A 144,179-nucleotide genomic window follows, 5' to 3' on the forward strand; every position below is an offset into this window, starting at 1 on the left:
TACATGGAACCCAAATGGGTTCTACCTGGAACCAAAAAAGTGTTCTCCTATGGGGACCTCCGAAGAACCCTTTTGGAACAATTTTTTCTAAGAGTGTAGTGGATTTAACGTTAAAAGGGCAGGCAGCTAGTGAGACCACAAACACTTACTAAGTTATGACACTGAAGGTTACATCTATGTTGGAAATGCATGAAACAAAATAAAGGTTGATTGACATCCATAGTGGATTTTACCGAAGAAAATACAGACGGATTGAACATTTACAGAAGTAATTCAATCGAATAATAGCCAAAACCAGTCAACTGTAACTACCAACACTGAAAAGGAGGACAAATGAACTCAAAATTGACTTAGAATGTGGCCATGGCAGCTAGTATCTCTACAGTACACTACAAATTGCTACAGTGCTAAGGGGATGGTGCTATCCTGTGCTGAAAAAGGCATTTAGTAGCAAGGACCCTGAATTGTGAGTTGATTGCCTTTTGGAGGCTCCAGCTTGGCAAATAGAGCTACAGTGAGAGACGATGCTATTTATCAGATTGAGAAAATCATTCTCATTGACTGTGTCCTGCAACACAACAATGTAAATCCCTGATAATATTGTGTGTGTGTGTGTGTGTGTGTGTGTGTGTGTGTGTGTGTGTGTGTGTGTGTGTGTGTGTGTGTGTGTGCGTGCATGGGTATGTGTTTGCATACCTGCCTGTGTTTGTAGATGCAAACCTTTGTGTGTGATGTCGTATATATATTTCTAAATACTTTTTCAAGTGGATGAAATGCTGATGATCAATTTTAATGATCTGCTTTGAGCCCTCATCATGATGAGGATATTGTAGTTTTCCATATCTCTTGATATCAATCTCCAGACACTACAATACAATGTATTTTTTAAATGTACAATTCATTCCATTTCATACAGGAAATTGTGGAAATCATGTCAAGCACAACATATCTGGAAAAGGATACAAGTGTGCATCCTTTAGCCCCACGATGTCACCTTCTTTCTTTGCCATAACACCTTTAGCCCTGACCATTTCGACACATCTGACGGAAAGTCCAAAAGGCTATTTTGATGTAAACCCTGGTGGCAGTTTCTCCGCCCTGTTGGTGTACTCTTTCCCTTCATGCTGTAATGACTGTCTGCCCTCTGTGTCAACCCACCAAAGGCTGATCAACCATGAAAATAACTGACAAGAGCAGCCATCCTCTCACACACTCGCAAACACACACATATAGACACAAGCACGTCGCACCCACACACAGACATGCACGCACACACACAAACAAACAAACATACATGCCAGGTGTGTAATTTTGACCCATAAAACGAGGAAAATAATATATGTTAGCGTAGTTACTTTTAATTTTTTTTAGTATATTCATTTTATAACACACTAACACATTAATATTTTTCTCAATAAGCAATTGATCCCCCTGCTCAATGAATGCTGTCAGTGTCAAGCAACTACTGCGCTTTTCCTGTTGATATCCAACACTGTAAATCTCTCCAAAGAGCTTTCTACTGAAGCTCCACAGGAGGTGATGCTAGTGCTAGAGGCAGGAGTGCTCTTTGCTCCGTTGTTAGACATGCTATAGGGTGGAAACAGAATTCTAACCATCACCTACTCCCAGGCAAAATGCTAATGTGGCCTGTTTACCATTGCCTACAGGCAGGGGTTCGAACCCTAATTATTTTCAATCGTTCCCTTCCGAGAAGAACCCCTATTCTTTTCGTTCTGTTCCAGTCTTCCTACCAGAAAATAAAGTTCTGAACCGGTTCGAACCCCAAAAAAGTAACGGTTCATCTAGTTCCTTATCGTACATTTGTTATCGTTAGAACCTTCGTAGGAGCATCGTTATCCCAGAGCCATTTCCCAAAACCATGGTTATTAACGTTGCACTTGAAAATGCTCGTAATCTAACATCTGCCTCAGACCAGTGTGTTGTTAGATGCATTTTTGACCTAACACGTCACTTTACACCGAAGATCTTTATCTGTCTCTCTGTGACCGCCGATAACTTCAGACCAAAGTTGACTACAAATACAAAGTTGCCAATGTCTTTGCAATTGATACAAACAAGCAACGTATCATTTTTTTTGTTCAATTGAAAACCGAGATGGCAGCGTTAGAATATAAATACAGTAGGCTATAGGCCTATTTAAATCATACAGTAATTTGTCTCAATATACAGTGTCTTCGGAAAGTATTCAGACCCCCTACACACAATACCCCATAATGACAAAGCAAAAACAGGTTTTTAGAAATGTTTGCAAATTTATAAACAATCAAAAACTGAAATATTACATTTACATAAGTATTCTTGGGTATGACGCTACAAGCTTGGCACACCTGTATTTGGGGAGTTTCTCCCATTCTTCTCTGCAGATCCTCTCAAGCTCTGTCAGGTTGGATGGGGAGCGTTGCTGCACAGTTATTTTTAGGTCTCTCCAGAGATGTTCGATCGGGTTCAAGTCCGGGCTCTGGCTGGGCCACTCAAGGACATTCAGAGACATGTCCCGAAGCCACTCCTGCGTTGTCTTGGCTGTGTGCTTAGGGTCGTTGTCCTGTTGGAAGGTGAACCTTCGCCCCAGTCTGTGGTCCTGAGCACTCTGGAGCAGGATTTCATCAAGGATCTCTCTGTACTTTGTTCGGTTCAGCTTTGCCTACATCCCGACTAGTCTCCCAGTCCCTGCCGCTGAAAAATATCCCCACAACATGATGCTGCCACCACCATGCTTCACCGTAGGGATGGTGCCAGGTTTCCTTCAGATGTGACGCTTTGGCATTCAGGCCAAAGAGTTCAATTTTGGTTTCATCAGACCAGAGAATCTTGTTTCTCATGGTCTGAGAGTCTTTAGGTGGGCTGTCATGTGCCTTTTACTGAGGAGTGGCTTCCGTCTGGCCACTCTACCATAAAGGCCTGATTGGTTGAGTTCTGCAGAGATGGTTGTCCTTCTGGAAGGTTCTCCCATCTCCACAGAGGAACTCTAGAACTCTGTCAGAGTGAGCAATGGGTTCTTGGTCACCTCCCTGACCAAGGCCCTTCTCCCCCGATTTCTCAGTTTAGCCAGGCAGCCAGCTCTATGAAGAGTCTTGGTGGTTCCAAACTTCTTCCATTTAAAAATGATGGAGGCCACTGTGTTCTTGGGGACCTTCAATGCTGCAGACATATTTTGGTACCCTTCCCCATATCTGTGCCTCGACACAATCCTGTCTCGGAGCTCTACGGACAATTCCTTCGATCTCATGGCTTGGTTTTTGCTCTGACATTCACTGTCAACTGTGGGACCTTATATAGACAGGTGTGTGCCTTTCCAAATTCATGTCCAATCAATTGAATTTACCACAGGTGGACTCCAATCAAGTTGTAGAAACATCTCAAGGATTATCAATGGAAACAGGATGCACCTGAGCTCAATTTTGAGTCTCATAGCAAAGGGTCTGAATACTTACGTAAATAAGGTATCTCTGTTTTTTATTTTAATAAATTACTAAACATTTCTAAAAACCTGTTTTTATTTAATCAATTTTAGAATAAGGGTGTAACGTAACAAAATGTGGAAAAAGTCGAGGGGTCTGAATACTTTCTGAAGGCACTGTATTTCATGAGGTGTAGCCTAACATGTGTGCAATGATGTGCCAAATCTGTGATTTTGTGAATTTTTATTGGGTAAGCATTAGAATCAGCTGCCTCAATATTTGCAGCCGTAGGTGGTAATATCTCTCTAAGAGCTGATCCGTCGTCAACATTGTGAAATAATTATAATGTTAAGGGAAGATTTAAATGGAGAAAGCCGCGCTGCCTTTATTTTGATCCAATCAGTATCGACATTGCTCCAATGACGCACTTAGCGACCGTTCTCTCTGTGTGGTGTTTTGTGAAACGCATGTTACGTCTTTGACCGTTGTAGGAACGATCCATCATTAAAACACGCATAAGTCTAAATTCCATCTCTATCGAGAACTTGGGCCCTGTTCTGGAATACTAGAGATCACATTTCTTCCCGGTTCCGTTTCCATTCCTCCAAACATGTTATTTTTCGGTTTTCTGTTCTGTTCCCTGAACCGGTTCCAACCCCTGCCTGCAGGGGAGTGGGGTATTGACCGTGCCCATGGTTGGGCTCCAGAGACTGGAGTAGCTGGAGTAGTATTGTGGGCTATTGACTCAGGATGCTAACATGGCTCCTATGGCCTGCAGGCTCATGTCGAAGACAGGCAGTGAGCGTAATTGGTGTTGTTGTCAGGGCTGGTCCCCCAGTTTACTGCTCAGCACTCTTTAGCCAAAGATGTGGCAATATAGGTAGTACATGTGTGTACATTACTAGAGCCTTTGTTTGTGTGGGGAAGGGGTGCAATGCTTGAGCACAATGGTGTTTTAAAGTAGGCTACGCTAAATAAACAATGATGACAGTAACATTTGCATAATGTCACATAAATTAGTTTACCTGCAAGTACCCGTCTGCATAAATAGTATACTGACAATGTAACGTGCCTCCAAATGTGTTGGAGGCACGTTACAAACAATGGCAAAGAGAGCCCCTGGGGCGAGATGCTCAGTGGCGTCTCTGAAACATGTCACCGCTAGATAAAGCAGAAAGTTCTACTGCAGCTGGTCCCCCTAGGCCACATTAAGATGGTTCAGTGACTCTCCTGTCTGGCATTGATTTAGCTGTGGAACGCTCAACTCTGTTCTCTTATATCAAGGTGGAGTTGAGTTTTGATAAGTGGTTGTACGATTTGCTAGCAACAACATTGAGTCACCATCAGTTGATACTATACTTGTAAAAATGTCAATTCTGAAAACGCTTACCTGTACCTATGTTCATCCTGTACAACCACAGTCCTTCCGCGGGGTGCTGAAATTCATACTTTTAATAAAAACTTGTATCAAAAACAACCACCTACTTTTTCCTAATTTGTGTTGCTCAGTTTACTTAGTACGTCAAGGCTGCCACGTCTCCAGTTGAGCAACACAACCTGGGTTGTTTATATTTTACTGGCTAGCAGATCATGAAATGAATTACATTCATGATAAAGAAGACAAGCTATGTGCAAATGTTACGAAAATATTAGCTCTGTGATGAGTCTGTGCTGTTGCTGTCAGCGTGCGGTCATGTGCTTGTATACATTTGGAGTTATTTGATTTACATGTCACTGTGGATATAGGAGCATCTGCTTTAATGTATGTAAACGTTTGTTTATTCCTAGTTTCACTTTATAATAACGTTCATGAATAAGTCATTATAAATTCTGGTCCCGCTTTATTTGAAGTGCATCTTATGAATGCATTCAGATAGGCTTCCTAAGCACTACATCAATTCTCATAAATGTTTATAAATACGTATACTTATAAATGTCACGGTTTCGGCCGAGGCTGCCTCTCTTCCTTGCTCGGGCAGGCTTCGGCGGTCGTCGTCTCCGGAGTACTAGCTGCCACCGTTGTATGTTTCGATGTTCGTTTGGTTTTGTCTTGATGTTGTACACCTGTTATCGTTTAGCGTTCATTATTGTCCTATAAGTTCTCGTTGTGTTTGTCAGGTGTTGTGTGTGATTGCGCTACTGTTGGTTGTCTGTGCTTCGTTGTTTCCTCCTCTGTTTGGAGAGGGTTCTCGCACATGTTAGTGCGCATTTTGTTTTACGCCTGTGTGCGTATTTACTCGCCTCCGGGCTTTTTGGCTCGTGTTCTAAGTGATTGTTCACTAAAGTCTTTTGGACTAAGTTTCTGCGTCCTGCGCCTGATTCCTGCACCACACCCACCTACAGCACCCACTGACAATAAATGATTACGCATGTTGTAAATGCTTTGGCAAAGGTAATCATCTAGTCAAACCCACTTATTTGCTGCCATCCAGAAGAGCGATGGAGGTCAATTGCCCTGCGGTGTCTTTACAGATCCTATAAAGCGTAAATATTCTAGGAGGCTCAGCAGTAACTAGCTTAAAGCAGCTATCACATGCAGCGAAGGTTTTTTTATCAGTCTTCATATGACATTCACCTGCGTATGTATTGACACAGGCCGCCAGACAGACTGGAGGCTTTACGATAAGGAGACTGTAAATGTAACAGTCCCAAAAACAATCACTGCATCTCTTCTCTCTCTCTCTCTCTCTCTCTCTCTCTCTCTCTCTCTCTCTCTCTCTCTCTCTCTCTCTCTCTCTCTCTCTCGCTTTGCTCTCTCTATTTCCTTTTCACACAAACAAACACTCATACATGAGCATGTGCGCACACACACCACACACACACACACACACTGACGCACACAACCGACAACATTTCCTCTCTAAAGCATGACAAACACAACTCCACTCTTTTTATTAGTTGCTCATGGGAGTAATTGTTTTCAACAGATATTGCAGTACTTACTGTATTGGCATTGAGAATTGACACAATACACAGGGAATGTACAGAGGCCTTGTCATGGCCACCACAGAAATCATTGTGAATGCAATACATTTTGTGTGGATGCTTCCATGGATACGGTACTGTAGAACTCCCTAAAGTGCGTCAAGGCTTTATTGATCTTTTCTCATTCTGTGAGTGCTTTTTTCAACCTCACACCACTTAGTTATGGCAAACACTGAGGAAAGTATGATACACCACGACCATGGCCTATTTTTCACTATGAAAATTGATTTACAGTAATAAGTCTCAAGTTCCGGTGTCCCTGCCTTAAATCAAAAGCATTGTAATTTGATTTGGTGCAGTATTTCACAATTAATTGATATCTCAAATATTGATTATTCTTGCAGAATGCGGTAACAGCACAAACATGGTAAATATGATATAATGGAGGTTTACAGATGCATTACAAATTATAACAGGGAAAAGAGCCTAAGGGGGAGACATTTGCAACGTTTCAACATTCATTTTTCATTTGCCTCCCGTTGTAGCGCTAACAGACAGAGATGCTCATCTCAGCATTTATCCGTGAGTAATTAGCTTGGATCCCATCACTTTTTGGGTAGCGAGAGAAAGTAGTCCCCAGGTGGAGGGATTCCACACTTGCTGAGTATATGGAGGTTCAGCGTTCAGCAGGGCCTCTGCATTAGATAATGACCACACAGGGGGAGGAATCTGAGCCAATGGTGGTCCTAATTTGAGCACAGGCTTCACTCAGTCACAGATGTGAGTGCGTGGGTTGCTGGTTTCCCTGAGTAGGGTATTCTGAGGTATACAGAGTAAGCAGTAAGTGCAGACTGTAGAGCTGACTTATCTTGAAGCTCCACCATATTCTTCATACTAGTTGCTGGCAGTCTTTTCATTTTTTCCTATCATTTCTTATTTTTGATGTACACAATACATACATACTGCATTGATTTTGATTTGTTGTTGTTGTTGATGCTGAAGATTGAAGATAATGTTGCCAGGAAAACCATGTTATGTACTCCTATATATGTCAAATATGTCTCGTACTGTTCCTCAAATAAGAGTGAATGTTATCATATTCTCATACATTTGCATTGTCTGTCCTGTACCAATAATATGGTTGCACCTATTTTATGTTCTGATGGTCTGTTGTATGGAGATTAATCACTTCCTTGTAGGAAGTGTGCTTAAAAAAAGGATCCATTCCAAAGCTTGATCATTCCCATTATGAACTCCATTTCATAAAGAGAGTAATAGTAAATGCATATTATAAGAGAAGAACAGTACCATTACACCTACCCACAAGTAATACCTTCTCACCCACAGCTCCGGGCATGTGAGGTCGCCCATTAAACTTAAATTAATATATATTGATTTACTCCGAAACCAAACACTAATGAACACCATTTGTCTGATGTTTAAGACACCGTTTTTGCTTTTTAGAGTGAAAGTATTGATGGGTTCTGAATTACAAAGTCGAAACATATTTATTCATGTCGCTGAGGGAGAGAGGGGAATATAGAACATTTACATTCTGTGAGGATATGTTATTGTTAGCCATCAGGGATCCTATGGGAGGAGAAGAGCCACAGTCTGGTACAAGCCAACATGACAGCCATGAGTTGGGTAGGAATTAGGAATTCGGGCAGAGGTCAGTTTAGATGAAGTGAGGAAGAACAGATATCACTAATTTTCTGGATAGCAACAGAGGTGTATTGGCTGTTCAGATGTGTAAGGAGGAACTCAACATAGGAGAAAGGGTTAAATATCAGTGCTTGTGTGAATATGTTCTCTGTCTTATTCAGCTGTGTGACCCAATGGGTGAATAAACTTGAGCTTTAACGATCGTCTGTGAGTCTTACTATGTTTGTTTAGAACAGTATTGATTTGGGAGTGTAAGATGAAAGAACCTTTCTAACTATACCATACATAGCAGAGTAGCCACATTTCATTCAGACGCGTCTCCCTGAGAAAAATTGGTAACACTTTACTTGACACCCAGCGTCATAACACGTTATGACACAGTCATAACAGGTTATGACACGGTCATGTCATAATATGTCATAACAGCTGACATAACTTGTCATAACCTGTCATAATATGGTCATAACTCTGTCATGACCCATATATTTACATCTGTTGTGACATATATTGCGTTTTTTTATGGATGGTTATGACACCTACATTTGAGTGTCAAAACCTAAATGTATTTAAATGTGTTTTTCCCTGCCAAGAAGTTTCCTTTCATTATGACCATCATAATCATATAAGCCAGATAGGCCTATCACGTACATGTCAGTCTTCAGTCAAACAGAGGGTGTCTTGTCCTGCTTCTGAAATCTGCTCCTGCATTCATCCCAGTCATCAGCAACAGAGCATTGGGGTAGGTACATGTCTGACATCTATTTGTGTGCAATTACAATGATAATATAAAATGGGCAATTTCAGAAAATGTTATATAACATAAACATACTGCTGAAGTAGGCTATGGTGTAATCACATTTTTTGCCTTGTGTGGTAGGTTTTGTGGGTTTTGTAGGTGTCATAACCAGCCATAAAATAATACAATATATGTCTCAACAGGTCTAAATATATGTGTCATGACAGTATTATGACCATATTATGACAGGTTATGACAAGTTATGTCAGCTGTTACGACATATTATGACATGGTTATGACCGTGTCATAACATGTTATAACGCTGGGAGTTTATTAACTCAGGACATTATTGGCACTACATCAACACACTGTTTTGTTAGTAAAGTGTGTAAGGGTGTGAAAAGAATTGGAACCACCAAGTTCTATTTAACAGAAAAACTACCATAAATTGTAAATGAGCAATTGAAAACGATTGGACAAGGACATTCTCCCCAAAAAGAGTTCAGTTTCCACATTCCCAACAAATACTATTTTCCCCCTTAGGGCCACCACAGCTCCATCATATTCAAAAATATGAACAGCAGTGTTTATAATTTCTTTGACCTCTATCATTGACAAACAATGTCAATTCAACCCTGAAGATAAGCTAACAATTCATCATAATTGCTATCTCGATATTCTTCTGACGAGAATGTATTCGTTTTACGATGGTGAAGAGAAAACATCCCGAGGAAAATTATCAGACTTTGGGGATGTCAGGTTTGTGTTGTTGATGATCATCTCCTCCCCTCAACTCCCCGTCAAAGGAATGTGAAGATTACACATGGGACCATGAGGAAGACATTGGCTGAGGTTCAAACCAAAGTCAGACTATTGGGTGTGGCAGGAAAGGCCAAGACCGAGGCAGCAGACATTAGAACAGGGGCAGTCGGTGGCCCAGGGTGGTCTAGCAGTCTAGGCTGCTGCCTCTGAATTACACTATACTGCTACAGCATGGGTTCGAATTTGTCTATCTTCCTCCTTTATCTTTCCTCTGTCCTATCCGATAAACAAAAAATACTTTAGCAGTGGGACCGGCCCCCTCCAAAAAAAAAACATGGGCAGTCGAATAGTTTTTCCTTGCCACTGGTTCTGCTTGCTCTTTGGGGTGGGTCTATATTGGTCGGGTTACTATAAAGCACAGCACTTTGTACCATAATGTTAATTCATAAATTTGGTTGAATTTGAAGAGGAATAACACAGCTGGAATGATCCAGAAACACTGTAAATGGATGCATTTTTTTCATTTATATGGAGGATGCATAAACATTAGCCTATTTTGCAGCAGGATATCGAAGATAATCAAGTGACAACTCCCCCAAATATTGGATTTCGTAGACCCTTGAGATATTCCATTTGGCAATAATAAATTAACCTCTACGGGATCAGTGTTCCTTATATGGGACGGTTGTTGCTCAATATGCGATATGTGACTAGAATGGTGTTGTAAACAACAGCCAACTTTCCGGGACATAGACATATCTTATACGGGCAGAAAGCTTAAATTCTTGTTAATCTAACTGCAGTGTCCAATTTACAGTAGCTATTACAGCTAGAAAATACCATGCTATTGTTTGAGGATAGTGCACAACAACAAAACACTTTTATCACGGCAAATGGTTTGGTACATTCACCTCTGAAGGTAAATAATGTACTTACATTCAGTAATCTTGCTCTGATTTGTCATCCTAAGGGTCCCAGAGATAAAATGTAGTGTAGTTTTGTTTGAAAAATCTATTTTTATATTCAAATGTAGGAACTGGGTTCTACAGTTTGACCTCTGACTCCACACCCACCCCACCTGGCCATCTAGATGTGTGAAGGTTAGTGTATTTTCTGTAGGGAAGCTAATTATCCATCATTTATGACATTCCTGGGAGTGTGCAAACTTAAATGTTGTATTACCATAGCATTTTTGTATGTTCTCTATAGTTATGTACTTGAAAACCAATTTGGCACATTTGGGAAAACTCCTGGCAGACTTGATACAAGAAATTGTGTAGTGATGTAATTCTTCACTGGTTCAGTCTGAATCTTTGCACACACACAGCTGCCATCTGGTGGACAACATCTAAATTACATCTAGAATCCTACATCACTGTCTGGCCTTTCTCTTGCATTTCAAAGATGATGCAACAAAAATAATAGAAAACGCATGTTTTTTTGTTTGTATTATCTTTTACCAGATCTAATGTGTTATATTCTCCTACATTAATTTCACATTTCCACAAACTTCAAAGTGTTTCCTTTCAAATGATATCAAGAATATGCATATCCTTGCTTCAGGTCCTGAGCTACAGGCAGTTAGATGTGGGTATGTCATTTTAGGTGAAAATTGAAGAAAAGGGTCCGATGCTTATTAATCCAAACAAACTTAAATTCGCTGACGTCTTTCATTTCCTTTCTTTTTTCACAGACTTGGATGGATAATGAGCGAGTTTGTTCTGTGTTGAATGCATGTAGCAGAATAATGTTGTTATTCATTTTCCTTTGGGCTCCTTCTTCCATTTAGGAATTGCTTTTGTTATGTACAGAAACAGCAACAATATACATTTGGGTTAAAGATAGTGCTATTGCAGCATTAATGCAGCATCATTTCAGCTAACAACAATAGCACAAAGGGCATTTCTGCTTTATTCTGAAACCGCTTTCATCTTCAAATGGCAACAACAACCTAAGTACTAACAAATGGATGCCGCAATTTGAATGAGTAATTTGGTCCAAATTGGGTTATCTTGTATAAGTTCAGACATTCTTAGAGGTCAGACACCGAGAACTCTGACTGCCGATAGGTACGTAGCACAGTAGGAGACAGTTCCTTCTCTTGCTAGAACAAAATGCGTACCTGCTGTGTACTGACCTGGTACTGACGAACCTGACATTTTTACTTGTAGAATCGTAATGCTCAGCAGTGGCCGACAACTTGACTTTGAGCCAATCAGATAGCATGAACTTCCACGTGGAGGAGCTGACATAAGTGACAAGAAAAAGGGAAAAAGAGGGCACTTTTCTCGGTGGAGGAGCGATACGATTTGGAAGATGGCGGAAGCTGAGATGGAGCTTGAATCTGATGGCAGTGGAAATAAGGATGAATAGACTTTTGTGGAAAAGAATGGAAAAATAAGCTAAATTAATGTGGGAAAGGATCTTGTATCTGGTAGGAGTATGTTTTCTGGGAGTATTGGTGCCTGACTCGGTGAATCCATTGAAAATATACAAAATTGTTAAGAAAGCTTTGGGTAAAGTGCGATCGGTGAAGATCATGAGGAGTGCTCTTGTATTGATTTCTTGTGTTTCTGCTGATCAGAAGGAATGTGTGTTGGGCCTCAATCGAGTCGATGCTTATCCTGTGTCGTGATTTGAGCTACGGAGCAGGGCACCTGTCAAAGGAGCAATTTCTGGAGTGTCAGAAAAAGTTGACATTGAAATAGTTTGTCTGTTCTTGTGTTTTTCGATGTGGAATTCCACCTGACCCGAGTGCAGCTGGGATATGTGTACTACCCTGTCAGAACTTTCGTATCCACGCCATTGAAATGTATGCAATCAATTTGATAGAGATTGTTTAACAGAAGAGAGTGGCCAAGGTCAAGGGGCAAAGTGTTGTATCTGTGCTGGAGAACATGAGGCAACAACAGCCTTGGAATGCCCAATTAGGGTGAAAGAGATGGTAGTGTGATGGTAGCGAATATTGGTAGAATTCAGGTGTGCTCCAGCTGTCCTTGTCATGCGCGCTCCTTGTGTGTTCATAGAATAAACGTTGTTATTCTCTTCACAAACGGCAAACTCATCATGCTTATCACATTTCCATGGCTTGACACAAGGTAATTGATCCCCAGAATCATAAAGATATATATTTTTAACCACTAACCTGTCGATTAAAGCTTGATGAGCTGATCCATCAAGTAAATTCATAATTCTAATTGATGTCATATATAATTTTCAAACATTGTCACTTGTTGATATTTTGCTAACATTATAAAAGCAATATGAACCAGAGGAGACAATGAGTACGGTTGCATGCACACAATAATGCGATAATTGTGGATATTCAGATTATTATAATAGTTCATAAAACTTTTACATGCGTTTGCAAGAATAACTATTTCCCTAATAATCATTTTTACATGGACACATCTGAAATCAGGCTACCTGATGGCACTCTGATAAATGCAGAAAATCACTGATCAAAATAAACTTTCTACCACAGCGACCATGTTATTTTGATTCTGAGTTCGGACATATAAAGTTTGCATGTGAATACTTCTAAGACACGCTCGGCTGGTGTTAGCATATGCGCAGATCAAATACAGTACACCTCAAATACACCGCTGGAATGCCGATGAAGGTTTACATGTCTTAAGGGCCTCATTTATCCATATTGCGTAGAAACTATTCTAAAATACTACTTATGAACGAAATGTAAAATGTTTGTATGCATTGAAAAATCCTACTAGCGTCATATGCACACCGGTAGAAGATTACCATTGATAAATGCCAATTGTTCTCAGCCTCAGTGCTCGTGCACCCCTAATTTAAAAAACGCCCCTAATTAACCATATATGGTCAAAATCATCCCTTTAAAGCCTGTTGGGAATATGCAACGCCATACCATGAAATACAATGGCGCAACCAAAGAAAGCGAAGAAAATAAAACTTTCCGAGACTGAAGTAGAGGTGCTAGTGTCAGAGATTGAGTACAACCAAAGGGTTTTATTTGACTCGCTCAGTTGTGGCTTGACCTGTAAAAATTAAAAACATAGGACAATTCAAGTTGCTTTAGCAATGGCAAATATACTTCAAATGAGAAGGCAACACTCACCAATAAGCCATCCATCCTCAGCAGCTCTTTAAGCCATCCATATCACCAGCACATTAAGAATGGAAAGCCTTTCGGTTCACATAGTTGAAGTCGTTTTGGGATGGTTATTTTATGGCGATGTGGGTGCCGTCTATTGCTCCATTTGTATTTGGGAAACCATTGATAGCATCATGGCAAAGAAACCCCTCTTGACTTCAACCTTTTGTGCGATGTTTGTATGGAAATTGTATGTATTACTGTTTGTTTTGCTAACATCTTCCAACAGTGCAGTAGCGATTTTAGCATGTAAATCTTGGTGGTGCAAACTCCACATTTTTGGGGGGGATTCATGCCACCTGTGGTAAATTCAATTGATTGGACATGATATGGAAAAGCACACACCTATCTATATAAGGTCCCACAGTTGACTGTGCATGTCAGAGCAAAAACCAAGCCATGAGGTCGACGGAATTGTCCGTAGAGCTTCGAGACAGGATTGTGTCGAGGCATAGATCTGGGGAAGGGTCCCAAACACCAAGACTCTTCCAAGAGCTGGTCGCCCGGCCAAACTGAGCAATCGGGGGAAAAGGGCCTTGGTCAGGGAGATGACCAAGAAGCTGATGGTCACTCTGACAGAGCTCCAGAGGTTCTCTGTGGAGATGGGAGAACCTTCCAGAAGGACAACCATCTCTGCAGCACTCCACCAATCAAGCCTTTATGGTCAAGTGGCCAGACGGAAGCCACTCCTCAGTAAAAGGCACATGACAGCCCGCTTGGAGTTTGCCAAAAGGCACCTAAAGGAATCTTAGACCATGAGAAGCAAGATTCTCTGGTCTGATGAAACCAAGATTGAACTATTTGGCCTAAATGCCAAGTGTCACATCTGGAGGAAACCAGGCACCGCTCATCACCTGGCCAATACCATCCCTATGGTGAAGCATGGTGGTGGCAGCATCATGCTGTGGGGATGTTTTTCAGCGGCAGGGACTGGGAGACTAGTCAGGATCGGAGCAAAGTACAGAGTGATCCTTGATGAAAACCTGTTCCAGAGGGCTCGGGACCTCAGACTGGGGGGAAGGTTCACCTTCCAACGGGACAACGACCCTAAGCACACAGCCAAGACAACACAGGATTGGCTTCGGGAAAAGTCTCTGAATGTCCTTGAGTGGCCCAGCCAGAACCCGGACTTGAACCCGATCAAACATCTCTGGAGAGACCTGAAAATAGCTGTGCAGTGACGCTCCCTATCCATCCTGACAGAGCTTGAGAGGATCTGCAGAGAAGAATGGGTGAAATTCCACAAATACAAGTGTGCCAAGCTTGTAGCGTCATACCCAAGAAGACTCAAGGCTGTAATCGCTGCCAAAGGTGCTTCAACAAAGTACTGAGTAAAGGGTCTGAATAGTTATGTAAATGTCATATTTCAGTTTTTCTATTTTTTATAAATGTGCAAAAATTAGATTTTTGAAGAGAAAAAATACTATTTAATCCATTTTAGAATAAGGCTGTAACGTAACAAAATGGGGAAAAGTGAAGGGGTCTGAATACTTTCTGAATGCACTGTATTACATCATTTATGCAGCATGACATTAATGCAGCAAGACATTTTTTGACTTGTTGTGCTGTGCTCACTTGAACAGGAAGGTGGCGGGCGGTCAATCTTGTGGGCAAATTTTGTCATCTAACTTTGTCATCAAAATCTGGAATTCTCTGGATTTATGGTGCTTTCAAGACAACTGGGAACTCAAAAGAAAACAAGGTCAAATCATGACATCAGTGATCTTCATGTCGGAGCTCTAGAAAGAGGCTGAGTTCCCGACTTAGAATTCCGAGTTGGATGACCGTTCAAAACGTATTTTCCCAGTTGGAGCTGGGTTTTTTCTGCGTTCCCAGTTGTCTTGAACTCACTGAAGTCTGACATTTTCCAGTTTGGAGTTTCCAGTTCTTTTGAACGTGGCAGAAGTCATGCTGGATTGACCGCATGGCCAATGTGTTCAACCTTTTCTGGCACATGGCATGTGAATTTTATCAATTTAAGGTTGGAAATGAGACCCTTAAACCCAGACTTGGACCACACACCCACTCTGCTGAATAGCAGGCTAGTGATTGCTTTGCAACGCTTGCAGTTAGCCACTGATTCCTTCCAAACCACCCATTATTGAATTTGCGATTTCCAACTTGTTGTGTAATTTTTATGTCCAATGGCCGATGAGCACCGATACGTTTTATCTATATTTTCTCTTCATATGACAAGGATTGAAAAGGATTTGCCAGTAGATGGTCGACTTGATTCATGATGATGACTGTTTGTCTAGCATGCTAGCTAAGATTTTTAAAGTATGATGTTGACATGATCAGTCCAATCAAAGCTACAGTAGATATAACGTCATTTTATCTGTGGCCAATGACCTTGAGCCTTCTTGGATGGGCACTTCTAATGTAAATCTATGGCAGCACCCAAGGGGCTTGAATTTTCAAGCACTCCCCGTAGATTTTGCGGTGACGTAGTGTCCCCATGAGTGACAGAACATTGAGCCAATCACGGCGCAACTAGAGAACATTACCAACCCCTACGCTGCATATTTTCTGCTGGCTGCCCCACCACCTCATAAAGCACTGAGCTAGGCTGAAACTCCTGCATTTTGGAGCTGCCTTACTCAAGAAAGCAAAAAAGAGACCATGTTTGTATGTGGCTTTCTTAATTCAATGACATTTTTTTGTACATTGTTTGCAAAATAACATGCAAAACAGGCAACATCAACAACAACAACAATATATATATATATATATATATATATATATATATATATATATATATACAGCTCTGGAAAACATTAAGAGACCACTGCAAAATGTTCTTAAATCAGCATCTACATTTATGATAGCTATTCCATTCCAGTGTCTGTTGAATTCCAACACAGGCACACCTCATTCTACTGAATTAGGTACTGATTAGGTGATCACCTGAAACAAATGTTATTTAATGAGGAAAAGTATAAAAAACACTGCTGTGGTCATCACTATCCTCTTGCAATAGGACCAGCTGGATGGCAAAAACAGTGCTAATAGTACCACAAAAGTAATATTAATCAAAAAATAACTATTGACCATGCCAAAAAAGATGAAAAGGAACGTTTTGAGTGAGGAAAAGAAGGGTTAAATTCTGGCTTTACTAGCAGAGGGATACAGTGAGCGTCAGGTTGCTTCCATCCTTATATTTCAATGACGGCGGTTCATAAGAACAAGTTCAAGCAGCAGACATTGGGGACAAAAAAGCTACAGACCGGCAGAGGGCGAAAAGGACTCTCTACTGACCGGGATGACCGCCAACTCATTCGAATGTCACTCAACAACCATAGGATGACATCAAGTGACCTACAAAAAAAATGGCAAACGGCAGCTGGGGTGAAGTACACGGCGAGGACGGTTCGAAACAGGCTCCTAGGGGCAGGGCTGAAGTCGTGCAAAGCTAGAAAAAAGCCCTTCATCAATGAGAAGCAAAGAAGAGCCAGGCTGAGGTTTGCAAAAGACCGTAAGGATTAGACCGTAGAGGACTGGAGTAAGGTCATCTTCTCTGATGAGTCCAATTTTCAGCTTTGCCCAACACCTGGTTGTCTAATGGTTAGACTGAGACCTGGAGAGGCCTACAAGCCACAGTGTCTCGCACCCACTGTGAAACTTGGTGGAGGATCGGTGATGATCTGGGGGTGCTTCAGCAAGGCTGGAATCGGGCAGATTTGTCTTTGTGAAGGACGCATGAATCAAGCCATGTACAAGGTTGTCCTGGAAGAAAACCTGCTTCCTTTTGCTCTGACATTGTTCCCCAACTCTGAGGATTGGTTTTTCCAGCAGGACAATGTGCCATGCCACACAGCCAGGTCAATCAAGGTGTGGATGGAGGACCACCAGATCAAGACCCTGTCATGGCCAGCCCAATCTCCAGACCTGAACCCCATTGAAAACTTCTGGAATGTGATCAAGAGGAAGATGGATGGTCACAAGCCATCAAACAAAGCCGAGCTGCTTGAATTTTGTGCCAGGAGTGGCATAAAGTCACCCAACATCAATGTGAAAGACTGGTGGAGAGCATGCCAAGACGCATGAAAGCTGTGATTGAAAATCAGGGTTATTCCACCAAATATTGATTTCTGAACTCTTCCTAAATTAAAACATTAGTATTGTGTTGTTTAAAAATGAACATGAACTTATTTTCTTTGCATTATTCGAGGTCTGACAACACTGCATCTTTTTTGTTATTTTGATCAGTTGTCATTTTCTGCAAATAAATGCTCTAAATGACAATATTTTTATTTGGAATTTGGGAGAAATGTTGTCAGTAGTTTATAGAATAAAACAAAAATGTTAATTTCACCCAAACACATACCTATAAATAGTAAAACCAGAGAAACTTATATTTTTGCAGTGGTCTCTTAATTTTTTCCAGAGCTGTATATACTGTAGAGTTGAAGTCGGAAGTTTACATACACCTTAGCCAAATACATTTAAACTCTGTTTTTCACAATTCTTGACATTTAATCCTAGTAAAAATTCCCTGTCTTAGGTCAGTTAGGATCACCACTTTATTTTAAGAATGTGAAATGTCAGAATAATAGTAGAGGGAATTATTTATTTAAGCTTTTATTTCTTTCATCACATTCCCAGTGGGTCAGAAGTTTACATACACTCAATTAGTATTTGGTAGCATTGCCTTTAAATTGTTTAACTTGGGTCAAACGTTTTGGGTAGCCTTCCACAAGCTTCCCACAATAAGTTGGGTGAATTTTGGCCCATTCCTCCTGACAGAGCTGGTGTAACTGAATCAGGTTTGTAGGCCTCCTTCTCGTACACGCTTTTTCAGTTCTGCCCACAAATATTCTATAGAATTGAGGTCAGGGCTTTGGGATGGCCACTCCAATACCTTGACTTTGTTGTCCTTAAGCCATTTTGCCACAACTTTGGAAGTATGCTTGGGGTCATTGTCCATCTGGAAGAACCATTTGCGACCAAGCTTTAACTTCCTGACTGATGTCTTGAGAGGTTGCTTCAATATATCCACATAATTTTCCTTCCTCATGATGCCATCTATTTTGTGAAGTGCACCAGTCCCTCCTGCAGCAAAGCACCCCCACAGCATGACGCTGCCACCCCCGTGCTTCACGGTTGGGATGGTGTTCTTCGGCTTGCAATCATTCCCCTTTTACCTCCAAACATAACGATGGTCATTATGGCCAAACAGTTCTATTTTTGTTTCATCAGACCAGAGGACATTTCTCCAAAAAGTATGATCTTTGTCCCCATGTGCAGTTGCAAACCGTAGTCTGGCTTTTTTATGGCCGTTTTGGAGCAGTGGCTTCTTCTTTGCTGAGCAGCCTTTCAGGTTATGTCGATATAGGGCTAAATTGTTACAAAGTAACAATATGTGGGCCCAATTTCATAGTGAAAAGATACATTTATCGGTGTCAACTCAATTCATTATTTAAAAAAGCTATATCTGAGCTCTCTCATTAAAGGTCCAATGCAGCCGTTTTTGTCTCAATATCTTTAAATAGCTTCATCGCAAAGGACTGAGTGGGGAGGGGGAAACTGAAACTCGCTTTCTCATTGGTCTATTACCTAATTTACCGCATGGTGATGTCACCATGGAAACCAAAACTCCATCCCACCAAAACAGGCTGAAATTTCAGGCAGTCTTTTCAAAGAGCTCTAACACTAAAAGGGCATTATCATCATTTTCACAATTTCACAGGATTATTCCAACTTCATAGTGTGGAAATATACACTGAGTATACAAAACATTTAGAACACCTGCTCTTTCCATGACATAGGTGAATCCAGGTGAAAGCTATAATCCCTTATAGATGTCACTTGGTAAAGCCACTTCAATCAGTGTAGATGAAGGAGACGAGACAGGTTAAAGAAGGATTTTTAAGCCTTGAGACATGTATTGTGTATATGTGCCATTCAGAGGCTGAATGGGGAAGACAAAATATTTAAGTGCCTTTGAACGGGGTAGGTGCCAGGCATACCGGTTTGTGTCAAGAACTGCGACGCTGCTGTGTTTTTCACACTCAACAGTTTCCTGTGTGTATCAAGAATGGTCCACCACCCAAACGACATCCAGCTAATTCGACACAATGGTGAGAAGCATTGAAGTCAACATGGGACAGCATTCCTGTGGAACGATTTCGACTCCTTGTAGAGTCCATGCCCCAACGAATTGAAGCTGTTCTGAGGGGGGGTGCAATTCAATATTAGGAAGGGGTTCCTAATGTTTGGTATACTCTGTGTATATAAAACACAGGAAAATCACGTTTTTGACTGCACTGGGCCTTTAATGTTTTGTTTCAATCATTCACTATCAACACAGCACACATTTAGCAAACACCTGTTTGATTTGTACCATGAAGTGGCGAGTGGTGACTTATTGCTAGTACACTATCTGTGGGGAAATGCAGACACTCTATCAAACATCAAACGTGAAAATAAATCTGTGAAATAATGATAGATACTGTCAGTCAGTAAAAATATAATTAACTAAAAATAGCCCTCTCTTCACAGACATTTCACAGTCAATTAGTAACAGTGGCTCTGGAAGAAATCACAGTATCTACCCCTTCATTACTGTCACCATCAACATCTCAATGTCTACCTCTCTCTGTACACATATCTATGGCAACGAGATAGAGCAGTGCTTTTAATAGCCTTTTTGACAAGAGGTAACGGATGTGTGATATATTGTAGTTATCATATCCAGTGCACAACTGAGTGCATCTGAGTACACATCTCCCATCTTTATGTCACTACAAAGACATTTTACTCAACCAAAAGCAATGAAGAAGGCAGAGGTTTTAAATAGATATCCAATTAAAATCTGTCAGAATACAACTCCTCTGAGCAATTATAGGATGGCAAAGAGGAAAGTAAAGGTTAGATGCCCCATGGTGCCCTCCAAAGGCCAAACGGTAACACCTAGAAGTGGTAAAGTCCAAACTAAGTGGAACCTTGAGCTAACACATATGACTCATGTAATAAGCAAACGTTTTAAAACTCCCATCTCCAGATAGACAAAAGATCGGCAGGAGTGGCGTTCTCTCATGGATGCCCTATGACCTATGATCCACATAGGAATGTAGAGTATCTCAGATTCAGTATTCAGGAAACTAGTAACCCATTGGGGTAAGAAGTAAGACGGATAACCAACTTTGATTGGTATTTGTCTGTTGTCAACAGACCTGAATTGGAATAAATCAACCCTTGAAACCCTGCTGTTGATATTTCTATCAAATATATTTTTTTCAATACATTGATATGTATGTTCAAATAACAACGAACAATGTTAATTGAAGCTTTCTGGTTCAACAACAAAATAAACTCAATTGTGGTGAAACAGTTCTCCTTTGGAAACTAAACTACTTTAATACTCTGAGTTCTCTCAGGTGTTAATGCAAGAGAACAGTTCAAAACACCTTTTAATGGCACTAAAGCTGCACACTGTTGAGAGTTGCATTGATTTCTTCGTATCGTACCAAGATGTACAAGCTGATACATGATATGGTTCTTGGGTACAGATGCTGTGGGCAAAAAGGCTTTAATTTCAAGGTCTGTACGGTACTCCACACTTCAAATATTTTTTTTTATTCACTCGGAGCAACAGTTCCAGACTCACATCAAAATCTGCAGTGCGTTCCAAATAGCACCCTATTCCCTATATAGTGCACTACTTTTGTCCAGAGTCCTATGGCCTATATAGGGAATAGGGTGCCATTTGGGGCACAGTCTTGACACTCAGACCCTGGTGGGAGTTGACATTGACCAATGGAATCTGCTCTCTGTATTGTTCAGCAAAGATAAATCTTCTTGGTTACTCGAAGAAAATCTATATTTTGAGGACTCCTGCAATTCCTTGCAGTGAAATGACAGCAAGATGCTCTAACCTCAACTGATGCATTTTCCTGCGATACATCAAATCACAATGCAAAGTGTTTGATTGATCTCTGCTTTCATGTGATCTTACTTTTTTTTTTTATCTTCCATCACTTGATCTGACATCAACATTTCTAAGAAACATACTTTCCTACTTTTATCTGAAGGCTTGTTGTGAAGATGCATACAGTAGCTGACAGGAAACATAAGGTTTTCAGAATCAAGATAAAAAAAATAATCCTCTTTAAAATCTCTAAAAGTCTAAGCCGTGGGGGGAGGATCATTTAGCTATTTGATTTTGAATTGTATGACCCCTTTAGATATCTTTTATTTTTTTATTTTTACATTTTTTTATAAAATATTGAATTCATCCTTTACTACTATAGCCCATAGAAACACATTGAATAAGACACTCATAAATGGCAAAAAAGACAGTCAAAAAATAACTCATGAGGAATAAGGTTTTGAAGTGTCTGTCCTATATCTAGGAGATATGAGAAAGCTCAGGAATTGTTTAGTTTTTTGTATTTTTGACACATATTTAACCCCTTATTCTTTTGGGCACAAAACTACCTCCATACTTCCATTAGTTTGTATGGGTTACCTTCAGACAAGTCCCGTGACACTTGGGTTGGAGGGGGGGGGGGGAGTAGAGCAAACCGGTCATTATAGTTTGTAGGCCAAACCGTTCGGACTCTACAGACGTTTTCGTGAGAAGACCGATTTTTGGGATGTCTCATGAAATGACAAACACTGTTGTAGCTTGGCCACCGCAGATGCAGGAGGCCAACATAGGCGGATGGGGTGGATTGAGACGCAGCCAATGCTGATATCTCAGGCTTAAACTTTTCAAAAGCCTGCTGCCTCCTTCCTCTGCCCGGTCTCCCCACGGCCCTGCAGACGGCAGAGGCCCTGTTTACTCACATCTTCCGGCACTACGTGGTGCCAGAGGACATAGTGTCTGACCGGGGTCCCCAGTTCACATCCAGGGTCTGGAAGGCGTTCATGGAACGTCTGGGGGTCTCGGTCAGCCTGATCTCTGGGTTTCACCCCGAGTCTAATGGGAAGGTGGAACGGGTGAATCAAGATGTGGGTAGGTTCCTGTGGTCCTACTGCCAGGACCTACTTTCATTTATCTGCCTCTACAGTCCACTTATGAGCCTCACTTATGGAAGTGTTACACCTTTTATTTTTATTTTCAGGTCAACCAGTACAAGAAACGTTTTAATAAAAAGTTGCCTTCATTGCTCCATTTTACATATGTTCTGGTCTTGTTAAGATATGACAATCTTTTGGGACTGTATTATTTGTGTCGAAATTCAAATGTCATGACCTCTCCGTTTATGTCTGCTGGGAAACATGAGTATGGGCCAACCAACATTAGCCCACTGGTTTACTGAACAGTCCAGTGACATTCCCTTAAGCACATTCCCTCAGGCACATAGCCTATGGTCAATACAATGTGATGGACTACTGGAAGAAGTGAACAGAAAACCCCCAAATGGATTACTGTTTTTGTACATAATTTCATTTTTGTATTTTTCCTGCCCAGTTCATTAAAAAGTAACAAATTGAATACTTGAAATTTTCTTTGATACACTGCTGGTAAAATAAAAGGTAGAGAATACAAGTTGGAATACCTGTTAAGTACTAGAATATACTGTTAAGTGATTGTTCAGTGTGAAAAAAAAGTAATCCCCAAATGGATCACTTTTTAGTTAATTGTTAGAATTGTGGAGCAAAGTTTGGTTAAGTGTTTCATAAGATTACTTTTTTGGGTCATTAAAGATGTTGGTTCATTAAAGATTTGAGCACAAGTTAAAATACACTGTTGAAATGTAATGCTTTGTAACACCAACACTAGTGGCAACTGAACTGCCACCAACGTGAAGGAGACGAAACTTTAACTTTGCTGGAGTATTGAAACACATCATTCCGAGATGTTTTAAAACATTACATGGTGTGTTGTAACACCACGTATCCTGAAGTTAATGACAAAAGTGCCCTCTTTGGCCTCATGGGTGGAATGTTATTCATATTTTTCATAATTCCATCATTAATAAAAAAAAAAAAAAAATAAACTGGTCAAAATCCGGTGTTTCTATGTCAAACAGTTTGGGTATATTTCAGTTTTCTGTGATGTATATAAAGTGTAATATTGGGATGCAAACTCAAAATGGAATACATTTCAACTCTATAGCTGACATGGTACAGGTGTATTTTTTTAAAAGCCCATAACCATGTGTGAGGTGTATACGTTTGTTTCAAAGTAGATCTGTTTAAGACTACGAAGAATCACTCTGTGTGACCCTGATTTAGCCCACTGCAGTAAAAGGTTAATCAGGTGTTGTGCAACACCTTACCAGCAGTGTTGCCAATTTAGCGACTTTGTCGCTATATTTAGCGAGTATTCAGACCCCTCTAGCGACACATTTTCAAAGAATCGACTAGCTACAAATCTAGCTACTTTTTCTGGTGTTATTGGAGGTTTTGGAGACTCTGACGTGAAAGCACGTATCGTTCTTATTCTTCTCAACGAGCAGCGGGTGCTGCCATGGGCCCCACCCCCGTCCCAAAGCACTCACAGGCGGCCCAGTCCTCACGCAGCAGTCCCTCCCAGCTGCAGTCAGAGCAGGAGACGTTCACCCCTCCGCGTCCAGACTGCAAATTAATTGCGCATGCGGGAAGCTGCCGCTGGCTGATCCCGCCCTGGCTTACATTCAGGGCGGGATGTAAATGTAAAATGTTCTTTGTCTAAAATAAATCATTGCACAAAAATAAATCACTGCATTTGACTCACACAGCCTCAGTCACTTACTCACCTCGTCCACTGTGTGTGTGCCTAAAGATATTGTGGGGGCTGTTTTGTTAGACTTCAGTGTGGCCTTTGACATTATTGATCATAGTCTGCTGCTGGAAAAACGTATGTGTTATGGCTTTAAAACCCCTGCTATATTGTGGATAAAGAGTTACCTGTCTAACAGAACACAGAGGGTGTTCTTTAATGGAAGCCTCTCCAACATAATCCAGGTAGAATCAGGAATTCGGGGCAGTTGTCTAGGCCCATTACTTTTTTAAATCTTTACTAATGATATGCCACTGGCTTTGAGTATAGCCAGAGTGTCTATGTATGCGGATAATATAATAATAATATGCCATTTAGCAGACACTTTTATCCAAAGCGACTTACAGTCATGCGTGCATACATTTTTTTTTGTGTATGGGTGGTCCCGGGGATCGAACCCACTACCTTGGCGTTACAAGCGCCGTGCTCTACCAGCTGAGCTACAGAGGACCACAACACTATACATGTCAGCTACTACAGCGGATGACTCAACACTATACATGTCAGCTACTACAGCGACTGAAATGACTGCAACACTTAACAAAGCGTTGCAGTTAGTTTCAGAGAGGGTGGCAAGGAATAAGTTAGTCCTAAATATGTCTAAAACTAAAAGCATTGTATTTGGGACAAATCATTCACTAAACCCTAAACCTCAACTAAATCTTGTAATAAATAATGTGGAAAGCTCAGACACCCATGCATACCCCACAAGACATGCCACAAGAGGTTTCTTCATAGTCCCCAAATCCAGAACAGACTATGGGAGGCGCACAGTACTACATAGAACCATGACTACATGGAACTCTATTCCACATCAAGTAACTGATGCGAGCAGTAAAATTAGATTTAAAAAACAGATACAAATACAGCTTATGGAACAGCAGGGACTGTGAAGCAACACAAACATAGGCACAGACACATGCATACACACACACACACACACACACGTACACATGGATTTTGTACTGTAGATATGTGGTAGTGGTGGAGTAGGGGCCTGAGGGCACACAGTGTGTTGTGAAATCTGTGAATGTATTGTAATATTTAAAAAAATGTATGAACTGCCTTAATTACAATACAAATATCTTATAAAGCTGGAGGTCTTGGACCACCTCATACGAAAATGTATTACTGGGCCGCACAACTGCGTTCACTTAAACAATGGACAGCATAAATGTAATACCCTATGATTTATATATATATTCACTACTTTGGGTTCAAGGCTAAAAGACAAAAACAGACAAATTCATGAAATCGAAGAAACCCATATCGCCAGGCACCACTATTTACCCTCAGAACAGCCTCAATTCGTCGGGGCATGGACTAGAGTCCACAAGGTGTCGAAAGCGGTCCACAGGGATGCTGGCCCATGTTGACTTCAATGCTTTCCACAGTTGTGTCAAGTTGGCTGGATGTCCTTTGGGTGTTGGACCATTCTTGAAACACTACTACTATACCCAAAGGCACTCAAAGGCACTTAAATATTTTGTCTTGCCTATTCACCCTCTGAATGGCTCACATATACAATCCATGCCTCAATTGTCTCAAAGCTTAAAAATACTTATTTAACCTGTCTCCTCCCCTTCATTTACACTGATTAAAGTGGATTTAACAAGTGACATCAATAAGGGATCATAGCTTTCACCTGGTCAGACTATTACATTTGAGTCATTTAGCAGACGCTCTTTTCCAGAGCGACTTATAGTTAGTGAGTGCATGCATTTTTCATACTGGCCCCCCGTGGGAAACGAACCCGCAACCCTGGCATTGCAAGCGCCATGCTCTACCAACTGAGCTACACTATGTCATGGAAAGAGCAGGTGTCCTTAATGTTTTGTACGCTCAGTGTATATGTGTATTGAAAGGGGAGCTACTGTGTGTTTTTGTACATTCACGGACAGGTGTGGGCATGTTGTGGTGTGTATCGGGTGTGGTGGTTGTGATGTTTCTGTTTGTTTGTGTTTATAAATAAAACAAATATAAAATAAAATACAAATATAAAAATGGAAATGTGGGAATGGGTTGTTTCATCATTGAGAGTCATTTTGCCTGACGGTTTTGATATCCGTTCATCATGATCCATTAGGCCTACACAACAAGCTGCTTAATACTAATATAGATTATACTTTTCTTTCTTCAAACATGCATACAACATTATGTAAAATAATTAAAATTTAAAAAAATTGCATTTCCCACAATGCTCTGAAAACAGAGCCAAGTGGAAAGATAAGAAATACAAGGAGATTAAAACCAGACTTCCATTAAATTAAATCACTCAATTTTCTCTATCTTTGGTTATCCTCATAAAATATGCTTACATTTCTAGTAACATATTAAGTTGGATTTTTTCTGATTTTTGGGGGGTAAAATGAAATTAACAAATCATTGAAACGACTTGCATTCATTTTTATTAAGGATATGTTGGTCGTAGTTCTTTTGTCAATTTCAATTCACCACATATTTAAAAATTTTTACAGTGTGGCTGTGTGGTTGAGTGTATACAATTCCAAAGAAAGTCCAATTAAATGTACCATCTTAGTGCCCCAGAAATCGGGGGTTCAATTCCCTCTTCCGCCTTTCCCACTTTCACTCCTTCTCTGTCTCCTCCTGTTTCTAATCTGTCTAAATAAAGCATTGAAAAATTGTGGAATTCAACAAAAAATATTCTACATATGCCCTTATCATCAATCAATATGTAGACTATAAACTATTTGCATTTCTTAACCATTTGATTGTATGAGAGACAAAGTCTGCAGAAATGTTTGTATTTTTTGGTTTTTAATGCTGCCTTTTAATGCTGCCTGAAACCCCAAAAAGTGTTTTCACAACACTCTCTTAAAAACACCAATATTCAGGTTGAAGAACCACTTTGGGTGTTTCAGTGTACTTCTATATACAATCCTGAATGCTGATGGTTAATACCGCATTCCAGCCAGTATCTATTCCATAAGTTAACACCGGCTAAATCTATGATGTTAAAATGCCTATTTACTCTGTTCAATCTGACTGCGCAATCTACTGTCTCATCAGCCCAGCCAGGCTATTTATAAACTTGATCTTCACTATAAAAAGCATCTAGACATTATCTGACATTTATTTTAGACTAACATTTAAATTTCAGCAGTGGAGATTTGTATAAACCTTGCTGTCTGTCTCTCCGACATTTGCAACATTGTTTCAATATTGAAATTCGATCCCATAGTAATGCAAGTGTCGGGAGTCGGGACAAGACAGACAGGCAGGCAGCTTTTCTCAGCCAGTCGAAATCATGAATCTGTATGTCAATCATTATTTGAATATGTTGGTAACCCGTTGTATAAAAGTGATAATGCCCTCGAAGCTGGTGTTTGGAGGATATATTGGCATGGTTTGCCAGCCCTCCACTTCGTCTCGGGCCTAACAACACCCGTGCCAATGTATCCTCCAAACACCGGCTTCTCGGGCACTATCACTTAAATAATGCACGCTCTAGAATGCCCTTCAAGCCAATCAGAAACAAGTATTCAAGAATGCCATGGTATAATATATTATAAATGCAAAAGTTATCACATTATTAGCAGCTATTACATTATTGGCAATTATTACATTATCAGTTGCTACACACCTCCTTTCCCCAAGCTAAAGGATTGCAACACTGGCATGGCCAATAACATGAAGGAGCCACAGCTCTGAGACTACACTTGGACCTCTATTAGCATACAGTAGATTTGTATTCAGTGCTTGTATTCTAATCATTTGTTCTACTCAAAGTTTGAAGATATCGGCTTGTCATATCAGTTAATGTTGATGGATGATATGAGTGTGGCCTTTGACACCACGGATTGTGAGGGAGATGTTGCTAGTCATGTGATAACTAATCATAGAAATCCACCCTGACCACCTAACGACAACAACAGGAATGATGTCTTGACATTTATCATGAAATGCTCCATAACAGGATTTTACTCATACATTTGGATGTATAACCAGATGTACCACTCTGGACCTACAACATTATTACTACAACGCGAATCCCCCGAGGCAATGTCCCCTATGCGTGCAATAACAAACATGTCATAGAATTTCATTAACTGTCCCTACATCTCAGTGATGTTCCTATTCTTGCAAAAAGTATGCGTGCATGCCATTTCTTGTATTTGTAATACATTTCAAATCCCATCTTAAACTACCTGCAGTGACACAACAGGGGACTGCTGCATGTTTACTTCAGTGTGGTCTGACCAGGGACGGACTGGGACCATTTCTAACACACCGACCCATTTTATTCTCTCAAGGCACCCACACCGGCCCATTTTCTCCCCCTTTTGGGACCCACATTATTAGACAAATTATGATCATTCTGCCCAAAAACCTCAATTAAGACTGTCCCACTGGGCTAAAGATGGACCAGCCCATCTGGCATTTGCCCAAACTGCCCTAATGCCAGTCCATTTCTGTGTCTGGCTCATTTCATGGGAGGAAAGACCCCCAAAAGGCTGACCGTTAGTACTGGAACAGGTGTTATTTCATTGTATATTAACATTACAGGTGTTGTTTAGGGAGATGTGGAAGCGAATACCATTAAACAGCATCCCTAATCAAATGAGCAATGAAACAAGTGTAGAATAATCAAACGTGAACTCAATTCAACCTCGAACAGGAGGGGGGAAAAAATTGGAAATATTTCATAATCCGCACAACCTGCACAATTTATTTTACTATCAATTTTATTTCAGATTATTAGGAAAAAGGTAGGTTTAAATGGTTATTGACACAATGTCACTAACCAAGATGTATTTTACAGGCCAAGGCTGAGGATCCAACTTTTGTGGATCCCTCTTCACGACAGCTAAATGTCCCGAAGCTACAGCGCATGTGCAGGATTCTCTACGCACTTTATTGCTCTACTCGTAGAGAACAGGCTACTCGGATCATAAAGTTAGCTCAAAGCTGAATCAATGTCTGCAAGATCACATAATGATAGTATTTTACATAACAGAACCAAATATAATAGCAGCAGAGTGAGTGCATTGCAACCAAAGGGCAGAATGTAGAGCTGTGCTACACATTACCGCTGGATTTTTAAAAATGCTACTACTAAGGGGAGATTACATGCACCTGCGTGTTTAAGCTAATTTGCTTGCAACCAAAAGCCCACAAGAATAAACTTGCAGATCAGTTGAGCTCTCAGTGGGCGAGTTCGTTTTGCATGGCCTGGTGCCATGGGTGGGTGGAGATTTCACTGAAGGACCAATGGAATGGTCTAAAATGTGCAAACTCTACCAACCCGGGGCACCGGGCCATGCAAAACGAACTTGCCCCATGTTACCGTGTCAAGTGATTATGATACCAGACGGCTGCGTCTAGGTTCTCTACTCCCGCCCCAAATGAAATATCAACCTATCAGGAGCATTGGGTGATGAATGTAAAAAATACTGTTGATTATAAGAATATAGAAGTTGTAGGCCAACATTTAATTCAAACGTTTCACCTTAAATGGCAAAATAATATAATACATGCCATTTTAAATAACTTTATTAGCCTAAATTTTTATTTGATATACATAAATATATCAAAGCTGTTCGCTGCTCTGGCACCCCAATGGTGGAACAAGCTCCCTCATGACGCCAGGACAGCGGAGTCACTCACCACCTTCCGGAGACATTTGAAACCCCACCTCTTTAAGGAACACCTGGGATAGGATAAAGTAATCCTTCTACCCCCCCAAAAAAAAAAAAAAAAAAGTATAATTGTAAAGTGGTTATCCCACTGGCTATAGGGTGAATGCACCAATTTGTAGTCGCTCTGGATAAGAGCGTCTGCTAAATGACGTAAATGTGCCCTTGAGCAAGGCACTTAACCCTAATTGCTCCTGTAAGTCGCTCTGGATAAGAGCGTCTGCTAAATGACTAAAATGTAAATGTAAATGTAATAAATTTAGATTCTATAACTCAATCATGATTGACTTGATTTAGTTACACATTTCAAATATGAACAGTCCAGGGATATTTTACCCCCGATCTTGATTAGAAATTACCATACCAGACCATTTTATTTTAAAGACAGTTGTATTTAATGGATTATATACTGTAAATTGGAAACAAATAAAATAACAAGAGTAGGCTACACCAACTTTAGTTTTCCATTCATACAACGTGTCGGGTAAATTTCCACAGTAGATTTGCTGTGGTAAACGAGGAAATACTTTAGTTCAGTTGTGCGGAATGATTATCAAATAGATAAATCACCCTTAGTCTGCTCAAAAAGTAGGACTAAGTTGTTTCCGATGAAAATACCCACCAGAGAGCGAACATATCTTGAAAGACTTTGGTAGCAAGCAAGACTAAGGTAATGCCGACATCAGCTTTTATGGAGCGGTAATGATGTGACCAATAATAGCTGCAATTGAGATCAGCTTTGCGTATTGATTATTTAAATAGAGATCAACTGGCGATAATCTGGTAGCCATCGTCCCATCGATGTTTGCAATAGGCCCAGTATAATGTTTGGCATACTCAGTCTCTTTTCATCTTTCATAATGGCCCTGTCGGGAAATTGTTCTCTTCCTTGCTATTTCAAAGCAACAACACTATCAAGTACAGCTACCAGCATTTGTTGTCAACTTCACACAAACACACTTGGGAAAGCTGTACTTATGACTAGATTGTCATTCATAATAATCATGCTTTTCAATTCTTTTCTCAGGAACATTGTGCAGTTCAGGGCAACCACTTCAAGGAGTTAGATTTCGCTGCTAATCAGCTAACATTAAACAAATAAATGAATGTTTTTTTAATAGATTTTTTAAAATCAATTTTGTCTTCTTTGATTTCTAATCATAACAAATAAGTTTCCATCCATTAACCAAATTGAATGTCTTTTCCATTTTTAACCTGTATAATAGCAAGCCTTTCTAGGGGAAGAAACATCTCTGCTCTTTTTATCAACTCCATTATCTTCACTAACATGAACAGGAGAAGGGGGAAATGTCTGAATTCGTAACCCTTCCTTTTAGAAAGGAGCAAATAATGTTGTACACCTGAGCTCACCCAGCGGGCAAAACTGGTTGCGTCCTTTTGTGGCGTTATGGTCATATTGTATGGTTGTAAAAATATGTTTTATAAACTCTTTTTAAGTAATGTGTTTATCTGTTTGTAATCCAACCACATAACAACCAGAATATGACATCTTTCCCACAATGTTTTGATATCGTCATGAAATAAATGCCTATACCTGGTTGTAGCAGAGACCAGTTGGTTGAAATCTGGTTGCATAATTTATTCTCAATCAGAAACCAGCCTGAAAGTCATTATTATGTCACATGCCAAATTTTGTCCAGCAGGCAATGTTTGGATCTGGTATTTTGTGGGCTTTTTAAACTGCAAAGCGATATTTGGAAATACATTTTTCCATCAATGAGCAAGGGCACCCATGCAGTGCTCGCAACCAGGAGACAGCTGCGTAGGTAGATGGAGCAGAATCACATTGACCCAGACAGCAACAGCCGTCTGCTTACTGGATATAACCAACCAGGCTCCACACTGATTCAACCTCACTGGAATGATGAAAGAACTTAGTCATTTTACTGGGCCAAACTGCCAACCAATGGCACTCCAGTCCTCACTGAAGCCTCACACAAAGCATCAGAAGGAACCACGCCTGAAACACTCAACCTACTCCTGCCAATAGAAACTTGTGACTTCCCCTTCGCCACATGCTGTCTGCCATGTTGAGTCCATCATCAATTATTTAAGGATGTCGTGGGAAGAGTAGTTTAATACTTCCTTTAGCGAGGATTCTATAAAGGTTATAAATATGAATTGCTTATTTAAGGTATTAGTTGACCTTGCACTATAGTCCTTATAGATATCATATTGATCATCCCGTGGATTTTATTTTAAATCTATATGTTGTTTTATTGTGTTGGTTTATTAATGAGCTGTGCCCTTTAAAATTACCTGTCTCTTACGGATCCGTGCCAGGTAATTATCTTCTCCTGCAGACTGGAATGAATCCCAAAAGGCAATCTATTCCCTAAATAGGGCTTTATGGGCTCTGGTCAAAAGTAGTGTACAGGAAAGGGAATAGGGTGCCATCTTGGACACAGCCTGGCATGGCTGCGGGAAGATGTTTATGGGTGGGGGTGTTTATCTTCGAGAACAGTTAGGGGGTGCTGAGATAAATTGCACTGCCCAGACATCCTGCATTATTGACCATGTGAGAATTGGCCGCTTGTCAAAGCAATTTCGTTGACGGTGCTATATTATGATGGTAACATTCAATTCAACAAATCCTCAAGCTTCTTTCCAGTGTAAAAGTGATCAACTGTAGCCTGCCACAGGGTTGGACTGGGACCAGATATAGGCCTGGGAATTTCAAGTGAACCAGCTCCCGAGACGCAGCAGGATGATGGCATGGCGTTGTGTGCTGCTGTACTCCCTTAGTGTAGACTGTATGTCTGTCAATAGCAGGCCTAATAATAAGACAGTACATTGAATTCTAATCACAGGTAGGCTCAGTTCTGTCCTATTTGTCAATTTCAGAAACCATTCACTCAATTGAGTCCGCGTTGAGTCATATCTCAAAATAGAGTCAGCATTTTCATCCAAAATCAAACCATAGAAGACTGTCTTACCTTATATGGTCAGCAGGCGGTGTAGCAGTGCAATGTTCTCTGCAAACCTGTCCACAACCCCCATCACTGTCAAGGGCCAGCAGTTTCTCTTTCTCTGTAGCCATCAACATGAATCCCTTCAATTGGTCTTGGGACATAGTGCTTCTCAGTCTGTTCTTTACAAACTTCAAAGTAGAGAAACTCCTTTCACATGCCACTTCAGTGACAGACAGAGTGAGGAGGAATATTTAAGTGTGATATTTTTATCCTGTGTATGCTGCTGCACATGTTCTCCCTGGCCCTGTTGTACTCGACCCTGCCAAAGACACATCATCTTCGGGTTGACTGATTTGGGAACAAGAAGCTTCTCCCTAGCTATACCTATTGGCAGAGCCAGCCTACGGAACATGTCTGCCTCGAGAGACCGTTGCCGTTTCTCTCTTAATATCTCCGCACCGCCTTTTATTTTCCTCTCCATTATGACAACACAAGGCTACTCAGAATAGTTATTTGGAAAACATGAGGAAGACACGGAAGATGGAACGCATACAAAAAGTTGAGGAGCGCCTGCCCACGCAGGTCCGATGAGACCAGCCTACAGGGAATAGTCCATCTCTTCCGGATGGCCAGTCCGCCTCAGGCCTACCATATTGTTTCTCACTATCCAGTCTGTGGACAGGCGCTGCTCCATGGGATGTTGCTGGCTGGTTCCTGTTACAAATGCACAGAGGCATGTTGTGCAATTAAACTGAACGTCTTTACTTCAGATCAACATGTTAACAACTCGTACGAAACTCAATCATCCAGTCCTCACACCTCCGTTCACGCACAACGTGCCTGATACATTCTTAAAGAAACAGTATTCAATACTCAACTGAGCTACGACACCATATTACTGAACACAGTTCTGCACAGCATATTCTCCAGTGTTAAATGAACACTGACAGTGTTAAATTTAACACTAGTCCAATGTTTTCAGTGCCAAATTAACACACTACTTAGTGTAAAGCCTTATTTGCATTGCCTTTCGAGTGAACTGTAGAGTTACCACCCATGACTGTATTTGTTAGTGACAGACATGGTTGTTGCATTCATCCATTTTCAGTCCTGTGGCCTTCATCTTTGCCCCTGCAAAGATAATGGTGCCAGAGGGGATGGCTGCCGTTTTAAGGGCTCCTAACCAACTGTGCTATTTTGTTTGTTTTTCCGCATTGTTTGTAACTTACTTTGTACATAATGTTGCTGCTACTGTCTCTTATGACCGAAAAGAGCTTCTGGACATCAGAACAGTGATACTGCTTTCTCGAGACCAGGCCCAAATCCCCGTCATTCTCGTGAAGAAAAGACGGAGAAAAAGGGGGCGGAGGTCGGGCTGCCTTGTGATAATTCGTAAGCGAGTGAGTAAACCTCCACTACCATCCGTTCTATTGGCCAACGTGCAATCACTGGAAAATAAACAGGATGATCTACGATTAAGACTATCCTACCAACAGGACATTAAAAACGGAATATCTTATGTTTCACCGAGTCGTGGCTGAACGACGACACGGATAATATAGAGCTGGCTGGGTTTTCCGTGCATCGGCAGGACAGAGCAGCTACATCTGGTCAGACGAGGGGCGGGGGTGTGTGTCTATTAGTCAATAACAGCTGGTGCGCGATGTCTAATATTAAAGAAGTCTTGAGGTATTGCTCCCCTGAGGTAGAGTACCTCATGATAAGCTGTAGACCACACTATCTACCAAGAGAGTTCTTATCTATATTATTCGTAGCCGTCTATTTACCACCACAAACCGATGCACTGCACTGAACGAGCTGTATAAGACCATAAGCAAAAATGAAAATGCTCATCCAGAAGCGGCACTCCTAGTGGCCAGGGACTTTAATGCAGGCAAACTTAAATCCGTTTTTACCTCATTTCTACCAGCATGTCACGTGCAACCAGAGGGAAAAAACTCTAGACCACCTTTACTCCACACACAGGGACCAAGTCTAGGACCAAAAGGCTCCTTAACAGCTTCTACCCCCAAGCCATAAGACTGCTAAACAATTAATAAAATGGCCACCCAGACTATTTATATTACACTGCTGCTACTCGCTGTTTATTATCGATGCATAGTCACTTTAGCCCTACCTACAGTACATGTACAAATTACCTCGACTAACCTGTACATCCGCACATTGACTCGGTACCGGTACACCCTGTATATAGCCTCGTTATTGTTATTTTATTGTTACTTATTTTATTTATTTTAATTTTTAGTTAAGTTTATTTAGTAAATATTTTCTTAACTCTATTTCTTGAACTGCATTGTTGGTTAAGGGCTTGTAAGTAAGCATTTCACAGTAAGGTTGTATTCGGCGCATATGACAAATTACATTTGATTTGATTTGATCAACTGAGATCCAAAGCGAATATGTTATAACTAAATTAAACGCCTCTACCAAATATTACCCAAACGCCTACGTTGAAAGGACGTGTTGTGCCCAGTGGGTGGTTATTGACACCAACACTGGGGTTCTTTTACACCAATGAGTGTTAATTTAACACCTAAATCAACACTAGAAATGTTACACCAAAAAATCAACACTAGGTACACTCTTAGAAAAATGGGTTCCAAAAGGGTTCTGTGGCTGTCCCCATAGGACAACCCTTTTTGGTTCCAGGCAGAACCCTTTTGGGTTCCATGTAGAACCCTCTGTAGAATGGGCTCAAACGGGTTCTACCTGGAACCAAAAGGGTTCTACATGGAACCCAAAAAAAATATTCAAATGGTTCTCCTATGTGTACAGCCGAAGAACCCTTTTAGGTTCTAGATAGCACCTTTTTTCTAAGAGTGTAACACTGGCCAATTTGCTGTGTGAGATCATTAGCACAGTAATTTAGAAATGTCTACAATGATAGTTTTAATGTAAGCTGTCCCCAAGGACAAAACATCATAACTTGTCAGTCCCTGACACAAGAGCAGAATGAACAGAATAAGGCTACGTCATTAACTCAATTTTGGAAAAAAATGCAGATTGAACCTTATAGTCCCAAGCTCTCTGTCACGGATCCCCCCGGGACTGCTGCTCATTCCGTTCACCAGTTCCAGATGTCTACGTCACCGGCTTTCTAGGCGTCACTGACATGGATCATTACCACCAACCCCGGACTGTCTTGTCTCATTACGCACACCTGGTTCCCATTCCCCCTGATTAGTATGTGTATATATGTGCCCTCTGTTCCCTATTGTCCCATGTCCGTAGGTCTTGTGAGTACCATGTATTGTGTAGAAGTTACACCTCGCTCTTTGTTTGGGTTACATCCCTTTGGTATATACAGTGGGGGAAAAAAGTATTTAGTCAGCCACCAATTGTGCAAGTTCTCCCACTTAAAAAGATGAGAGAGGCCTGTAATTTTCATCATAGGTACACGTCAACTATGACAGACAAATTAAGAAATAAAATCCAGAAAATCACATTGTAGGATTTTTTATGAATTTATTTGCAAATTATGGTGGAAAATAAGTATTTGGTCACCTACAAACAAACAAGATTTCTGGCTCTCACAGACCTGTAACTTCTTCTTTAAGAGGCTCCTCTGTCCTCCACTCGTTACCTGTATTAATGGCACCTGTTTGAACTTGTTATCAGTATAAAAGACACCTGTCCACAACCTCAAACAGTCACACTCCAAACTCCACTATGGCCAAGACCAAAGAGCTGTCAAAGGACACCAGAAACAAAATTGTAGACCTGCACCAGGCTGGGAAGACTGAATCTGCAATAGGTAAGCAGCTTGGTTTGAAGAAATCAACTGTGGGAGCAATTATTAGGAAATGGAAGACATACAAGACCACTGATAATCTCCCTCGATCTGGGGCTCCACGCAAGATCTCACCCCGTGGGGTCAAAATGATCACAAGAATGGTGAGCAAAAATCCCAGAACTACACGGGGGGACCTAGTGAATGACCTGCAGAGAGCTGGGACCAAAGTAACAAAGCCTACCATCAGTAACACACTACGCCGCCAGGGACTCAAATCCTGCAGTGCAAGACGTGTCCCCCTGCTTAAGCCAGTACATGTCCAGGCCCGTCTGAAGTTTGCTAGAGTGCATTTGGATGATCCAGAAGAGGATTGGGAGAATGTCAAATGGTCAGATGAAACCAAAATAGAACTTTTTGGTAAAAACTCAACTCATGGGGGTGGAAACATCATGCTTTGGGGCTGTTTTTCTGCAAAGGGACCAGGACGACTGATCTGTGTAAAGGAAAGAATGAATGAGGCCATGTATCGTGAGATTTTGAGTGAAAACCTCCTTCCATCAGCAAGGGCATTGAAGATGAAACGTGGCTGGGTCTTTCAGCATGACAATGATCCCAAACACACCGCCCGGGCAACGAAGGAGTGGCTTCGTAAGAAGCATTTCAAGGTCCTGGAGTGGCCTAGCCAGTCTCCAGATCTCAACCCCATAGAAAATCTTTGGAGGGAGTTGAAAGTCTGTGTTGCCCAGCGACAGCCCCAAAACATCACTGCTCTAGAGGAGATCTGCATGGAGGAATGGTCCAAAATACCAGCAACAGTGTGTGAAAACCTTGTGAAGACTTACAGAAAACGTTTGACCTGTGTCATTGCCAACAAAGGGTATATAACAACGTATTGAGAAACTTGTTATTGACCAAATACTTATTTTCCACCATAATTTGCAAATAAATTCATAAAAAATCCTACAATGTGATTTTCTGGAATTTTTGACATGTACCTATGATGAAAATTACAGGCCTCTCTCATCTTTTTAAGTGGGAGAACTTGCACAATTGGTGGCTGACTAAATACTTTTTTTCCCCACTGTATATATATACAGTTTTGTGTTGGGTGGAGTAAATAAAACCCCTAATACGTATTCCTGTGCCTGTCTGCTATCATTATACAACATGACAGAATAATTGACCCATAAAAATGGAGACAGCGGGAAAGGCCGAGCTGACGACCATCGTAGAGACAGTCCAGCATCACAAGGACTGTCTCTCCAGACTCGGCAGCGCCATGGACAGCGTGCTGGCAACCATCCTGCAGTTGGAGGGGAAAGTGCAGTCCCTCCAGTCTCCAGTACCGGTTCTGGTTCCGGCACCAGCCCCAACATGACCACTACCTACCTCTGTCTCATCTGTGCCGGTCCGCGGAATACCCCTGTCCCTACCGGAGCGCTTTGACGGCGCGCCAGCGAGATGCAAGGGATTCCTTCTGCAATGCGACCTGTATCTCACTCGCCACTCCGAGGCTGTCTCTGGGAGAGACAGGGTTGCCACAGTCATTTCGCACTGACCGGAAGGGCCCTGGACTGGGGTGCCGCGGTCTGGGAAATGGGCGGACCCGAGGTCGAGTCCTACGAGATCTTCAACCTCCTCTTCCGCTCGGTGTTTGATCATCCTGTGGAGGGCCGAGAGGAGGGTGAGCCCTAGAGTTCCGGACCATCGCGGCCTCCACCGGATGGAATGAGTCTGCTCTGGTCACCGTTTTTCACAGAGGACTGCAGGAGGAGGTACAGGTGGCGTTAACCTGTCGTGATGACAACCTGTCACTTGACCAGCTTATCAGCATGGCGATCCTGTTGGACAACCTCCTGCGGTCCCGACGAAGACCTGCGTGGAACCCGGAGCCCATGGCTACACCTGCTCCATGGCCAGAGCCGATGGAGGTGGGCTCTGCACGTTTGCCCGAGGAGTCTGGGTTGGTCGCAGGAGTGTCAGGGGAGGTGTCTCGCGGAGTCCCCCAGACTACACCCTACGTCACCAGCCTTCTCAAGCTTCTTTTTTGTTAAGAAGAAAAATGGGGGACTACACCCCTGCATTGATTATCGAACACTGAACAACGCCACCATTAAGTTCAGCTATCCTTTACCCCTCATCAAACAACCATCATCGAACAAATGCACAGGGCGCAGTACTTCACGAAACTGGACTTGAGAAGCGCCTACAATCTGGTGCGCATACGTGCAGGCGACGAATGGAAAACTGCCTTTTCCACAACCACGGGCATTACGAGTATCTTTTTTCCGGGCCTTCCTTTCACACCGCCTGATATAGAGGTCCTGGATGGCAGAGTGCTTGGCCCCAGTCATGTACTGGGCTGTCCGCACCACCCTCTGTAGTGCCATGTGATCAAGGGTGGTGAAGTTGCCATGCCAAGCAGTGATGCAGTCAGTCAAGATGCTTTCAATGGTGCAGCTGTAGAACTTTTTGAGGATTTGAGGGCCCATGCCAAACCTTTTCAACCTCCTGAGATTGTATCTGATCTATACCAGACATCACATCCAGCACAGGCTACAAGTATAGTCTCCTGAACATGCAAAATTGGTAAAGGCCAATGTAGCCTATACTCACTTCTTTGATGAAACCTATTTTTCTATGTGAATTAATTAATTCATGAAGTGTCATTGCATGAAATTAGGCTACATTGTACGCGGGGACTCAGAATTTGCCTGACAAAGTGCAAGTGATCAAACAAAGCCCCTCTGACAGCTTGCACACACTCTTATCCATATATTCAGGGTCCTGATAGCATGCCTATCATCAGTATTAAACCATTAAACAGACTACACTAAGACTTGTTATGGTAAAGAAAATCAGCTCGCTACATCGAGGTTGATGTCTAAATTATCTGATCACAAAACAGTTTGTCGTTATCTTATTAACCATCATTGTATATCTCGAGGTATGGCTGCCCTTTCTTTCATTTGTGTCGATCGGTTTATCTGTAAACTGCAGAGCCAACAATGACGACCACAGCACACAGAGAGGTAAATGCTGAGTGCCTTTTAGAGTTTTTGAAGGGCAGGAATCTTAGCAAGACACTGCATAGCACCTAGGTCAGCCTGCAGAGACTCTCAACTAATCATGTTCCTGCTGCACAGTGACATTCCCTCCATCCCAAATGGCACCATATTCCCTATAAAGTGCACTACTTTTGATCAGAGTGGGGCACCATTTGGGATGCACTGAGTTCACTTCTGTTCCTTTCCAGGGGGAATAGAACACATAAATTAGAAAAAATTAGGTACAAAATGGAAGAGTAATGCCTATGACCAAAAAGTAATGTCTAAGGCAGGTATTTTTTTCTTACTCTCATGCCGTCCTGGAAATTATAGATGCACACTTTGATATTGTGCAAAAAATTCATACAGCTGGCACTAGTATGGTAGCTTGAGAGATTTGAACAGATTAAGGCAATCTCAAACATGATATTCCGGGTAAATTTACACTACCAGTCAAAAGTTTGGACACACCTACTCATTCAAGGGTTTTTCTTTATGTTTACATTTTCTACATTGTAGAATAATAGTGAAGACATCAAAACTGTCAAATAACACATATGGAATCATGTAGTAACCAAAGAAGTGTTAAACAAATCAAAATATATGTAATATTTGAGATTCTTCAAATAGCCACCCCTTGCCTTGATGACAGCTTTGCACACTCTTGGCATTCTCTCAACCAGCTCCATGAGGTAGTCACCTGAAATGCATTTCAATTAACAGGTGTGCCTTCTTAAGTTAATTTGTGGAATTTCTTTCCTTCTTGATGCGTTTGAGCCAATCAGTTGTGTTGTGACAAGGTAGGGGGGTGGTATACAGAAGATAGCCCTATTTGGTAAAATACCAAGTCCATATTATGGCAAGAACAGCTGAAATAAGCAAAGATAAACGACAATCCATCATTACTTTAAGAAATGAAGGTCAGTCAATTCGTAAAATGTCAAGAAGTTTTAAAGTTTCTTCAAGTGCAGTCGAAAAACCATCAAGCGCTATGATGAAACTGGCTCTCATGAGGACCACCACAGGAATGGAAGACCCAGAGTTACCTCTGCTGCAGAGGATAAGTTCATTAGAGTTACCAGCCTCAGAAATTGTAGCCCAAATCAATGCTTCACAGAGTTCAAGTAACACACACATCTCAACTTCAACTGTTCAGAGGGGACTGTGTGAATCAGGCCTTCATGGTCGAATTGCTGCAAAGAAACCACTACTAAAGGACACCAATAAGAAAAAGAGACCTGCTTGGGCCAAGAAACACAAGCAATGGACATTAGACCGGTGGAAATCTGTCCTTTGGTCTGGAGTCCAAATTTGAGATTTTTGGTTCCAACCGCCGTGTCTTTGTGAGACGCGGTGTGGGTGAACGGATGATCTCCACATGTGTATTTCCCACTGTAAAGCATGGAGGAGGAGGTGTTAAAAAAATAAATGTAATCACTCACTAACTGTAAGTCGCTCTGGATAAGAGCATCTGCTAAATGACTAAAATGTAAAATGTTATGGTTTGGCAGTGCTTTGCTGGTGACTCTGTCTGTGATTTATGTAGAATTCAAGGCACACTTAACCAGCATGGCTACCACAGCATTCTGCAGCGATACGCCATCCCATCTGGTTTGGGCTTAGTGGGACTATCATTTGTTTTTCAACAGGACAATGACCCAACACACCTCCAGGCTGTGCAAGGGCTATTTTTTACCAAGAAGGAGAGTGATGGAGTGCTCCATCAGATGACCTGGCCTCCACAATCCCCCGACCTCAACCCAATTGGGATGGTTTGGGATGAGTCGGACGGCAGAGTGAAGGAAAAGCAGCCAACAAGTGCTCAGCATATGTGGGAACTCCTTCAAGACTGTTGGAAAAGCATTCGAGGTGAAGCTGGTTGAGAGAATGCCAAATGTGTGCAAAGCTGTCATCAAGGCAAAGGGTGGCTATTTGAAGAATCTCAAATATAAAATATATTCTGATTTGTTTAACACTTTTTTGGTTACTACATGATTCCATATGTGTTATTTCATAGTTTTGATGTCTTCACTATTATTCTACAATGTAGAAAATAGTAAAAATACAGCAAAACCCTTGAATGAGTAGGTGTGTCCAAACTTTTGACTGGTACTGTATTTATTTTGATTTAATCATCAGTTGGTTTCAGTCTGTCCATGGTAGTATATATTCATACAATATGCCAAACTGGGGCCTAGTAGCCATATGAAACAATCCCTAATTTGCTAGTGCCAATAAACATGATCTCATTATGATCGATCGGATCCTATAGCCTAGTGTTGGTCGTAGCCATCATGCTGGGATGGGCCCATTCCCATGGGAACACTTTCAATTTTCTGTGGGCTTACTGTATGTTGCATGTGTACTGGGTTGCTCAGTCGGCTCTGAGATTCAGTGGTAGGAGTAGGCACACTTGATGGAGATGTAACAATGTTCATTCCTCCAAGGAATTAGACAGGATTTCTACCTGCATTGAAATTGAATAGCCCTTCGATAAACATGTTACACCGGCAATATCTTTTCTTTTCTTTTTTTTACTGCAAGAAATGTACTTCCCCCACCCCATCATAACTCTACATATCAGAATGGATTTTTAATTGATTATTACAGCTCAATAACGCATAACCCTCTATACTACTTCACTTGAGATAAAGAGATAAGTGCCAAAGTAGCAAAAGTGAACTTATTAAGTTATGTAATTAAACAATTCCTCTTTCACTGTTCTCGGCGAAGAGAAATAGAAAATATCAAAATATGGATAAATTAAGGAACATGTAGTCTTGCGTGTTCTCCACGAGGCTAAGGAACACGTAACATAATGTATGATATAGAGCCTGTTAAGGAGAGTGCGATGTTCCAGAATGTTCACATGGAAATGTATTGTGCAGAATGTATATGATTACCTGATTAGGATATCTGCCATGATAGAATTGGTATTGTTGTCAGATCTATTGATTACATTTCTATCTGCAACATTGTGAACCTTTCACCTCATCGAATAGGCCTACATGGAACTAATGCCATGGGTGTCCACTAGTGGATTCATTTTTATTAATACAGAATATGAACATTGTAAGAGTTCCATATAACATGAGCATTGATTTTTGTTTCACCCCTCCTTCATATAGTACATGCAGTGACAATCTGCAACTTTTAATGCATTACATGTGATCTATGAATTTTAATTTGGATTTTTTTAAAGTGAGAGAGCAAGTAGCAAAACATTCACACGTGAATACACAACCAGAGGAAAGTGCAATAGGCCTGAAATGTAAGGTGGTATAAAAGACAAATGTATCACCAACGTTTAGTACGATCAAACATATTTCAATATTCTTTATCAATTTCTTTATCAATCACATTTCACAACTTCCCAATGATAATTACACCTCATGGACCTGTCTTGATCCACATATCTGGGGTTAGCCTGCCATCTACAGGCATAACCAGATGATGTAATTGTGTCCTCCAACAGTTGTAATGGCAAACCATTCAACAATTGCATCCAAAGAACAAAGGAACTGTCTGCTCAGAGCTTTCTGGAGAGCTTTTAGAAGGACGAATAGGAAACCTGTAACACTCATAATATCCTACTCTGTTTTGTATTTCTTATCCATTTATTATATAGAGTAGCTGGAATATCCAGCTTTTATGGATGTTTTCAAAAATGGTTTACCTTTCTTGTTTAAGGGCTCGCCAAGTGGTGACTACAAAGAGGACATAATAATAATAATAATAATAATAATAATAATAATAATAATAATAATAATAATAATAATAATAATAATAATAATAACAATAATAATATAATATGCCATTTAGCAGACGCTTTTATCCAAAGCGACTTAGTCATGTGTGCATAAATTTTTACGTATGGGTGGTCCCGGGGATCGAACCCACTACCCTGGCGTTACAAGCGCCATGCTCTACCAATTGAGCTACAATAAAGAGGACTCCAGTGCATCGATAGCCTCACCTCATACTTCACTGAAAGAAGTAGCTCTTGTGAACAGTGGAAGCCTCTTATGGTTGTGCTCTGCTTCCCTTCTTCTCCTTCTCCTCCGTTTCCACCTTCCTCTACACACCATCTGTAAATGTATCATTAAAAAATAAATGGAACCGAAACACAAATATAGCGGTTGCATGTTTTCTTTAGACCGTTCAATGCATTCCTGATATAGGTGCTATTGGAACTAACATGCCTCTGACTGATGAAACATTCTGTTTGTTCTTTGTGAGCTCTCGTACATTTGCACAAGAAAATACAATATGTCATAAGTATAGCTTGTATTTTCCTCCTATTTAAAAAACTACACTATGAAGTGCATTCGGAAAAAAATCAGACCCCTTGACTTTTTCCACATTTTGTTACGTTACAGTCTTATTCTAAAATGGATTAAATTGTTTTTTTCCCCTCATCAATCTACACAAAATACCCCATAATGACAAAGCAAAAACATAAATTTTTACAAATGTATAATCCCCCCACCCCGCAAATATCACATTTACATAAGTATTCAGACCCTTTACTCAGTACTTTGTTGAAGCACCTTCGGCAGCGATTACAGCCTCAATGCTTCTTGGGTATGACGCTACAAGCTAGGCACACCTGTATTTGGGGAGTTTCTCTCATTCTTCCTTGCAGATCCTCTCAAGCTCTGTCAGGTTGGATGGGGAGCGTTGCTGCACAGCTATTTTCAGGTCTCTCCAGAGATGTTTGATCGGGTTCAAGTCCGGGCTCTGGTTGGGCCACTCAAGGACATTCAGAGACTTGTCCCGAAGCCACTCCTGCGTTTTCTTGGCTGTGTGCTTAAGGTCGTTGTCCTGTTGGAAGTTGAACCTTTGCCCCAGTCTGAGGTCCTCAGCGCTCTGGAGCAGGTTTTCATCAAGAATCTCTCTGTACTTTGCTCTGTTCGTCTTTCCTTAGATCCTGACTGGTCTCCCAGTCCCTGCCGCTGAAAAACATCCCCACAGCATGATGCTGCCACCACCGTGCTTCACTGTATGGATGGTTCCAGGTTTCCTCCAGACGTGACGCTTGGCATTCAGGCCAAAGAGTTCAATCTCGGTTTCATCAGACCAGAGAATCTTGTTTCTAATGGTCTGAGAGTCCTTTAGGTGTCTTTTAGCAAGCTCCAAGAGGGTTGTCATGTGACTTTTACTGAGGAGTGGCTTCCGTCTGGCCACTCTACCATAAAGGCCTGATTGGTTGAGTTCTGCAGAGATGGTTGTCCTTCTGGAAGGTTCTCCCATCTCCACAGAGGAACTCTAGAGCTCTGTCAGAGTGACCATCGGGTTCTTGGTCACCTACCTGACCAAGGCCCTTCACCCCCGATTGCTCTGTTTGGCCGGACGGCCAGCTCTAGGAAGAGTCTTGGTGGTTCCAATCTTCTTCCATTTAAGAATGATGGAGGCCACTTTGTTCTTGGGGACCTTTAATGCTGCAGAAATGTTTTGGTACCCTTCCCCAGATCTGTGCCTCTCGACACAATCCTGTCTCGGAGATCTACGGACAGTTCCTTCGATCTCATGGCTTGGTTTTTGCCCTGACATGCATTGACAACTGTGGGACCTTATATAGACAGGTGTGTGCCTTTCCAAATCATGTCAAATCAATTGAATTTACCACAGGTGGACTCTGATCAAGTTGTAGAAACATCTCAAGGATGATCAATGGAAACAGGATGCACCTGAGCTCAATTTCGAGTCTCATAGCAAAGGGTCTGAATACTTATGTAAATACATTTCAGTTTTTTATTTTTAATACATTAGCAAAAATTCTAAAAACCTGTTTTTGCTTTGTCATTATGGGGTATTGTGTGTAGATTGATGAAGAAAAAAAAGTATTTAATCCATTTTAGAATAAGGCTGTAACGTAACAAAATGTGGAAAAAGGGAAGGGGTCTGAATACCTTCAAAAGTATGTGGTCGGTTGAAAACACTCACTACCGAGTTCCAAACTACCTCTGGAAGCAATGTCAGCATGTTCATCGGGAGCTTCTTGAAATGGATTTCCATGGCCGAGCAGCCGCACACAAGCCTAAGATCACCATTCGCAGTTTCAAGCATCGGCTGGAGTGGTATAACACTTGCTGCCATTGGTCTCTGGAGCACTGGAAATGCATTCTCTGGAGTGATGAATCATGCTTCACCATCTGGCAGTCCGACGGACAAATGCATAGTGCCAACTGTAAAGTCTGGTGGAGGAGGAATAATGATCTGGTTCGGGCTAGGCCCCTTAGTTCCAGTGAAGGGACATCTTAACGCTAAAGCATACAATGACATTCTAGACGATTCTGTGCTTCCAACTTTGTGGCAACAGTTTGAGGAAGGCCCTTTCCTGTTTCAGCATGACAATGCCCCCATGCACAAAGCGAGGTCCATACAGAAATGGTTTGTCGAGATCGGTGTGGTAGAACTTGACTGGCCTGCACAGAGCCATGACCTGAACCCCATCGAACACCTTTGGGATGAATTGGAATGCCGTCTGCGAGCAAGGCCTAATCGCCCAACATCAGTGCCGACCTCACTAATGCTCTTGTGGCTGAATGGAAGTCCCCACAGCAATGTTCCAACATCTAGTGGAAAGCCTTCCCAGAAGAGTGGAGGCTGTTATAGCAGCCAAGGGGGGACCAACTCCACATTAATGCCCATGATTTTGGAATGAGAAGTTCGACAAGCAGTAGTCAAAAAATATAATTGGATGATAATGTCATCAAAAGTAAAACATTGATTTGCAAAGTCTACGATGTTCACGTTGATACAGAGGGCAGGGAAATGCCCTCACCCTGACTGGAAAGATTGTTGCACATTTTGAAAATCACTGTTTTTACTTTTGATGACATCATCAAGTGGGACCTTTTCTAATTATCTTTTTGACTACAGAATCAAAAGTTTGGACACACCTACTCATTCAAGGGTTTTTCATTCAAGGTATTTTTTTTTAAATAATAGTGAAGACATCAAAACTATGAAATAATACATATGAAATCATGTAGTAACCAAATAGGTTATCTTCTGTATACCACCCCTACCTTGTCACAACACAACTGATTGGCTCAAACGCATTAAGAAAGAAAGAAATTCCACAAATTAACGTTTAATGGTCACTGAAATGCATTCCAGGTGAAGCTGGTTGAGAGAATGCCAAATGTGTGCAAAGCTGTCATCAAGGGAAAGGGTGGCTATTTGAAGAATCTTAAATATAACATATATTTTGATTTGTTTAACACTTTTTTGGTTACTACATGATTCCATATGTGTTATTTCATAGTTTGGATGTCTTCACTATTATTCTACAATGTAGAAAATAGTAAAAATAAAGAAAATCCCTTGAATGAGTAGGTGTGACCAAACTTTTGACTGGTACTGTATTTATTTTTGATTTAATCATCAGTTGGTTTCAGTCTGTCCATGGTAGTATATATTCATACAATATGCCTAACCGGGGCCTAGTAGCCATATGAAACAATCCCTAATTTGCTAGTGCCAATAAACATGATCTCATTATGATCGATCGGATCCTATAGCCCGGTGTTGGTCATAGTCATCATGCTGGGATGTCTTCACTATTATTCTACAATGTAGAAAATAGTAAAAAATAAAGAAAATCCCTTGAATGTGTCCAAACTTTTGACTGGTACTGTATGTAGAGTTATATTACCTATAACATGTTGTGTGTTCTTTGCCCCTTCCATACAGATATGGAGAGTGGATGTAGTTTTCAGCAGACAATATGTTGACACCCACCTGAAATTGGTTAGAGAACATATATACATTTTTGTGGATCAATTTAAAAACCTTTCTTGTAGCAGACACTGGATGGGAAGACGGGTGTCCCAATATCTACAGTACCTATAGTTTTCAATTACTTTACTCAGCATGCTCTTTGGGTATTCATCATTTCACATGCATAACAATTGTGATATGTTGTCTCACCTAGCTATCTTAAAATGAATCAAATCAAATCAAAATGTATTGGTCACGGATACAGTTTTACAGATGTTATCGCAGGTGCAGCGAAATGCTTATGTTTCTAGATCCAACAATGCAGAAATATCTAGCAATATAATAAATTAAGACATAACTAATTGTACTACTGTAAATCGTTGTGGATAAGAGTGTCTGCTAGTGCTGAGAGATTAGTTATTTTCTAGTTTGATTCGATTTTGGAAAAAATTATCAAGGCTTTGGATTTTGTTAGGATTTAATTGTATTTTTTAATTTATGCATTATGAAATAATGACATAAAAATAACTGTTTTGCTTTTTAATGGAAATTCCAAAGCCAAAAATAGTGAACATTAAATTGCCAAAACATTTTTAAAAAATCCATTGTCTCTGTCAGGTCCACATTGGGTAGACATCAATGGAAAAACACGAAATGACTATGAAATAATAAAACATTTCAGTTGTGTATATTACTTAGTTTTTATTTGATGACTTTATTTTTCATTTCGTTCCTTAAAGTCCTCATCTCATCTCTGCTCAGGCAGTAGCAGCCAAACAGCCAGACAATGTTATCTCTGTGCTCCCCATACTGTTCCTATTTAGCTAGGCTAGCTTCAGATCTGTCTGACAAAATGATTTTACTAGTTCTTCAAAGAAGATAAGGCATACTTTCACAAACTGTCCCTCTCTCTCGTCGTTATATTGTATACATTCCTCTCTGTGTATCTAACCTAACATAGCAGGCGTAAAAGTGTATCCACATGCCTGAGACGAAAAAACGGACACAATGGATTATAGTCGTAGTTAAGAGGCCGTCTGCTCTCTTTTAAGGTACTTACCACTGAATAGTGTCTGTTCCAGGTGCGTAGGAGTCAAAATAAGAATACTGGAAGAGATGGGGACCCTCACACTGTCGAAAAAAGGAATACATACAAAACTGAGGCTTGAATGCAAAATAAATATGTTTATTAAAACATCATGGTGCCCAAAAAATCATAGTGCATAAATGAAAGGTGAAAATAATATACAAACATTTCGGCCTCAGGTCATCATCAGTGTTGAATCGTTGGCACACACACCTGGCTTCTATTTCTAGGATAATTGTATATCTCACATGATCAAGCAAGAAAACACATCAGAAAATCTATGAATCAGTACCTAGTACAATAGAATAGTAGGGTCCTTGTCCACACATGCCTCTAGTGCGCATCCCACATTTCTGAAGAAGGGATTATCGTACACACAATTTCTGAGACTGAAGCACATTTGTACTGGTAAAACAGACTTTGAAAATTAGGCTTTGAAAATGTATAGACAGTTTGAGGCCCGCTTATATCGTAAAGAATGGCTTGATGATGCTTTCAGTAGAGTACGTACCATTGATGAGACCTCAACCAGAAGGGATAAACGTTTTTAACCCTAGGATGCATATGCGGGATTAAAATGACCCGGCCTAATGTTTTTTTTGCTGTATTGATCCCCCCCCCAAAAAAAATATACTAATCTAATATTCCAGGAATTCCTTAAATAATGTGTCTTTAATGTTCAAACATCCTAGTTTTGTTTTTTAATTTCTTATTTGTTAAGTAAAAAATAGTTTTTGCATCACTACCCCAAGTTTTCATATGTGGGTCAAATATGACCCGTATGTATTTCCTATGGAATTCACTGCTATGCACTAATCAAACTGAACTTTATTTTTGCTACAACAATAAAATAAATGTAATTAATAAAGTATTTATTAAATATCTTGTTTTTAATGTTCATTAATCACCGTTTTCATTTAGCCTTTTTAACTCATTGTGTAAAAGATATTCAACCAAAATGGTTTTACAGATGCTGGATGAGGAAGCCATTGGTGCCTCTGACTCAGAATCTGAGGTATCCAATTCAGATGACACAGACTATGTGCCTGTGGGTCAAGTTGGAGTTGTGGATGCAGCTGGTAGTCCAGCTGTCCTAGATGATTCTACAGATGGGGAGGACTCCTCTGAGGAGGAGAGTGAAAACCAGTCAAATAGACTGAGTAAAAAGGGGACTTACTGGAGTGAACATCCCCCCCACTAAAGGCAGGACCAGAAGCCATAACATCCTGAGGAGCTGCCCAGGGCCTGTGCCGGGGTCAACAGTTGTGTCACCAAAAGATGCCTGGGAGTTTTTCATTAGTGACAACATCATTGAGGAGGTCCTAAAATGTACAAATTTAGAAGGACGGAGAACAGCGATAGCAAAAGGGAAAGAGTGGAGAGAGGTCAACAAAGAGGAACTAAAGGCCTTTATTGGTTTAACCCTCCACGCTGGCATGGAGAAAAGCTGGGATGTCTCCACACGGGAGCTATTTTCGGATCCACTGCAGAATCCAATGTATAAGGCCACCATGTCGGTCGGAAGATATGAGGATATCCGTCGCTACCTGAGGTTTGATGATGTGACGAGTACTGAGGATACGAAGACACAGGAATTAACAAGGTCAAGGTTTACTCAAACAATGACAAAGATAATTAACAAAGATAGAGTACATGACACGAAGCAAAACAAACACACAGAACATCCTGCAGAACAATCCAGGGCTAAATAGGGGTAGTGATGAGATGATGAGGTGCAGGTGCGCTGGAGGTGATTAGGGTGCGTTGGGTTTCCATTCCGGTGTTGCCGAGGTGGTGCGCTTAGACCGGTGGCTCAGTAGTCCGGCGAATCAGAGCGCCGGAGGGGAGCAACGGGAGGAGACGTGACAGATGACAAAAGGACCAGAGTGTTCAGAGAGGCAATGGACCACCTGGAAACCTTCTGGTATGTGTGGGACCTTTTCCTAGCAAACTGTAGAGGAAGGTTCAACCCCAGCGACTGCGTCACAGTGAATGAGCAGCTTTCCTCCAGACATGACGCTTGGCATTCCGGCCAAAGAGTTCAATCTTGGTTTCATCAGACCAGAGAATCTTGTTTCTCATGGTCTGAGAGTCCTTTAGGTGCCTTTTGACAAACTCCCAAGCGGGCTGTCATGTGCCTTTTACTGAGGAGTGGCTTCCGTCTGGCCACTCTACCATAAAGGCCTGATTGTTGGAGTGCTGCAGAGATGGTTGTCCTTCTGGAAGGCTCTCCCATCTCCACAGAAGAACTGAGGCAATGGAAAGATGTGGGGTGATGAAAGAGAGCCATGCCACCACCACTCAGAGCAGCCAGGGCCAGAAGAGAAGAGGTGCCAGCTCTGCCCAAACACAAAGGATAGAAAAGTCAGCTGCTGGTGTTCTCAGGGCAACACACCCATCTGCAAAGAGCACAGTCACATGCTTGTGGTTTGTAACAAATGCATGGACTAAGACAGCATAAGTAAACATGACACACACTTTGTTCCTTTTAGTGTTTATGTTTTCTAAATTCTAAATTCACAATTGTTAGTGTTGTCGTTTATATTGATGATGAACTTTGGATTTTCAAATAAATGTTTTGAAATATTATAAAACATGCTTAAGGTGATTTTATTTTGTTCTTCACACTAAAAGGTTGAATGTGAAACTTTGATTGTAAGATTGATTGTAAGAAAACTATGCTCATATTTTCAATAGCCGTTATGAATTTTCATAATATGTTATCAAACCGTTGAAGAGCGACTAAAAACATTTCAAACAATAAAATAATTATTGAAAGGTCCAAATCATCACTCAAAATAATTATGTTCCACAAAATTGATAATATTTTAGACCCATATAAATAAAACACAGATATTACATTTTGACCCGGCATATGCATTCTTGGGACATCATGTTTTCTATGTATCCTAGGGTTAAAAAACATTCATGTGTCTGTACCACTACATATTCTCCTTTGAGTGATGACGTCAATGGAGCGATTAAGAAACATTGGAATGTGCTCATGGCTGATCCTGCTTGTCAAAAGATTTTCTCTGAACCTGCTGTCTTTTCACACTACAGTGCCAGGAATGTCAGGCACTTCATTGTTCGGGCTGACATTCATGTCCCCCTGAAAAGAAATTATGGAAGACTGGACGAGGTGACTGGCTTCTACCCCTGCCGTAGTTTGCGACATGTAGGGATTCCTGTAAAAAGGTGAGCGTAATGAGCAGCTCTGCCACTGGCAAACAATACACTATCAAACAGTTCCTCACATGCAGCTCTTCTAATGTAATATACCTTATCCCTTGCCCATGCAATAAGCAATACGTGGGCAAAACCAGTAGACAGATAAGAACACGTATTATAGAACACGAGTGCTGCAAGGAGAAATGACCCTAAATCCCCTATTGCATGTAATTTCTCAGAGGCCGGTCACCCCGTGTCCTCCATTTCCTTCTGTGCTATACAGCAGATAAAACGTTCACGTAGGGGTGGTCATCTTGAATTTAGTCTTCTCCAGACTAAATGCAGGTGGATGTTCTATTTAAAAACTCTCCACCCATCAGGCATGAATGGTGTTCAATACCCCCATCTAGTGGTATCTCTAGCTCTCTACTCTTACAATCCTGTGTTATTTATTCTGAATACATTTTCAAATGCTATATGTAAATGCAATAATTGATGATATTTCTCTGTCCGCTTTTGTATATTTTGTATAAAATCTAGATCATGCATTCTATTGTACTAGGTACTGAATGATAGATTTTCTGATCTTTAACATCTTTATTTTGCATTCAAGCCTCAGTTTTGGATTTATTCCTTTTTTTGACAGTCTCCATCTCTTCCATTGTAGTCAATTACCACGTTTCTGCCCTGAACTAGGTTGAATATTTGCTTAATGAAAACTACAACTCCCTTCAGCCCAGCTTCCCACATAGCTTTTGAGTTGATTTCTCTCATGAATTATCTGATTTCTCTCTCGAGAAACGGCGTGTTGGGCTCACAAAAAAACCGAACTAAATGGAATTCAAGTAATTAAACCGAAAAAATGAAATGAAATGTTGGTTAATCGCTCAGCACTAGTGTCTGCTAAATGACTCAAATGTAAAAAATAACCTTCCTGGAAGGCAGTGGCGTGTATTCAAGGGAAGCCAGGCTTCCCAACATTTTTAACCAAAAATAATCATAAAAAAACATTAAATAATTTATGTTTCGTCTCTCTGTGTTTCAGAGTTTTCATTCAATTTGCAAGAGGCTGAATGTATCTCACAGGAGAAAGCATCCGAGTGAGCGAAACAGCGCCCCTCAGTATCTCTACGTGTAGGCCATCTATCTGATGCTGTCTGGTCCAAACGAGTATTACATTGTTGCTGCCAGTAGCATTGAATGCAAGGGAAGCCAGCGAGCATTTGGCCTCCCTTGACAAAAAAGTATAAAAAGTTAGCCAATCAGCGTTGAGCTAATCTGAGCGAGCTCAACTGTGAATGGTGGCAGGAAACAAATACGTGTCAAGGGAAGCAAGCTTGGATTTGGTCCCTTTCCTAAATTAGCCATGGATGGAGATAGGGATTTGGACTATACTTAATTCTCCGTACTGGCCAATGATTATAACAGCGATTCTGATCCAACCATTAATTTATACATTGTTGTGCCCCTGGCCTGAGAGGATAGAAATTCAATATGTACAATAGCTAGATGTAGAAGGCTAATATTAACTAGCTAATGATGCCCATGAATGGAAGTTAGGCTAGCGAGCAAGCATTTTAGCCAGGTAGCCTAGGACAACAAAAAATAAAAGCGTGTACTGTATGACAGAGTATTAGACCATTTCATCAACATGAAAGAGAGGAGGATGGCATTGGCGTTTCTCTACAAGTAGGGTGAGTCAACATGTTTTTCTACTTACACGAACGTGCGCACACGCGCACAAACAGAAATCAGAACCATGGACAGCCACATCATATTTAGCTTATGTTAATTGGACTAATTTGTTTATGGTATCTTTTAGTTGTCACTGTATTAGACTAAGCAGAGGTGATTTGATGATGTTGAAGTTGAAATGGTCCTGGAATAGTGGAGGCAGCTCCTGTTTCCTTTGCAACTTGCAGTAACTCTCTGCGGTTCTAAATCAATAGTTGTTCAGTGGCCCGAAAATGTTGGAAATATTAACTTGCTTAACCATGCTGTAGGTCATGTAACTGTCTGTTACATGCAATATGCATTGAGGATATCACCGGACAGATGTTGCTATCCGGTTTTGTGATAAAACAAAGGTGTGGTTGACTCCATCTACTGGTCTATCTCACCATTCAGGTCTACCCAACAGCATTTTCATATGATTATATCAGTGTACCTTTTATTTACACTACCGGTCAAAAGTTTTAGAACACCTACTCATTCAAAGGTTTTTCTTTATTTTTACTATTTTTTACATTGTAGAATAACAGTGAAGACATCACAACTATGAAATAACACATATGGAATCATGTAGTAACCAAAAAAGTGTTAAACAAATCAAAATATGTTTTAGATTTGAGATTCTTCAAATAGCCACCTTTTGCCTTGATGACAGCTTTGCACACTCTTGGCATTCTCTCAACCAGCTTCACCTGGAATACTTTTCCAACAGTCTTGAAGGAGTTTGCACATATGCTGTGCACTTGTTGGCTGATTTTCCTTCACTCTGCAGTCCGACTCACCATCTCAATTTGGTTGAGGTTGAAGGATTGTGGAGGCCAGGTCATCTGATGCAGCACTCCATCACTCTCCTTCTTGGTAAAATAGCCCTTACACAACAAGTGATAGTCCCACTAAACCCAAACCAGATAGGATGGTGTATCGCTGCTGTCACGAGTTACAAAGCCAGAACCCAGAAGCAGACCAGGACAAGGTAAGTTGAAACGAAGGTGAGTGTTTATTTACAAATTCAAGAGTGATGCTGAATAATCCAGGGAACAGAGCGGGCGGCGTTGATTAGTTGTTGGGGGTGCAGTGGTTGATCCCATCATGGCTCGGCAGCCGCCGACCACCAGGCAGAGGTTGGATGAAGGTTCCGGACGAGTGACTGCAGATGGAACAAAACGGAGGTAAGTAAACAACAAACCAACAAGGTGCAAAAACAACAAAACTAACGCTAGGAGCTCTAAGACTGATACTCTGGTAAACCTACTGTTCATGGCTAACGATCCGGCAGGGAATGGATGTTAGGCCAGAGCCTAAGAAGGGTGATGATCAGGACCAGGTGTGCAGATAGCTGATGGGATGCAGGTGCGGAAATCAAGAGAGCTCCCCGGAGCGTTCCAGAACCCTCGGGAAACTGGAGATCCCGAGCAGAAAAACTAGTCCACAGACAGGACCCGACTCAGACTGCCGGGATCGTTACAGCTGCAGAATGCTGTGGTAGTCATGCTGGTTAAGTGTGCCTTGAATTCTAAATAAATCACAGACAGTGTCACCAGCAAAGGACCCCCACACCATAACACCTCCTCCTCCATGCTTTACGGTGGGAAATACACATGCAGAGATCATCCGTTCACCCACACCGCGTCTCACAGAGACAAGGCGGTTGGAACCAAAAATCTCAAATTTGGACTCCAGACCAAAGGACAAATTTCCACCTGTCTAATGTCCATTGCTCGTGTTTCTTGGCCCAAGCAAGTCTCTTCTTATTATTGGTGTCCTTTTAGTAGTGGTTTCTTTGCAGCAATTCGACCATGAAGGCCTGATTCACACAGTCTCCTCTGAACAGTTGAGATGTGTCTGTTACTTGAACTCTGTGAAGCATTTATTTGGGATGCAATTTCTGAGGCTGGTAACTCTAATAAACTTATCCTCTGCAGCAGAGGCAACTCTTTCCTGTGGTGGTCCTCATGAGAGCCAGTTTCATCATAGTGCTTGATGGTTTTTGCGACTGCTCTTGAAGAAACTTTCAAAGTTCTTGAAATGTTCCGTAATGACTGACCTTCGTGTCTTAAAATAATGATAGACTGTCATTTTTCTTGGTCTTTTACCAAATAGGGCTATCTTCTGTATACCCCCCTACCTTGTCACAACACAACTGATTGGCTCAAACGCATTAAGAAGGAAAGAAATTCCACAAATTAACTTTTAAGAAGGCACACCTGTTAATTGAAATGCATTCCAGGTGACTACCTCATGAAGATGGTTGAGAGAATGCCAAGAGTGTGCAAAGCTGTCATCAATGCAAAGGGTGGCTATTTGAAGAATCTCAAATATAAAATATATTTTGAATTGTGTAACACTTTTTTGGTTACTACATGATTCCACATGTGTTATTTCATAATTTTGATGTCTTCACTATTATTCTAAAATGTAGAAAATAGTAAAAACCCTTGAATGAGTAGGTGTTCTAAAACTTTTGACCGGTAGTGTACAGTATATGACAGTCATGGGCTTCATGTTAGATTTTTGTTGGAAAAAGTAGGCCCACTCTCCAGGGCACAGGGTAAAGGGTTATTGGAGGACAGCTGCTACAAGAACACACAACACTGCTATCTACAAGCCTACAAACCAATGCTGCCATCTCTTGCAACTTCAGCCTATATGACCATTCAATCATTTCAAGAATAATGAAACAGTTAAAACAGAGTTGTGTAATCTTAAAGTCATCCGACCAATAGGTGTCGCCGTTTTTATTATGGCCTTCCCAACTTTGTATAAATAAACTCCAAACACGTCTGATATTCGCCACATTTCATTCGTTGAAACAATATAAACAATTTATGTAGACATTGTCGATACATATGACACTAAATCGGCTGTCAAACACTTAAAACAAGGCAATGTTGTATAAACACGCCTTGCGTAATTTTCTGTAGGGGCGGGGGAGCAGTGGATCTAGCCGGGTTCGCTGTCTTTCGAGGCAGGAAAAGACAAGAAGATGGCGGCACTACGAGTGGTCGTGCTATCGGGGACTGGACGAGCCTTACTATGCACGCCAAAAATGATCAAGGCTCCTCGGGTATGATGACATGTTTATGCTCTTAATGCTGTATTGGAGTTTGTTCGTTAAAAAAAAGAACACCTTCAAAGCCACCCTGACAGCTAGCCGGGTATCTAGCTAACTAACATTAGCTAGCTAACACAGACAAGGTCACTCGAGCAATGCTTACATTACCCAATGTGAGCTCGATATCTACATTTTAAAGTGATGGATGGTTGAAAATAGTGATGGTTTGATACCGGAGCATGCTTCGAAATCGAAAAGCAGTTTACTTTCTTTCAATCAAAGCAGTGTGCAGATGCCGGTATCACCAACCTGGTCTCAGAGCATTTCGTATTATTCTGTACATAAACCTGAGACACCCATAATATGTTTGGTTTCGTATGGTAAGTATCAGTGCTTGACTTGGACTGGAGCTCACCGGAGCTGAGAACCACACATTTTCCTCTTATTGAATATTAGCTCAAGTATTGTGGAGGTCCTGCACCTAAGTATAAACAGTACTATTTCAGTCCAGGTCAAGCACTGGTATGTATTAATTTGTGGATGTCCATCACCCAGTTCGTATGATATGTTACGAATTACAATTCGTATTATATGTTACGAATTTGCAAAATATACGATACGTTATGAATTCTAGCTAGGTGGCTAACGTTAGCTAGGTTAAGGGTTAGCTAAAAGTGTTAGGGGAAGGGTTAGCTAACATGCTAAGTAGTTTCAAAGTTGCTAAAGTTGTGGGTGATTAGATTCGATCTATAACATTTTGCGTTATACCGTTTTTGCCGTAAGTAACCATGTCTTATGTTACGTTTTGGTATGGTTACATATCATACTAATTTGAGTGTCACGGATGTACTATGTTACATCTAGTCAGACCAGGCTGGTATTACTTTATCAGAAGCACATCATTGACCTGAAACTTCATTTGATCCTTTTTCAAACCATGGGTTGCAAAAACAGTGTGGGCAAAACTTCTGACGATCAAACGCTGCTATTTATTGCTGACCAGCAGATGTCACTAATGTGCATTGTGAACCGATAATGAAGCTCCATAATGAGGGGGAATCTTGACTTCAGTGATCTTCAGGTCGGAAAGTCTGAGTTCTAGAAAGATGCCAGAATTTCCGAGTTGGATGACCATTCAAAACTATTTCAACAGAGAACACTCCGCCAGGGACCTCATTCATAACTTCTTCACCGACATCACTATGGTGGGTTTATACTTTCATATTAGTACATCATTTTGCTTTATTTTAACTAACAATAGCTAGCTATCAAGTGGCAGGACCAGTTTTCCCAAAGGTGAATGATGTGTAACGTCAAGTTGTGCTTGCTGGCCAGCCATCAATGTCAGTGAATGCTGCTATCAAGCCAATCTAACTATACTTACTGAATGAAATTTGAAACTGGTCATGACTAGATTAAATCTCATTTCACTACGATTGGTTAGTCAACATGCAATAATACCTGTATACTGTCAATTACTGAGATGAATTATTTGCGTTTAGATGAACAAAATCAGATTAATTGAGCCTACCCATTCCCCCTCCCTTCTCAGTGACTGTGATGTGATCATAACTGCTGATTATATTGTAAATGTGTCACAGTTTGCTTAGAACACCAGTAAAATAAAATATGCAATCTAAAAGTTGATAAAGCGCTCACTCTTCCAATGTGTTAACTTTTTTATTCTTCTAGAAAATGAATTTGGTATCAGCATTGCTGGCTTCATTAAACTCTTAATCTGATGGATTTTGGATGTCCATGGTCTTATTTGTTTGAGGGCCTATACAGTGGGGAAAAAAGTATTTAGTCAGCCACCAATTGTGCAAGTTCTCCCACTTAAAAAGATGAGAGAGGCCTGTAATTTTCATCATAGGTACACGTCAACTATGACAGACAAAATGAGGGAAAAAAATCCAGAAAATCACATTGTAGGATTTTTAATGAATTTATTTGCAAATTATGGTGGAAAATAAGTATTTGGTCAATAACAAAAGTTTCTCCAATACTTTGTTATATACCCTTTGTTGGCAATGACACAGGTCAAACGTTTTCTGTAAGTCTTCACAAGGTTTTCACACACTGTTGCTGGTATTTTGGCCCATTCCTCCATGCAGATCTCCTCTAGAGCAGTGATGTTTTGGGGCTGTCGCTGGGCAACACGGACTTTCAACTCCCTCCAAAGATTTTGTATGGGGTTGAGATCTGGAGACTGGCTAGGCCACTCCAGGACCTTGAAATGCTTCTTACGAAGCCACTCCTTCGTTGCCCGGGCGGTGTGTTTGGGATCATTGTCATGCTGAAAGACCCAGCCACGTTTCATCTTCAATGCCCTTGCTGATGGAAGGAGGTTTTCACTCAAAATCTCACGATACATGGCCTCATTCATTCTTTCCTTTACATGGATCAGTCGTCCTGATCCCTTTGCAGAAAAACAGCCCCAAAGCATGATGTTTCCACCCCCATGCTTCACAGTAGGTATGGTGTTCTTTGGATGCAACTCAGCATTCTTTGTCCTCCAAACACGACAAGTTGAGTTTTTACCAAAAAGTTCTATTTTGGTTTCATCTGACCATATGACATTCTCCCAATCCTCTTCTGGATCATCCAAATAAACTCTAGCAAACTTCAGATGGGCCTGGACATGTACTCGCTTAAGCAGGGGGACACATCTGGCACTGCACGATTTGAGTCCCTGGCGGCGTAGTGTGTTACTGATGGTAGACTTTGGTCCCAGCTCTCTGCAGGTCATTCACTAGGTCCCCCCGTGTGGTTCTGGGATTTTTGCTCACCGTTCTTGTGATCATTTTGACCGCACGGGGTGAGATCTTGCGTGGAGCCCCAGATCGAGGGAGATTATCAGTGGTCTTGTATGTCTTCCATTTCCTAATAATTGCTCCCATAGTTGATTTCTTCAAACCAAGCTGCTTACCTATTGCAGATTCAGTCTTCCCAGCCTGGTGCAGGTCTACAATTTTGTTTCTGGTGTCCTTTGACAGCTCTTTGGTCTTGGCCATAGTGGAGTTTGGAGTGTGACTGTTTGAGGTTGTCGACAGGTGTCTTTTATACTGATAACAAGTTCAAACAGGTGCCATTAATACAGGTAACGAGTGGAGGACAGAGGAGCCTCTTAAAGAAGAAGTTACAGGTCTGTGAGAGCCAGAAATCTTGCTTGTTTGTAGGTGACCAAATACTTATTTTCCACCATAATTTGCAAATAAATTCATAAAAAATCCTACAATGTGATTTTCTGGGGGGGAAATTCTCAATTTGTCTGTCATAGTTGACGTGTACCTATGATGAAAACTACAGTCCTCTCATCTTTTTAAGTGGGAGAACTTGTACAATTGGTGGCTGACTAAATACTTTTTTTCCCCACTGTACATGAAGCCAACTTTACCATATTATCCTGGAGGCATACTTACACACCTAGTCTCGTTGTACAGTCCCTTACTTTGTGTGAATGATACCTCTCAACTTTAAACATTGCGAAATTCAAATACAAAATAAGTTGTTTAGATTCGTTCTATTCTGTGACTGCATGAAATAGCAAACATAACGTGAATTCAGCGATTACATTTGTTTACTTCATCTTTGTGGCTCCCTGATGAAAAAGTAACATCCATTACGAGACAAAAAACTACAGGAAAGACGGTTGTTTAATGTGAGAGGCTCAGCAATGTTAGGATTTTGAAAGTTGTGTAGTGTAAGCCTGGCATTAGCCAACCTGTAGTGGTGTGTTGAATAGATTCCACGATCCGAACTTAAGCAAGTGCTCGACACTGTGTGCACCCACTGTGACATATAGCACCGCCCACCAAGCGAAACCAAGCAAAATGAAGGGAAAAGTGTGTCCCCTGGGAGCGTATTCATAATGCAGATTCTGTTGCAAAACGTTTCTTAAATGGAAGCAAACTAAATGGGGAGGGACCTGAAGTTTCTATTGGAAAAATATCATTTTCGTTGCAAAATGAAACTGTTTAGACTAATGATTACACCCTTGCTCACTATTAGCCTCCTGTAGCTCAGTTGGTAGAGCATGGCGCTTGCAACACCAGGGTTGTGGGTTCGATTCCCACGGGGGGCCAGTATGAAAAATGTATGCACTCACTAACTGTAAGTCGCTCTGGATAAGAGCGTCTGCTAAATTACTAAAATGTAAATAAAAAAAAAAGGTTAAATGATCGGTAAGCTGTTGCCACTAGTTACCACAGCTACAAAGTCAACATTCCTATTGTAAAAATTAATGAAAACAAAAATGTGCTTTTTGGTCTTAAGGTTAGGCATAAGGCTAGTAGTGTGGTTAAGGATAATTGTAGAAATAGGTGGGGTTTAGCCATAATTCTGACTTTGTGGCTGTGGTAACTAGTGACAACCACAGTAAGCACCGAATAATTTAGGAAACCCAGCTTCAGTTTAAATGGGAATAAATGAAAGCCTCAACAGCTAGCTAGCAATTTATTTTATTTTCAGTGTCCGATCATTCATAAAACGAGTCCACTAATTGTTATTATTACCTTTCCACAAAATGTCAGTTGCTTAATATGAGCAAATTAACCCAAATGTTTTAAAGAATAGGAAATCACGATTTAGTTGGCTAGTAGTAGTGGCTACTGCCTGTCCAGTGAGTTAGCTAGCCACATTTCAGTAATTTAACTATCCTCCTAAATGTGGTGGTCAGTGGATATACTAACTCTGAGTTGAACATATTTGTCTGAAAACGAACTAGTCGCAAGTTATTGTTGCCCATGGTGAAGTCATATCGAATCAGCTGGCTCCTGAAGCCTCTGTCTATGTACCCATGAGCTCCCGAGTGTAGACAGTCTTTTTCGGAAGTACATACCAGCCGTAACGGGAGTAAATGAAGATGGTTGCTCAGCGAAACTCCATATTTGGTGAGTAACAAACGTATTTTGGCATTATAGCACTTGCAGAGCTGTCTAATGGAATCTGAGCTTCCTAGGCGTTACATTTTTTTTAAATCACAGTTTTTGTATTTATGCATTATGAAAATTACATTAGTGATTTTAGTGAAAATTATAAAGACAAAAAAAGTGAACATTCAATTATTATTTTTTATTGGGTAGACATCAATAGGAAACTACTATAAAATATTTAAGTTGTGTATATTACTTAGTTTTTATTTAACTTAATATATATATATACAGTGAGGGTAAAAAGTATTTGATCCCCTGCTGATTTTGTACGCTTGCCCACTGACACAGAAATTATCAGTCTATACTTTTTATGCTAGGTTTATTTGAACGGTGAGAGACAGAATAACAACAAAAAAATCCAGAAAAACGCATGTCAAAAATGTTATAAATTGATTTGCATTTTAATGAGGGAAATAAGTATTTGACCCCCTCTCAATCAGAAAGATTTCTGGCTCCCAGGTGTCTTTTATACAGGTAACGAGCTGGGATTAGGAGCACACTCTTAAAGGGAGTGCTCCTAATCTCAGCTTGTTACCTGTATAAAAGACACCTGTCCACAGAAGCAATCAATCAATCAGATTCCAAACTCTCCACCGTTGCCACGACCAAAGAGCTCTCCAAGGATGTCAGGGACAAGATTGTAGACCTACACAAGGCTGGAATGGGCTACAAGACCATCACCAAGCAGTTTGGTGAGAAGGTGAAAACAGTTAGTGCGATTATTTGCAAATGGAAGAAACACAAAAGAACTGTCAATCTCCCTCGGCCTGGGGCTCCATGCAAGATCTCACCTCGTGGAGTTGCAATGATCATGAGAACGGTGAGGAATCAGCCCAGAACTGCATGGGAGGATCTTGTCAATGATCTCAAGGCAGCTGGGACCATAGTCACCAAGAAAACAATTGGTAACTCACTACGCCGTGAAGGACTGAAATCCTGCAGCGCCCGCAAGGTCCCCCTGCTCAAGAAAGCACATATACAGGGCCGTCTGAAGTTTGCCAGTGAACATCTGAATGATTCAAAGGAGAACTGGGTGAAAGTGTTGTGGTCAGATGAGACCAAAATCGAGCTCTTTGGCATCAACTCAACTCGCCGTGTTTGGAGGAGGAGGAATGCTGCCTATGACCCCAAGAACACCATCCCCAACGTCAAACATGGAGGTGGAAACATTATGCTTTGGGAATGTTTTTCTGCTAAGGGGACAGGACAACTTCACCGCATCAAAGGGACGATGGACGGGGCCATGTACCATCAAATCTTAGGTGAAAACCTCCTTCCCTCAGCCAGGGCATTGAAAATGGGTCGTGGATGGGTATACCAGCATGATGATGACCCAAAACACACGGCCAAGGCAACAAAGGAGTGGCTCAAGAAGAAGCACATTAAGGTCCTGGAGTGGCCAAGCCAGTCTCCAGACCTTAATCCCATAGAAAATCTGTGGAGGGAGCTGAAGGTTCGAGTTGCCAAACGTCAGCCTCAACCTTTAATGACTTGGAGAAGATCTGCAAAGAGGTGTGGAACAAAATCCCTCCTGAGATGTGTGCAAACCTGGTGGCCAACTACAAGAAACGTCTGACCTCTGTGATTGCCAACAAGGGTTTTGCCACCAAGTACTAAGTCATGTTTTGCAGAGGGGTCAAATACTTATTTCCCTCATTAAAATGCAAATCAATTTATAACATTTTTGACATGTGTTTTTCTGGATTTTTTTGTTGTTATTCTGTCTCTCACTGTTCAAATATACCTACCATTAAAATTATAGACTGATCATTTCTTTGTCAGTGGGCAAACGTACAAAATCAGCAGGGGATCAAATACTTTTTTCCCTCACTGTGTGTGTATATATATATATATATATATATATATTTAGTTTCCTTAGTCCTAATCTCTGCTCAGGCAGTAGCAGCCAGCTATCAATGCACTCCCCATACTGTAGTCCTGTGTAGCTCAGTTGGTAGAGCATGGCGCTTGCAACGCCAGGGTTGTGGGTTTGATTCCCACGGGAAGCCCCTAAATAAGATCTGGTGCAACCAATTACCTTCAGAAGTCACATAATTAGTTAGATTACACACAGGTGGACTTTATTTAAGTGTCACATGATCTCAGTATATATACACCTGTTCTGAAAGGCCCCAGAGTCTGTAACACCACTAAGCAAGGGGTACCACCAAGCAAGCGTTACAATGAAGACCAAGGAGCTCTCCAAACAGGTCAGGGACAAAGTTGTGGAGAAGTACAGATCAGGGTTGGAGCACCATTAAATCCATTTTTTTTAATGGAAATAATATGGCACCACAACAAACCTGCCAAGAGAGGGCCGCCCACCAAAACTCACGGACCAGGCAAGGAGGGCATTAATCAGAGAGGCAACAAAGAGACCAAAGATAACCCTGAATGAGCTGCAAAGCTCCACAGCGGAAATTGGAGTATCTGTCCATAGGACCACTTTAAGCCGTACACTCCACAGAGCTGGGCTTAATGGAAGTGGCCAGAAAAAAGCCATTGCTTAAAGAAAAAAATAAGCAAACACGTTTGGTTTTCGCCAAAAGGCATGTGGGAGACTCCCCAAACATATGGAAGAAGGTACTCTGGTCAGATGAGACTAAAATTGAGCTTTTTGGCCATCAAGGAAAACACTATGTCTGGCGCAAACCCAACACCTCTCATCACCCTGAGAACACCATCCCCACAGTGAAGCATGGTGGTGGCAGCATCATGCTGTGGGGATGTTTTTCATTGGCAAGGACTGGGAGACTGGTCAGAATTGAAGGAATGATGGATGGCGCTAAATACAGGGAAATTCTTGAGGGAAACCTGTTTCAGTCTTCCAGAGATTTGAGACTGGGACGGAGGTTCACCTTCCAGCAGGACAATGACCCAAAGCATACTGCTAAAGCAACACTCGAGTGGTTTAAGGGGAAACATTTAAATGTCTTGGAATGGCCTAGTCAAAGCCCAGACCTCAATCCAATTGAGAATCTGTGGAATGACTTAAAGATTGCTGTTCACCAGCGGAACCCATCCAACTTGAAGGAGCTGGAGCAGTTTTGCCTTGAAGAATGGGCAAAATCCCATTTGGTTCATCAGTAAAAGCTGGTTTTCAAAGTTTCTGGAATCCAACCTTGCTCTCCTGGGGCTGAAAACAAGTATTGCAATGCTGAACAGCCTTTCACATGCAGCTGATGCAGGTAAGGGTGTGTTTAGCCTCAGAGACAGCTTACAGACTGCCGGGAAGGACTTGAGCAACTCCATATGATCAGCTGAACAGGCCAGGTATCCGTCTAGCTGTTTGGAGCGTTCTTGTGCTTGAGACGTCTTCATGGCAGAGAAGAAGTCCTCCTCATCTGATGAACTGGTGCGATCACCTAGCTGCAGCAACAGTTCTTCCAGGTGGTCCTTGATGTAGTCCATTCCTGAAATACAAGGAAGATGACAATAGAAATCATGCCGTTATGAGCCTACATTAATCCATCCCCATCCCCCATCCATATAAACCAAGCAACAGGGCTAGGTAGGCTACCCATTGGATTGAACCACAAAGTCAGGATTGTAGTTTAAATGGGTGGTTCTCAAATCTATGAAGTGGCAAAATGTTCACCAAACACAGTTTATGAATAATAAAATACTTTTAATCAACCACGTTGTCTTAGCCATTCTGATGGTGGCGTCATCCTTTGTCCATATTCTTTTGAATTTGGGGAGAAGGATTGCAGCTGCGATCAGCTCAGGGTCGTGAAACGTGGCTGAAGCGCTTCTTCAGTCCCAGTTGTAGCGCATCCACCAGAGGCTTACAGTACTTCAGGGACAACATGATTTGGTCAAGTTTCGTGATCAGCAGGTTGATAGTTGGAAGTAGCCACCACATCTGGGCATTGGTTTCAACCTGCAGGATGTTGATGGCCTTTGCGACTGGGCTCATGGTGGCAGCATACTCTGTGAGGAAGGCGAGTTCAGCTGGAATGAACCTATTAAAAAATAAATATATATATATATATATATATATATATATATATATATATAATACTGTTTCCTCACCCTATACAAAGGGGACCACTAACCATTTCACCTGATTTTTAACTACAGTAATCAATGGCTGGATGAGTAGTTGACTAAATGGATCTATGATAGTGTATGGCTACAACATGTGAAACAGGTAGTCCCCAAGCAAAGGGTCAGGAAACACTGCAACAGATTTAGACAACATTCAAGACAAAATAATACATAATCCTTACTTACATTGGAACCTCGAAGTCTGTGCAGAGAACTCTTGACGGCCGCATCTCCTTTGTCTTTGACGATACTCAGTAGTCTTTCTACAGCCATGAACCAGGAGTTCCACCTTGTAGCATTCGGGCGCAGCAGCTGGAGGTCATAAGCATCTTCAACTGTTTCGGCTGCAAGTGTGGATCTTCCACATTTGTTCCAAAGTGTTTGGCACTTGCAAAATGTTGAACAGGACACTTTTCTGTAAGCCTCACTGGATGTTGCTTTCAGGGCGTCGACTGTAGATACTAAGTTGAGTAGGTGGCAAGCACAGCGCTGGTGCTTCGGCAGCTGGTACTCAAAACCATCATCTTCATTCAGGATCGTTGCCACATCAACAAACTCCACTTTTTCACTCTCCTCTTGTTCCTCTTCACCATCTTCCTGTCCTGGATGAGCTGCTTCACCACCCACTGCCTCGTTGTTTTCATCTTCTCCAAAAACTTGGAAAGCTTTCAAGAAGTTAGAGCCGTTGTCTGTTGTTGTTCTCACAATCTTACCCCGGATTTCAAACTCAGAATGGATGTCATTTTAGGGCGCCTGCCAACACATCAAAGGTGTGCGATCCTCTCAACCGTTTACAGGCCAGGGCTGCAGAGCATCTGTTGAGACTGTCAGGGTCTATCCAGTGGGCTGTAACACCAATGAAGCTCAGTCTTCTTGCAGACCAGCAGTCGGTGGTGGTGGCAGTGTGGTCAACTCCTCTCATGGCCTCAGTCACCTTCTTCATTTCCTTGGAGGCTTCATCAATCCTGGAGTGCAGTGTGGGCCTTGATAAGATCTTTGAGTTAGGCTGCAGATCCTGGACAAATTCTCTGAACGGTTCTTGTTCTACAACAGCGAATGGTTGGAGCCCTTGGACCACATACTTTACCACGGCTTGTCGATGGATTTTTGAGACGCTGTCTTCAGTAATGTGCTTTGCTTGACGGTGGAGGGAGTCTTAGGGGCATGTTTTCTCTTCAGTGTGTTTGCTGTCAGTTCTCCACACTTAAGATGGTGTACTGTACATGCTTTAAACCTATAAACAACATTAGTTAAGTGAGAGTTTGTGACCACCATTTAATATTACAATGATAAACTTAATTGATCTAGCTAGTAGGTTACGTCAATAACTTAAGTCTACAGTAATTAGCTAGGTAAGAACAACTTTATCAACTAACACAAGGAATAAAATAGCTAGCTAACACCCAAAAGCGAACATTAGTTAGCTAGCTAGCTTGACCAGGTGTTTAGAGAAAAGGTATTTGGCTAGACTAACGTTACCTGACTAAAATGTGCCCAGATTCGGAAACGACTAGTTAGCTAGCTTGTTAACTAACTAAATAATAACACAATACAAACACACAGGTTATTGATTACTAACGTAATACAATGAAAACACGTCCCTAGTGGACTGGACTAACAATCGCATGACTGCTTGGGTAGAAGGAGGGTCAGAGTGGAAGGGAGAGACAGAGATTCAAACTATCGTGGTTACTTTGGAGACTATTCTCACAGTAATCATAATACTTATGCACCCTAATAACGCTCATTCGGATTAGGAATGCAACATGTATTTACGTGTAGCTGTCCTCGATAGTTGAGTTGATGATGTAGGACTCTGGTTTGCCCACCAGAGATCCCAATGTCCTTGGTAGAGTTTCTGGTCGTAGTGCTGGTTAGAATGGATACTTCAGATGTACCAGTGGTTGTCTGAGAGGGATTGTCCTTCCCACTTTGTGTCTTTAGTGAAAGTTCTCTAGACGACTATACATGCCAGCTGCAGACTGAAATGATAAGGTGTATTGTCTTCTTCACCTCGTGTAGAGGTTGAGAGTTTCAGAGTCTCCATTTCAAACGTGTGGACTAACATCTCACGTTTTCTGGTCTTATAGAAATTCAACCATTTGCAACGTTTGGCTCACGCTTCACATCTGCTGGTCTTCCTCTGGTAATGGAGTTGTAGTTTTAAACCATTTTGTAACGTTTAAGCTCATGCTTCACGCTTCTTGGTCTGTAGAGTTTAAACCATTTGCAACGTTTAGCTCACGCTTCACGTCTGCTGGTCTAAAGGTTTATTTGTTTTTCAAGGCTTTTTATGCACTCTGGGTAAAAGGGGCGTTCCATCATGTTTACACAATCTCTGATGTCACTCGGGGCGTGGCTAGTCACTGTGCATAGTTTATATGAAAAACGAATATCTCATTAGAAGACTAAAATCACATTCCTATCTTCACCAAAATACTCTCATACTTAATCATATATTTTATACAACATTTAGATGTAAACTTGATCGAATATGTACACTTTCCGAGTTAGTTATTACTTGATACCATCCTTAATGACATCACAAAATAATAAACAATGACATGAATATTCTTTAGATCGCCACTGACCATTTCCCACATTCTTTTAAGAAGGAATATTGTTTCATTATCCACTTTTGGATGTTGGAGTCTTGGTGGGAAGACATCCTTTGTCTCACAGGGAAATTCTTTCGTCTCATACTAGAGACCAAAAGGAGTACTTTTCTGCAAACTATTTATGGCCGGCTGTTAAGTCATAAAACTGGCCCCCGGGAAAGGGGGTGTTCAAACCTTTGCCTAGCAGAAATGTTTGATCCTCAACCCATGAGGGCAAGTCATGACAAGTCCCACTCCTTTGGTATCTGTTGTGAAACCCAGAATAGAAGGGCAGTTTCATAAGTGCTTAGTTGTATGCCTTTGCCTTGACATGGGATGCATATTCAGTGATATCATCATAACCAACAAAGATTGACCACAATATTAAGGTTATTTTGGTTAAGGCAAAAATTATGGCGAAGAATACCTCAAATGGGCAAATGGATGACAAATGTCAGTAGCTAGCTACATTCATCATCCTATGTCAACTCTCTTCCTCAACAGGCCAACATGTCGTTTGCCAGTCTACCCAGGTCGAAGAAGGTGGCCCTGACAACATTGGGTGTGTTGACGACCGGCGGGGCCGGACTGGCTCTGATGCTGCAGCAGTCGGTTAAGGCCTCAGACCTGGAGCTTCATCCCCCCAACTACCCCTGGACCCACAGCGGCATGCTGTCAGCCCTCGACCACGCCAGGTACTAGCTAACTCCTAACCAAAAAGGCCATACAATTACTTTCTACCATCTGTTATCACCAAGGCTTTTTCCAGTGCTAGCAATAGGACATTTGATATGAGACATTTCGAATTTTAGGGAAAATTTAGTTTTCTAAAGGAATCTTATTACATGCTAGAACATATTTACCTGAAAAGGAGGACTGGATGAAATGGATATTAATGTCTGTTTTTCTTTATATTACAGCATTCGCCGTGGATATCAGGTGTACAAGCAAGTGTGTTCAGCGTGTCACAGCATGGAGTACCTGGCCTTCCGTAACTTGGTCGGAGTGTCGCACACAGAGGCCGAAGTGAAGGTTTTGGCTGAGGAGGTAAGGCTTTGTCCTTGGCCATTACATTAAACAAGGTCATGGCCTTATAGATGACTGTGTCAGTCACTGGCTAGAACGTGTCCTTAGGCACAGTTCCAGGATCAGCTTTCCCTTTCCCCAATCCTAACTTGAACCATTATGAGTGGAAATGAAAAGCTGACCTATCAGTTTCAAGGAACATCTTGGTCCTTCTCCATGTCACTGACCACTGTCGGTTCTCTGCTCAGATTGAGGTGGTGGATGGCCCTGACGAGTCAGGAGAGATGTTCACCCGTCCAGGAAAGCTCTCCGACTACTTCCCCAAGCCATACCCCAACCCAGAGGCTGCCCGTGTGGCCAATGGGGGAGCCTTGCCCCCAGATCTCAGCTACATTGTCAATGCCAGGTACTGTGTTGTTCACTCCAGTGCAGGGTTCTCCAACCTTTTCTAGCATGAGAGCTACTTTTAAAAAATGTAACCTGTCGCGAGCTACTCATTGTTTTGGGAGCTTTCTAATAGGTACATTCTTCTCCTCTCCCCTGCAACTCTTCCCTGGGTCCTTAGTGTTAACTTTAATTGACACAATGACTAGGTTCCAGTTTAACAACGTTTACTTCACCGTATTACCACAGTACATAGTCGCCATCACACTCAGGCCAGGTCCATCTCCAGTGAGACTACTGCGCAGGCATACTAATAACAGAGTGATAGCACCGTAATAACAGAAATATAGGGATACTTAAAACATGAACTTAACAATCTCCCACTTTTCTGTAAAGACAAATAAAACATCAACAAAATTATAAAATGTCCCAAGTATTATTTAAGTTCCCCATTTACAAATGGGTTGTGTGACAAAAGTTTTTAGCTGCCACTTTCCATTACTGAGGAGCCCAAGACTGGATGCTTCCTTTTTAGTCAGACAGTCAGCAAGCTGTTCCTTTGTGGGCGACCAGTTGTAGCAAAGGTCTGTGAGCCACCCCAGATGAAGTCATCAACATGACAGGCATGTACTCCAGTCACATTGCAGTCTTGATCAAGCCAATAGAAGAATGCAGGATCCACTTGTGACATTTTTCCACCTGTACTCAGCATTGTTGCCTTGACTTTGTTGTACCAGTAGAGTGATGCATCTGCCAGGCCATACAGACTTTTTTAGTTTCCACAGTGTTCCTTTGCTCTTAGCTTGAGGCGGAGGTCGGATGTGAATGTCCCTTGACAGCTCTGTTCCCTGCAAAAATGCAGATTTGAAGTCTATGTCATTTCTTATGGCAGATCACTGTCAGCAGCAATCTGATTGACTCTGAGGCGCATGTTGGTGAGTCTTTTGGGAGGTCTTTAGCATCCAGCTCCTCAAAACCTCTAGCCACTAGATGTGCTTTTGGCACTATTCCAGTTAAGGATTCTTTAAGGGTACACACCCACCTTGTTGAGACACGTTTTTGGCCAATGTCTTTGACTTCCTCAAACACTCAATTTTTCCTCCAATTACTGAGCTCATCTAGTTTAGCTGAGTCAAATGATACGTCCTTTGTTTCAAGTACATCATCATTTTGAATGTCATTCTGTTTTTCTCGATTTTTCTATTGGTTCAATTCTGAGATTATCTACAAGTGACAGGTCAGCTGACCCTGTTGTACCAGAAAGTGTAGCTGGTTCAGAGTACTCCAAGTTGTACCAGTTCTGGTGTTTCTTTGGCTTTTCCTGCTCGTCCAATGACTGTTGCTGTGTGTGAAATACCACTTTCTCTGTCCATGTATTTAACAGTTTGTCCAGTTTTCAGATTGGAACAACCATGTTGCCTTAACACATGTGGCTGTTGTTGAACGTTTTTGTCATTTGAACCCTCAACAGTATTACCTGTGTCATGGTTGGTCTCTGCTCCATTTCCTGTGTCAGTTTGTGTCCATATAATTGGATGCGACATCTGGTAGTTTTGTCTGTTAATGTGTCCTTTTTGTCATTTTCAGTAGGAGGCTGATTCTCAGCAACAGCCCTTCCATCTTGTTGATCATTTACTTTCTGCAATCTTGAGTGATACACCCTGACTGGTGCCTCTGTGCCTCACGAATATCACCACACCATCTTGGCCAATGACTACTCCCGGTCCTTTCCACTCTTGACAGTCAACTCGTTTGTAGTACACTTTGTTTCCAGGCTCGTACTTCTCATCTGTGGGTCGACGCTGTTTATACAGAGCCCTGCGAATTCTCTCTGAACACTCTGCTTCAGTGAACGCTTTTCTCGCTGCATGTAGTGCTGAAAGGTGCTGTCCCACCCACATCCATCTCCACCCAGGTCCATCTACAGTGAGACTACTGCGCAGGCGTACTAATAAGAGTGATGGCACCGTAATAACAGAAATATAGGGATACTTAACACTTAGTGCACTACTTTCTCTTGTACACTGTTTTCTGTCAATATACCTGGTAAAATAATACAATCAGATTTTTTTTAAATCCCCAAATTGTGTTCTGAGTTTTTCACTCAACATTACAATTGTTCATAGAGAAACAACATTTGATGTTCTGAGTCCATGTCAATGCTTAAATCACATCAGAATACTTTTTTTTTTTGGTGTGGGAGAAAACGTTTAATTTTAGTGTAATTCCCCTTTAATTGCGCATCTGGCCCTTTAATTGCGCGTCTGGCCCTTTAATTGCGCGTCTGGCCCTTTAACTGCGCATCTGGCCCTGTTTAATTGTGCGTCCTAGCGCGTGAGGAATGTGCTAGTCTAGCGATGGTTCCGTACTGCTGCTGCTCATTTCATGGCAAAGTTTATAAATAACAAATCATCGAAACATATGATGTGCTTACTAATGATATACTTCTGCCTGGTAAACCTATGTTGCAGTTAACTTTTAATTGAGAAGGTTTTTGGGGAAAGTATTTGTCAACCCACAAGACTTATCAATTCAACTGGCTACACACTGAGTGATAGACAAACGTGCGTACCACACAGACAGACAGGCAATATTGCTGGAAATTAATTGGCAGATATTGTTGGGTTTGGTTTTTTAAGCCAATAGTGGCTAACCAGCGGTGGGATAATGTCAATGGTACATTGATTAGCTTGGAGCTTGCCGTGTCTGATACTTGTGAGATTTGTTTATGACAGTTTGTGGTGGAACATGTGAAAATTGCATGTACTTTCAGAATTGTTTGGCGAGCTATTCATAGGTGGGCTGCGAGCTACCGGTAACTTGCGATCGACCTGTTGGAGACCCGTGCTCCAGAGTATCTGGTGATTGGGAATATCGACAGTAAACTAAACGTTAGATTCAAGGTAGAATATATTGTAACCTTTTCTTCCCCAAAAATGTTTTTAAGTGTCTATACAGCAGGAAAATACTTTTGTAAAACCACATCAAGACACTCCACTCCTATTACTCATACCATGATATCATATCTTAGCTTGCTTTGCAAGTGCTATGTCCTAAGTCGTTTTCCTCCATTGTTCCAGACATGGAGGTGAAGACTACGTGTTCTCCCTGCTGACGGGCTACTGTGAGCCCCCTGCTGGAGTGGAGGTGAGGGAGGGCCTCTACTACAACCCTTACTTCCCTGGCCAGGCCATCGGCATGGCTCCCCCCATCTACAATGAGGTCCTGGAATTTGAGGACGGTCAGTAGGATTCCCTCTGCTAGGGATCACTAACTTGAAATAATAAGAGTTTTTTTAAATTGCATTGTGCTAGCATTTTGACCCTTGACATGCCAGACTGAATGTCTAGGTTCTGGTGTCTATATAGAGTAATATACTAATGATTTGATATTGGATATATACTGAACAAAAATATAAACGCAACAATTCAAAGATTTTTACTGAGTTACAGTTCATATAAGGAAATCAGTCAATTGAAATAAATTCCTTAGGCCCTGATCTACGGATTTCACATGACTGGGAATACAGATATGCATCTATCAGTATCTGGTGTGACCACCGTTTGCCTCATGCAGCACGACACATCTCCTTCACATGGAGTTGATCAGGCTGTTGGTTGTGGCCTGTGGAACGTTGTCCCACTCCTCTTCAATGGCTGTGTGAAGTTGCTGGATATTGGCGGGAACTGGAACACGCTGTCGTACACGTCGATCCAGAGCATCCCAAACATGCTCAATGGGTGACATGTCTGGTGAGTATGCAGGCCATAGAAGAATTGGGACATTTTCAGCTTCCAGGAATTGTGTACAGGTCCTTGTGAGATGGGGCTGTGAATTATCATGCAGAAACATGAGGTGATTGCGGCGGATGAATGGCACAACAATGGGCCTCAGGATCTCGTCACGGTATCTCTGTGCATTCAAATTGCCATCGATAAAATGCAATTGTGTTCATTGCCCGTAGCTTATCCCTGCCCATACCATAACCCCACCGCCACCATGGGCCACTCTGTTCACAAAGTTTACATCAGCAAACCGCTCGCCCACACGACGCCATACACGTGGTCTGCGGTTGTGAGGCCAGTTGGACGTACTGCCAAATTCTCTAAAACGACGTTGGAGGCGGCATATGGTAGAGAAATTAACATTACATTCTCTGGCAACAGCTCTGGTGGACATTCCAGCAGTCAGCATGCCAATTGCACGCTCCCTCAAAACTTGAGATATCTGTGGCATTGTGTAGTGACAACTGCACATTTTAGTGGCCTTTTATTGTCCCCAGCACAAGGTGCACCTGTGTAATGATATTGCTGTTTAATCAGCTTCATCATATGCCACACCTGTCAGGTGGATGGATCATCTTGGCAAAGGAGAAATGCTCACTAACTGGGATGTAAACAAATTTGTGCACAACATTTGAGAGAAATAAGCTTTTTGTGCGTATGGAACATTTCTGTGATCTTTTATTTCGGCTCATGAAACATATGTTGCGTTTATATTTTTGTTCAGTGTAGTCTACATCTTGCATTTTGGTCATTAAGCAGACACTCTTATCCAGAGCAACTAACAGTCTGTGCATTCAACTAAAGTAGAGAAGACAACCACATGTCAGTCATTGCAAGTAAAACCTTCCATTTTCATGTGATGATAGGAACCCCAGCCACCATGAGCCAGGTGGCCAAGGACGTGTGCACCTTCCTCCGGTGGGCGGCCGAGCCTGAGCACGACCAGCGCAAACGCATGGGCCTGAAGGTAAGCTGGCAGCGAGGCGCCAGCCACTGCCGTAATATAAATAGTTGTCATCAGAAATGGATTCAATAGTGCAAACCGTTTTGCAACAGAAATGTTTTACAATGAAAACAAGTAATTATTTTATGTTATTTTTTTGGAGGCTCTGTTTTGTTCTTTTTTCTTTTGTTGTTTTCTAGTGAATACATCCCTGATTTAGGACATTCCTTTCCATTATTTGACACAATGACTTTGTAGTCTTGAAAATTGGTAGGTCTACGTGGAGCATTGCTTGGACCCGTCAAGTCTTCTTAAATTCTATTAGATACATTCATTACAATTTCATATGTATTGAGCCACTACTTGTCATGTATTAAAACATACAAAATAAAATATTTGAAAGAAAGGAGTCACAAAGTCAAATCCCCTGTTTGGATTTGTCGTCTTTTTGGCCCTTGTTTCCAAATTGCTCCCTTTTCTACGTTACTCTCATCACAGTTGACATTGACCCCATCTCACTCAAACAATTTCTTCCCCCAGCTGCTCATGGGCTCCGCCATCTTGGTCCCCCTGGTCTATTACATGAAGAGGCACAGGTGGTCTGTGCTGAAGAGCAGGAAGATCGCCTACAGGCCCCCAAAGTAAAGACCTAGATAGCTGCATTCTGACTGCCCATGTTGCTTCTCGGCTCAAATTCTGACCCCTCTGATTTGCGATTGTCCATCTTTTAAAAAAAACACATGCATTTATGATATGGTTGCCCTGATTCACTTGCTGGGTGTCCTCTCAATGGGTTATTCTCTGCCAACGGAAAAGGATGTAAACACAACCTCTATACTGTTTTACTGTACAAAATAAATTATCGAAAGAAACGTGTCCAGGTTGTGGTCTAATGGTTAACCTGTTCTTTGAGGGGAATCTCAACAGAGTCGTGCAACCTTGTGCTGTTGTGAATCTGTCACGTCATGGGTTCTCTACACTTTGTTGTGTAAATATTTAATAAACACTGGTGTACCGAATAAACCATGTTATAACCCAATGCTACCTGTGACCATGTTCTGCAATGCACCTACGCCACACATTTCTTGTCTTGATGTGGTTCATACACTTTCTACACATTTAATTTATGCTCTAACTTACAGGGATTCTTGAAAGTCGGGACAATCCTTGTCCAGCAAGGAAACTTTATTTTTATAGTTCAAATATATTGTTGCATTATTTTAGATAAAAAATTACATTTAGGTGAAAGGGGAAATATTTGCTTTTGGAAATGTCAAACAATTATTAATTTCCATGTCGGGTATTGCCCTTGTCCCGAGCAAAGGATCCTGATTTCAAACTCTCCAAGTGTTTAATTCAAATAACTGGCAATTAATATTAACTGCAAAAAGGATCTTATGTAGTTTCTTGCAATAGCCCTCTGACTTTTGTCTAAAATCATGAATTAATCATGAATGAGCACGGCTAATTACATGTAGTGCAACAAGATCACTCAAGGATTAAAAGCGCTCAACTTTTTAAACAAACAATTTTGAAATCACCATTGTCACAACCATAAACTGTCAACTCCATCTGCCTGAGATAGGGTATGAATTTTGGTTCAAATGTTTATTTTAATTTGGTTTTTAGAGTCGAAGCAACTTAGAAAAAACAAAATTGCTACTTTGTATACCCCTTGAATGGAGAAAAATAAATGTTGTCAATGCCGTGAAACATCAACTCTGTCAAGATCTGACAGAATGGTTATTTTTATTGGGGATTTTCAAATGAACAATTTTATAGTTTACAAATGTTTGTATTGAACTTATTTTTAGAGGCAAACATTTATTTTGAGTATTTAACTCAGTCAGTGGCTTGTCAACTCAGTCACTTATGGCTAACCCCCTTTAAAATGTTTTCTTTGTCAATGTTCTGCAACGTATGCTTAAACTATTGAAATATTTGCTGTGCTAGATCGAAGGGATAATGTTTCCTTTATAAATGTTTTACGTTCTGAATCTAGAAAAATGTGCCAAAATGCTAACAATTAGCCCTGAAGCATTATATAGCACTATCAAATAAAACAAGAATTTTGGAGTTTTTGGACAATAAATGTACAAATGAAATGCCTTTAATGGTATCTGATGGAGTTTAAATAAATCCAGTTGCATTTTATGAAAAAAATTAAGAAATAGGTTCCTTTACATGGTGTGAAAGACCAAAGTATCAGCCTATCAAAATATATATATTTCAAATGTTAATATTAAGACAAATATTTGTGGGGAAAAAGTATAGCTTATCCCGATTTCAACAGAATCCCTAACCTACATGCTGGCCCTCGATACAGCTACGACCGGAAGTGACTATTTTGTAGCAGGTTAGGAGAATAAGCGTAGGTCTAGCAGGTTAGGAGAATTAGGTTAAGGTTAGGAAAAGGGTTAGGGTTAGCAAATTATCTCATAACCTGCTACGAAAAGTCACTTCTGTAGCTCTATCAAAGTGGTGCTTTTATGCAACGTTCAAAACTGGAAGCTCGGAAATCTCCGACTTCAGTGCGTTCAAAACAACTGGGAACTCTGGGGGGGAAATCAAGCTCCGACTGGGAAAAATCGATTTGAACGGTCATCCAACTCTGGAACTGGCCTCTTTCTAGAGCTCCGACTTTACGACCTGAAGATCACTGACGTCATGATTTAACATCAGATTTCCCAATTATTTTAAATGCAGCAATAGAAGACAACTGGGAACTCGAAAGAAACGAGGTCAAATCATGATGTCAGTGATCTTCAGGTCGGAAAGTCTGAGCTCTAGGAAGTTGCCAGAGTTTCCAAGTTGGAATTAGTTTTTGTCAGAATTCCCAGTTGTATTGAATACCCTGAAGTCTGAGAGTTCCGAGTTCCCAGTTGTCTTGAATGCAGCATCTGGTTACTACTGAAAACTATTTCTAAAAGCCAATTTATGCTTGGAGGATGTCACTCAATTGCGGAGCTTTGGAGGCATGTAGAGGCCAAATCAAGCTCCATACAGCATTGCAGTGCGCCTCTCAAATGTTGTAACAATGTGGAGGACTCCTTATAGCTCCGCATTGACATGATTGGTTGATGGTGGGTGGGGGCAGGAGGTCCTGTATAAACACGGTCGGCCTGCTCATTAGGCAGGATTAGGCGGAAGATTGATGAGGGCAGCATTTTCTGAGCTAAACTGACCAAGACGCACCTTCAACAACAACACATAAAACCCACCAAAAACAATGACAATTTCTCTCAACCTGTAGCGTATGTACTTTTTAGGTAAGCCTGATGCCGCCCTTTGGTAAGCAATGCCCACTTTGTCAAAGGCGCAAAATATTCTGCTTGTCCATTCCCAGTGCACCTCTCCGGGGTGCTGTTGGAGAGATGCATCTCTGCAGCGCTCCACCAACGTTATGTCCCAAAAAAAGATCTAACATAAATCATGTAGCAGATATAGCATATGGTAGAAAGTGTGGCCTTTTCTGTAGCCTACAGGCTGGATATAAAATGTATGACAATGTAATGAGGACCTACACTTTTTACATCATGCAGGTTTCTCCGATCAAATAACCTAACCTAAATGGCACTCAATCAAATAAAAAAATGTGCTGTCTTGTTAACAAACAACATATCCTGAAAACAGGACAGGTCGAAGTAAAATGGACAGTATGAAATGGACAATCACAACTGTTGTTCAGGAGTTTCACCCTATTGTCATGATCGGTGGATTCAAGTTTGTATCTGTACAAAATGTAGTTAAATAAATAAAATAAAATAAATTGCGAGCCTATTTGCAATGTGTTTACACAGCGGGAAATGCAGAAGTATTTTTTTATTTAACTAGGCAAGTCAGTTAAGAACAAATTCTTATTTACAATGACGGCCTACCCCAAGAACAAATTCTTATTTACAACGACGGTCTACCCCGGCCAAACCCGGACGATGCTGGGCCAATTATGCGCAGCCCTGTGGGACTCCCAATCACAGTCAGATTGTGATACAGCCTGGAATCGAACCAGGGGCTGTAGTGACGCCTCTAGCACTGAGATGCAGTGCCTTAGACCGCTGCCCCACTCCAGAGCAAATGCAAAATTCCAACTCCTGATAAAGTTGGGTAGCTGATATTCAGAGTTTAAATGGCCAAATGGATTAGTCACAGGAATCAGGATTAATAAAGCCAATACAATGGCCTGTTATACAAACGGTGGGCCTAAGACATGGATGGGCATTCATAAAATCCCATTGCAGGCCAACATGGTAGGCTACACCCCAGTAAGCACGAGCCAACGTCTTTTTTTGGTCCTGCCCGGCTTACGACATAGATGGGCATTCGGAAAATACAATTTCAAGTAACACTGTAGGCTACACCTCAGTAAGCATGGACCTACGCCGACTCCTTTTGACGTGTCTTTTTTTGGTGCAGTTCCGGACCGGCCTTGATTTCCACATCCACGGACAATGGTTTTTGGTCCGGTCCAGAGCAAATCTGAACCAATCATAGACTATTTGGTGCGGTCCAGACAGGCCTTGATTTCAATGTCCAATGACATAGATTTTTGGTCCGGTCCGGTCGTATTTTAGACGTCTTTTCAACGTAATGTTGCTTACTGGGACTATTCTAGTAGTCTCGCCAATGGCGGTAGAACGGCAAGGACTGGCCCTGTTTATAAACACAAACTCACTTCCTAGACAACTTCCTTCACAACAACTCTGCAAAGAGCAAGAAGTATGAATGCTCTGCCTTCTGCCGTAAATGCTGCACGGCCAATGCAGATGTCGGATTGACCATGTAGCGCCTTTAATTCTGCTAGTTTATACAAAACTCCCAAATTGTAGTCAATTCATATACTGACCCTTATGCTGTCGACGCTGATTGGTTCGTTACGCATGCACGCCTTGTGTACCGGAAGTGAATGTCGAGGACTGATGTGTGTCAGGAATTCTTTCAGCCGATGGTATGAAAGAAGATGGACACACTAAATAAACTGAAACAATTTGATGCATATCCGAAAACTCTTGAGGATTTCCGAATTAAAACATGCGGCGGAGCTACGGGTGAGTGTTTTTTGGCAGTGCTCTAGTTACAAGTATAACACATTAATACTATTCCCAGTTGCTAGCAGTAGCATAACCCATTCATAGACGCTAACTACCTTTATCGCCAATTGACGATATTATCTTCTGGCCGGCGAACTTTTGTTAAGAGCCCCAACGCTCGTTCTGAACGTTAAAACGCATCGCTTGCGGTACGGTTTTGGAAACGAAAGGAACGTATCTTTCATATCACCAAGAAATAAGCTTAAATTACTACACCTTTTATAGGGTTAGGGTTCCCACACAGACATATTTCCATATTACAGCGTTTATTTACGGAAGACAGAGGCGTACAAATTGGCTAGCTGCGTCTCCGAACACCTAACGTTATGTTTTAACGGAAAAAGACGCCACAAACGTGTTGTCACTGAAAAATACTGTCAGCTGCAACTGTTAAAACAGTGTACAGTAAGTGTATATTTAGCTTTTGTGAAATTATTTTGATGTGAGGGCTTTATAGGTTTCTAGAACCGTACCGTAATTGAGAATCGATTCATGTTTAGATGGGAGTATTGGCTGTTTTGTCTGCCAGAGCCAATTCGCCTCTAAACTGAACATGTAAGGTCCTTGGACTATAGAGTACTACAGTATGAGTCATAATACCCATAAAACCTGGCGGTCAAACGGGGAAATGGTTCCAATCGTTTTTCCACCATTCATTTTTACCATAGGGGATTTTAGAAACACTTAAAATAAGGGCTGTGTTTTGTGTAGGCTTATCCTGGTGTGACATTTTGATAACCGTGTAAATCTCTCTCAGACAAGGTGACTTATCAATATATTTGCCTGTATTTACCCCCAACAAATGAAACACTAATTCTAATAATAAATAATAATATGCCATTTAGCAGACGCTTTTATCCAAAGCGACTTACAGTCATGCGTGCATACATTTTTGTGTATGGGTGGTCCCGGGGATCGAACCCACTACCTTGGCTTTACATTTACATTTTAGTCATTTAGCAGACGCTCTTATCCAGAGCGACTTACAGGAGCAATTAGGGTTAAGTGCCTTGCTCAAGGGCACATTTACGTCATTTAGCAGACGCTCTTATCCAGAGCGACTCACAAATTGGTGCATTCACCCTATAGCCAGTGGGATAACCACTTTACAATTTTGGGGGGTAGAAGGATTACTTTATCCTATCCCAGGTATTCCTTAAAGAGGTGGGGTTTCAAATGTCTCCGGAAGGTGGTGAGTGACTCCGCTGTCCTGGCGTCGTGAGGGAGCTTGTTCCACCATTGGGGTGCCAGAGCAGCGAACAGTTTTGACTGGGCTGAGCGGGAACTATGCTTCCGCAGAGGAAGGGGAGCCAGCAGGCCAGAGGTGGATGAACGCAATGCCCTCGTTTGGGTGTAAGGGACTGATCAGAGCCCGAAGGTACAGAGGTGCCGTTCCCCTCACTGCTCCATAGGCAAGCACCATGGTCTTGTAACGGATGCGAGCTTCAACTGGAAGCCAGTGGAGTGTGCGGAGGAGGGGGTGACGTGAGAGAACTTGGGAAGGTTGAACACCAGACCGGGCTGCGGCGTTCTGGATGAGTTGTAGGGGTTTAATGGCACAGGCAGGAGGCCAGCCAACAGCGAGTTGCAGTAATCCAGACGGGAGATGACAAGTGCCTGGATTAGGACCTGTGCCGCTTCCTGTGTAAGGCAGGGTCGTACTCTCCGAATGTTGTAGAGCATGAACCTGCAGGAGCCGGTCACCGCCTTGATGTTAGCGGAGAACGACAGGGTGTTGTCCAGGGTCACGCCAAGGCTCTTCGCACTCTGGGAAGAGGACACAACGGAGTTGTCAACCGTGATGGCGAGATCATGGAACGGGCAGTCCTTCCCCGGGAGGAAGAGCAGCTCCGTCTTGCCAGGGGGTTCAGCTTGAGGTGGTGATCCGTCATCCATACTGATATGTCTGCCAGACATGCAGAGATGCGATTCGCCACCTGGTTATCAGAAGGGGGAAAGGAGAAGATTAGTTGTGTATCGTCAGCGTAGCAATGATAGGAGAGGCCATGTGAGGATATGACAGAGCCAAGTGACTTGGTGTATAGGGAGAAAAGGAGAGGGCCTAGAACTGAGCCCTGGGGACACCAGTGGTGAGAGCACGTGGTGCGGAGACAGCTTCTCGCCACGCCACTTGGTAGGAGCGACCGGTCAGGTAGGACGCAATCCAGGAGTGAGCCGCGCCGGAGATGCCCAGCTCGGAGAGGGTGGAGAGGAGGATCTGATGGTTCACAGTATCAAAGGCAGCAGACAGGTCTAGAAGGACAAGAGCAGAGGAGAGAGAGTTAGCTTTAGCAGTGCGGAGAGCCTCCGTGACACAGAGAAGAGCAGTCTCAGTTGAATGACCAGTCCTGAAACCTGACTGGTTTGGATCAAGAAGGTCATTCTGAGAGAGATAGCAAGAGAGTTGGCTAAAGACGGCACGCTCAATAGTTTTGGAAAGAAAAGAAAGAAGGGATACTGGTCTGTAGTTGTTGACATCAGTGGGATCGAGTGTTGGTTTTGAGAAGGGGAGCAACTCTCGCTCTCTTGAAGACGGAAGGGACATGGCCAGCGGTCAAGGGATGAGTTGATCAGCGAGGTGAGGTAGGGGAGAAGGTCACCGGAGATGGTCTGGAGAAGAGAGGAGGGGATGGGGTCAAGCGGGCAGGTTGTTGGGCGGCCTGCAGTCACAAGTCGCAGGATTTTATCTGGCGTTACAAGCGCCGTGCTCTACCAGCTGAGCTCCAGCAGGTTGCGTTTTGTCGTTGTTTCGCCCACCAAGTAATTAGCTACTAATGTGGCTATCATAAAGAACTACAAATGACATGATGATCTGGACGAGACTGCTAAATTGAGGCAAAGGTAAGAATCTCTGGATTAACTATCTAATGTTAGCTAAATGTAGTAATTCATTAATTGGCTTAATTTCTTTATATTGACCTGTTAGTGAAGGTGCTAGCTAGAGATGACGTGCAGGAGCTTGCAGGGATTTGTTTTGATGCTAATTAGCATTTTCCAATCTGAGCGAAAATAGAACCGAATATAATGATAAGTCACCTTGTCAGAGAGAGCTTTACATGGTTATCAAAACATCACGCCAGGGTAAGCCTACACGAAACACAGCCCTTATTTTAAGTGTTTCTAAAATCCCCTATGGGGAAAAATTAATGGTGGAAAAAAGGATTGGAACCATTTTCCTGTTTGACCGCTAGGTTTTATGGGTATTATGACACCTCCACTGTGGGGCGGAAAATCTGTCTCCCTCCAGCAGGTTGCGTTTTGTCGTTGTTTCGCCCACCAAGTAAGGAGTTTTTGTATGTCGAATTTGGTCAACAAAAAAATGAATAGCTTATTTGCTATGTGAGGTTTATTTGATCAAATAGAAGTGTTGTAATGCTTAAGTTGTTATGAGTATACTGATATAAGTAGGACATTGACATGCAGGCAACTTTGAGAAAAAAACACTTTATATCGGAGTTGTCTCGAGATGGCTATGCATATTCATGGCAGGAGGCTAGTAGCATAGCATCTGTCTCCATTGAATACAGGCGGTTGACGTCAACAACCCTCATCGAATATTTAAAAAAGTATTACAATAATGAGATGTATCCACCAATCCAAAGAAAGGATAGGCAGGAGCTAGACAGCCCGCTGTCTTACATTTCCCATTGTTAGGGTGGAGAGACCTGTATCTTGTCAGTATATCCATAATCTTTGACTATAAAGAGTAACGTTTAGCCTGGTCTCATAGACTAGACGTAACTTAGTAAATGTAAATCTGAGACCCTCAAATTACTATGATATGGTACGTTTGGTATGGTTACATAAGACAGCAGGTTACTTAAGACAAAAACAAAACTGTTTGTCGGACTGGATTGGTGGGCGTATAATGCGAACGTCTAGCAACCTAAAGGTTGCGTGTTCAAAACTCATGGACAATTTTAGCTAATTAGCAACTTTGCAACTTTTTAGCTACTTTGCAACTACTTAGCATGTTAGCTAACCCTTCCCCTAACCTTAATCCTTTAAACTAACCCTAACCGTAACCCTTAACCCATAGCCTAGCTAACGTTAGCCACCTATATAATGTTAGGTTTAGCAACCTAGCTAACGTTAGCCACAACAAATTGGAATTCATATCATATCGTACGAATTGCAATTTGTAACAAAATGGATGATGGACATCCACAAATGAATAAATACCATGCAACATGTACTATGTTACTATGTTATGTCTACCCCTGAGCTTAGGTTGTAACATTAGCCTCCTTTAGTCCATTATTGGGCTAGTATGAGCACTGTGTTTGGGCTAGCATTCTAGATCTCAGACTGTTACTAGGCTACATCTGCGGGGAAACGGATGACTAGCTACAATAGTTCTCTAAAGTTCAATGGGATTTGGTGATATTCTGACATGCATTTTTCTCTTTCCCCCTTTTACAGTCACCATCATAAGTGGTCTCATCATGTTGATCCTGTTCTTCTCAGAGTTGCAGTATTATCTCACTAAGGAGGTGGGTTCATGTGATTTTTCTGAAAATAGTCAGGTACGCTAGTGTAGGTATGCCAGCCAGGTATGTGGTTAAGAAGCTAGCTCTGTGTGGACCACACTGAAGGATTCTCTAATGGAGAACAGGTAACTAGGAGAACAATAGCTGACTAAACTCAACTGACGGCGAATCGTGTGAGTGGACTGGAGTTCCGGCGTCGCTTAAAATTATGTTTTTATCAAAAGCGATGCATTTCAGCACCCAAAGAATAGCCTGCATTTACACTAGTCACCGCTCAACTCCATCGTAAATCGTTTAGTTTAGTCAGCTAGGGAACTAAACAGCTAGCTACTCTGTTTAGGTTCAAGCTTTGCATGTAACACTTTACATTTTACATTTTAGTCATTTAGCAGACGCTCTTATCCAGAGCGACTTACCTGAGCAATTAGGGTTAAGTGCCTTGCTCAAGGGCACATCGACAGATTTTTCACCTATTCGGCTCGGGATTAGAACCAGCGACCTTTCGGTTACTGGCACAACGCTCTTAACCACTAAGCTACCTGCCGCCCTTCTGGTTTGTAAACTCTTAAGACAGACAGTGGTATTCAAACCCTTTCAGCCAAGCCCTTTGCGATTTCAAAAAACGTGTAATCAAATGTAAAGTTAATTATTGTCTGATTAATCAGGCTGTAATGCACAATTAATTGGTGTATATACAGCCTGAAACATTGGAGTGCAAAATCGTTTAAATGTTCCTTACAAGCCAGAATGTTGAATAAAATTAAATGTGAACTTACTCTACCAGTTGTCTGTGCAACCTGTAGAGTAAGGAAAGTATTGCTTACCCAACTTTTTAGAGAGCGGTAGGTTTGCCACTGCCATGTAATGTATTCGGGGGCGTTTGGCAAATAAAATTTGATTTGATTTGCCAGCTGAATGTGAGGGAACGTAATTCGGTAGTGTTTACATCGGGTGCGTCAGTAGATTGAAAATACACACCGGAAATACAAGCTGACAGAACCATATACCTACCAGCTCGCTAAAAAGTAGTGTAAACAATACTTTTATGTGGATATGTTGTCAGAAATGTAGAGCGGCTGAAGGACAAGCCGTACCGACAACTGGCAGAGTATATTGAAATTATATTTTATTCAACATTCTGGCTTGTAAGGAACATTTACATGATTATGCACTTCAATGTTTCAGGCTGTATATAACAATGAATTGTGTATTATAGCCTGATTAATCAGATAGTTAATTTCCACTCCATTGACACCTGGGCAACTGGGAATGCTAAAAATGTCAATGGTGGGTATAGTGCTAAAATACAATGACTGGCCTATTTGAGGATGATTAGAATATCACTCTTTTTATGTTTTTCTTATTAAGCCATCTGTCATAACTTTTACCCACAGTTCTTTGAAACTCCATCTATGGGGCCCGGTCCACACTTTAAGTACCACTGCTTTATGACTTGCAAAATATTAATATTGTTCTGCCAACACAGGTCCATCCTGAATTGTTTGTAGACACATCACGAGGAGACAAACTGAAAATCAACATTGATGTGATATTTCCTAACATGCCATGTGCCTGTAAGTAACTTACACAAATACTTGTGTTCAGACATTTACATTTCACATTTACATTTTAGCAGACGCTCTTATCCAGAGCGACTTACAGGAGCAATTAGGGTTAAGTGCCTTGCTCAAGGGCACATCGACAGATTTTTCACCTAGTCGGCTCGGGGATTAGAACCAGCGACCTTTCGGTTACTGGCACTACGCTCTTAACCACTAAGCTACCTGCCGCCCTTGCATGCATCATCACATTAACTTACATGTGCACAATTAACCCCTATTCGTGCTTGTTTATGTGATATTATAAACAGTTAAACAAAATGTCACATGAACAAGGAACAAAATATGACATTTTAACTGAATGTGCAAGGTTAGGCCTACTTCAACTTAAAATCTAAGTTAATCTCTTTAGGAATGTGCATGAAGCAATATGGTAATTGCACAGTTGAAGTATATGACATTTGCAACACCACCTTGTCCTTCAGATCTAAGCATTGATGCCATGGACGTAGCTGGAGAGCAGCAGTTGGATGTGGAACACAACCTGTTCAAGCAAAGGCTCGACAAGGAGGGCAATCCTGTCACTACAGAGGCAGAGAAGCACGGTAACCATCTTGTTAATTAGCTTGCTTGTAATTCATGGAGAGCTGTGCTGTTTTCCCTCATTGAAAAGTTAATGTTTTTCACTGGGTCATGGATATTGTTTTGTTGTCATCTCATGTAGATTTGGGACAAGAGGAAGGTGACATTTTTGACCCCAGTAAGCTAGATCCTGAGCGCTGTGAAAGCTGCTACGGAGCAGAGATGGAGGATTTGAAGTGAGTTTCCAAGACTGGAATACCCTTAAAGAACATGCACCATCTTCCCATGACCAAAGACCAAAAAGAGGGTTTCCCTGTCAATTTCATAACTAAAATCCCTTGACTGTGAAATTGGATTTGTTACAAAGAATTCATGAGGTTTCATTTGAGAGCTTGTACTTACTTAATTGAGCCATAAATTATTTTTCAGAACATATGCCATCAATGAATGAATGAGCTTATCTCAAATCAAATCTTATTTGCCACATGTGCTGAATACAACAGGTGTAGACCTTACAGTGAAAAGCTTACTTACAAGCCCTTAACCAACAATGCCGTTTTTAAGAAAAGAAAAAGTGTTAAATAAAATATAGATGAGTAAAAAATAGCAAATAATTAAAGAGCAGCAGTAAAATAACATAACAGTAGGGAGGCTATACACTATTGTCCAACATTTGAGTGTGACAGTATGTGTGACAATGACATATTGCCTGTGCTTTTCTGTAGGTGCTGTAACACCTGCGATGACGTACGAGAGGGTTATCGCAGGCGGGGCTGGGCCTTCAAGAACCCGGACACCATCGAGCAGTGCAAGAGGGAGGGCTTCAGCCAGAAGATGCAGGAGCAGAAGAATGAGGGTTGCCAGATCTACGGCTTTCTGGAGGTCAACAAGGTAACTAGTCTTAAACAGATGCTGAGTACATCATCAGAAAGAATAGTCAGTACTCACACTCTGATTTACACTCCAAAAAGGTATGTTTTATTTCATGGCTGACAATGTTTACACCATTGCCTGGTCTTCAAATGGTCAGGTTGGAAACAACATATGATTTTAAATGGATCATCACTTTTTGGGAGCATAATTCTGTGTGGTTATATTAAAAGAAATAGGGATGGAAGTGTACTGTAGCTGAGATTTTATATTTTGTGAGGCGCTTTAATGCATTCATATACATTTTCAATCTGCAAATATTACATTCATTGTCTGACTTTCTTTTAAACTCTTCACTTTGTCTGGTTTTTTGTTAGGTGGCAGGAAATTTTCACTTTGCCCCTGGAAAGAGTTTCCAGCAGTCCCATGTTCATGGTAAGACCTGCATTTTACTGTCTAGTCTGAAGTCCATAGGTGTGGAAAACCCGAATCTGATTTTCTTTCTATATCAATTTTTTCCCGCACAGTTTTACATGTGCCCCATATCAGATTTGCGCATTCACACTGATCTGAATTGGGCTGCTTGTGTAAACACAACCCTGGTCTAAATGAGTTGTTCCCCTGGTCTGATATCAATTATCTAAGGAAAATACAAATTCTGTTTTCCATCCATACCCATGACAGAAAGTAAATCCTCTGAATTGCATAAAGCCAAACAGGTTGCGGACTGAATTGGGTTGGAAGTCGAAAATTGCTTACTTGCTACCAGAAACACCTTGTGGTTTTATAACCACTAGTCTGTCTCAGACCAGATGTAGGTACAGACCCTTTTGTAGTGTAGTTTTTGCCCCTAGAACATTCTCAGAGGATAGCCAAGGAAAGACAAATATTAACCGGTAAGTTCACTTGCAAGTCACTAGGCCAGTAAAGGCATTTCTTGTGCATCCATAACTAATTTTTACAGTAAAACACTGTCGTAAATCCTTTTGTAAATGGTGCATGTTTTTCTTTTTCATCATTCCTTTCGTTGTCTTTTGCTAGACTTCTTCCCTTCTTTCCTAATGGGATCCATTGCAATCTAAGTCATTAATTGTAGCTATTTTTTTTTATCTCATGAAAACATCTGATCTTTATGGCAGAGGTGAAAATATGTGTCAAACTAAGTAGCTCTTTTTTCCCCACAGATAAACGCAACGTTCTGACTGTAAATGAATGGATAATTGACTCACTTGCTTTATCATTAATGTTGCCTACTAATAACACTAACATACTAATCAAGTTATTTAGCATTGACACTCTGTTGAAAAAATATGAATGTGAAATGTATTAATTTGTTTGGCAAACTGATTGCAAAACATTTATTGCAATGGATTTTCCTAATTAAATAATGTTGCTGGGCTTGACAGAAGTCTGAATTGCGCTCCAACTGCGGAAGTGGGCATGAGAACATTAGTCAAGTTACTAAAATATTTCACTGATGTAACCTTTGTTACTGTGTGACAATACAGGCGTATTTGTCATTGAGGCACTGTTGTAATTTGATTTACCCTAAACTAATTTCTCAAGAATTGCTGATAGAGTAGCATGGTACATAACCAGATGAAGTTGTAGGCCCAAAGTACTATTCTCTCAACTTGCTCGGTGGCATTGAAAGGTGTCCCTCGTCATCAACACCATGTACAGAAAGCATAGAGCAGAAAGATTCACCAGCTCAATGCTGATTTTATTTTCTCCCAAAAAAAATATTCTGGACTAGTACTACTGTCTGTCTGCTTAAAGGCAGAAACAAGAGACAAGATTCCCTTTGTGATAAGAATTTGGCCGTATATGAAATACCAGATGTGATGAACTCCCTTCAGAGGCTTAATGCCTTTGGCCAGCCTCTTAGGACTGTGGCTTTTTCTGTGTAGCCCAACATGCGTCATATAGTGTACTCTTCTCTCTTCTATTCTGCAGTGCACGCTGTGGAAAGTAAGTTATTTTTGTAGTTAACATCCCCCCCTACCCTGGTCCCAGATCTGTTTGTGCTCTTGCATACTCCATTGCTGTCCTTGTCAAGCCAAAGACAAGGTTTGTCATGACAGTGAGTTGGCATAAGAGCACAAACAGACTGGCACTCAGGCAACATCCCTCACATCATTCCCTTCTAAATTGTCCAGTCAAATATCAAACTTTGTTTATGAAGAGGTTGTCAGTCAGAATTGACCCTGTTACTTAAAGTCTAGCGAAGACAGAACCAAAGCTGCTTCTAACTTGTGGTTTAAAGCGGTCCTTTTGAATAACCAGCGTGTGATTGTTGGTTTGATCTTTATTGGAGGTGGTACACACAGTAATCTACATCACTTTTCTGAGGGCTCAACAATAACTTGTAATGGGAGAGTCGTGGATTGCGAGAATAGTAAGCCCTCGTATACTCTAGGTAAACAGAACATAACTGATGATGCTATCAGATCACAGCATTAATAACATTTTGTCTCTTATTTTCAGTTCATGATCTGCAGAGTTTTGGACTAGACAACGTAAGTACATTTGACAAATCTTGTCTTGCCAAGGCAAAGTCCTCCATACACGTGAACGCTTATTTGAATTGTCCTACAGATCAACATGACTCACTTGATCAAGCATCTATCCTTTGGGAGAGACTACCCTGGTATCGTCAATCCTTTGGATGGCACCGATGTTGCAGCACCACAAGGTTAGTCATCTCATTTATCAAAAGCCCCACACCAAACGTTTGGCCTACTACCAGCAATTGAAATCACAGCATTTATTGACATACTTTGTCCCAGAACTATGGAGAAATTGTGACATGGGAATGAGTTATTACAAAAGTCCTGTTATGTAACTATGGTAGGTGGTCTCAGCAGCGAATGCCCATCCCAATGGACATAAATGTACCAAACGTGCCTCCACTCTGCATCATCGTCTTCCCAACTCCTCCCATCAGCTCTCTGCCTCTCATGCCAACCCTGAGGGAAGAAAAAAATACAGCATTTGAACAAAATCACATAACACAATGGAGTTCTATTGAACAAACCACTATGCACTGTGGATGGCTGCAACAAAAATCATATGAAAACTGATATAGTAAAAGAAATCCGTGATGCCAAAGCACAGACTATGGCATTCTTACAAAGTGTCTTGCATTTCAGTGTAGGCCTACTTGTAAAAGGTAAATCGTTATCGACATTGGGTTAACTTAACTAACCTTAGACAGGAAAAGGTTCCAAACATGGCACCAGCTGCCATCCCAACAGCAAAGCCCATCATGAATCCCATTTTAATTCTGTCAAAGCAGGCTGGCTGTTGCTGGCCATACGGTCCTACTGCCACTGGCATCTGTATTGAAAGAAAGCACAACCATCAAAAGATATGGCAGGTTTATGAATCAGTTGCGCTAGCTAGGCGTCTGTAGCTAGCTTGCTACGCCATAACACTACACTAGTGGCTAAGCTTAAGCAGCAAGTTAAGCTAGCGGAGTTGGCTAGCTAAGCTATCAACGTTATTTGTACAAGACAGACATTTGCCACCGAAAACAGATTTTGATATGTAGCTAGCTAATGTGATGTGACGTGCACGGCTGTATGCAGACATTTGAACTTTGTCCACCCTTTATCTCGAGCTTCTGTTTACCCAGCTTCTAGCTAGTTCAAGCTAGCTGCGTTTTGGCTAGATAACTGGTTAGCATGTCACCTAGGTCTGGCCTTGAAGACATTTGAAAGGATAGTTTTGACGCCCGACTAAATATTTTTTCTATCGTGACACTATTATTCGTTCTAGGAAGCACTTACCTTGGTTTATTGCGTAATGTGAGTTATCGGTCACTAGAGAAGACAAGCGTCGCTTTTTCGATGAGACTAGGTAGCTTGAAATGCTGTTCTAACAGGCGGCCATTACTTGAGAGGAGTGAGAACAACGCAGTAGTGACAAAGATCAGTTCGCGAACGATTCGTTTACTGACTCGAGAGTCATGATTCGTTTTACTGAGTGAGTCGTTCATTTTAGTCGTTCTTTGACCTGCTAGCTGCAATGAATTCTACAGCAGGATTAACACGTAAACCGACCAACAACTCTGTCATATGTGCGCAGGCAAAATAGATTATGCTGCAGGCAGCATAGAGAATAAAAATACATGTTTAGAACAGATAATTGATAGCATGGTGCAAAAATGAATGCAATTAATTGATTATTGAATGTTATGATGGACATAGCTTTGTAGAACTAAAACATACACAGCCTCTGCTCAACAAACTCGAGAACGAATCGTTTGGGCTGCTGCAGTTCGCGAACGAATTGTGCTTATCACGCCCACAGCAGTCAAGCAATGCATTCCGCCAAGAGTCGTGCACATTCTAGTCCGGTTGCGGCCAAACTAGATCTCCGTTTCAAATGTAACAATAAATAATCGTATTTGTAAGCATTCAACAAATGTACATTGTTTTTAAAGCACGCTTCTACAAGTCTCAGTCACAAATGACAGCTCCAATAAGCCCCTTATGGTGAACGAGAGGCTTGTAGAATCATGACTATTTCGAAATTTTCGGGGGGGATGTGTTCATCGTTCGCTGGTAGGGGTCCATCGTGCTCGGGGCATTACTGACTCAAATGAACGAAATTAGTCGAAAGATTCGGTCTTCTGACTAAACGAGTCGAAAAGATCCGAGTAAGTAAAATGCCGAACTTTCCGTCACTTGATGGGTTGGCCGGGTCCTTTTGAAATGATCTTTTTGGTGAACGTCAGGAACCGAATCGCATCTGTGAAAGGATATATTGCAAATTTGAGCTCCAGACATCGATTATCTGTAGATAAGTTCAGTGGCGATTTTAGCATGTAAATCTTGATGGGGCAAACAAAACATTTGGGAATGCGTGCCAGCCAACCCACTACACAACACTAAACAATACATTTAATTGTATTATAACGGTGACAAACGGTGCCCACAAACTGTTAGGGCCTACATAAAGCTGTCCCAACAGCACTCTCAACAGCAATCCCAACACCTTACCACTGCTACACTTGGCTATCAGCGGAACCTTGTCTGGCAGCGAAACAGTTCATTCAGCCTGATTTACTGCCTTTAAAAAAAAAAAACATCGCCTGATATGGCTGACTTGCTTAAACAAATGTGGTTTCTACTGACAATTGTGATGTACAAACTATGGCATAAGGGGTCGACGAGCGGATAAGAGGCAATCCGTAATTTCGATTAAAACATGAATGAGCGAGCTAGGACGGACGTAGTCAATATAACTATTTGTTCAGCACTTTTGAACTGTACAGCGACAAAATTCAGAACATGGGCCATTCTTACAGTATTCTCCCTGTACACCAAGTCAGAACCGTAGGATAAAAAAAGGGGGCATATAAGCAGACAATGAAAGCTCTTAGACTATTCGATGATTACATTTCTCAAAAACAAGTTATAGGCTACATGTGCACCACCAAGTCAGAACAGTAGGCGAAATTAAGAGGTGAAAATAGAACAAATTATTAGGGTGAGGCACATGGGCTACTAACAGCTTACTACACAACATACACTTAGTATTACTTTCTTAGCTTCAGTATACATATCTCCCTGGCATATTACATTATTTATGCAGCAGCATACAAGACATTTTTGGATTCACATTGTTGTGCTGTGCTCACTTGAACAGGAAGTTGGCGCGGCAGTCCTTCGTGGGCAAATTTTGTCATCAAAGTCTGGCATTCTCTGGATTTATGATGCTTTCAAGACAACTGGGAACTCAGGAAAAAAACAAAGTCGAATCATGATGACGTCAGTGATCTTCAGGTCGGAGCTCTAGAAAGAGGCCCGAGTTCCCGACTTGCAATTCCAAGTTGGATGACCGTTCAAAACGTATTTTCCTAGTCGGAGCTAGTTTTTTCAGAGTTCCCAGTTGTCTTGAACTCACTGAAATCAGATTTCCCAGTTCTGAGTTTCCAGTTGTTTTGAGCGTGGCAGAAATCCTGCTGGATTGACACCATGGCCAATGTTGAATTTTTATCATTTTAAGCTTGGAAAAGAGACCCTTAAACCCAGACTTGGGACTACACACCCACTCCACTGAATAGCATGCTAGTGATTGCTTTGCAATGCCCCACCACCACAGAAAGCACTGAGCAAGGCTGAAACACCTGCATTTTGGAGCTGCCTTACTCAAGAAAGAAAAAAAGAGACCAAGTTTGTATGAGGCTTTATTAACTCAATGGCTTGCGAAAGTATTCACCACCCTTGGCATTTTTCCTATTTGTTGCCTTATAACCTGGAATTAAAATAGTTTTGAGGGTTTGTATCATTTGATTTACACAACATGCCTACCACTTTGAAGATGCAAAATATTTTCTATAGTGAAACAAACAGGAAATAAGACAAAAAAAACAGGACTTGAGCGTGCATAACTATTCACCCCCCCTCCAAAGTCAATACTTTGTAGATCCACCTTTTGCAGCAATTACAGCTGCAAGTCTCTTGGGGTATGTCTCTATAAGCTTGGCACATCTAGCCACTGGGATTTTTGCCCATTCTTCAAGGCAAAATGGCTCCAGCTGCCCATCTTAATCATTTATTTTTATTGCCCAGTCTGAGAAATTGCTTTTTCTTTGCAACTCTGCCTAGAAGGTCAGCATTCCGGAGTCGCCTCTTCACTGTTGACGTTGAGACTGGTGTTTTGCGGGTACTATTTAATGAAGCTGCCAGTTGAGGACCTGTGAGGCATCTGTTTCTCTAACTAGACACTCTAATGTATTTGTCCTCTTGCTCAGTTGCGCACCGGGTTAGAGCCAGTTTACGCTGTTCTGTGAAGGGAGTAGTACACAGCATTGTACAAGATCTTCAGTTTCTTGGCAATTTCTCACATGGAATAGCCTTCATTTCTCAGAACAAGAATAGACTGACGAGTTTCAGAAGAAAGTTATTTGTTTCAGGCCATTTTGATTCTGTAATCGAACCCATAATTGCTGTGCTCCAGATACTCAACTAATCTCAAGAAGGCCAGTTGTATTGCTTATTTAATCAGCACAACAGTTTTCAGCTGTGCTAACATAATTGCAAAAGGGTTTTCTAATGATCAATTAGCCTTTTAAAATGATAAACTTGGATTAGCAAACACAACGTGCCATTGGAACACAGGACTGAGGGTTGCTGATAACGGGCCTCTGTACGCCTATGTAGATATGTACTGGCTTAAGCAGGGGGACACGTCTGGAACTGCAGGATTTGAGTCCCTGGCGGCGTAGTGTGTTACTGATGGTAGGCTTTGTTACTTTGGTCCCAGCTCTCTGCAGGTCATTCACTACCCCTCTGATTTCTCACCTTCTTTTGACCCCACAGGGTGAGATCTTGCGTGGAGAAAAAAATAAAACCATAAACAATTAATGAACATGCACCTATGGAACAGTCGTTAAGACACTAACAGTTTACAGACGGTAGGCAATTAAGGTTACCGTTATGAAAACTTAGGACACTAAAGAGGTCTTTCTACTGACTCTGAAAAACACCAAAAGAAAGATGCCCAGGGTCCCTGCTCATCTGCGTGAACGTGCCTTAGGCATGCTGCAAGGAGGCATGAGGACTGCAGATGTGGCCAGGGCAATAAATTGCAATGTCCGTACTGTGAGATGCCTAAGTCAGCGCTACAGGGAGACAGGATGTACAGCTGATCGTCCTCGCTGTGGCAGACCACGTTTAACAACACCTGCACAGGATCGGTACATCCGAACATCACACCAGCGGGACAGGTACAGGATGGCAACAACAACTGCCCGAGTTACACCAGGAACGCACAATCCCTCCATCAGTGCTCAGACTGTCCGCAATAGGCTGAGAGAGGCTGGACTGAGGGCTTGTAGGCCTGTTGTAAGGCAGGTCCTCACCAGACATCACCAGCAACAACGTCGCCTATGGGCACAAACCCACCGTCGCTGGACCAGACAGGACTGGCAAAAAGTGTTCTTCACTGACGAGTCGCAGTTTTGTCTCACATGGGGTGATGGTCGGATTCGCGTTCATCATCAAAGGAATGAGCGTTACACCGAGGCCTGTACTCTGGAGCGGGATCGATTTGGAGGTGGAGGGTCCGTCATGGTCTGGGGCGGTGTGTCACAGCATCATCGGATTGCAGGCAATCTCAACGCTATGCGTTACAGGGAAGACATCCTCCTCCTTCATGTGGTACACGTCCTGCTGGCTCATCCTGACATGACCCTCCAGCGTGACAATGTCACCAGACATACTGCTCGTTCTGTGCATGATTTCCTGCAAGACAGGAATGTCAGTGTTCTGCCATGGCCAGCGAAGAGCCCGGATTTCAATCCCACTGAGCACGTCTGAGACCTGTTGGATCAGAGGGTGAGGGCTAGGGCCATTCCCCCCAGAAATGTCAGGGAACTTGCAGGTGCCTTGGTGGAAGAGTGGGGTAACATCTCACAGCAAGAACTGGCAAATCTGGTGCAGTCCATGAGGAGGAGATGCACTGCAGTACTTAATGCAGCTGGTGGCCACACCAGATACTGACTTTTACTTTTGACTCCACCTTTGTTCAGGGACACATTATTCAATTTCTGTTAGTCACATGTCTGTGGAACTTGTTCAGTTTATGTGTCAGTTGTTGAATCTTGTTATGTTCATACAAATATTTCCACATGTTAAGTTTGCTGAAAATAAGCGCTGTTGACAGTGAGAGGACGTTTCTCAGTATTCCGACCCCTTGACTTTTTCCACATTTTGTTACGTTACAGCCTTATTCTAAAATTGATGAAATATTTTTTTCTCCGTATCAATCTACACACAATACCCCATAATGACAAAGCAAAAACCAGTTTTTAGAAGTTTTTGCTATTTTATTATAATTTTACAAACTGAAATATCACATTTACATAAGTATTCAGACCCTTTACTCAGTACTTTGTTGAAGCACCTTTGGCAGCGATTACACCATCGAGTCTTCTTGAGTATGACGCTACAAGCTTGGCACACCTGTATTTGGGGAGTTTCTCCCAATATTCTCTGCAGATCCTCTCAAGCTCTATCAGGTTGGATAGGGAGCATTGCTGCACAGCTGTTTTCAGGTCTCACCAGAGATGTTAGATCGGGTTCAAGTCCGGGCTCTGGCTGGGCCACTCAAGGACATTCAGAGACTTGTCCCGAAGCCACTCCTGCGTTGTCTTGGCTGTGTGCTTAGTGTCGTTGTCCTGTTGGAAGGTTAACCTTTGCCCCAGTCTGAGGTCCTGAGCGCTCTGGAGCAGGTTTTCATCAAGGATCTCTCTGTACTTTGCTCTGTTCATCTTTGCCTCGATCCTGAGTAGTCTCCCTGTCGCTGCTGCTGAAAAACATCCCCACAGCATGATGCTGCCACCACCTTTTATTTTTATTACCATAAATGTCCTAAGAAACTGTTTCCGCCTTATCATTATGGGATATTGTGAGTAGATTGCTGAGGAAATGTTTTTGTTTAGTCAATTTTAGAATAAGGCTGTAACGTAACAAAATGTGGGAAAAGTCAAGGGGTCTGCCCCATCTGCCCTGAATGACGGGTCGATACTGGATAAGTTATACAAACATTCTCTGAAGATGGTATTCTTGACTAATTTTTTTTGCAAGCAATCAAATCAATTTTTATTTGTCACATGCGCCGAATACAACAGGTGTAGACCTTAACGTGAAATGCTTACTTACAAGCCCTTAACCAACAATGCACTTTTACCTGCATTGGTTTTCTACCAATATAATGTTATTTATATGGGGGATACAATCTTCCCAGCTCTGCAGATTTTGCTGTGAAGAGACAGAATCATTAGATCATTTTGTTTTGGTTCTGTCCATTTGTAGCTTGTTTTTGGACACAGGTCCAGGAATGGCTAAAGGATTGCAATATTTACCTGGAGCTAACCTTGCAGATATCATTACTGGGTGACCTGAAAAGTCATAGTCAATCGATCAATAATGTAATAATACTTTTAGCAAAAATGTTTATTTTTAATTCACAATCTGTAGAAGCAATGAGAATAGAAAGGTTCAGAACTTTTGTAAAACATCACAGTACAGTTGAAATATATATGGCAAATAGAAATCCTATATGGATGGTGTTAAGAGATAGATGGGAGGTATTGAATGGAGTTGAAGGATGGGACTAATAACAAATAACAACAAATAATAACAAGATAACTAATAATGTAAGCATACTGTGTCCATAATAAATATATAGGTTGTATGTTGGGAGCTTTTGGGAAAGAGCACAGTTAGAAAGATATGGCATATAGAAGCAAACCGAATGGACATCATGAAAATGATCGGAGAGGTCGAGAGTAGAAGTAGTTCAGGAGCAAAAACAAATAAAATAGAATTATTGTAAAATTGACTGTGTCCATAAGGTGTAGTTAGTAAGTATAGGCTGGAAGTAGAGGCCTGGGCATTGTTGTTCACTAATTTACCCCAAGTAGGGAAAGGATGGCGGGGTTGAAAAGTAATAAAGGGGAGTGTATATATACAGTGGGGAGAACAAGTATTTGATACACTGCCGGTTTTGCAGGTTTTCCTACTTACAAAGCATGTAGAGGTCTGTAATTTTTATCATAGGTACACAAAAATCCAGAAAATCACATTATGATTTTTAAGTAATTAATTTGCATTTTATTGCATGACATAAGTATTTGATCACCTACCAACCAGTAAGAATTCCGGCTCTCACAGACCTGTTAGTTTTTCTTTAAGAAGCCCTCCTGTTCTCCACTCATTACCTGTATTAACTGCACCTGTTTGAACTCGTTACCTGTATAAAAGACACCTGTCCACACACTCAATCAAACAGACTCCAACCTCTCCACAATGGCCAAGTACAGAGAGCTTTGTAAGGACATCAGGGATAAAATTGTAGACCTGCACAAGGCTGGGATGGGCTACAGGACAATAGGCAAGCAGCTTGGTGAGAAGGCAACAACTGTTGGCGCAATTATTAGAAAATGGAAGAAGTTCAAGATGACGGTCAATCACCCTCGGTCTGGGGCTCCATGTAAGATCTCACCTCGTGGGGCATCAATGATCATGAGGAAGGTGAGGGATCAGCCCAGAACTACACGGCAGGACCTGGTCAATGACCTGAAGAGAGCTGGGACCACAGTCTCAAAGAAAACCATTAGTAACACACTACGCCGTCATGGATTAAAATCCTGCAGCGCACGCAAGGTCCCCCTGCTCAAGCCAGCGCATGTCCAGGCCTGTCTGAAGTTTGCCAATGATCATCTGGATGATCCAGAGGAGGAATGGGAGAAGGTCATGTGGTCTGATGAGACAAAAATAGAGCTTTTTGTTCTAAACTCCACTCGCCGTGTTTGGAGGAAGAAGAAGGATGAGCACAACCCCAAGAACACCATCCCAACCGTAAAGCATGGAGGTGGAAACATCATTATTTGGGGATGCTTTTCTGCAAAGGGGACAGGACGACTGCACCGTATTGAGGGGAGGATGGATGGGGCCATGTATCGCGAGATCTTGGCCAACAACCTCCTTCCCTCAGTAAGAGTATTGAAGCTGGGTCGTGGCTGGGTCTTCCAGCATGACAACGACCCGAAACACACAGCCAGGGCAACTAAGGAGTGGCTCCGTAAGAAGCATCTCAAGGTCCTGGAGTGGCCTAGCCAGTCTCCAGACCTGAACCCAATAGAATTTCTTTGGAGGGAGCTGAAAGTCCGTATTGCCCAGCGACAGCCCCGAAACCTGAAGGATCTGGAGAAGGTCTGTATGGAGGAGTGGGCCAAAATCCCTGCTGCAGTGTGTGCAAACCTGGTCAAGACCTACAGGAAACGTATGATCTCTGTAATTGCAAACAAAGGTTTCTGTACCAAATATTAAGTTCTGCTTTTCTGATGTATCAAATACTTATGTCATGCAATAAAAAGCAAATTAATTACTTAAAAATCATACAATGTGATTTTCTGGATTTTTTTAGATTCCATCTCTCACAGTTGAAGTGTACCTATGATAAAAATTACAGACCTCTACATGCTTTGTAAGTAGGAAAACCTGCAAAATCCGTGTCCGGGTGGCCATTTGATTAATTGTTCAGCGGTCTTATGGCTTGGGGGTAGAAGCTGTTAAGGAGCCTTTTGGACCTAGACGTGGCGCTCCGGTATCGCTTGCTGTGCGGTAGCAGAGAGAACTGTCTAACTTGAGTGACTGGAGTCTTTGACAATTTTGGGCCTCTGACACAGCCTAGTATAGAGGTCCTGGATGGCTGGAAGCTTGGCCCCAGTGATGTACTGTGCCGTACGCACTACCCTCTGTAGCGCCTTACTGTCAGATGCAGAGCAGTTGCCATACCAGGCAGTGATGCAACTGGTCAGGATGCTCTCGATGGTGCAGCTGTATAACCTTTTGAGGATCTGGGGACCCATGCCAAATCCTTTCAGTCTCCTGAGTGGGAATAGGCATTGTCGTGCCCTCTTCACGACTGTCTTGGTGTGTTTTGACCATGATAGTTTGTTGGTGATGTGGACACCAAGGAACTTGAAGCTCTCGACCCGCTCCACTACAGCCCTGCCGGTGTGAATGTAATTTCGTCATATACATTTTTTATTTGAACTCTCATTTCACGATCTGAGATAACTGTACGCAACATTTTAGGCTTTACATTAGAAATATGCTATTTGTCATGTTTTCTTTTTTCAATCCATTTTTAAGCACTGAACGAAGAGTTGTTTGTGAGCCAAGTGAACAGCTCTTTTAGGTGAACAGAGCTAAAAGAGCCTGCTCACCGAAAAGACTTGGAGTGCCCATCAGTGTGTAGCCAGCTAATTATGTGATGTCAATCTATAGCGCCACCCTGCGTTCATGCTGAGTGAAATGTTGCATTTCTGCAGACTGCATGGGCTCTGCCTCTACAAATTATAAAACAATCAATTGTTTTATTCCAGCATCCATGATGTATCAGTACTTTGTGAAGATTGTCCCAACCATCTACGTGAAATGGGATGGAGAGGTGAGTATATGTTGGACATGACAGCTGTGAAATGAACTTGGGTGGCTGGTTATTGACCATACCTACAAATTGTAGCTATTTGACTGAGTTGAATTGATTTTATAGCTATATCACTTTTAAATTAAGTGAATTAATTATTCATTGTTGTATATTTCCCTGTGCATGACTGTTTTTGCGTGCTAAGAAAGGTACTTGGGCATCATGCACAAACAAGGACGTCTTTATTGCTTGTGTCTTACAGGTGGTTAAAACAAACCAATTCTCTGTGACCCGACATGAGAAAGTAGCCAATGGGCTGATCGGAGATCAGGGCCTACCTGGGGTGTTTGTATTATATGAACTCTCCCCTATGATGGTAAAATTCACAGAGAAACAGCGGTAGGTAGCTTCAAACAAAATGGAAAATCCATATAGTTTGTCATTGTGTAGCCTATATACAGTGGGGGAAAAAAGTATTTAGTCAGCCACCAATTGTGCAAGTTCTCCCACTTAAAAAGTTGAGAGAGGCCTGTAATTGTCATCATAGGTACACGTCAACTATGACAGACAAAATGAGAAAAAAATTCCAGAAAATCACATTGTAGGATTTTTAATGAATTTATTTGCAAATTATGGTGGAAAATAAGTATTTGGTCAATAACAAAAGTTTCTCAATACTTTGTTATATACCCTTTGTTGGCAATGACACAGGTCAAATGTTTTCTGTAAGTCTTCACAAGGTTTTCACACACTGTTGCTGGTATTTTGGCCCATTCCTCCATGCAGATCTCCTCTAGAGCAGTGATGTTTTGGGGCTGTCGCTAGGCAACACGGACTTTCAACTCCCCTCCAAAGATTTTCTATGGGGTTGAGATCTGGAGACTGGCTAGGCCACTCCAGGACCTTGAAATGCTTCTTACGAAGCCACTCCTTCGTTGCCCGGGCGGTGTGTTTGGGATCATTGTCATGCTGAAAGACCCAGCCACGTTTCATCTTCAATGCCCTTGCTGATGGAAGGAGGTTTTCACTCAAAATCTCACGATACATGGCCCCATTCATTCTTTCCTTTACACGGATCAGTCGTCCTGGTCCCTTTGCAGAAAAACAGCCCCAAAGCATGATGTTTCCACCCCCATGCTTCACAGTAGGTATGGTGTTCTTTGGATGCAACTCAGCATTCTTTGTCCTCCAAACACGACTGAGTTTAGTTTTTACCAAAAAAGTTCTATTTTGGTTTCATCTGACCATATGACATTCTCCCAATCCTCTTCTGGATCATCCAAATGCACTCTAGCAAACTTCAGACGGGCCTGGACATGTACTGGCTTAAGCGGGGGGACACGTCTGGCACTGCAGGATTTGAGTCCCTGGCGGCGTAGTGTGTTACTGATGGTAGGCTTTGTTACTTTGGTCCCAGCTCTCTGCAGGTCATTCACTAGGTCCCCCCGTGTGGTTCTGGGATTTTTGCTCACCGTTCTTGTGATCATTTTGACCCCACAGGGTGAGATCTTGCGTGGAGCCCCAGATCGAGGGAGATTATCAGTAGTCTTGTATGTCTTCCATTTCCTAATAATTGCTCCCGCAGGTGATTTCTTCAAACCAAGTTGCTTACCTATTGCAGATTCAGTCTTCCCAGCCTGGTACAGGTCTACAATTTTGTTTCTGGTGTCCTTTGACAGCTCTTTGGTCTTGGCTATAGTGGAGTTTGGAGTGTGACTGTTTGAGGTTGTGGACAGGTGTCTTTTTATACTGATAACAAGTTCAAACAGGTGCCATTAATACAGGTAACGAGTGGAGGACAGAGGAGCCTCTTAAAGAAGAAGTTACAGGTCTGTGAGAGCCAGAAATCTTGCTTGTTTGTAGGTGACCAAATACTTATTTTCCACCATAATTTGCAAATAAATTCATTACAAATCCTACAATGTGATTTTCTGGATTTTGTTTTCTCAATTTGTTGATGTGTACCTATGATGGAAATTACAGGCCTCTCTCATCTTTTTAAGTGGGAGAACTTGCACAATTGGTGGCTGACTAAATACTTTTTTTCCCCACTGTAGTAAGATGTGTGTTACATATAACATGTTTGCTCTTTTTTTCAGATCATTCACTCATTTTCTCACAGGAGTGTGTGCCATCATAGGAGGTGTATTTACAGGTGGGCACCTCTGCATTCAGACAAAGAAAAGGTTGTAATGGGTTCGCAAAAGATGTTGCATAACGCTTACTTCATTATTCAATAGCGTACTGGGATAGTACACAAACGTTTAGACTTTCCCATTTTACAAATGCAGTAGACATAGCAAACTCACTTGTCATATTGTTTGTAATTAGTGATGGCTTCTCAGTTTGAAGGTACCATGCAGTATTGGAGGTAGATGTTATTCATTTGTTGGAATTAACCATATGGACAGTGGTTTTACTGTATGTGTGTCAGAGATTTGTCATTTTATTTACTGTATCTTGTATCTTTTTCCCAGTGGCTGGACTCATTGATTCATTGATATACCACTCGGCAAAAGCCATCCAGAAGAAGATTGAACTGGGCAAAGCATCTTAGTGGAATGTTTGGCACAAGAGCAAACCAGTCTCCGGAAGGGCCTATCTGGAAAGGGGAAGTGACTACAAACTGACTCATGCTTCCTAATGTGGCAAGAAACACTAAGAATCTGAAAGATCTAACTCAATATGGAAAGGCACTTTGACTGCTGTGTCTAGAGTGTTGTTGATTTTACAAAGAACGAAAGACAGAATCACTGGCCAGAAGATGGACATAACAGAAGTTTTTTTTATCTCATTTGATTCATCCCCAGTCCTAACAAACTGTACATCTAACAGTTGGTTCCCTGATATTTTCTTTTGCCATTCTCAGCTACCCTAAACATTCTGTGGTGGCCTGTGGACATATTTATCCTTAAGTTTATCCCAACCCTTAATTTCTAAACATGGACCCTTCTTTTAAATGTGTATTGCTTCCCCATCACAAATTAAGTATTTGATATGATATGCGACCCGGGCAGGGGGAATGTGTTTTCTAACGTGTGTTCAGGGGTGTATTCATTAGTGTAAACTGTAGCAAAAAGTTTGGCAATGGAACATGTTTTGCAATGGAAACGAGAGTCTCTTATTAGACAAGTTCAGGTAGGGCCCTCCCCGTTTTGGTCTGTTTGCTTCCAGTTGGTTCTTAGTGAATACCCCAGATTGATGGAAGCTCTGCCCGTTGTTGAGAGGACTACTTGAGGAGACTGGATTATGCAGTTTAATAATGTTTTTGTTCTTTTGTTGTGATTGCACATTTTGAGATCCTATTCAGGGGCCTGGGTTGAGTGAAGGAGTGTGTGAGCACATGTGTTGTCTGGTGCTGTGCATAGTCTATTTTGTGTGTGGGAGAGATGTATTTATATTTTGATTGTCCTCAACTGTTTTTAAAATGAAAAATATATGTTGAATACACCAGCCTGTAATGTAATGATTTGTCTGACATTTTGTGTACACAATGTGTCCTCTGTTCAATTCCTGCCCCAAGAACAACCAAGAGTGAAATATAGATCTCAAAGATCTGGAACACTCAACTGAAGAATGTATGGAATTGTTTTAACTCACTTGCTTATGGCATGCTTTAGCTCTTTGCCCTTCATATAATTATATATAGCTGAAGGGGTGCATTTATTTGGGTTAGGGGTTTCTTATTGAACACACTTAAATTCAATTATAAACTGGGTGGTTTGAGCCCTGAATGCTAATTGGCTGACAGCCTTGGTATATCAGACCGTATGCCACGGGTACGACAAAACATTTATTTTAACTGCTTTAATTACGTTGGTAACCAGTTTATAATAACAATAAGGAACCTCAAGGGTTTGTGATAAGGGCTGTGTCCAGGCACTCCACGTTGCGTTGTGCATGAGAACAGCCCTTAGCCGTGGTATATTAAGTATTGTACGTGACTTTATGATCATCCCTCTTCTGGACCTTCACTAATTTACTTATTCTCTAGTGTGAAGTACTTGGTCATCATTACAGGAAAAAGATAAGGGTCCTGCTATACAAGATGGAGACCTTACTGTCTACTCTGTTGCCAAACGACTGTACTGATATCTGTGGAATGTGAGTGATAAAAAACAAGTCTACTGCACCACACTTCCTCTACAAGCGCATGTGTAATAGCCTAAGGACAACCAAATGATCACTGTAGGGCTGCCTATAGTGGTCTCTTTTCAGTGATGTCTTTGTCGAAGTAGGCTTACTGTTCAATATCCTTTCCAAATGATCTGAGGTTTCATTTTTTTGCCACAAGGGGGAGCTCCAGTTCTTTCAATATACCACACTGAGTACTCTAATAATTGTGATAATAAAAAAAAAGAGTGAAATACCATCCTAGACAGCTGAATAACATTATTGTGTGTAACTTCCTGTATATGTGTCACAGCCACGTATCTACAGTGAGGGGAAAAAAGTATTTCATCCCCTGCTGATTTTGTACGTTTGCCCACTGACAAAGAAATGATATGTCTATAATTTTAATGGTAGGTTTATTTGAACAGTGAGAGACAGAATAACAACAAAAAAATCCAGAAAAACGCATGTCAGAAATGTTATAAATTGATTTGCATTTTAATGAGGGAAATAAGTATTTGACCCCCTCTCAATCAGAAAGATTTCTGGCTCCCAGGTGTCTTTTATACAGGTAACGAGCTGAGATTAGGAGCACACTCTTAAAGGCAGTGCTCCTAATCTCAGCTTGTTACCTGTATAAAAGACACCTGTCCATAGAAGCAATCAATCAATCAGATTCTCCACCATGGCCAAGACCAAAGAGCTCTCCAAGGATGTCAGGGACAAGATTGTAGACCTACACAAGGCTGGAATGAGCTACATGACCATCGCCAAGCAGCTTGGTGAGAAGGTGACAACATTTGGTGCGATTATTCGCAAATGGAAGAAACACAAAAGTACTGTCAATCTCCCTCGGCCTGGGGCTCCAAGCAAGATCTCACCTCGTGGAGTTGCAATGATCATAAGAACGGTGAGGAATCAGCCCAGAACTACACGGGAGGATCCTGTCAATGATCTCAAGGCAGCTGGGACCATAGTCACCAAGAAAACAATTGGTAACACACTACGCCGTGAAGGACTGAAATCCTGCAGCGCCCGCAAGGTCCCCCTGCTCAAGAAAGCATATATACAGGGCCGTCTGAAGTTTGCCAAGAACTGGGTGAAAGTGTTGTGGTCAGATGAGACCAAAATCGAGCTCTTTGGCATATACTCAACTCGCCGTGTTTGGAGGAGGAGGAATGCTGCCTATGACCCCAAGAACACCATCCCCACCATCAAACATGGAGGTGGGAACATTATGCTTTGGGGGTGTTTTTCTGCTAAGGGGACAGGACAACTTCACCGCATCAAAGGGACGATGGACGGGCCATGTACCGTCAAATCTTGGGTGAGAACCTCCTTCCCTCAGCCAGGGCATTGAAAATTGGTCGTGGATGGGCATTCCAGCATGACAATGACCCAAAACACACGGCCATGGCAATATAATAATAATAATATGCCATTTAGCAGACGCTTTTATCCAAAGCGACTTACAGTCATGCGTGCATACATTTTTGTGTATGGGTGGTCCCGGGGATCGAACCCACTACCTTGGCGTTACAAGCGCCGTGCTCTACCAGCTGAGCTACAGAGGCAACAAAGGAGTGGTTCAAGAAGCAGCACATTAAGGTCCTGGCGTGGCCTAGCCAGTCTCCAGACCTTAATTCCATAGAAAATCTGTGGAGGGAGCTGAAGGTTCGAGTTGCCAAACGTCAGACTCGAAACCTTAATGACTTGGAGAAGATCTGCAAAGAGGAGTGGAACAAAATCCCTCCTGAGATGTGTGTAAACCTGGTGGCCAACTACAAGAAACGTCTGACCTCTGTGATTGCCAACAAGGGTTTTGCCACCAAGTACTAAGTCATGTTTTGCAGAGGGGTCAAATACTTATTTCCCTCATTAAAATGCAAATCAATTTATAACATTTTTGACGTGTTTTTCTGGATTTTTTTGTTGTTATTCTGTCTCTCACTGTTCAAATAAACCTACCATTAAAATTATAGACTGATCATGTCTTTGTCAGTGGACAAATGTACAAAATCAGCAGGGGATCAAATACTTTTTTCCCTCACTGTATGAGCCATCTTGCTCTTGAAAGCCTTATTTTTAAACGGGGGCCCAATGTTGACCCACAATATGCCTGTACAAATGCATTATTCCGTAGTTACACTCATCCAATACTAATTCCCTGGGGAGTCTACTGCTGGAATTGCTTTTCCATTGCATGTATTCACTGGAAGCTTGGCCTCTAACTCCCACATCCTGCCGACTGGATTGTGATGCAATCATCCACACAAGAGCATGAGGGGCGCTAAGCAAACGGCTTTGAAAAGTTGCGGATGTTTTTTCGAGCTTAGCTGGGAGCTGTATGACCCAGAGTCTGGTGAAAGGAAAGGCAATGTCAGTAAATCTGGCTCATGCCCATCACGGCCGGCGTATTTGGACTGTGAGAGAGGATCGGGTTGTCTATGATATGATTCAGTGACCACTATTTCAAATGGACACTCAAAAGGAAGTGATTCTCAACCAATTTTAGTTAAGGATTGGACCCTTTCTTTAAATTTTCACCTAAAATGACATACCCAAATCTAACGGACTGTAGCTCAGGACCTGAAGCAAGGATATGCATATTCTTGATACCATTTGGAAGGAAACACTTCGAAGTTTGTGGAAAAGTGAAATTAATGTAGGAGAATATAACACATTAGATCTGGTAAAAGATAATACAAAAAAAAAAACATGTTTTCTTTTCTTTTTTTTGTTCCATCATCTTTGAAATGCAAGAGAAAGGCCACGATATAATATTGCAGTTTAGGCGCAATTTAGATTGTGGCCACTACATTGCAGCAGTGTGTGTGCAAAGTTTCAGATTGATCCAGTGAAGCATTGCAATGCTGGACTATTTTGTATCAAGTCTGCCCAAATGTGCCGAATTGGTCAATTGATACATTTTCAAGTACATAACTATAGAGAACATACATTTTGTATTACCATATCATTTTTGTAAGTTTACACACTCCCAGGAATGTCATACATGATGGATCATTAGCTTATACACTAACTTTCACACATCTAGATGGCCAGGCGGGGTGGGTGTGGAGCCAGAGACAGCAGGGGTTCAAACTGTAGAACCCAGTTCCTACATTTGAATATAAAAATTGATTTTATCAAACAAAACTATGCTACAATTTATCTCTGGGAACCTTAGGATGACAAATTAGAGCAAAATTACTGAATGTAAGTACATTATTTACCTTCAGAGGTGAATGTATCATACCAGTTGCCGTGATACATTTTTTGTTGTTGTGCACTCTCCTCAAACAATAGCATGGTATTCTTTCACCGTAATAGCTACTGTAAATTGGACAGTGCAGTTAGATTAACAAGAATGTAAGCTTTCTGCCCATTTAAGACATGTCTATGTCCTGGAAAGTTTGCTGTTACTTACAACAGTCAAGCTAATCACATTAGCTCAACCGTCCCGTATAAGGGACACCGATCCCGTAGAGGTTAATGAACCCCCAATCACAATTTGTTCTGCCCAAAGTACCCCCTCATGTGCAACTGATCATTCGGCCTATGTTCTTATGAGTCTTCCCAAGGACCCCCTGTGGATAGACCAGGTACCCCCAGGGGTCCTAGTACCCCAGGTTGAGAACTACTGCTCTAAGGCATAGGTATAGAGGATGGAGAAAGGAAGGGAAAGTATAGCCTATAGAGGATTTGCTGACTTCAAAAAAGCTACTGTTACAACTTTGACTTCAGTCACTTCCCTGTGACAGACACAAAACATCATTTTCACAGCTATCTTACTCTTCAAAGTCACACAGCAACTGAACACACAGAGAGAAAAATATGACAATTTATTTGAACAGATAGGCGATGAATGGCCTACATTTCACACTACATTAACACCAGGCTAAATTGGGCCTTGTGAATGAATGAAGCTTTAAAGGGGCCTCTAAGGGTAATGGGTCTCTCCAGTTAGTTAGTCATATACTTTTGTTTTCATTTTGAAAATGTAGAGTGAGACACAAAGAAAACCTATGCGGTCTGTATGTTTCCTAAGCCAGAAACTCATCATCTAACTCCAGTGTTACAATTAAATAAATCAAGCATGTCATCCATATTTACATTTTAGTCATTTAGCAGGCGCTCTTATCCAGAGCGACTTACAGTTAGTGAGTGCATACATTTTCATACTGGCCCCCTGTGGGAAACGAACCCAAAACCCTGGCGTTGCAAGCGCCATGCTCTACCAACTGAGCTACAGGGGACATGTCATATATTTTGTACTACCAAGTGCACACATAGTGGACAAATGCGCACTTGGCCGTACAAAGATTATTTACTGCAGGAGCAGTGCAAACGCTTCACTTGCCAGTCATTTTATAGTGGTGGTGATTGTGGCGTTTAGACCAACAACAACAAAAGTTCTGCATGGACGAGTGTTGCATATCAAGCGCTTACATCATTGGAAATCTATGACAAGGATTTGGATCCATGACAAACATCGCTATGACAATAGATTTTCCAGGCGAATCAAATTGCATTTAAAGTGCTATTTGACTTTGGGTATCCTTGTAATCTATGAGGCTAATCTTGAATGAATCCCTAGATGGGGGACTACACAAAGTGACCACACCACAGATTATTCAGACTTCACCCCCTCTTCTAAACAGAGGGAAGAGTGTTCGGAGAGAGAGAGAAAAGACAGAGGTAGTGGGGGGGGGGGTAAACATTTAAAAACAGCTTACTTACCCTTAATTCTCAATGCATTCCGCATTGATTGCTGTGTTGGCTTGGGGGTCTTTCAGGGATGCAAGAGGGCATTCAGGCCAGCAATTGAACAGTGGATGAAACTAAAGCTGCATTGATTGGCTAATGGTCTTGGGTATGCGCATGAGTAGGTGAGAGATGGATAGCACCCAGGTGTGATGGGGGGCAGGGGTCCTTTGTGGCAGCATTGAGTGCCATGAGATAACTGTAGGGGATGGTGGTTGCTGTGAACTTCTTTTGACCACAGCTCTATGGGCACTCGACAAAAGTAGTGCGCTATATAGGGACTAGTGTGTGTTCCAAATGGCAATCTATTCCCTATATAGCGCACTACCTTTGCCGAGTGGCCATAGAGCTCTGGTGAAAAGAATTGCACTATGTAGGTAACATGGTGCCATTTGGGAAGCATCCAGTGACTCCTTCCTCCTATGGCAACAAATTACAGTCGAGATACAGTCAGGTGCAAAAGTAGGAGAGTTTATGTTCTTAGAGAGTTTATGTAACAGAAATAAGAACGTGCCGTAAGCTCACTTCACAGCTAGCTTGAAATGTTGCCAATGGAGCTATTGAATTGAATCATTTTCAATAGCTCAAGCGATTGGTACATTGTCAAGTAGGACGGTCACGTGTGTTTGCGATCAGAAGACCACTGGTTAGAGTCTGGTATGGGGACAGGGAAAGTCGATGAAGCTATACTGTTAGCAGCACACTGACGTCGGTTTCACTTACAGCTTTTAATTTCCCCCCATTCTTCATATAGATTTATTTGACACAGGCCACCGTTGTTCCATTTTGACATATATTTTTTCCGCTTCTATATTACTTCATTTCAGAATAACTTTTACATGGATTAAGTTTTTATGTGAGATGGAGGACATTCGTCAACAGCCTACGCTTATTATAGGAGCCAAGGGCTTAAGTCATGTAAGTCAAGTCAAGTTTTTATGTTGCATAAAGAGTAATTACCAATTGGCATTTGAGCTTACTCCTCTTTTGCAACATATAAATTGTATCCATGTAGAAGAAAGTTATTGTAGTAATAAAGAAATGGAAAGCTATGGCGAAATGCTAAAGAGCATACATTTTTTTCATTATTTGGAATCACATTGCAAGGCGAGAGTGTCCAGCAGGGCTAGGTTGGAGTGTCCATTGGGCCCCTCTTCACTCTCAGTGTGAAACAGGCTGTGAAATGCTAGGAGTTCAGTGGGTCATGAGAATTTGGTTCCCTGACCCTCCCATTCATGGAAGAACTCAGGTGAACTCTCACAATAAATGTTCTTACTCTCAGAATAATTTGTTAAACGGAACTCCATACAGCTTTCTATGCATTTTATTGATATTGGACACATTTTATACATATTCATATGAATGATTGATATCCAATTCATTTCTGTCATCATGTGCGGTGCCATACATCATTTCAGTTTTCACCGCTGCCAATATTTCATTTTTCTTGATTGTCCATAATTGAGTTTCATAATGAATTGAGGCTTGTAATAAATTGAATTGGCAATGCCCCTATGTGCATAGTTTCATTGGCAAGCCATATTTCATCTGGCCCATATAGCAGCACACACACGCTGTTACATTTCATGACACTCGCGGCAGCTGAAGTTTGCCATATAAGACTAGCCCCAGTGTTTCTCAGAACTTCACCACATGAATGACTGGGTTTGTGAATGTCGCTGGCACGCATGGTGTCAGGTTTTGGGTCAAGTGCGGGCACCAACTGACTAGCGCTTTGCCCTATATGGCGAGGACTCGCATAACGCTAGGCAGCAATGTGCCACGCTGAACATACAGTCATAAGACTCCTCTGGCATCTGGAACAGCTCTCCGTTCCCTCTCTTCCCCCCTCCCCCCTCCCCCTCTCTTTTCCCTCGTTCTTTCTCTCTGTCTCTATGTCAGTGCAGTCCTAAAAATAAATACTATGGTATTGCTCCAGACTCTGAGTTCTTCCACCACTAGTAACCTCTCTCTTTCTGTCTCTCTTTCTCTCTGCTCCCACCACCCACACTCTCTCTCTCTCTCTCTCTGTTCCCCCCTCTCTTTGCTCAGCCCTTTTTCTCGCCACAGTTGCAGAGTTCCTAGTAATATTACCCTTTAGGATTCACGGAAGAAGAACCCCTTTACTTGCCAAGAATCCTGCAGTCCTTTTTTTCCCCCCTTTCTCCCACATCATCACACGTGTAATCCATGTGACCACCCCTGAAGCCCTGTCTGTCTGTCTGTCTTCCTCCTCTTTCCTTCATCTCTCCCCCAGTCAGGAGCACTGTTTCTCTCTTTCTCTCTGCGTGTTTGTGTGTGTACTGGGCGCAGTTTGGGATCAGTGCCCTCACCCTGAATGTTCTATATAATAACTCAAAAAGGGAATCTACCGCCATCAATGTGCCTGCCAACTAACAAATTCATGAATTAGTTGATACATCAATATGTCTTCTTTGGATTATTAACTGTTCTTGTTGGGAGTATATACTGTTAAATACATATGATACTATGATATTGTCAATGATATATTTCAATGTGTGTGTGTATTTAGATGACCACCCATGTTCCATGTGCTACAATTATGTGATTTCGTGAGACCCAACCTACAAACTGTAATGACAACTTGTAACTTGAGTTCCATGTAGTCCAAAGGCTCCTCTATCAACTCCCGACTCTGAGAAACAGGGAAGTCTTATAGTGACAGACACAGTCAGTGAGGGGAGCACTCCATGTGTGCAGAAACAGATGTTGAGCTCAGCAACTGGGGGCCCTGTGTGTGTGTCTGTGTGTGTGTCTGTGTGTGTGTGTGTGTGCTGCAGGGGACGGCTGATTGCGAATGAGTCAGGGGTCTGTTTCTCATTCCAACACTGTGCCCCTCTGTTCCTCTTGTGGTGTCTCTCCATGGTAGAAGGGAGTAGGGGTGGTCACTAAAACGTCCTGAAAACTTGGTGTACTCACTGACTAATACTATGTCCCATCTCCTCCTTTGTCACAACTGCTTACAAATGCTCATAGTAATTCATTTTGAGCTAAAGCTGCGATTTTACAAAAGAGTAACATCTAAATTAACCCTAGCAAACTATAGATAGTACCGTACATCTTGAGTCTTTTGACACATTTAAAGGTCCTGTTCTTTTAAGATCGAGCCTATATTATACAAAAGAGTAACATCTAAATTAACCCTAGCAAACTATAGATAGTACCGTACATCTTGAGTCTTTTGACACATTTAAAGGTCCTGTTCTTTTAAGATCGAGCCTAAATTAAGAAAACGAGGAAGCGAAAATGTCTTTGTAGCCTTCAGTTTAGACAGCTCCTTCCTCTTAATTTCTCTTAACTTAGTCATGATTCTTTTTTTTCCTGTCCTGTGCACTTCCCATATCTTAGTAACATTACCACCATAGATATGAAGTTGAACAAGAGTGTTCATTTCGGGCCAGAATCTTACACACTCTTTCAGCCAACACAAGAATTATCCAAGCTCGTATTGACATTAAAGGCCCACTCATTAATTACAACAACAAAAAAACGGCAGCCACTTGGTTTGCTAGAAGGCTAAAGGCTGCAGCTGAAGAAATGCACACTCAAATTCATAGATGGCGTAATGGAGGAACTGACAGTCCATGGGGTCAAGATGATCATTTTCATGTGACATTCTCAAAGTATCAATTCATGTCTCATTAATTTAAAAAAAATCTAAAATGGCACGAGTGGGCTTTTCAGCTCATTAAACTTTGTCCAACAATAGACAATTTGGTGTTGTGTTTGACATTCCCTGTCTCCTCTGGAGAAAGCAGATTCCAAAGGACACGTGTGGGCCTATTTACTTCATTTCCCAAGAAGAATCAGTTGCATGCTGCCACCAACGAGATAGGGAAATCCAGTGTGGTAATCTGTAGAGGAATACCCTGGATCACTCTGTAGGGGTATCTGTGTCCCCCACACGGCCCCCTATCGCAAAGCCACAAGGGACACAACCCATTTCCCCTGAACCCCTGCCCATAGCAGACTCGTTGAGGCCGACGATGTTGAAATGGCAGATTTCTTTAAAAGAACAGAAACGTTAACTGGTGGTTTTCATCTCAAACGCCTTCCTCGTCGCCCCCCCTCCTTCTCTCTCTTTGCTGCACTATCGGTGGACACAGAGGAGATGTCACAAGGTTACGAGGGACCCTTCCCTCGCCAAATCAGGCCGCAAGGCTGGGGGTGAGGAACCGTTCTCTGGTGTCTTACAGAAACTGACGTGGAAGAAGGGGCAGAGGGGTCACCCTTTTCTCAGAAACAGTCGGAATCAGGAGAACACTGACGTGTGGCAGAGATCAACAGCAAGATGATGTTGATGTTCCCTTGCCACTATGGTGAAAGTGTCACATTGTCCTACTCATGCTTTCATTGTCCTCACAATACAAAGGGATAGAACATACATACTTGGCACATACAATGACTTTGTGCAGGGTGGATATCCAAGTACTCATCAGCGAATAAGAAATCTCTATTATACTAAATATCTCAAATGTTTATTGTGACAATCTATTCAACCATTTCATCTTCATCAGGTCATCACAATGCAAATCACTGTCCTATTGCTTTCTGATATGTATTCAACGTAAAGATTTTGTTCACAGACACGAAGGGCAAAGGGAATTTAGAAACGCATCCATGTTCTTCTGTGTTGTCTGGGGTATATTCAAGGCTCCACTGCAAAGAAATGACCACATTGACCGCAGCAGTAAGTGGAACACGTCGGCCTATATGCGTCTGGGAGCCCCAGTATGGTAAATGCCACTACAATGCCCTATCTGTGATTATGTCAACTGCGTTATCCCAGCTGTCATCCATCATAACTTTCTCTATTCATGTGTGCAAACAAAGATCAGTAGCCTTTGTCTGCTAAGTCATGTAAACTCCTACCTACCCCACCCTTGCTACACAGCTATATGCACAATCAGCGTTTCACTCGCCAACATTGTCCAGTTCCAATATGGGATGTACAGTTAACAAATGTCTGTGTACATTTTGTGACAAATGGTTTCCGTTAAACCATTGAAACAATAATGGAACAATGACAGTCTGTGTTTAATTCACATGATTCTGCGCTACGACCCTATAACAAACTGTTCTATTGTGTTTCCATATCATTCTATACACTCTTAGAAAAAAGCTACTATCTATAACCTTAAAGGAGAACCCATTTTTGGTTGCAGGTAGAACACATTTGGGTTCAATCTAGAACCCTCTGTAGAAAGGGTTATACGTGGAAGCCAAAAGGGTTCTACCTGCAACCAAAAGGGGTTCTTCAAAGGATTATCCTATGGGGACAGCCGAAGAACCCTTTAAGGTTATAGATCGTTTTTAAAATTATACGAGTGTAGGCATATGGCCGTCATTGTAAATAAGAATTTGTTCTTAACTGACATGCCTAGTTAAATAAAAGGTTAAATAAAAAATATGGGAGCTATTGCTGGGTTAGCTGCCTGCCAGCAATGCTATCGAGTGGACTTTAATATATTCCCAACAGAGACTGGTTTCTCTGATGTATACCACAAAGCATGACAACCACACGTAGCGCCCACCACATCAAAACGGGCCCAAGTAGAAATGTACACTGACATTCACCCACCCCCTCCCCCAAAAAAGTTTATCCATTACACAGAAAGAAACCTTTCTTTACTATTAAGTCACTGACAAGAAAATGTTAGGATGTTACAGACCTCAAGTTAAGACAAGCCTCCTATAATATCTAAATCATTGGCCCTCAGCTAGAGATGTTCTCACAACTTCTTATAAGGATTCTGAACAGCTTGAACAAGTAGTCTCTGTTCTCTCATAACATAATGATAACTCAAATGTTATTTTCCATAGAGCATTTTTCTGTCTATAAACTTTTGGCAAACGGAAAGAGGAACGTTTATGGCCTTTCATGTGCTTGTTCCAGTGATCTAACCAAACCATCATCCGACCCTGTCACGTTAATTGGTAGTTGGAGTCCGAAAGTAAAGTTTTACTCTGAATTTGTTTGGCAAGCGTTTGTGCAAAGATCCTCAGTGTATTGTATTGGGAATGGCATACGTATAGAAAGTAGATGGATAAAAGTTATTGAATTTATTAAGATCTAAGCCATGGTCCATTGATAAAATACAGTGTTTGGTATAAAGTAGCCTACAGTAACAGAATACAACTCTTGTGTCTATCAAATGAATCCATCCAGTACATTTTAGCAAGAAATGTGAATTAGTTGAATTAGTAGAAATATGAAATAGTTGTAACAGATGCAGTTGTAACAGATGCAATGTACAAGCGCTCACATGAACTGGGGCTGACTGTACGTCCCCTGCTGCGCGATTGGGGATGCTCTCCCCCTATAGCTCTGGCTGCACCTACTCCTTGTTCTGCGCCAGGGTTCTTCAATTCCGGTCCTGGAGGGCCGAAACACTTCTGTTTTTTATTTCTACCTGGTAGTTAATTGCACTCACCTGGTGTCCCAGGTCTGAATTAGCCCCTGATTAGAAGGAGAGGATGAAAAACAGAGGTGTTTCGGCCCTCCAGGACCGGAATTGAAGAACCCTGTTCTACGCAGTGCATTCCCCCAGAGAGTAAGAGGCGAAGCGAGAGAGGTAACTGGGCCCAAAATCTGTCTTCTCCAGCAGGCGAGTTTTTGTATGGAGGTCAATGAGAGTGTAGAATTTGGTTAACAAAACATGTAATGGCTTATTTGCTACATGTGCCTTATTTGATCGAATATAAGTTTCGTAATGATTAGGTTGTTACGAGCGTACTGATATAAGTAGGAGACGTGACATCCTGGCAACTTTGACAAAAAACACTTTATTACGGAGTTGTGCCTGGTCTTCGCTAGTTACCACAGCCACAAAGTCATAAACCCAGCCTATCTCTACAATGTATCTTCTTAAAATGTGATGTTAAACCTAACCGTAACCACACTGCTAACCTTATGCCTAACCCTATCCCTGAATTAGAACCAAAAAGCACATTTTGGTTTTCATGAATTTTTACGATATAGCCTATTTTTACTTTGTGGATGTGGTAACTAGTGGAAACGGTTGCGCACGCGTATCTGACCTCTTATTGGCTAGAATGGTCCCACATGATCTTTCCTCCTCCAGACTGTCTTCCATTTTTGAAGACGTTTCTTTTCATTGTTCAAGCGGCCACTAAAGTATCTGGTCAATATAATGGATTATCTAATCTGTGATTTCCCACAGAGTTTCGCGTTTCCTTATGTAACTAATGTGAATACTATAGTAGGATATCCGCGACTTCCATTTTCGCAAGGTTAAACAGTGTAAATCATTACTATTATGTAGTATTTTAATTAATAGATTCGGCATCATAGTTTGGCGTTTCATTTTCTTAGGTGTACAAACATGCAAATAATATATGTTGCATGCCTGGGCTGGCTAGTGAATTGCTTTGAAATGTCCGACGTGGCCATAAACTCATTCTCATATCATAGAACTGAAGATGCCGCATTGCTACTACGAACCAGGCGAGACACCCGGCTTTTGTGAGAACACACGTGTAAATTTGTACCCAGCCCGCCTCCATTTTCTTGGAATTCCATAATGCGCATGGAGAGTAGATCCATCCGCGTCTCCAGACGATATAGATCTTTCCTTATAACACGTTTTTAGGTGTGTGTTTTATCCCCGTATTTTCCGAGCAGATGCATACGGACTTATACCCAATAAACATTATAATGGCAGTAGAATATTTTAATTATAATGTCCCATATAGATTTTTACATTTTGGCGCGATTGTGGGCTGTGGAAGGATACTGCTGTGCGGTGGTCGTATATATTGAAATCGGTCTCGCCGCCACACCCACCCACGGATCGATCTGGTATAGTGCGTGAGGTATGGTAGCTAGATTAAAACGCAGCGGACCTTCAGTACTTTTACAGACAGTAGAATAATTACATTAGTTTATCTCTGTTTAATTTCGTTGGAATTTATCAAGTCACGAAAAGACGTGTTCTGTTTTTTTCTCACCCCCTGAAAGAGTAAAGGTAAGAGTTTATATTTACGGGGTTACAGTTTATTTCACATGGTTTTTTTCACGTGGTTTTTTTTCACATGCCGGTAATTTAGCAGGATTTTTTTTGGTAGCTTGTCTAACTAGCTCGCTACCAGATGTTTAAAAACAGCTATATTTCAAACGAGATGACAGCATGCATGAAAGGGACATTTATTATGCATGAATGGTTTTAACCTCAATTGTCTTTATTTTGGCGATTTAAAAAAATAAATAAACTTGTTCTAAACCATTACTAAAATGTTGGCATTGTAATGTACGTCGACACATTAATTTTAATGTGCAACTGTCGATGCATAACGTTACTAGGCTACTTAAAAAAAATCAGATTAACTAATCAAATTAAATGTCCAGGTTGAACGCCCATATGTAACGTTAGCCTAGTTCGGCCATAGCCTTTCTCTGTTCTGCTAGCCTACTGCTTGCTAATGGTAACTGCACCTCTTCAGCCCTTTAAAAGGTCTACTGGTATTTGAGCCACGATTTACGATTGAGTTGAGCGGCGACAAGTGTGGACGGTTTTTCAGCATCCTTCTTTGGCTCCCTTCTCCGGTATTTAAATGCTCAACTAAACGCTCAGTTATTCAGCTAGCTGTGGTAGATGCATTGCAGTTGATATACATGTGCGTATGATATTGCAGAAATGTTATTGCTAAATACTGCCCAATTTAAAAAAGGTGTCCCACAATCGCCCCTTTTTCAACACACGTGTAAATGTGACTATAAATTGTGCATTCCTGTATTATAGCCAGCCCACTAATGCTAAAATGTTTATTTTATTCTGCTGAGCCATTTAAGGTGTTCGTATTCTTATCTTTAATTATTTCTTATTGTTGCATCGTCGAGAACGAACCGACAAGTAACGTTAGCATTTCGTTTGTGTATACGTACGGTGTATATCCCGTTCATACGACTAATACAAAACGTGAAATGTGAATCTGAGTGGGAGAGAAGTTGATCTCAAACTGCAGTGGAACCAATGATGTGTTATACATATATAATGAGTGAAACTACTAAAGAGCTGTGTGCTTGATTGCTCAAGAGAAGGCACATTTTCGCAATAGCCAGTGAATTAACTTTATCTGCAGTCATCTCGCCCAGTCTTTGAATTGTAACCTAGTTGATCTTTACTTAGGCAAATTCGAACTTTACTTGAGGAGGAAAATGCAAATTTGGAGACGTTGAGCTCCCCAGCTGTTTAAATGATGTCATGGGGATAAAAACTGGTTGATGACCACCGTCATTGGGGCGGGTGAAGGATGTAAACATGAATAAAAGGTTGTGCTTGCAGTTGGAGTACTAAGAGCATCACTAAGTTAGAGAACTTTCATCACAAGTGCATACTTTTTTGCAGTTGTGCGTTCTAGGGTTCTTTATTTTATTTTTTTAAACACGTTTTATTTTCCCTCTTCCCAGATTCTTCCAAAATGCTGCAGAGTTTCTCTCAGTCGCAAGACTGGTTCTATTCGGAGCCTCTCTTATTTGATGATGAATTCTGCCAGAGCTTGATGAAGGACCTACAGTCACTCCCCACGCCACCCCAGTCCCCTCCGCTGAAGGCTGGACTCAATGCCAAACCACTTTCCAAGGAGGACCAGTTAAGCTACGTCTCTGACATACTCCTGGAGGATCAAGACCCGCAACTAAATTGGAATTTTGACATGTTGTATGATGGCAGTGCATCCACGACAAAGGACCAACAGCCAGAGGAGTCCGACGACTGTTTGTGGCATTGCCTCAGTGATAAATCTATGGAGGAGAAGCTATCATCTGTGCTCTCCAGCAGCCCGCTGCTCTCGGACATAGACACAAGAATTTTTGAGGAAATTGCCGGCTCCACACTGGACTGCCACACCGCGGCGCTCGCGTGCCAAGCTTTGGAGAATGAGGATTTACTATTGGACAGCCAGGACCGTCAGGAGCAAGGCAGCGAGTCGACCTCCGACTACGGCTCAGCAGGAGGCGAATTCTCAACGTATGGGAGCAGTGCTAGCGATACTGGTGAGTTGGTCCTCCTTGGCTAAGCTGGGCTTGTAAACGAAAAGGTTACAATAGCATGTGTGAGTGATTTTTATTTAGTTATTTGCTTTAATGTTAAGAGGAACTGTTAGAAAGTGACTTTAGGCCATTTGACTTAGGTAGTGACACATCATGCAGTTTACCTCCTCATGCATGCTTTTTAAATGCCTTAATTTCTTAAGGGAATTTACATTAGGACCAAGTTTTTCTTGCACAGTTCAATACTATTTCTCAAGAGCTTCTGCAAAAACGAACAACACAAGTTAGGCTATTTGTTATGCAAGCTTGCAATACAAAATCATAAACAACGTAGAAGAAAAGTTGGCAACATTGCCCAGAAAGTCGCAGTTAAAAATGTGTTAGTCTAAAGCCAAGGCATCTGAAATGCAGTTGTTCAAATGTTATCGGAATTGACTGCTAACCCAATCTCTTGTGGATTCCCTCTCCACAGAGGAGGAGATAGACGTAGTGACAGTGAAGAGGACCGCCAGTCCCTCCTCCCAGTCGGCAGAGGAGAGCCGGCGGCAACGGCGCGCCATCAAGCGACAACACCTGGAGATCCAGCTGCAGCACAACTACGCTGCCCCCTGCCCCGCATCGCCCCTCCGCCCAGAGCTCTCGTCCGCCTCCTCGGGCTCCCACCACAAGCGGTCCCGGGCCTCCGACCGACACCACCACCACGGCTCGTCGGGCCGCTCGTCCCGCCACCACCCCAGCAGTCACCACCAGTCCAGCTCCTCTAGGCAGTCACCGGACGTGGAGGACGAAGAGGAGAGGAGGCACACCCACAACGTGATGGAGAGGCAGCGGCGCAACGAGCTGAAGAACTGCTTTCTGCGGCTCAGGGACAACGTGCCCGAGCTGTCCAATAACGACAAGGCCTCCAAGGTGGTCATCCTGAAGAAGGCACGCGACAGCATCCGCAGCCTGGAGCTGGAGGGCCAGAGACTGAACGCCAAGCGAGACAAGCTCCGAGACGGGCAGGAGCAGCTCAAAGCTAAACTGGAGCAGCTCAGGAGGTAATGGTGGGACAGAGGAGACGAGGTGCAGCACAAAAACATTTAGAGACATTTCAATAGACTGGTTTGAGAAGACCTTTCTGGACTTCAGACTTGATGCTGCACACACTCAATGCATGGTGGCATCCATCCCCTGCAGTGACTGTTCAAGAAGAAGTGAATGTTGTTGAGAGAGAGAGTAAAATATGGTTGAGTAAAAAAGTTTGGTTTGGCGCAATAGGTCCACATTCAGCCCAGTAAAATGTTTGTCTTTTATTGTCCTAGCGATTTGCCAAAGTCATTGTTCATAAAGTAGACTACATGTAACAGTCTATTTTGTAGAGTAACCTATATCAAATTGAGCAGCCATTTGTTAGTGAAACATGCAACTTGAATACGGCCTCTTCCACATTCCCCCATATGTTATGAACTTGGTTGTTCTCTTGCGGGTTTATTTTTATTTTGGGCTGGATCCAAAGTTTGAATTCTAATAAGGGGTTGAATGTAATGTATGCCAATTATTGCCATTAATTGCAAAAAATATAATTAATGTCTTAACACATTTATCCAATTAGACTTCTTCCATTTACTCACAAACTTTAAAGCCCGACCTGTTGGTAGGAATTTGCTGTGTTATTGTTAAATAATGCCGTTCTCATGCCTTGAAACTCATTCTGTTGTCGACTCGTACAATGTTTTATACGTTTTGTTAAAAGCCTATGATTTACTGTACCTACCTCGACCAGGTCTCAAACCTGACAATTTGTTTGGATTCTCAGAAGCAACTATATAGATTTCTTTGTATATATTTTTGTTGATGTATCATAAATTATTTTTCTTTTTTTTCTTTCTTGGTTCATTTGCAAGTAAATAGTTCTGTTCTTTATCAGCAGCACTTTGTTTTTATAATGTAATAAAGAATGGACAAATCAAAGTTTATTTGCATTATTATACATACTTTGATACACACACCTGTACACCTTGACAGGATGCAAGGTATCTGGTTTGCCTCTAAGAAGACTGCTATTGAACAATCAGTGTGCGGTACTTATGTAGGAGTTCTCTATGGTATTTGGGTCAAGGTGAGTGAGTGGGTGGATGATTGACAGTTGTGAAGATTGCGCAGTACCTGATTGGAACAATACCATATCTATTTTCAAAGCCTTATCAAAAGATAATCCCCTTAATCTCAAGCTGGGGTGTGACTGATAACACGAGCAACAATTCTCCCGTGACGCTTTCAAATTGTACACAAAGTTCAGTGTGCATAGATGGAGAGACACTTTACCTTTCTCGCTTACATTAATAGACCCAACCACCTGCCTGAGACCTAGATTCATATGACCCCAGTTCTTCACTTTGACATTTACCGCATGACCGTCAACATCACAGTACTGTCAGACAGAAAACAAACTTATTTAACCAAAATGGTGTCCATTCATGGGAACCCTGGCGCCTGGCCACCTACACAAGTTATTGTAACAGCAAATGTAAGACCAACCCACCCCACCCCATTCTCCAGATTTTGTACTGACCTGCCTGCCACTATAGTCTACTTTGAGAATCTAGCTCTGGTTCTCATGGCACACTACAACGTTACGAAACTGAGAGCGAAGTAGTGAACACATCTGTCAAGAACGGCCCACATTGGCACGCAACCCACCTGTGAACTATTACCTACAACAACCCACCACTCGGAGAGTGTGCAGGGCAGGCTTGTTCTTTAATGTCTGGCCAAGAGTTACCCTACCGACCGATTATGATGCTTTTCCTGCCTGGCTGTGTCATAAGCACACTTGTCAGCTGTCTAGTGCCCTGGGGGTAGTCCATGATGCTGTCATGATATCCACTCCTAGGTTGTGTTCATTAGGGCACACAAAGGAAAATGTTTTAAAACATTTGGCAACAAAATAAATAAATGTGCATTTCTTATTGGACAAGTCCAGGCTGTCCCTCCCTGTTTGTCAATTTTTTAATAAACATTACCCTGGCTGCCAGGAGTCTGTTAGAGCTGGCTGAAGGCTCATGATGCGTCCCTGGACAGTCACTTACTGCCACGGTGATATGAGGTAGGCTTGCAGGTTATGGTGACTTCGGATAAGTATAGCTTCTCTGAGATAAACCGGGAAAAATATCATTGTTGGGTTACATTACTGACAAAAAGTATGTGGACACCTCTTCAAATTGGTGAATTCGGCTATTTCAGCCACACCCGTTGCTGACAGGTGTATAAAATTGAGCACACAGCCATGCAATCTCCATTGACAAACATTGGCAGTAGAATGGCCCGTACTGTGACTTTCAATGTGACACTGTCATAGGATGCCACCTTTCCAACAAGTCAGTTCATTTGTGGCCCTTTCCTGTTTCAGCATGACAATGCCCCCGTGCACAAAGCGAGGTCCATACAGAAATGGTTTGTTGAGATCGGTGTGGAAGAACTTGACTGGCCTGCACAGAGCCCTGACCTCAACCCCATCGAACACCTTTGTGATGAATTGGAACGCTGACTGCGAGCCAGGCCTAATCGCTCCCGACATCATTGCCGACCTCACTAATGCTCTTGTGGCTGAATGGAAGCAAGTCCCCGCAGCAATGTTCCAACATCTAGTGGAAAGCCTTCCCAGAAGAGTGGAGGCTGTTATAGCAGCAAAGGGGGTACCAACTCCATATTAATGCCCATGATTTTGTAAAGAGATGTTCATCTAGTGTATCATACAGAGTCTTAGAAATAGCCAAGTCTTTCTTTTTTTTTCTTTTTTTCTCGCAAATATATATATATACACATACATCCATATATACACATACATACATATATACACATACATACATATATATACATACATATATACACATACATACATATAAACACATACATATATACATACATATATACACATACATACATATATACACATACATACATACAGTGGGGAGAACAAGTATTTGATACACTGCCGATTTTGCAGATTTTCCTACTTACAAAGCATGTAGAGGTCTGTAATTTTTATCATAGGTACACTTCAACTGTGAGAGACAGAATCTAAAACAAAAATCCAGAAAATCACATTGTATGATTTTTAAGAAAATTAATTTGCATTTTATTGCATGACATAAGCATTTGATACATCAGAAAAGCAGAACTTAACATTTGGTACAGAAACCTTTGTTTGCAATTACAGAGATCATACGTTTCCTGTAGGTCTTGACCAGGTTTGCACACACTGCAGCAGGGATTTTGGCCCACTCCTCCATACAGACCTTCACCAGATCCTTCAGGTTTCGGGGCTGTCGCTGGGCAATACTGACTTTCAGCTCCCTCCAAAGATTTTCTATTGGGTTCAGGTCTGGAGACTGGCTAGGCCACTCCAGGACCTTGAGATGCTTCTTATGGAGCCCTCCTTAGTTGCCCTGGCTGTGTGTTTCGGGTCGTTTTCATGCTGGAAGATCCAGCCACGACCCATCTTCAATGCTCTTACTGAGGGAAGGAGGTTGTTGGCCCCATCCATCCTCCCCTCAATATGGTGCAGTCGTCCTGTCCCCTTTGCAGAAAAGCATCCCTAAAGAATGATGTTTCCACTTCCATGCTTCACGGTTGGGATGGTGTTCTTGGGGTTGTACTCATCCTTCTTCTTCCTCCAAACACGGCAAGTGGAGTTTAGACCAAAAAGCTCTATTTTTGTCTCATCAGACCACATGACCTTCTCCCATTCCTCCTCTGGATCATCCAGATGGTCATTGGCAAACTTCAGATGGGCCTGGACATGCGCTGGCTTGAGCAGGGGGACCTTGCGTGCACTGCAGGATTTTAATCCATGACGGCGTAGTGTGTTACTAATGGTTTTCTTTGAGACTGTGGTCCTAGCTCTCTTCAGGTCATTGACCAGGTCCTGCCGTGTAGTTCTGGGCTGATCCCTCACCTTCCTCATGATCATTGATGCCCCACGAGGTGAGATCTTGCATGGAGCCCCAGACCGAGGGTGATTGACCGTCATCTTGAACTTCTTCCATTTTCTAATAATTGCGCCAACAGTTGTTGCCTTCTCACCAAGCTGCTTTCCTATTGTCCTGTAGCCCATCCCAGCCTTGTGCAGGTCTACAATTTTATCCCTGATGTCCTTACACAGCTCTCTGGTCTTGGCCATTGTGGAGAGGTTGGAGTCTGTTTGATTGAGTGTGTGGACAGGTGTCTTTTATACAGGTAACGAGTTCAAACAGGTGCAGTTAATACAGGTAATGAGTGGAGAACAGGAGGGCTTCTTAAAGAAAAACTAACAGGTCTGTGAGAGACGGAATTCTTACTGGTTGGTAGGTGATCAAATACTTATGTCATGCAATAAAATGCAAATGAATTACTTAAAAATCATACAATGTGATTTTCTGGATTTTTGTTTTAGATTCCGTCTCTCACAGTTGAAGTGTACCTATGATAAAAATGACAGACCTCTACATGCTTTGTAAGTAGGAAAACCTGCAAAATCGGCAGTGTATCAAATACTTGTTCTCCCCACTGTACATACTACAGTGGGGAAAAAAAGTATTTAGTCAGCCACCAATTGTGCAAGTTCTCCCACTTAAAAAGATGAGATAGGCCTGTAATTTTCATCATACGTGACAGACAAATTGAGAATTTTTTTTCCAGAAAATCACATTGTAGGATTTTTTATGAATTTATTTGCAAATTATGGTGGAAAATAAGTATTTGGTCACCTACAAACAAGCAAGATTTCTGGCTCTCACAGACCTGTAACTTCGCTCTGTAATTACAATGTACTCCTCAAAGAGAATAATTATAACTCTGCTGCCTCCATACTATGATTGAAAGGGAAAGGGGGATACCTAGTCAGTTGTACAACTGAATGCATTCAACTGAAATGTGTCTTCCGCATTTAACCCAACCCCTCTGAATCAGAGAGGTGCGGGAAAGGCTTAAACTACGAATAGAATAGAAAATAATATAATAACTTTATTTTCCTGTGCAGGTACTTCTTTGTCCCGAGTGGTTCATACACAGTATGGCTGCCTTTGGGGGATTTTGGTATTTTGGTATTTTATTAGGATCCCAATTAGCTGTTGCAAAAGCAGCAGCTACTCTTCCTGGGGTCCACACAAAACATGAAACGTTACATAATACAGAACATTAATAGACAAGAACAGCTTAAGGACGTAACTACATCAATTTTAAAATGGCACACGTAGCCTCCATATCAATACATACAGTGGGGGAAAAAAGTATTTAGTCAGCCACCAATTGTGCAAGTTCTCCCACTTAAAAAGATGAGAGGCCTGTAATTTTCATCATAGGTACACGTCAACTATGACAGACAAATTGAGAAAAAAAATTCCAGAAAATCACATTGTAGGATTTTTAATGAATATATTTGCAAATTATGGTGGAAAATAAGTATTTGGTCACCTACAAACAAGCAAGATTTCTGGCTCTCACAGACCTGTAACTTCTTCTTTAAGAGGCTCCTCTGTCTTCCACTCATTACCTGTATTAATGGCACCTGTTTGAACTTGTTATCAGTATAAAAGACACCTGTCCACAACCTCAAACAGTCACACTCCAAACTCCACTATGGCCGAGACCAAAGAGCTGTCAAAGGACACCAGAAAAAAAATTGTAGACCTGCACCAGGCTGGGAAGACTGAATCTGCAATAGGTAAGCAGCTTGGTTTGAAGAAATCAACTGTGGGAGCAATTATTAGGAAATGGAAGACATACAAGACCACTGATAATCTCCCTCGATCTGGGGCTCCACGCAAGATCTCACCCCGTGGGGTCAAAATGATCACAAGAACGGTGAGCAAAAATCCCAGAACCACACGGGGGGACCTAGTGAATGACCTGCAGAGAGCTGTGACCAAAGTAACAAAGCCTACCATCAGTAACACACTACGCTGCCAGGGACTCAAATCCTGCAGTGCCAGACGTGTCCCCCTGCTTAAGCCAGTACATGTCCAGGCCCGTCTGAAGTTTGCTAGAGTGCATTTGGATGATCCAGAAGAGGATTGGGAGAATGTCATATGGTCAGATGAAACCAAAATATAACTTTTTGGTAAAAACTAAACTCGTCGTGTTTGGAGGACAAAGAATGCTGAGTTGCATCCAAAGAACACCATGGGGGTGGAAACATCATGCTTTGGGGCTGTTTTTCTGCAAAGGGACCAGGACGACTGATCCGTGTAAAGGAAAGAATGAATGGGGCCATGTATCGTGAGATTTTGAGTGAAAACCTCCTTCCATCAGCAAGGGCATTGAAGATGAAACGTGGCTGGGTCTTTCAGCATGACAATGATCCCAAACACACCGCCCGGGCAACGAAGGAGTGGCTTCGTAAGAAGCATTTCAAGGTCCTGGAGTGGCCTAGCCAGTCTCCAGATCTCAACCACATAGAAAATCTTTGGAGGGGAGTTGAAAGTCTGTGTTGCCCAGCGACAGCCCCAAAACTTCACTGCTCTAGAGGAGATCTGCATGGAGGAATGGGCCAAAATACCAGCAACAGTGTGTGAAAACCTTGTGAAGACTTACAGAAAACGTTTGACCTGTGTCATTGCCAACAAAGGGTATATAACAAAGTATTGAGAAACTTTTGTTATTGACCAAATACTTATTTTCCACCATAATTTGCAAATAAATTCATTAAAAATCCTACAATGTGATTTTCTGGATTTTTTTTCTAATTTTGTCTGTCATAGTTGACGTGTACCTATGATGAAAATTACAGGCCTCTCTCATCTTTTTAAGTGGGAGAACTTGCACAATTGGTGGCTGACTAAATACTTTTTTCCCCCACTGTATATACATTTTATGGACACTGTCAATTTTACAAGAATTCTATTTTGTTTGTTTTTACTCCTGAACTTCCTCTACCCTCAACCTCTCCGATAATTTTCATGATGTCCATCCGGTTTGCTTCTATATGCCATATCTCTCTAACTGTGCTATTTCACAAAAGCTCCCAACCTATAACTAATATACTTTTTTTTTTTTTTTTTTAGGGGGTAGATCAGCTTTAATATTGCAAATAGATTGTAACTTCCATCAATGTAGTTGTCTGCATCACTTCCAATCCCCCATATGTTTTTTTTTCTCATATATATATATATATATATATATATATATATATATACAGTGGGGGAAAAAAGTATTTAGTCAGCCACCAATTGTGCATGTTCTCCCACTTAAAAAGATGAGAGAGGCCTGTAATTTTCATCATAGGTACACGTCAACTATGACAGACAAATTGAGAAAAGAAATTCCAGAAAATCACATTGTAGGATTTTTTATGAATTTATTTGCAAATTATGGTGGAAAATAAGTATTTGGTCACCTACAAACAAGCAAGATTTCTGGCTCTCACAGACCTGTAACTTCTTCTTTAAGAGGCTCCTCTGTCCTCCACTCGTTACCTGTATTAATGGCACCTGTTTGAACTTGTTATCCGTATAAAAGACACCTGTCCACAACCTCAAACAGTCACACTCCAAACTCCACTATGGCCAAGACCAAAGAGCTGTCAAAGGACACCAGAAACAAAATTGTAGACCTGCACCAGGCTGGGAAGACTGAATCTACAATAGGTAAGCAGCTTGGTTTGAAGAAATCAACTGTGGGAGCAATTATTAGGAAATGGAAGACATACAAGACAACTGATAATCTCCCTCGATCTGGGGCTCCACGCAAGAGCTCACCCCGTGGGGTCAAAATGATCACAAGAACGGTGAGCAAAAATCCCAGAACCACATGGGGGGGACCTAGTGAATGACCTGCAGAGAGCTGGGACCAAAGTAACAAAGCCTACCATCAGTAACACACTACGCCGCCAGGGACTCAAATCCTGCAGTCCCCCTGCTTAAGCCAGTACATGTCCAGGCCCGTCTGAAGTTTGCTAGAGTGCCTTTGGATGACCCAGAAGAGGATTGGGAGAATGTCATATGGTCAGATGAAACCAAAATAGAACTTTTTGGTAAAAACTCAACTCGTCGTGTTTGGAGGACAAAGAATGCTGAGTTGCATCCAAAGAACACCATACCTACTGTGAAGCATGGGGGTGGAAACATCATGCTTTGGGGCTGTTTTTCTGCAAAGGGACCAGGACGACTGATCTGTGTAAAGGAAAGAATGAATGGGGCCATGTATCGTGAGATTTTGAGTGAAAACCTCCTTCCATCAGCAAGGGCATTGAAGATGAAACGTGGCTGGGTCTTTCAGCATGACAATGATCCCAAACACACTGCCCGGGCAACGAAGGAGTGGCTTCGTAAGAAGCATTTCAAGGTCCTGGAGTGGCCTAGCCAGTCTCCAGATCTCAACCCCATAGAAAATCTTTGGAGGGAGTTGAAAGTCTGTGTTGCCCAGCGACAGCCCCAAAACATCACTGCTCTAGAGGAGATCTGCATGGAGGAATGGGCCAAAATACCAGCAACAGTTTGTGAAAACCTTGTGAAGACTTACAGAAAACGTTTGACCTGTGTCATTGCCAACAAAGGGTATATAACAAAGTATTGAGAAACTTTTGTTATTGACCAAATACTTATTTTCCACCATAACTTGCAAATAAATTCATTAAAAATCCTACAATGTGATTTTCTGGATTTTTTTTCCTCATTTTGTCTGTCATAGTTGATGTGTACCTATGATGAAAATTACAGGCCTCTCTCATCTTTTTAAGTGGGAGAACTTGCACAATTGGTGGCTGACTAAATACTTTTTTTCCCCACTGTATATATATACACATACATACATATACGCATGTACATACATATATATATACATACATATATACGCATATTTCCCTTTATTACTTTCCAACCCCACCATCCCTTCCCTAATTGGAGTAAACTAGTGAACAACAATGCTTAGGCCTCTACTTCATGCATATACATACTATATACATTTTATGGACACAGTCAATAATTATATTTTGTTTGTTTTTACTCCTGAACTTCCTCCGATCATTTTCATGATGTCCATCTGGTATGCTTCTATATGCCATATCTTTCTAACTGTGCTCTTTCACAAAAGCTCACAATATATAACCTATATACTTATTATGGACACAGCATGTCTTACACTAGTTATCTTGTTGTTATTAGTCCCATCCTTCAGCTCCATTCAACACCTCCCATCTATCTCTTAACATCATCCATATTGGATTTCTATTTGCCATATATTTTTCAACTGTACTGTGATGTTTTACAAAAGTTCTGAACCTTTCTATCCTCATTGTTTCTACAGTTTGTGAATTGAAAATATATTTTTTTGCTAAAAGTATTATTATAGTATTGATCAATTGACTATGACTTTTCAGATCACCCAGTAGTGCTATCTGCAGGGTCAGCTCCATGCAAATATTGCAATCCTTCAGCCATTCCTGGACCTGTGTCCAGAAACAAGCTACAAATGGACAGTACCAAAACAAAATGATCTAATGATTCTGTCTCTTCACAGCCAAATCTGCAGAGCTGGGAAGATTGTATCCCCCATACAAATAACATTCTATTGGTAGCAAGAATTTTATATAATAATTTAAATTGAAAAATTCTAAGTTTTGAATCCGGCATCGTTTTGCGTATCAGTTCATTAACAGCCAAGCCTTTCTATGATCAAACGATATTCCTAACAAAATTCTGCATTTTATACCTTGATAATAACATATGGCGTGTGCAGTGCTTAATTTTCACTTTTTGCAATGTAAAAATAAATAAACATAAAAGCAATCAAAGTTCATTAGCTAATTCTCCTGCCCCTACAAAAAAAACGTAATGTGAAAAAGTCCATTTTAGCCCGGGACTAATATTCTAAGAGTTGATTTGGGTTGGGCCGGCCTGGGTTTATGGTTTGCGCAACATTGTAACTAACCTATGTTTGAGACCAACGCATGGCCGTGGCTGTGTGAGAAGCGCGCCAGTATCTCTCACATAACTAGAATGAGATTAACATCATATCGAAAGCCTTTGCCTCGGTTGTATTGCATCTGCCCCTCTCTCCCGTTCCACCCATAGATAGGTCCCCTGTAGCTCAGTTGGTAGAGCATGGCGCTTGCAACGCCAGGGTTGTGGGTTTGTTTCCTACGGGGGGCCAGTATGAAAATGTATGCACTCACTAACTGTAAGTCGCTCTGGATAAGAGCGTCTGCTAAATGACTCAAATGTAAAAATGTAAATTATCTCTCTGCTCTGATAGACAAGAGCCTGCAACTCTCATCTCTCCAGTGTTGCACTTCATCATTTATTTCCTTACAGAATTAAAAAAGATTATGCCAAAGTCTCCAGTCATGTAAAATGACGTAGAATTGCATGACATGCGTTTATAAAAGGCCCAACATTTCCCGGACACTAGGCCACAAAAAAATAATCCCATGTGTGCAACTTCTGTAAGTGCCTCTACTCTACTGCTCTATGCCACTACGTAAATGTGATGATATGCATGCAATGCTTTATTATAAAGGTGAGTTTTTCCTCATGCGTTCCGGTACCTCAGAACTCCCCAGGTCACCCCCCTCTAGTGCTCACTTTTTGTTCCGGCACCTCCCGATTTACAAATTAAGCACTGCGTGTGTAGGTGTGTGACAGAAAAAATATGTGTGAGAGGAAGGCAATGAAGGGAGCTCTTTACAGCGCAAGCACAAAAGAGCTTGGGATTTATTATATACTGGCAGTTGCAATGTCCCTGAACAATATGGTTACAATGGGTTGGATTGTGACAAGGCCATTTCCATGAAAAAATGTGGTGCCAAAGCTAAGAGTCTAGGCTATATAGTGTTTCAAGTCATTGGGCCGTGGATCTCATCAAGGGGTGTGGAGAGGGAAGACTCCACAGTCTGTATCACTAAGTAGAATGCCTTTCTAAAATTGTGCTACTGAAAATGTGGGATATTGTGTGTGTGGGCATTGGAGTGGGGGGTCAGGATGGATGGATGGCATGGGATATGATGTTCCTTAGGATGTTCTTTAAGATGCTAATGCTTCGTTGGTTTCAGGACTGGCTCCTGTGTGACTGTCTGCAGAGGTGGGAAGAAGGATGGAGGGGGAGGACACAGTACAAGGTGTTGGTACACATTCATTCAGGAGCATTCAAGCACTCATTTTAGGTGTCACTTGTCAAACATTTGCCTTGTGTAGTATCATAGTAAGTGTGAATCGAGGCAGTAAAAAACAACGCGAGAACATCACTCCTCAGCGGAAAGCAGCTACTTTTAAGGAATCTCTTTACTGTTGACATTTAGCAAGCAAGCAGGAGTTTGGTTTCGCAATTTACGCAGGGTATCAAACCAGTACCCACTGGGCACAAACTGTTTGAATCAATGTTGTTTCAATGTAATTTGTCAACGTATTGTGACGTGGAATCTACGTGGAAAATACATTGGATTTAAAAAAAGTAATCAACATTGTTTTGAGAGTGGCATTTCAACCACAGGATTATGTCATCATGGTAACCAATTTTGAACAGATGAACCTTGTATAAAATATGTTGAATTTGTACCTTTGAAACAACGTCAGATCTTCAAGGTTATATCCACTATCAGAAAAAAAAACATAGGCTGGGCAGCACCTCCTACTGGAGAGTTGATATATCTACAGCTATCCATTTGGTCTCCCATCCAGGGTTTTTACCAAGCCTAGCCTTGATATTTGTCACTGACTATTACCAATTATGTGCTATCATGAGAATGACTATTGAGAGATCTCTTAATAACTAAATAGATTCACTTTTGCTGTCGAAGTCATTCCAAAGGTTAGGTTTAACAGAGCAAATGAAATGTAATATATAGTCATATATCATCAATGATACCATTTAGGCCTATGTAGCATTTGCGAAGTCATCAACAGCTATTGTTTCAATTCGACCCAGGGTTCAACTAAATATTGAGCTTTGGTTGATTTAAAATGTGATCTTCAAGTTAATAATTCATATGTTGGATTCACGTCTCCATCTCAACCAAAAATATAATTTCAATAATAGGACTAAATCAACTTTATTTAAAAGTACATTTAAAGTCTGATTTGATTTAGTCCTATTCTTTAACTTAGATTGTTGGTTGAGATGGAGACATGAATCCAACATATCAATTATTCATTTGTAGACAAACTGGATATTGAATTGTGTTTAGTTGTCAACGCAACCAAATATCAACATTTGAAGGAGATGTACAGTGGCATGCGAAAGTAATCACCCCCCTTGGCATTTTTCCTATTTTGTTGCCTTACAATCTGGAATTAAAATGGAGTTTTTGGGGGTTTGTATCATTTCATTTACACAACACGCCTACCACTTTGAAGATGCAAAATATATTTTAATACTCTTGGGGTATGTCTCTATAAGCTTGGCACATCTAGCCACTGGGATTTTTGCCCATTCTTCAAGGCAAAACTGCTCCAGCTCCTTCAAGTTGGATGGGTTCCGCTGGTGTACAGCAATCTTTAAGTCATACCACAGATTCTCAATTGGATTGAGGTCTGGGCTTTGACTAGGCCATTCCAAGACATTTAAATGTTTCCCCTTAAACCACTCGAGTGTTGCTTTAGCAGTATGCTTAGGGTCATTGTCCTGCTGGAAGGTGAACCTCTGTCCCAGTCTCAAATCTCTGGAAGACTGAAACGTGTTTCCCTCAAGAATTTCCCTGTATTTAGCGCCATCCATCATTCCTTCAATTCTGACCAGTTTCCCAGTCCCTGCATGATGCTGCCACCACCATGCTTAACTGTGGGGATGGTGTTCTCGGGGTGATGAGAGGTGTTGGGTTTGCGCCAGACATAGCGTTTTCCTTGATGGCCAAAAAGCTCAATTTTAGTCTCATCTGACCAGAGTACCTTCTTCCATATGTTTGAGGAGTCTCCCACATGCCTTTTGGCGAACATCAAACGTGTTTGCTTATTTTTTTCTTTAAGCAATTACTTTTTTCTGGCCACTCTTCCGTAAAGCCCAGCTATGTGGAGTGTACGGCTTAAAGTGGTCCTATGGATAGATACTCCAATCTCCGCTGTGGAGCTTTGCAGCTCCTTCAGGGTTGTCTTTGGTCTCTTTGTTGCCTCTCTGATTAATGCCCTCCTTGCCTGGTCCGTGAGTTTTGGTGGGCGGCCCTCTCTTGGCAGGTTTGTTGTGGTGCCATATTCTTTCCATTTTTTAATAATGGATTTAATGGTGCTCTGTCGGATGTTCATATATTTTTTTTTCAACCCAACCCTGATCTGTACTTCTCCACAACTTTGTCCCTGACCTGTTTGGAGAGCTCCTTGGTCTTCATGGTGCCGCTTGCTTGGTGGTGCCCCTTGCTTAGTGGTGTTGCAGACTCTGGGGCCTTTCAGAACAGGTGTATATATACTGAGATCATGTGACAGATCATGTGACACTTAGATTGCACAAAGGTGGACTTTATTTAACTCATTATGTCACTTCTGAAGGTAATTGGTTGCACCAGATCTTATTTAGGGGCTTCATAGCAAAGGGGGTGAATACATATGCACGCACCACTTTTCTGTTATTTATTTATTATAATTTTTTTAAACAAGTTATTTTTTTCATTTCACTTCACCAATTTTGACAATTTTGTGTTTGTCCATTACATGAAATCCAAATAAAAATCCATTTAAATTACAGGTTGTAATGCAACAAAATAGGAAAAACGCCAAGGGGGATGAATACTTTTGCAAGGCACTGTATCTTCTGATTTAATAGTTATATCTGTGCCACTGACTTAGTCTGGCTTTAATTCTAGTTTGTCTACAAATTAATAATTGATATGTTGGATTCACATCTCCATCTCAACCAAACATCTAAATTAAAGAATAGGATTAAGCAAGTGGCTCAGATGAAACTATCCAATTATTAGATGAAGTACATCTCCTTTAAATGTTGATATTTGTCAACCAAACACAATTCAATATTACTTTTGTAATACATTAAATAGCCTGAAGTTAAGGCTATCTTGTAAACTAATATAACAGTATTTATTCAAGCTTAAAATGAGTAACAACCGTGGCCACATTTTGAGGTTACTGTTACTAAATGTCTTCTTATGTAATCATAGAAAGTGTGCATGTTCAAGATAGCATGCAAAGGTTGCAGGTCTGTGGAGATTTTCACAACTGCTATAAATGGTTGAAAGCGCAGTAATAACACATTTAGAATGTATGTTTGAGTGAGTGCATAAAGGTTGAAATCTAATTGATCAACGTCTCAACCATATATTACATACATTTCCAAGTTGAAATAACGTGGCGCAAGGGCGAAATTGTGGTGTAGATATTGGTGGGGACGAACAGTAGACAGGATTATAATTTCTTTAACACATTTCCTGCAATTCTACACATGTCTTATTATGCCTTTCTTGAGGGGTATTTTAAGGGGTATATGGAGGGGTATTTTGACAACACAGTGTAAGTGAAAGAATAAGTGTAAGGAGAAACAGCTCAGCTAAAGAGAGTGGACAGGTCTGGAGTGATCAACTGGGTTAGTCATCCACCCACCACAAGACTGTCTTAGCCCTCTGAGCTAAAGCCTGTGCATTCCTTTTTGGGGGGGCAAACTGCTAACTTCCTGCATTTCAACACATTAAATCATGAGGCTGCGAGAAAATTGTGCAGTTTTAAAGCTAATTTCCTGCAAATCTACACATTTTGCCATGGGGCAGAGAGAAAATGTTGCCGTTTTAAAGTACCTGTCCAGTGAAAATCTCACTTTTAAAAGTTAACATTCTGTTAACTCCTACTCAAATAATGTTGTTGACACATCCTATTTGTGGCCAAAGCATAAATTAAAGAATAAACACTTTTAAAAAAACACCTCAAGCGTGTATCTCAAACAGACCATTTAAAAAATGCTTGCTATTTCTTCATGGAGGATGAGCTGGCCAATCAGCAGTCTACTTGCATGAATATTTTTAATGATCGGTATACGCCTACACCATTCTGTTGTTGGGGTATGCCCACTCCATTCCAACACAGAAAAGCTGCTTTTTAACATACTTAATTGCAATTTTTTGGAAGGAAAACTGTTTCACTCATATTGTAATTAACTATAGGTAATATTTCATAGAAATCTGGAAACACTGGACAGTTACTTTAAAGCTAATTTCCTGCAATTCTACACATGTTGCCATTGCTTATGATGTGTTGATATGCTATCTGGGGGGCCCCCAACTAAATGTTTTATGTATTTTATTTTAAATGAATTATTGGGTGGGACGAATCAACCTTTTCTGAATATTGGGGGGAACATGTCCCCCCATCCCCTGTGGCAATTTCGCCTCTGACGTGGTGTGCCCAGTGGGTGACATCTGGGAGAGTGTATGAAATGCATATACATTTGGGGTGTAAGATGCGTCACACCTAGTCATTGTGATTGAATAGTTCCGTTGAAGCATGCCCTCTGTGGTTTTGCCTGGCTTTGACTGGAGGCTGCGGAGGAGGGGAAGGATTAGCTACCAAGCAAGCTACACAGGCCTTATGCCCTGTTGTTGCCTCACATAGAAGATATATGATCCCAAACAGATTATCTGAAACAAATGATCTGAAATGTAAGGATATATGAGCCTTTATTATATAAACATTTACTTCAAACTTTTTATCTCTCTCTTTTGCCTTCTTCTTGGTCTCAATTCATTTTTACGCAATATGGAACCTTAAAAGGCCAACTTTTGTCTGAAGTCACATGCTTTGTTGTGCTACCTTCATGGAATTTGTTGCAAGCAAAACAGTATGGCCTCCAAACAGCCAAAAAGTGTTCCCAGTGTGAATCCATCTTTGGCATTTGGCCACAGGTTGACAAGTGCTTCAAGCCATGATAGCCCAAATAAAACCCTGTGAAACAACTCTGTCAATGTATAACATTATTATTAAACATTATTATGAAACAACATGCTGACCTGAACTCACTATAATGGTGCCGGCGGGATGGCTGCCGTTTTACGGGCTCCTAACCAACTGTGCTATTTTGTGTGTTTTTTCGCATTGTTTGTAACTTATTTTGTACATAATATTGCTGCTACCGTCTCTTATGACCGAAAAGAGCTTCTGGATATTAGAACAGCGATTACTCACCTCGAACTGGACAAAGATGTTTTCTTTAATGAGTCTGACGTGAAGGATATACTGCTGCTCCGAGACCAGGCCCAAATCCCCGTAATTCGTGTGAAGAAAATACGGAAATACTGGGGGCGGAGATTGGGGTGCCTTGAGAGAATTCGTCGGCGAGTGGGTAACCCACCTCTACCATCCGTTCTATTGACCAACATGCAATCACTGGAGAATAAACTGGATGATCTCAGTTTGAGACTATCCTACCAACGGGACATTAAAAACTGTAAAATGTTATGTTTCACCGAGTCGTGGCTGAACGACGACACGGATAATATAAAGTTGGCCGGGTTTTCCGTGCACCGGCAGGACAGAACAGCTACATCTGGTATGACGAGGGGTGGTGGTGTGTGTCTATTTGTCAATAACAGCTGGTGCTCGATGTCTAATATTAAGGAAGTCTCAAGGTATTGCTCGCCTGAGGTAGAGTACCTAATAATAAGCTGTAGACCACACTATCTACCAAGAGAGTTTTCATCTATATTTATCGTAGCTGTCTATTTACCACCACAAACCGATGCTGGCACTAAGACCGCACTCAACGAGCTGTATAAGGCCATAAGCAAACTGTCACGATCGTCAAACACAGTGGACCAAGGCGCAGCGTGATATGCGAACATACTTTTATTTATATTCACCCACACGAACAAAACAACAAAATGATACGTGAAGTCCTTGGTTTACAACACAAAACCAACACGGAACAAGATCCCACAAAACACTGTGGAAAACAGGCTGCCTAAGTATGGTTCCCAATCAGAGACAACAAGCAACAGCTGACACTCGTTGTCTCTGATTGAGAACCACCCCGGCCAACACAGAAACACATGAGCTAGATAAAGAACCTAGAACACAAACACATAGAAACTACACACCCTGGCTCAACATAACAGAGTCCCAGAGCCAGGGCGTGACACAAACAAGAAAATGCTCATCCAGAAGCGGCCCTCCTAGGGGCCGGGGACTTTAATGCAGGCATATTTAAATCCGTTTAGCCTAATTTCTACCAGCATGTCACATGTGCAACCAGAGGAAAAAAAACTCTAGACCACCTTTACTCCACACACAGAGACGCATACAAAGCTCTCCCTCACCCTCCATTTGGCAAATCTGACCATATTCCTATCCTCCTGATTCCTGCTTACAAGCAAAAACTAAAGCAGGAAGTACCAGTGACTCGCTTAATACGGAAGTGGTCAGATGACGCGGATGCTACGCTACAGGACTGTTTTGCTAGCACAGACTGGAATATGTTCTGGGATTCATCCAATGGCATTGAGTAGTATACCACCTCAGTCACCGGCTTCATCTATAAGTGCATCGACAATGTTGTCCCCACAGTGACCATACGTACATATCCCAACCAGAAGCCATGGATTACAGGCAGCATCCGCACCGAGCTAAAGGCTAGAGCTGCCGCTTTCAAGGAGCGGGACACTAATCCAGACGCTTATAAGAAATCCCGCTATGACCTCAGACGAACCATCAAACATGCAAAGCGTCAATACAGGACTAAGATTTAATCCTACTACACCGGCTCTGACGCTCGTCGGATGTCGCAGGGCTTGTAAACTATTACGGACTACAAAGAGAAACACAGCCGCGAGCTGCACATGACTCGAGCCCACCAGATGAGCTAAATGCCTTTTATGCTCCCTGACCGAGTCTGTAATACCTACATGTTTCAAGCAGACCACCATAGTCCCTGTGCTCAAGAATGTGAAGGTAACCTGCCTAAATGACTACCGCCCCATAGCACTCACGTCTGTAGCCATGAAGTGCTTTGAAAGGCTGGTCATGGCTCACATCAACACCATCATCCCGGAAACCCTAGACCCACTCCAATTCGCATACCACCCCAACAGATCCATAGATGACGCAATCTCAATCGCACTCCACACTGCCCTTTCCCACCTGGACAAAAGGAACATCTACAGTGAGGGAAAAAACTTATTTGATCCCCTGCTGATTTTGTACGTTTGCCCACTGACAAAGAAATGATCAGTCTATAATTTTAATGATAGGTTTATTTGAACAGTGAGAGACAGAATAACAACAAATAAATCAAGAAAAACGCATGTCAAAAATGTTATAAATTGATTTGCATTTTAATGAGGGAAATAAGTATTTGACCCCTCTGCAAAACATGACTTAGTACTTGGTGGCAAAACCCTTGTTGGCAATCACAGAGGTCAGACGTTTCTTGTAGTTGGCCACCAGGTTTGCACACATCTCAGGAGGGATTTTGTCCCACTCCTCTTTGCAGAGCTTCTCCAAGTCATTAAGGTTTCGAGCCTGACATTTGGCAACTCGAACCTTCAGCTCCCTCCACAGATTTTCTATGAGATTAAGGTCTGGAGACTGGCTAGGCCACTCCAGGACCTTAATGTGCTTCTTCTTGAGCCACTCCTTTGTTGCCTTGGCCGTGTGTTTAGGGTCATTGTCATGCTGGAATACCCATCCACAACCCATTTTCAATGCCCTGGCTGAGGGAAGGAGATTCTCACCCAAGATTTGATGGTACATGGCCCTGTCCATCGTCCCTTTGATGTGGTGAAGTTGTCCTGTCCCCTTAGCAGAAAAACACCCCCAAAGCATAATGTTTCCACCTCCATGTTTGACGGTGGGGATGGTGTTCTTGGGGTCATAGGCAGCATTCCTCCTCCTCCAAACACGGCGAGTTGAGTTGATGCCAAAGAGCTCGATTTTGGTCTCATCTGACCACAACACTTTCACCCAGTTCTCCTCTGAATCATTCAGATGTTCATTGGCAAACTTCAGACGGCCCTGTATATGTGCTTTCTTGAGCAGGGGGACCTTGCGGGCGCTGCAGGATTTCAGTCCTTCACGGCGTAGTATGTTAACAATTGTTTTCTTGGTGACTCTAGTCCCAGCTGCCTTAAGATCATTGACAAGATCCTCCCGTGTAGTTCTGAGCTGATTCCTCACCGTTCTCATGATCATTGCAACTCCACGAGGTGAGATCTTGCATGGAGCCCCAGGCCGAGGGAGATTGACAGTACTTTTGTGTTTCTTCCATTTGCGAATAATCGCACCAACTGTTGTCACCTTCTCACCAAGCTGCTTGGCGATGGTCTTGTAGCCCATTCCAGCCTTGTGTAGGTCTACAATCTTGTCCCTGACGTCCTTGGAGAGCTCTTCGGTCTTGGCCATGGTGGAGAGTTTGGAATCTGATTGATTGCTTCTGTGGACAGGTGTCTTTTATACAGGTAACAAGCTGAGATTAGGAGCACTCCCTTTAAGAGTGTGCTCCTAATCTCAGCTCGTTACCTGTATAAAAGACACCTGGGAGCCAGAAATCTTTCTGATTGAGAGGGGGTCAAATACTTATTTCCCTCATTAAAATGAAAATCAATTTATAACATTTTTGACATGCGTTTTTCTGGATTTTTTTGTTGTTATTCTGTCTCTCACTGTTCAAATAAACCTACCATTAAAATTATAGACTGATCATTTCTTTGTCAGTGGGCAAACATACAAAATCAGCAGGGGATCAAATACTTTTTTCCCTCACTGTATGTGAGAATGCTCATTGACTACAGCTCAGCGTTCAACACTGTAGTGTCCACAAAGCTCATCACTAAGCTAAGGACCCTGGGACTAAACACCTCCCTCTGCAACTGGACTTCCTGACGGGCCGCCCCCTGGTGGTAAAGGTTGGCAACAACACATCTGCTACGCTGATCCTCAACACGGGGGCCCCTCAGGGGTGCGTGCTTAGTCCCCTCCTTTACTCCCTGTTCACCCATGACAGCGTGGCCAAGCACGACTCCAACACCATCATTAAGTTTACTGACGACAGAACAGTGGTAGACCTGATTACCGACAGCGATGAGACAGCCTATAGGGAGGAGGTCAGAGACCTGGCAGTGTGGTGCCAGGACAACAACCTCTCCCTCAACGTGAGCAAGACAAAGGAGCTGATCATGGACTTCAGGAAAAGGAGGGCCGAACACGCCCCCATTCACATCGACGGAGCGGGTCGAGAGTTTCAAGTTCCTTGGTGTCCACATCACCAACAAACTATCATGGTCCAAACACCAAGACAGTCGTGAAGAGGGCATGACAACACTTTTTCCCCCTCAGGAGACTGAAAAGATTTGGCATTGGTCCCCAGATCCTCAAAAAGTCCTACAGCTGCACTATCGAGAGCATCCTGACCTGTTGCATCACCGCCTGGTATGGCAACTGCTTGGCATCCGACCATAAGGCGCTACAGAGGGTAGTGCATACGGCCCAGTACATCACCGGGGCCAAGCTTCCTGCCATCCAGGACCTATATACTAGGCGTGTCAGAGGAAGGCCCCAAAAAATTTGAAAGACTCCAGTCACCCAAGTCATAGACTGTTCTCACTGCTACCGCATGGCAAGCGGTACCGGAGCGCCAAGTCTAGGTCCAAAAGGCTCCTTAACAGCTTCTACCCCCAAGCCATAAGACTGCTGAATAATTAATCAAATGGCCACCCAGACTATTTAGATTGTTGGGGTAGTTGCTGTCACAGACGTGATAGTGGAAAAGTGGCTAACGGTTGTCCCTTCCCTTTCACTTTGGTGTGACTTGGTGTGTTTAGGGCAGCTAGAGCCGTATGCTAATGAGGACAGCCTATGAGAGAACAAGGGTGGAGGCTGAAGTTAGTTGGTGGTGGGGGTGTGCTTTTGCATGCTGTTTTATATTTTTTTACCCCCCTTTCACCAGCAACCCCCTAAGTCACTAAAACATTAAAGAGATTTTAGTGAATTTCAAACAGGGCCCGACAAACACTTCTCCGAAATCCTTCAAAGTGTCTCCCTCCGTCCTCCCTGCGAACAGGGCCCTAACGTGTCAACAGGAGGAAATTGTGCAGTTTACACGAGCAACACTGGCTGTTTTTTATTTGGAGCCTGTCCCTGTAAAATTGGCTGGACTGAATGACAGAAATAATTCAAAAGAGCATTTCCTCTTCCATGTTTGCATTGGTTTTGGGTGGAATTCAGTGGATAACATTTTCAAATTCATTCCGATCTAGAATTTTAAAGCTATTATTTTTCTCTCCTAATTCATGTTCAGTCAGTACTTAACACACACCTTCCATTATATGTGATTGTAGCTATACAGCGTATGATTTATTTGGGACGAATGTTTCTTACAGCTGTAGCCTACATAGTTCTAATTTCTCCCATGACATAGAAACGACACACCATAGCCCGTTGGTGGGATGATAACTTAACTGAGCAGGAGACAGTTATGAGTTGTGGACAAGGACAGGTGAGGAGGAGTCAGTTTTGGGTTATGTTCTTCTGCGCTGAGTGTAGAAACAGGTGTGTGTGTGTGCGTGCATGTGTGAAGACCGAGCTACCGTGTTTCAATATGGTCCTTTTGGGAGCGAGTGTGTGAGTGATTTATGAAGGAGCAACCCACAGAGAGTTCCAGAAGACTTGAGGGTGCAGAGGTCTCCATTGAATTCCACAGAGAGGTACACTGTTCCATCAGAACATGACTAGAGAACAGTTGGAGATGAGTGGGAGGCTCATCTGACAACAAGACGATTGATAATAATGGTGATACTTGAATGCAATGAGCTACAGGGAGACCCACTGCGTAAGATACCTCCTCAAAACAGTTCACGAAGGAGGCCCTGGATGGGGGATGGTAGAACTTGGTTTGGGAGCCCTGAACTGAACTCCAACTATTGATTGGCGCTAACTTTATTTACGACTTGGTTCGAGGAATGTAATGCCTTTATAGAAACCCATAGATCATCTATGGTACTTCTAAGGTATACTGATAGTGGAGAAAGCCTCTGTTGACTATGTAATGATGTAATAAGTGCTCTTAATTATGGTAATCCCTATTGACTGAAAATATAGATTGATGTTTCTTTAACTCTGTCTCATTTACAAATTGATTAGCGGTGCTAGAGGCAAAGCCAAATTCTGTAGCTACAGTTTCAAGTTGCATCCACTACTATAATCAGTGTTGATCACAATGAGTAAGGCTTTGCATGGTGATTCAAGACAATGGTGATTCAATGACAAAAAACACACATTAACATTAATGAACAGCCATTCTCTCTGCTTAACAAATCGTTGTGTTGAAAGGAATGGATGAGTGCTTTCGATGTTCTTTCAAGGAAGTCAAATGCTGGAGCCACTGCTCTGTGTGTGTGTGTGTGTATGTGTGTGTGTGTGTGTGTGTGTGTCTCACAGACATAGGTCTTTGTCCCCCGATGTCTTTGATAGCCCTGGAGGTAAGCTCATGGCCCCTGGGTCAAAGAGCACTAATCCAGGAGAGATCACTCAGGGCCACAGGAGGGAGGCCCGGGTGGTTGGTGGGGGTCATCTTCTAATGAACCCAAATCCTCCACAGGTCAAAGGTCATTCTGTATCCACTTTCCCGACACAAAAATGACCTTTCTTATGCCAACATGAAATCTCTTTTTCATTCAGATCCTCACTGTCACCACCTAATGGGCACCTAATCAGCACAGGAAAGAGTTTCAAGTTTTATTAGTCGGATGTATAGGATACACATGGTATACACATCCCAACAAAATGCTTACTTGCAGGTTCCTTCTCGACAATGCATCAACAATAAAAACGTATAAAAAATAACAATACGAACATCAAATGGCTCAGTAGAATAACATACATTTTTTAGCGTAAGTATAATACAAGAAGGCAATTTATGGTCCAATATTTACAGATGTTTTGGGAAAGGGGGGAATGGAGGGCAAGTGTTTAAATTGTGCAATATTTAGCAATCATAATAAGAGTCTGTTAGCAGCAGTTGTGATGTGTGGGTGTGTGTGAGAGTGAGTGCATGTGTGCTAAGGTGCGGAGAATCAGAACACGTGGTCAGTCCAGTTCAAGTGTTTAGCATTCTGATGGCTTTTGGATAGAAACTGTTTCTGAGCCTGTTGGTATCAGACCTCATGTTCCGATACCGTCTGCCCGACGGTAAGGAAGTGAACAGCTCATGGCTGGGGTGTGTGGGGTCCTTGATGATGCTGCAGGCCTTCCTCAGGCACCGTTTCAAGTAGATGTCCTGGATGGGTGGGAGTACGTCCCAGTGATGTACTGGGCCGTCTTCACCACCCCGCTGGAGAGCCTTACGGTCAAGGACGGAGCAATTCCTGTAGAAAGTAGTGATGGGAAGAGTGATGGGAAGCCAGAGGTGTACTGGTCATTGTTACAGATGCATTTAGGAAGAGTCACTGGCGGTAACACTCTTTGCATAATGCTGGGTTAACTCAGAGAAGCTGTGTCATAACGGCAGCTTCCTTTACCATTTTTTTCTGGTCAGGTTTGAAATGTTACGTGGGGAAAAATGTATCCGATTCACGAATCGCTTCTTATTTCTAATTTCTTCTGTCAAGACTTTTCTTATTTCACAAAACTCATATAATAAAAACTTTCTCACACCCCAAATAGTGTTGTTTATCCACTTTGGTTGAAATAGAAGTTGAAGAAAGTAAATTATAAAACTGAAGAAAAAGTATATTAAAAATAAAATAATAAAAACTGATAATTTTATACCAATGATAGGTAATACATTAAAGTGGTCTTATACCAGAGCAACTATATATATTTTTCATAGGTACATAGATTTATATAGAAGCCTATAACAATTTGATAATTTAATCTGAACAAATTGTCCTGTTTTTACATCAAAATAGAATGGATAGGGGTACGTACGGTAAATGCATAAACTCAATGCATGTGGTACAATCATAACAGTGATAACAAAGTTATTTCCCTATAGGTATACTGTAAAGGTGTTCATATTGTTGTTTTAATGTAGTGTTAGGAATTGTTATTTGTGGTGATTGGATTGAAAAACATACAAATGAACATATGAATGCCACTGTAAAAGAGTTGAGTTACATGAAAGATGAGCAAAGGTGCACCTTTTCTTTACCAACTGGAACACGTTCTCCTTTTACACTTGCTGTGTCTCTGTGGACTCTGCAGGGTGCTACTGGAGGCTTCTGGCTTGCCGGCGGGCCCCCGGCCTCAAAGAGCCAACGTTGTTCTGACGGTACCTGATGGCAATGGGAAGGGGCAGCGGGACTTTGAGAGTGTAGGTTCCAACAAGCTCTCGCAGTCTCACATAAAATTTTGAAGTTGTTCCAAATGTCTTATTTAGAAGTTTAGGCATTAACTCTGAATTTTTAAGGTTAGGGTTAAGTTTAGGCATTAACTCCGAAATCTTAAGGTTAGGCATTAACTCCGGATGGTTAAGGTAAGGGTAAAGGTTTAGGATAGGCTTAAAACAAATATCTCAAAAACAATTTTCTATAGCTGGATTCGAAGATGCAGCCTTTGGTACCAGAGGCAAATGCTTACGTCTATCCAGCATCCCCTTCCACAACGCCCTAGCAAAACCGAAACCTACTTGA

The 144,179-nt window shown here is 41.7% G+C and overlaps 4 protein-coding genes across 4 annotated transcripts; 3 read left to right on the forward strand and 1 right to left on the reverse strand.

Moving 5' to 3' along the window:
- The first annotated feature begins 56,386 nt into the window (after window positions 1-56,386).
- Window positions 56,387-75,268, forward strand: LOC121575605 (cytochrome c1, heme protein, mitochondrial). The gene is made up of 7 exons (XM_041888806.1): window positions 56,387-56,522; window positions 68,596-68,786; window positions 69,012-69,138; window positions 69,366-69,523; window positions 72,582-72,742; window positions 74,153-74,253; window positions 74,770-75,268. Exons 1-7 carry the CDS (start codon window positions 56,442-56,444, stop codon window positions 74,872-74,874), a joined length of 924 nt encoding a protein of 307 aa, XP_041744740.1. The 5' UTR covers window positions 56,387-56,441; the 3' UTR covers window positions 74,875-75,268.
- A 3,852-nt stretch (window positions 75,269-79,120) lies between these two features.
- ergic3 (ERGIC and golgi 3) lies at window positions 79,121-103,234 on the forward strand. The gene is made up of 14 exons (XM_041888808.2): window positions 79,121-79,274; window positions 83,739-83,809; window positions 85,293-85,380; window positions 85,851-85,970; window positions 86,090-86,183; window positions 86,673-86,838; window positions 87,195-87,252; window positions 88,774-88,788; window positions 89,305-89,336; window positions 89,416-89,512; window positions 99,725-99,789; window positions 100,031-100,167; window positions 101,868-101,923; window positions 102,246-103,234. The coding sequence occupies exons 1-14, from the start codon at window positions 79,187-79,189 to the stop codon at window positions 102,323-102,325; spliced, it is 1,167 nt and encodes a 388-aa protein (XP_041744742.1). The 5' UTR covers window positions 79,121-79,186; the 3' UTR covers window positions 102,326-103,234.
- romo1 (reactive oxygen species modulator 1) lies at window positions 89,108-90,751 on the reverse strand. The gene is made up of 3 exons (XM_041888807.2): window positions 90,609-90,751; window positions 90,026-90,156; window positions 89,108-89,786 (listed from the first exon to the last, which is right to left on the reverse strand). The coding sequence occupies exons 2-3, from the start codon at window positions 90,154-90,156 to the stop codon at window positions 89,678-89,680; spliced, it is 240 nt and encodes a 79-aa protein (XP_041744741.1). The 5' UTR covers window positions 90,609-90,751; the 3' UTR covers window positions 89,108-89,677.
- A 12,923-nt stretch (window positions 103,235-116,157) lies between the features above and the next one.
- Window positions 116,158-120,636, forward strand: mych (myelocytomatosis oncogene homolog). Its single transcript, XM_041888809.2, has 3 exons — window positions 116,158-116,654; window positions 118,097-118,681; window positions 119,151-120,636. The coding sequence occupies exons 2-3, from the start codon at window positions 118,108-118,110 to the stop codon at window positions 119,720-119,722; spliced, it is 1,146 nt and encodes a 381-aa protein (XP_041744743.1). The 5' UTR covers window positions 116,158-116,654; window positions 118,097-118,107; the 3' UTR covers window positions 119,723-120,636.
- Window positions 120,637-144,179: the final 23,543 nt, after the last annotated feature.

The sequence above is a fragment of the Coregonus clupeaformis genome, chromosome 10 (assembly GCF_020615455.1).
Source record: "Coregonus clupeaformis isolate EN_2021a chromosome 10, ASM2061545v1, whole genome shotgun sequence".
Taxonomy (NCBI): Eukaryota; Metazoa; Chordata; class Actinopteri; order Salmoniformes; family Salmonidae; genus Coregonus; species Coregonus clupeaformis.

Coding starts and splice junctions, on each gene's coding strand:
- LOC121575605 (XM_041888806.1), top strand. CDS start 56,442: ATGGCGGCACTACGAGTGGTCGTGCTATCGGGGACTGGACGAGCCTTA. Junction 56,523..68,595: donor AAATGATCAAGGCTCCTCGG/GTATGATGACAT, acceptor CTTCCTCAACAG/GCCAACATGTCGTTTGCCAG. Junction 72,743..74,152: donor GGTCCTGGAATTTGAGGACG/GTCAGTAGGATT, acceptor ATGTGATGATAG/GAACCCCAGCCACCATGAGC.
- ergic3 (XM_041888808.2), top strand. CDS start 79,187: ATGGACACACTAAATAAACTGAAACAATTTGATGCATATCCGAAAACT. Junction 86,184..86,672: donor GCAGAGATGGAGGATTTGAA/GTGAGTTTCCAA, acceptor GCTTTTCTGTAG/GTGCTGTAACACCTGCGATG. Junction 89,513..99,724: donor CGATGTTGCAGCACCACAAG/GTTAGTCATCTC, acceptor GTTTTATTCCAG/CATCCATGATGTATCAGTAC.
- romo1 (XM_041888807.2), bottom strand. CDS start 90,156: ATGCCAGTGGCAGTAGGACCGTATGGCCAGCAACAGCCAGCCTGCTTT. Junction 89,787..90,025: donor GGAACCTTTTCCTGTCTAAG/GTTAGTTAAGTT, acceptor TTCTTCCCTCAG/GGTTGGCATGAGAGGCAGAG.
- mych (XM_041888809.2), top strand. CDS start 118,108: ATGCTGCAGAGTTTCTCTCAGTCGCAAGACTGGTTCTATTCGGAGCCT. Junction 118,682..119,150: donor GAGCAGTGCTAGCGATACTG/GTGAGTTGGTCC, acceptor CCCTCTCCACAG/AGGAGGAGATAGACGTAGTG.